Source organism: Eupeodes corollae, chromosome 3, assembly GCF_945859685.1.
Source record: "Eupeodes corollae chromosome 3, idEupCoro1.1, whole genome shotgun sequence".
Lineage (NCBI taxonomy): Eukaryota > Metazoa > Arthropoda > Insecta > Diptera > Syrphidae > Eupeodes > Eupeodes corollae.
This window is the reverse complement of record NC_079149.1, coordinates 117,896,596-118,021,838: the sequence shown is the minus strand read 5'-3', so window position 1 is coordinate 118,021,838 and position 125,243 is coordinate 117,896,596. Positions and strand designations below refer to the sequence as shown.

General features: G+C 31.8%; 19 protein-coding genes and 1 long non-coding RNA gene across 26 annotated transcripts; 12 read left to right on the top strand and 8 right to left on the bottom strand.

Annotated features, from left to right (window-relative positions):
- The first annotated feature begins 20,852 nt into the window (after positions 1–20,852).
- On the top strand, positions 20,853–26,651 carry LOC129951199 (dynamin-1-like protein). Of its 2 annotated transcripts, XM_056063238.1 has the most exons (9): positions 20,853–21,082; positions 23,181–23,325; positions 23,401–24,065; positions 24,130–24,581; positions 24,729–25,047; positions 25,105–25,318; positions 25,393–25,604; positions 25,677–25,729; positions 26,178–26,651. In XM_056063238.1, coding segments are annotated over exons 1-9 (2,163 nt in total). In that variant the 5' UTR covers positions 20,853–20,980; the 3' UTR covers positions 26,179–26,651. The 2 variants fall into 2 exon arrangements, with proteins under 2 accessions (XP_055919213.1, XP_055919212.1); XM_056063237.1 differs by having other exon boundaries at positions 25,677–26,651.
- Positions 26,652–28,532: 1,881 nt separating this feature from the next.
- LOC129949542 (uncharacterized) lies at positions 28,533–29,547 on the top strand. Its single transcript, XM_056061062.1, has 2 exons — positions 28,533–29,189; positions 29,250–29,547. The coding sequence occupies exons 1-2, from the start codon at positions 28,679–28,681 to the stop codon at positions 29,471–29,473; spliced, it is 735 nt and encodes a 244-aa protein (XP_055917037.1). The 5' UTR covers positions 28,533–28,678; the 3' UTR covers positions 29,474–29,547.
- On the bottom strand, positions 29,530–29,948 carry LOC129949543 (splicing factor 3B subunit 5). The gene has a single exon (XM_056061063.1). It carries the CDS (start codon positions 29,836–29,838, stop codon positions 29,581–29,583), a length of 258 nt encoding a protein of 85 aa, XP_055917038.1. The 5' UTR covers positions 29,839–29,948; the 3' UTR covers positions 29,530–29,580.
- A 3,307-nt stretch (positions 29,949–33,255) lies between these two features.
- LOC129950021 (probable NADH dehydrogenase [ubiquinone] 1 alpha subcomplex subunit 12) lies at positions 33,256–34,152 on the bottom strand. Of its 2 annotated transcripts, none has more exons than XM_056061782.1 (5): positions 34,057–34,152; positions 33,882–33,988; positions 33,601–33,778; positions 33,445–33,529; positions 33,256–33,387 (listed from the first exon to the last, which is right to left on the bottom strand). In XM_056061782.1, exons 2-5 carry the CDS (start codon positions 33,974–33,976, stop codon positions 33,320–33,322), a joined length of 426 nt encoding a protein of 141 aa, XP_055917757.1. In that variant the 5' UTR covers positions 33,977–33,988; positions 34,057–34,152; the 3' UTR covers positions 33,256–33,319. The 2 variants fall into 2 exon arrangements, with proteins under 2 accessions (XP_055917757.1, XP_055917758.1); XM_056061783.1 differs by having other exon boundaries at positions 33,882–33,985; positions 34,057–34,144.
- A 1,090-nt stretch (positions 34,153–35,242) lies between these two features.
- On the top strand, positions 35,243–36,183 carry LOC129950050 (actin-related protein 2/3 complex subunit 5-C). Its single transcript, XM_056061828.1, has 2 exons — positions 35,243–35,592; positions 35,662–36,183. The coding sequence occupies exons 1-2, from the start codon at positions 35,380–35,382 to the stop codon at positions 35,902–35,904; spliced, it is 456 nt and encodes a 151-aa protein (XP_055917803.1). The 5' UTR covers positions 35,243–35,379; the 3' UTR covers positions 35,905–36,183.
- Positions 36,184–48,153: 11,970 nt separating this feature from the next.
- Positions 48,154–49,844, bottom strand: LOC129952666 (protein insensitive-like). Its single transcript, XM_056065414.1, has 2 exons — positions 49,633–49,844; positions 48,154–49,383 (listed from the first exon to the last, which is right to left on the bottom strand). Exon 2 carries the CDS (start codon positions 49,336–49,338, stop codon positions 48,301–48,303), a length of 1,038 nt encoding a protein of 345 aa, XP_055921389.1. The 5' UTR covers positions 49,339–49,383; positions 49,633–49,844; the 3' UTR covers positions 48,154–48,300.
- Positions 49,845–51,723: 1,879 nt separating this feature from the next.
- Positions 51,724–52,619, top strand: LOC129952792 (early boundary activity protein 2). The gene has a single exon (XM_056065615.1). The coding sequence runs from the start codon at positions 51,746–51,748 to the stop codon at positions 52,616–52,618; it is 873 nt and encodes a 290-aa protein (XP_055921590.1). The 5' UTR covers positions 51,724–51,745; the 3' UTR covers position 52,619.
- Positions 52,620–55,210: 2,591 nt separating this feature from the next.
- On the top strand, positions 55,211–57,783 carry LOC129951716 (protein insensitive-like). Of its 3 annotated transcripts, none has more exons than XM_056064013.1 (2): positions 55,211–55,355; positions 56,368–57,783. In XM_056064013.1, the coding sequence occupies exons 1-2, from the start codon at positions 55,341–55,343 to the stop codon at positions 57,436–57,438; spliced, it is 1,086 nt and encodes a 361-aa protein (XP_055919988.1). In that variant the 5' UTR covers positions 55,211–55,340; the 3' UTR covers positions 57,439–57,783. The 3 variants fall into 3 exon arrangements, with proteins under 3 accessions (XP_055919988.1, XP_055919989.1, XP_055919990.1); XM_056064014.1 differs by lacking the exon at positions 55,211–55,355 and adding an exon at positions 56,113–56,266; XM_056064015.1 differs by lacking the exon at positions 55,211–55,355 and adding an exon at positions 56,113–56,300.
- A 53-nt stretch (positions 57,784–57,836) lies between these two features.
- Positions 57,837–58,906, bottom strand: LOC129951718 (uncharacterized). The gene is made up of 3 exons (XR_008782218.1): positions 58,772–58,906; positions 58,569–58,653; positions 57,837–58,013 (listed from the first exon to the last, which is right to left on the bottom strand). It is a non-coding gene; the product is annotated as an uncharacterized LOC129951718 (long non-coding RNA).
- A 1,052-nt stretch (positions 58,907–59,958) lies between these two features.
- On the top strand, positions 59,959–62,834 carry LOC129951385 (adenylate kinase 7-like). Its single transcript, XM_056063506.1, has 6 exons — positions 59,959–60,747; positions 60,809–60,995; positions 61,057–61,320; positions 61,377–61,591; positions 61,781–62,390; positions 62,450–62,834. Exons 1-6 carry the CDS (start codon positions 60,005–60,007, stop codon positions 62,768–62,770), a joined length of 2,340 nt encoding a protein of 779 aa, XP_055919481.1. The 5' UTR covers positions 59,959–60,004; the 3' UTR covers positions 62,771–62,834.
- A 975-nt stretch (positions 62,835–63,809) lies between these two features.
- On the top strand, positions 63,810–68,473 carry LOC129951378 (serine/threonine-protein kinase TBK1). Its single transcript, XM_056063500.1, has 9 exons — positions 63,810–64,187; positions 64,332–65,355; positions 65,427–65,578; positions 65,780–65,907; positions 65,975–66,050; positions 66,110–66,222; positions 67,379–67,556; positions 67,712–67,996; positions 68,062–68,473. Exons 1-9 carry the CDS (start codon positions 64,104–64,106, stop codon positions 68,188–68,190), a joined length of 2,169 nt encoding a protein of 722 aa, XP_055919475.1. The 5' UTR covers positions 63,810–64,103; the 3' UTR covers positions 68,191–68,473.
- A 920-nt stretch (positions 68,474–69,393) lies between these two features.
- LOC129950002 (mitochondrial inner membrane protease ATP23 homolog) lies at positions 69,394–70,439 on the bottom strand. Its single transcript, XM_056061760.1, has 2 exons — positions 69,718–70,439; positions 69,394–69,655 (listed from the first exon to the last, which is right to left on the bottom strand). The coding sequence occupies exons 1-2, from the start codon at positions 70,297–70,299 to the stop codon at positions 69,458–69,460; spliced, it is 780 nt and encodes a 259-aa protein (XP_055917735.1). The 5' UTR covers positions 70,300–70,439; the 3' UTR covers positions 69,394–69,457.
- Positions 70,440–71,345: 906 nt separating this feature from the next.
- Positions 71,346–72,833, top strand: LOC129950229 (40S ribosomal protein S11). 2 transcript variants are annotated; one of them, XM_056062094.1, is made up of 4 exons: positions 71,346–71,372; positions 71,958–72,083; positions 72,253–72,458; positions 72,661–72,833. In XM_056062094.1, the coding sequence occupies exons 1-4, from the start codon at positions 71,361–71,363 to the stop codon at positions 72,782–72,784; spliced, it is 468 nt and encodes a 155-aa protein (XP_055918069.1). In that variant the 5' UTR covers positions 71,346–71,360; the 3' UTR covers positions 72,785–72,833. The 2 variants fall into 2 exon arrangements, with proteins under 2 accessions (XP_055918069.1, XP_055918070.1); XM_056062095.1 differs by lacking the exon at positions 71,958–72,083 and adding an exon at positions 71,670–71,792.
- A 3,544-nt stretch (positions 72,834–76,377) lies between these two features.
- On the bottom strand, positions 76,378–77,564 carry LOC129950228 (thioredoxin-related transmembrane protein 2 homolog). Its single transcript, XM_056062093.1, has one exon. The coding sequence runs from the start codon at positions 77,440–77,442 to the stop codon at positions 76,630–76,632; it is 813 nt and encodes a 270-aa protein (XP_055918068.1). The 5' UTR covers positions 77,443–77,564; the 3' UTR covers positions 76,378–76,629.
- Positions 77,565–79,121: 1,557 nt separating this feature from the next.
- Positions 79,122–81,221, top strand: LOC129951303 (minor histocompatibility antigen H13). The gene is made up of 3 exons (XM_056063394.1): positions 79,122–79,501; positions 79,793–80,643; positions 80,714–81,221. The coding sequence occupies exons 1-3, from the start codon at positions 79,295–79,297 to the stop codon at positions 80,799–80,801; spliced, it is 1,146 nt and encodes a 381-aa protein (XP_055919369.1). The 5' UTR covers positions 79,122–79,294; the 3' UTR covers positions 80,802–81,221.
- Positions 81,222–82,198: 977 nt separating this feature from the next.
- Positions 82,199–83,592, bottom strand: LOC129949776 (tRNA selenocysteine 1-associated protein 1). Its single transcript, XM_056061422.1, has 2 exons — positions 83,407–83,592; positions 82,199–83,334 (listed from the first exon to the last, which is right to left on the bottom strand). Exons 1-2 carry the CDS (start codon positions 83,443–83,445, stop codon positions 82,345–82,347), a joined length of 1,029 nt encoding a protein of 342 aa, XP_055917397.1. The 5' UTR covers positions 83,446–83,592; the 3' UTR covers positions 82,199–82,344.
- Positions 83,593–85,538: 1,946 nt separating this feature from the next.
- LOC129951156 (probable proteasome subunit beta type-2) lies at positions 85,539–86,536 on the top strand. Its single transcript, XM_056063177.1, has 3 exons — positions 85,539–85,734; positions 85,840–86,065; positions 86,129–86,536. The coding sequence occupies exons 1-3, from the start codon at positions 85,644–85,646 to the stop codon at positions 86,424–86,426; spliced, it is 615 nt and encodes a 204-aa protein (XP_055919152.1). The 5' UTR covers positions 85,539–85,643; the 3' UTR covers positions 86,427–86,536.
- Positions 86,537–86,593: 57 nt separating this feature from the next.
- LOC129951155 (putative tRNA pseudouridine synthase Pus10) lies at positions 86,594–88,407 on the bottom strand. Its single transcript, XM_056063175.1, has 2 exons — positions 88,128–88,407; positions 86,594–88,065 (listed from the first exon to the last, which is right to left on the bottom strand). The coding sequence occupies exons 1-2, from the start codon at positions 88,245–88,247 to the stop codon at positions 86,668–86,670; spliced, it is 1,518 nt and encodes a 505-aa protein (XP_055919150.1). The 5' UTR covers positions 88,248–88,407; the 3' UTR covers positions 86,594–86,667.
- Positions 88,408–89,258: 851 nt separating this feature from the next.
- On the top strand, positions 89,259–90,043 carry LOC129950501 (uncharacterized). The gene is made up of 3 exons (XM_056062436.1): positions 89,259–89,373; positions 89,602–89,815; positions 89,883–90,043. The coding sequence occupies exons 2-3, from the start codon at positions 89,603–89,605 to the stop codon at positions 89,973–89,975; spliced, it is 306 nt and encodes a 101-aa protein (XP_055918411.1). The 5' UTR covers positions 89,259–89,373; position 89,602; the 3' UTR covers positions 89,976–90,043.
- Positions 90,044–91,555: 1,512 nt separating this feature from the next.
- Positions 91,556–121,285, top strand: LOC129951820 (uncharacterized). 2 transcript variants are annotated; one of them, XM_056064169.1, is made up of 6 exons: positions 91,556–92,496; positions 112,273–112,674; positions 112,821–113,015; positions 113,087–113,218; positions 113,286–113,538; positions 117,697–121,285. In XM_056064169.1, the coding sequence occupies exons 2-6, from the start codon at positions 112,354–112,356 to the stop codon at positions 117,894–117,896; spliced, it is 1,101 nt and encodes a 366-aa protein (XP_055920144.1). In that variant the 5' UTR covers positions 91,556–92,496; positions 112,273–112,353; the 3' UTR covers positions 117,897–121,285. The 2 variants fall into 2 exon arrangements, with proteins under 2 accessions (XP_055920144.1, XP_055920145.1); XM_056064170.1 differs by lacking the exon at positions 91,556–92,496 and adding an exon at positions 97,118–97,410.
- Positions 121,286–125,243: the final 3,958 nt, after the last annotated feature.

Below are 125,243 nucleotides of genomic sequence, written 5' to 3'. Positions count from 1 at the left end.
GATACATTTTCATTTTGCTCTATTAAATTATTAAACTTAGTATTGAAACAAAATTGGAGTTGCTATATTAAACATTTAATAATTATACTTTAATAGTGTCTTAATTGATATATTATTAATAACTACATATATAACATTCCCTTAGTTTGTTTCTGTTTTTTTTTTTCATACCGGTACCATAGGATTAAAGTCTTAAGTTCAAAATCGGGGGAATATTCTGGGTTAGGTTCGTAATTTTTTAAGAGAATTCAATGGATTTCTACTGTGCATATTAATTAATGTTGTAAGAATGACAAACGATATCAGCCAAACTAAGGCACAGATGCTTTGCAGAGGCAAATCCTTTTCAAAAAATGTTTCCATATTCAAAACATAGCTACACAAATTCTTTATCTTTCTCGTGTCCCCAAATAACAAAGTTTAAAGGAGTTTAATCTAAGATATTGGTGGGCAACTGTCATCCCCTCCTTGAACTGTCATCATCTCAGGAAAATGTTCTAGCAAGAAAAATTGTATATTTTTCCATTTTTAGAGTGTTGTTATTACTTTTCATATTTCAAAACATGACAGCTAAAATAGCGAGCTCTTTAAAATGAAACTTCTTATTGGCAAATTCTATGTACCTAAACATATACATATTTAGGTATGCTAGCGAAAAATATTCATCATCTTATTATTTATAAAATATACGTTATACATTATTCACTGACGTAGACTACTTAATTCACTATGATAACGCTTTGGTATGACACATTTTGTTTTAAATGAAAATTCTATACTTATGTGATTGATTAACTTTGTGAGCATGTGTACAATTTTTTGTTCAATTAATTTTGTATGTTTTATTAAGTAATTTTTTGGGAATGTTTGTAGACTCGTTTCAATCGAATCTCGATATGCAACTAAGTTAAATTGCTTATTTTTAATCAGAAGCGATGTATTCTGTTAGATAGTTGACAACTTTGTAAAAATCAACCCACAGCCCAAAAACGTATTTAAAGACTATACTGTTTATGTAGTAAGGTTATTAAAAAGATAGTAAATTTATTCTTTTGGTTTCTAAAGTTATAAAATAGTTGTTTCATTGATTTATCTAATGAGACTTATAAAAGTGTTTTGTTTTTAGAGGTATAAAAAGGTAGGGTTCGATATCCCGGTTTTTATATTTCCGTTTCATGAAATCTCGATTCTAAAATCCCGTGTTTTATAATCCTGCTTTTTATAATTCCGATTTTTTATAATCCCGCTTTTTGTAAACCCGTTTTTTACTATCCCGATTCTTTAAAATTAAACAACTAGTTTTGTTCGAAATTAGAAAAAAAATTAAACAAATTAAAAAATGAGATATTTTTCTAGATTAATTTTATTGTAACCTTTAACAAATACAACATATCAAGAAATAAAAAAATATAAAGTAAAGTAGTTTTATTTTAAAACAAATTCAAATCAACTAACAAAGTCAACGATAGCAGTAAAACCATTATTGAGAAGTAAATTTGCTGTAAGATGCATATTTTTTGTGCAAGAGTTAATATTGTTACCAAAAATGAATGTTTATTTGTTGTAAAAAATAAAACGGTATTTTAAAAAGCGGGATTGTAATTGATCGGGATTTTGAATAAGCGGAATTTAAAAAAATCGGTATTTGTATAAAACCTTGAAATTGAACAAAGCAGATATGATATTCTTTTCAATTGACATGAAATTTACTTTACTTTCTTCCTCAAGTAGTTCATTTTTGTCAGCGTAAACAAGTGACTTTATGTATCCCTTAAGTTTCCTTCAATAAATCCATTGTGTCACGACCTATGTGATATGTTTCTCTGTCTTGAAGAAAACACAGGTTGTTCCATAATTGAACAAACAATTAAGTAAATATGGCTCTATACCGTTCACCATTAACAAACATTATGGCCAGCAACGATTTTAAGGAAGGACCAATCAAACATCACTCTAAGTATGGCAGTTTTATTTATTGACGTTTTCACAGCATTTGCATATTACGAACAGAACCAATTTGCACAATTTGGTTCCGTCATTATATTTATATTTAAATGTCAAACCCAACTCAAAATAAATCACTTGGCAGCTGACAAAATGGCTGGCAGGTCAAATAGTCTTGCCAACTTAAAGTTCTATACCTCTAAAAAAAAAAAGGTTTTGGTTTTCATTTCACAGTCACTCGATCACTTGATTTTTGATATAGGAAATATTAAAAATAGGAATCTTAAGTAAAAAATCAGATCGAATAAAAATTACTGGATTTTTTTGGCATAGCTACAAAATACAACAATGATACGAGAAAAACACATTAACTCCTATTGTTTCATTTTTATTCTCTTAATACTAGTTATACCTGAATTTCTTGACCTCAAAAAGAAACCAAACACAAACTTACTCAACTAAAATTATTTAATGTGAAAATTTTATTGTTTTATGAACATATTACTTGTGAGACTGCTATTAAAACTGAAGTAATGAAATTACCGCATGTCAAAATTTAGTATAACATACTTAAATATGATTCCCAATTTTACATATGACAATAATGACAAAAGATATCAAAAATTATCTATTGTTATACTTTCGTCGTACATTTCACATAGTACATGTTTCTCAATCATTATAACCGAAGTTTTTTATCATCCCATTATAAAGGTTGAAATTTTTGAACCAAGAAGCCATCTCTTAACTCAACTTTTTTTAACTAGTAAACTGTTTCATAAGTCATAAAAGCTAACTCTGATCTACGATTGTTTCTAAGAACTGGACGATAATTGAAGTTAAGTCTAGAAGTGGTTTAACCAATTTTTGTATATGATCGTATATTCCATTTATTTTAGGATAAAGCAGTTTTTTAGGACCTAAACATTTAAGAAGCAATAATCAATAGTTCAATTAAACCAAAAATGGATCATCTTAATCTAACTCATTAAAAATTAAATATATTTTATTAATTTTTAAACTGTTATAAAAACTAATTGTACAGAAAAAAAATAAATTGGATTTAAAAATAAATACGGTAAGGAAGTGCAAAAAGAAAGTAAGTAATAGCAGTACCATAGTTTTGGACTTTTTCTTATTTTACTTAGCAATATTTATTTATTCTATATTTTAACAGTTGATGATATAAATGTACAGAATTTGATCATAAGTTTTAAATAATAGCAAATTAATAACTTTGTGCAAGTTTTGAAGTAATAAATCGGTGTTTCGATCTATGTATACTAATGATTCTTTTTCTACACTCGGTTTTGGATAATTATTTATAATGAACTTAAAAAAAAAAATATGCCAAATTAACATTACAATAAATGTATGATAATGAAATGTGTTAAGCTTCTTAAAACTAAACACAAACTTATTTCAATTTGGAAAATTGGAAAAGGATTAAAGCTTAGATTTTAAAGCCTGCCTGTTATCAGTCGAACATCCCTAGTAAATTTAATCTTAATAAAAACAACACAATCATTCTTATCAAATCACACTATGCACATAAGTGGAATATTTGAAATATTATATTTTATCGATTTGTTTACATTTTTGTCAAGGTTTTGTAAATCATATAAGTATCCGTTCAGTGCACTATATTTGTTTGTAAAAGGTATTGCTAACATTTCCTATTTAAATAATCTTTATTAAATATAGAGTAATTAAAACTTCAGTTCACTTGATTTTCACCATGATCTTGTAAATATGTGATCAAAATGCAACACGTGACTTTATCAGAGGTCAGGTACATTGATAGATTGTTTTTAATTGAGTGATAATAATGTTTATAAATCTATGTACGAGTTTTGCAGAAAAATAGATTCAATAAGCTTTTGAATATGCAAGATGCGAAGATATCAATATAATGGTCTGGATTATAAATGCATCATAGTTTCATGTTTGAAAAATTATCTACATTAATATGAACAAATTGGAAAGTGGAAACTTGACATTTTTCCAATGGTTAAATTTTGATTGAATTAAGAAAAAAGAAAGTCAAAGATTATATTTTAGAAGTATTAGGCGACTCGTTTTGCAAGTAATGCAGAAGTTTATATTTTTTGAAACGTCAAAATCCTCTTGATGTGACCACCACCTTATGTTTAAAGACTTTTTTACATCCTGCACAATATTGCTATTGATAAAAGACACTTTAGTTACAGTTCTATTACTTAAAAAGTTGTTCTCTCACTTCTGATATTCGCTATGTCCTATAGAAATGTCAGAATGGTGTTTTTGAGTGATAAATAGTTACTATAAACGGAATTTTGTTTCCATTTTTAGAAAACTTGAGGTAGACAAAAAAATCGTTTTTCTGTGTTTCTGTGATGAATAAAACCAATAAACTGTCAATAAAAAAGTAAATTTAACATCAATTCCAATCCACGCGCGTACATATATGTAAATATGTGGCAAATCGAACATGACTTGAATGCTTTTGTGTCAAATTTTACGTCACCTTAGTTCTACACCATCATACCACGGTCAATAACTCTTTTGCGCTGAAGTAAAACTTATAACGTGAATGAACATTCTGTACATATAACCATAGTCTTATGGTGATGTGGTACGGTTATTGAATTATTTCTTTACATTTTAATATTAAGTAAAAAGCATTTTTGTTGACCTTACTCTTATTATAATTTATGTACAGCTTTAAAACAAGTCACGTGTGATGGCTATTTTAACAAAACTCGACTTATAAACCTTATTATAATTCCATTTGTATACCTTTTTCTAAATGTACACATATATTTGGAAGTTGAGTACATTTATGCCGATGCTTAAGGTAAGCACATTTATTCTTATGGTTGTCATAAACATTAACTTTAAAGTTTAAACATGCATATTTATAAACCTATGAGAAACACGAGCAACAAAAATTTAATTACTTTTTTTAATTGCATGAGTTTTAAATTAGGAATTTTGAAAAGAAAACTGGTTCAAAATTTATTTGTTTTAATTTTAATTAAAGTTTTTTTATGGTCCATTATTATGTGCATACGTATGTAAGCATACTTTTATTTAATTATCATCTCATCATGGTCAAAATTATTTTCTACACGATTTCCATTTATGTACGAGTATGTACAAAATAGCGTCAAGTAATTAGGTTTCCATATTCCTACCTAGACAAAATGTTTCAGATTTAATTGACATATTATTAAGCCTTTTGTGATGTACATTACACAGTTTAACAATAAAATTATGTGGAATTTAGTGATTTACAAATTGTCATTCTCTATCTGACATGTTGCAAAACACTAGCTTGAAAACACTTAACTAGGCATACGAAAGCGTTTTATTATTAAATTTACAACATCTATAGAAGAGATAAGTATTATTGTAAAAAAGATTCTATATCAGTGAAATGCATTGACCTCGGACGTCATAGTCTTCTGTATATTTTTATTTATTTCATATATTTATTTATTTACTAGTGTAAACATTTTGTTTGCACTTAAAATGAGCTCATTATATTTTCTATTCCATACTTGATATCATATCAAAAGATAAACGTGAAACCTTTTCCTTTGTTTCATTTCGCAGCGATAAAAGAAATATAGAAATCGAAATAATTTTAAAATTGAACACAAATGTTTTATTTGAAGATTCTCTTTTGTGTTTATATTGATGGATAATTGAAGTACTCAATGGTTTAAATAGTTAAGTTAAGCCTTCCACCCTTGACGCCTGACGTTTTGTCATCAATATCTACCAATTCACGCTCACAGTTAATAGAACAATGTTAATAGAAAATTCTTTGTTTGATGAATAAAAAAAGAATAAAATTAAAATATAATTTACTTTAATGAAAAAAAGTGACAGAAAAAGAACAAAAGCAAGTAGGATAGAGAAAGGCAGAGAGAAAGAAAGAGAAAAGAAAATAAGATAGAGAGCGAGAGAGAGTCTAATAAACTAGTCTTAGAGAAAGAGAAAGAAAAAGAGAGAGTAAATGAGAAAAAAGATTAATTGGAGGCTTTTTGCTTTCGTCCTCATTTGATCCTAAACATCGTATTTTGCCCGATAACTGCCACTATTAGGTTAAAATGAGGAGCAACATTTTAACAGTAAAGGCTCAACTTAATAGACTTAACCGAGCTGAAACCGGCTTAAGGTAACGAACCAATACGAAGCCTTATATGTCACTAACCATAATAGACGTTCAGTTTCGTTAAATTTCGCTAACTTTCGCGCAATTACGAAAGAGCAATTTAAATGACTTGAGCTTAAGCAAATGTCAAATTTGAAACGCATTTACTCGAATCTATTATGGTTACTTTTTGTTTTGACGATAATTTCTGATAACTTTTCGTTCGGTTTTCACATTAGCTTACTTTCGGTTAGGTCTTTTATAGTTGGGCTTTAAGTGATCCTCTTTTAAATCTCTTTGAACCTCAGAGAACCTGAATTTTGGGGACGAAAATGGGGCCAAAGTTTCGATTCGGGTCCCCTCCATTTCAGACGTACATTACTCTTACACAGAAATAGTTAAAAGTAATAACTCACTAGAGCCGTGTTCGATATAAGTTGCAAAGCTGCTTGTGGGGAGCCTAATTCCACAGAATGAAATATCAATAGCAGTGGAACTATGACTGGCTTTACCATATTTTTTGTAGGTTTTTAAAAATTTTTTTATGGAGTAGTTTCATCTTGTCAAACGTCAAAATATGACAGATTTAAAAGTCACAACGGACCAAATAGTGCGGTATTCAAAATAAACCATGTTATTATATCACTTCAAGTATTTGATTTTGAAGTTATTACTAGTTATAAGCTATAAAGTACACTTCTTCAATTATTTTATAGCAAAGAGTTGTATGTATTACGATATTAAAAACCTCTTTTCAATTTTTAAGCTTAACTTGTGATAATAATTCAAAAATATACTTATGAACATGAATATTATAATCTACCTTAGAAGATTATGAATCCAATTCCAATCGTTTAAAATTTTATGTTATCATTCAAGGTTATCTTTTCATTCATAATATATGCATTTATTTTAATATTATATTTTGCTCATAGTGCATATTTTCAAGCCCTCATATCATATCACTCAATTTCTGTCGAAAGCAAAATAATTGAACTTTGATTACTTGTCAATACATTTTTATAAATATTGTTTATGCAACGTATGTATGTACATAATACTTTCGTAATAAAATGGAAAAGAAATAAATTTATTATGCAATTTTCATTGACTTCAATTGACCTGAAGTAAATATACATATTTTTTTTTGGAGTCTTAAAATAACATTTATATTGCTTTTAGCTTTAAGATTTTTTTTAAATGGTTTCGTCTTTTTAAGTAGGCCATATAATTAACTAGGCACTTAAGCTTTATTGCTGACAATAAATATAGTGTTATTGCATATTCAAATTAATTGAATGAGCATAATTTTTTTTCGAAAAGAGCGAAAAAACTTCCAAGTTTCTTTTTAAAAACAAATATTTTATACCCCTGCACCAAGGTCAACTCTTACAGCTTTCACTAAAGTTACTTACTTACTTACTTAAGGTGGCGCTACAGTCCGGGGCGGACCTGGGCCTCAACCAACAAGCGTCTCCAGCCAGCTCGGTCCCTAGCTAGCTGTCTCCAGTTTCGCACGCCAAGTTGGTTGAGGTCCTCTCCCACCTGGGTGCGCCACCTGAGTCGCGGTCTTCCTCTACTGCGCCGTCCCTCGGGATTGGATTCGAAGACCTTCCGGGCTGGAGCGTTGATGTCCATCCGCTCTACATGACCTAGCCATCTAAGCCGTTGGACTTTGATTCTGCTAACTAGGTCAGTGTCGCTGTACAGCCCGTACAGCTCGTCGTTATATCTTCTCCTCCATTCTCCATCTATGCGTACGGGACCAAAAATCGCCCGAAGAATTTTTCTCTCGAAGCATCCTAAGACGCTCTCATCTTTCTTTGACAGGGTCCAGGCCTCAGCGCCATAAATGAGAACCGGGATGATGAGTGTCTTATAGATGGTGATTTTACATGCTCGAGAGAGGACTTTACTTCTCAATTGCCTTCTAAGTCCAAAGAAGCAGCGATTTGCAAGAGTTATTCTTCGTTTGATTTCAGCGCTGGTGTCGTTGTCTGCATTAATAGCGGTGCCTAGGTAGACAAAGTCCTTAACTACCTCAAAGTTATAGCTGTCCATGGTGACGTTTTGTCCAAGACGTCGTCGTTCAGTGTCCTTTTTTGATGACAACATATACTTGGTCTTGCCCTCATTGACCACTAAACCCATCTTCTTCGCTTCCGTCGCAATGCTCAAAAACGCTCCACTGACATCACGCTTTGATCTTCCAATTATGTCAATATCATCTGCGTATCCGAGTAATTGGATGGATCTTTGGAAGATTGTGCCTCTAGTGTTGACGATTGAGTTTTGCACAATTCTTTCCAGAACGATGTTGAAGAAGTCGCATGACAGTGCATCGCCTTGTCTAAAACCTTTTTTGACATCAAATGCATCGGTAAGATCTTTTCCGACCTTGATAGAGCAGCGTGCATTCTCCATCGTCATTCTGCACAAACGGATAAGTTTGACAGGGATGCCAAAACTAGACATTGCTCGGTAGAGCTCTTCCCTATAGATGCTGTCATACGCGGCTTTAAAATCGATAAAGAGATGGTGGGTATCGATTTGAAGCTCCTGGGTTTTTTCCAAGATCTGCCGTAGTGTGAATATTTGGTCGATAGTGGACTTTCCTGGTCTGAAGCCACACTGATAAGGACCAATCAGGTTGTTGACGAATGGCTTCAGACGTTCACATAATACGGCAGAGAGGATCTTATACGCAATGTTAAGGAGACTGATGCCTCTGTAGTTGGCGCAGTTTAGAGGGTCTCCTTTCTTATGTATTGGGCACACTATGCTGAGATTCCACTCATCGGGCATGCTTTCTTCCGACCAAATTTTGCAGATGAGTTGGTGCATGCTCCCTACCAAGTCATCGCCTGCTGCTTTGAATAGTTCGGCGGTGATGCCGTCAGCTCCAGCAGCTTTGTTTGACTTAAGTTTAGATATAGCTATCTTCACTTCGTCAAGGTCGGGTAGGCGGAATTGTTGATCTGCGTCGCCGAGGTTGAGTGGTTCTATCTCCCTTACAGCGGAGTTCGGTTCGTCATCGCCGTTATATAATTTGGAGAAGTGATCTTTCCATATTCTCAGCATCGACTGTGGTTCTACTACGATGTTCCCTTGATCGTCTTTACAGGTTTCGGTTCGTGGCTGGTACCCTTGGGAGGTTTTTTTTACCTTTTGGTAAAATTTACGAACCTCATTCCTGTTGTGACATCCCTCTATCTCCTCGATCGCGCGCTTCTCATGCTCTCTTTTTTTCCGTCTAAGAAGCCGGTGTTCCTCTCTCCTCTTCTGCTCGTAGAGCTCGCGAGCAGCTCTAGTCCTTTTGTGCAGCGCCGTTTTGTATGCCTCTTGTTTCGCTGCGTGCGCTTGCCGGCATTCGTCGTCAAACCAGGGGTTTCGCTGTGGTGGCCGTGTGAAACCTAGCACTTCAGAGGCGGCATCTCTGATGGCTGCAAGGCAATGTTGCCACTGGTTTTCAATGCTTAATGCAGGAAGCATAGGACTCCTTAGGAGGTTACTAGAGACTCGATCGGAAAAGGACATGGCAGTCTCTTGCGATTGTAGCCGTCTAACGTCGAATCTTCTCACAGTACTTCCTTGTTTTGGCTTGGATCGGGATATCCGTAAGCGTACCTTGGCTACAACGAGGTAGTGGTCCGAGTCAATGTTGGCCTCTCGGAATGTTCGGATATCCTGGATACTGGAGAAGTGTCGTGCGTCGATCGCAATGTGGTCAATCTGGTTGACGGTTGATTGATCAGGAGATTTCCATGTCCCCTTGTGGATATTAAGATGCGTGAACTGCGTACTAGCTACCAGAACGTCTCGCCCCGCAGCGAAATCGACCAGCCTGAATCCGTTGTCGGAGGTGGTGTCGTGCAGGCTGTATCTCCCGATTATGCCACCAAAGATGTCTTCTCTTCCTAGCTTGGCATTAAAATCTCCTAAGACAATTTTAATGTCATAGCCAGGGCACTGCTCATATGTCTTGTCCAAGAGCTCGAAGAACATATCTTTGGTGTCTTCATCTTTCTCCTCTGTTGGGGCATGCGCGCATATTAGGCTTATGTTGGCGAATTTAGCCTTGATGCGGATTGTCGTGATGCGCTCGCTCACACTGTTGAAACTCAAGACTTTTTGCCTGAGCCTAGTTCCAACAACAAATCCACACCCAAATAGACGCTGTCTTTGTTCACGGTAGCAGTCGCCGTAGTAGATATCGCAGTCTTTTAGTTTGCGTTTACCCGGTCCATCCCATCGCACTTCTTGGATGGCTGTAATATCTGCCTTGCAGCAGTTTAGGGCTTCCGCTAATTGTTCGGCTGCACGTGGTCTGTTAAGGGACCTAACATTCCACGTACATATCCGAAGTTCGTTGTCCTTATTGCGTTTGCGTGGGTTGTCAACAGTGAATCCGTCCGTATCCGAGGCTTGTTGTTGCTTCGAAACTATGATGCTTTTACGTGGCCAGGAAGTCACCCCGACGGCACAACCCCCAACCTGGAGGGCCAGATCCTTAGTATAACTCCAAGGAAGGGGAGCCGGATGAACCGCTCCTTATAGGCCTGGGCTCCGAATATGTCGAAGAAGCCCTATAAGTAGTTCGACCTTACTGGAACTGTAGACGCCACCGTTGATTCACTAAAGTGTTATTTATAATTTACCATTATTAAAATAATAATAACTGGGAGATAAGGTTCTGTTCATGTCTTTTTGAATCTGAACTTAACTGTTTTTTAGATATTATTATTATATATTTATTAAACAAGTAATAAATTACATGTTAATATAAAAATTATTGAGCTTCTAGCTGCAAAGGCCTACCGCTCTATAATTAATTTTACACACATATATTTATATAATGGTTTCGATTTCTAAAAGAATATCATTGATCTTATTTATATTTGACAAACTTGGGTATCTCAGCGTTTGGATGATGTTGCTTCCATTTAGAATTTTATCTATGATTGGTCTAGTTCTGTTGCAGTTTTGGAGCAGGTGTTGTAGGTCAGATGTAGTATTGCAGGTAGGACAGATGGGAGGAGGTTCTTTTTTGAGGAGGTGGAGGTGGGTGGCAGAGGTATGGCCAAGTCGGAGTCGGATGAAGTTTTTTATTTTTGATTTTTTGCAGTTTGTAGGGTATACAGGTTTTGATTTTGTTGGATTCACTCCTACATAGTGATGGTTGTATATTCTCCATTCATTTACTTGGGTGCTTACCAGTTTTCGTGTGAGGTTCTTCACAAGGTCATTCTTGGTGTAAATATTATAGAGATAGGTTGGTGACTTGCTTGCAAGGTTGGCGGCTTTATCAGCGAGCTCATTGCCACGGATGCCAACGTGTCCAGGGGTCCACATTAGTTTTATATGCTCATTTGAATTTACTAATAAGGAGCGAATGTTGTTGATGAGATTGGTGGAGTTGTTGTTGGTATTTTTGACAGCTTTGATCGTAGAGAGACTGTCTGTACAAATAACCTGCTTGTTTTTTTCTTTTATAGCCTCTTGAATGGCAGTAAAAATGGCAAAGGCTTCAGCAGTTAAAATGGACGCGGTTTGTGGAAGTAATCCAAAAAGTGTCTTGCTACCGTCTTCATTTGTGATTGCAAACGTTGTAGTTTCTGAAGATTTGGACCCATCGGTAAAAGTAAATTTCCAGTTTTTGGACTTGAGCTCAGATGAAATCCTTAGGAAAATCTTGCGATATACCTCAACGTTTGTATGGGTTTTTCTTTGGGATGCGAGGTTCATTATAAAGGAGTTGGAGTTGATGAGCCAAGAAGGTTCCAGTAGAGCAGAATTTTTTGTTTTTAACAACTCTTGTTTAGGATATTCAGAGTTAGCAGATTGAAATATGGTGAAAATGGCTGATGGTGTTTTGTAATTTCTTTTCCGGTTTAGTGTTAAGTTGACTTCTTTGTCGATTATCGAGTTCGACGAAAATACCAGTTTAGCATATAGTTTATATATGATTTTTTTTCTTCGCTCTTCAAAGGTAGGGAGGCCAGCCTCTGCCAGGATGTTTTTGATGGGAGTAGTGCGAAAGGCGCCAATACTACATCTTGCTGCTTGGTGGTAGATTGGTTTAATGATCCCCAGTGTTGATTTCGGAGCGTTGCCATAAATAAAAATACCATAATCTATTTTACTTAATATTAGTTGTTTGGTTATATTACAAAGGGTATTTACATGTACGCTACTTTTCCTACTTGATAAATACTTAATAATATTAGACCTTGCAGCTAGAGATTTCTTAAGATCTAAACAATGATTGTGCCAATTGTATTTACTATTAAATATGAGTCCTAAAATTTTTAAATTTGTTACATTTTCAATTTCTATATTATTTATATTAATTGACGGAGGTGTACAATAATGTTTCCGACATACATGTAGGACTTTGCATTTTGGTAATGAAAGTTTAGCTCCAGAAGAAACTGTCCATTCTAAAATGTCATTAAGGGCATTTGTGAGGGAATTTTTGATTTCCATAGCATTTTGATTTTTGGAGAGAATATATACATCATCAGCATAGAGGCAGTATTTTAGAGACTTGTGTTTGGTTAAAATGTCACATATATATTGAAATGCAATGGAAAACAGAACGACAGATAATGGAGATCCCTGAGGTATTCCGTTTTGTAATCTGTATGTAGCAGAATAGGTGTTATTAGTTTTTATAAAAAAATTTCTATTTGTAAGAAAAGCTTTAACGTAATTAAAGATATTAGGGCCAAGGCCCCAATCTTTGATTTTCTTTAACACTACGTGTATTCCTATTCTGTCAAATGCTTTTTCAAAGTCTAGGGTCAGTATAGATGCATGGTTTTTGGAGCTCAGTGCTCTAGAGATATAGTCATCTATAAAAAGCAGGGCGTCTGTACACCCACTATTAGTTTTAAATGCGACTTGGTTTAGGCTTAAAAGTTGTTTAGATTCTGCATACCACATTATTCGTTTTGCGACAATTTTTTCGAGGATTTTAGTGGTACATGAGAGGAGAGAGATGGGTCGGAAGCTGTCTGGAGTTAGTTTATCTTTGTTAGGTTTAGGGATTGGAAGAATTGCGGCTGTTTTCCAGCTTTGGGGAATGACTGCGGTTTTAAGAATCGTATTGTATAGATTCAGAAGTCTTTGCTTTGCCTCAGCTGGGAGGTTTTTAATCATAGGGTACGATATTCAGTCCCTGCTTGGGGTTTTACCTTTTAGTTTATGAAGGCAGGCTTCAAGTTCAACCATAGAGATTTCACACTCAATAAGTTGGGCTTGGGAATTAGCTGCAGATAAGACTATTGATTGCGTTATGACCTCATGTTTCATAGTTTTGAATTCCTCTGTAAAATTGGAGTCTTCTGAGTATTTAGACCAGCAATGACCAATATAATTACCAATTTCAGTGGGATCTGAGAGTGGGCCTTTTGGTGAACTAAGGTGGTTGATGGCTAGTGAAGTGGGATTGCCAGTTAAAGAACGGATGCTATTCCATATTTTCCCTGTTGAGGTTTCTGGACTTATTTTTGACGTAAAGTCCTCGAAGCTTTTTGCTTTCGCGATTTTAAGCTGTCTTCTGAACTTTGAATTAGCTTTTTTGAAGGCAATCAAATTTTCTTGATTTGTTTGTTTTTTGAATCTCTTCCAGGCTGTCATTTTGGCTTTGCGAAGTTCAGCTAATTCAGAATTCCACCACGGTGTTGTTCTTTTATGCTGTTTTGGGTATGTCTGAGGAATGGCTATGTTTGCAGCAGATCTGATTGCTTTTAGGATTAGTGCGGCTTCCTTATTAGTATTTGAAGAGGAATGTTTGTCAGTTAACAATTTAGTAATTTCCATTTTGAATATGGGCCAGTTGGCTGAATCTATTTTGTATTTGGGAATACGGGGAATGGATTTCGTGTGGTGATCAAGATTAATGGTTGTAATTATTGGGAAATGATCGCTGTTATGAAGGTCATCAATGGTTTGCCATTGTAATTTTGGCAGGAGTTCGGGAGAGCTGCATGTGATGTCGATATGGGTGAGGGTGTTATGGGTGGAGAGATGGGTTGGTGAACCATCGTTCAAGATATAAAGATCGGAATCCAAAATAAAATCCTCAATAGTTTTACCTCTATTGTTTGTACAATTAGAGCCCCAAAGGATATTCCAAGAGTTAACATCTCCTGCTAATATGACTGGATGAGAGAGTTGATTATATATAGTTTCTAGATCATTTTTTGAAAAATGTTGGTGTGGCGGAATGTAAAATGACAGAATACAAATTTTGGTCGGTAACATAATTTCTATTGCAGAGCATGAAATAATAGAATTGATAGAGATTTCTCTGTGAGGGATATTTTGTTTAACAAGGAGAGCGACGCCTTGTTTGGAGTTAGTATTTGAGGGTAAGTTGTTAAAATAAGACTTAAATGACTTAGGAGAAAAAGGAGTCAGGTCGTATTGACAGTGGGTTTCTTGTAGGCATATTACCGTTGGGTCTTTTTCTTTTATTAGAATATTTAGCTCATCGTAGTTATTTACGTAGCCTTTGAGGTTCCACTGAAGAACCTTAAGTTGAGCTTTATATTGGGGTGGAGACTGAGAGGGCTTCTCCGTAGTATGTAAATGAACATACTGCGTGAAGCCCGTTGTATGATTAGCTTGACTCCTTTAAAATTTATTAACATTATTCAAACCCTTTTTGAAGCTATGTTAATTCATGAAGTTAATTTTTGTCAGTAAAATTCATTACGAATTTCCAAATCTATAATGCCTAACTTCAATATTTATTCAAAAAGCTTTTTGAGCAACTGCCGCTTTTGAAATTGTCATATTTTATTTTTAAAAACGTAACTTTAAAAGCTTCAACATATTGAAATTGTCAATTCCATATCAACATGGTGAACATTCTGAAGCCATAGTTCACATTCCGAAGTTTTGTAAGAAAAAATTTCTGACTATGTTATTTCTAAAGATCCTACGATTGAACACCGTTAAAAACGTTTCTTTGGGAAAAAGTGTACAAAAATAGGATCAAAGCCAAAGCTTCATAATCGGTTCAAGGCCCTAAAGATGCGTAATTCTTGAAGTTATTTAGGAAAGCCAATATTCCCATTGTTAATTTCTTACATTAATAGATATCTTAAAAATAATCCTTTGTGGTATATAATTTCTTTATTAAAATATAACTCTTATTTAAAGACTACAAATCTAATTCGACTGGCTTGGGCGCGTCCGTTGAATAGAATAGACGTTAGAATACAAATTTTTATGAGAGCGAGCCAAACAACCTTTTGTCTCGCTTCTATGTCTCAGGTTTCAGAGTTTCGCGCTCAGCGTGCGACATCTAGCTACGAAACTCTGAAACCTAAACATAAGGGGAATTACACATTATTAATGATAGTTGCCTTAATTTTATACTACAACTCGGCCAATCTGACAATTTGATCGCCCACGATTAAATTAAACAAACAAGTCTTAAGTTATAATCATGAGATGGTAGGTGTCGCCCTTAATCAACCGAACCTTCAGAGTCTCGATTCTTCCAAAGTCGAATATTTCGAGACTCGACAATGCCATCATATGGCAGCTGTGTGATTTGACAACCTTCGATATCGCGTATTACGTATCTATCATTAGGTAGAATTTTGTAAACAACGTATGGGCCTCTGAACTTTGGAACCAATTTCTTATTTACACCGGTTGTTGTATCTACATTTTTTATTACTACATAATCACCCTCATCGTATATACGTGCCGGGTTATTATGCTCATTAAAATATTTAATATTATATTCCTGAATCTTAGTGATTGCTTCTGAAGCCTTTTCTCTTGACAATTCAAGATTTCTTTCCAGTTGACTTAATTGTTTATCATCAAGAAATTCTGTTAATTTGTCGATTACTACTCCCCTTTGGTTAATACCAAATAACAATTGACTTGGTGTATTTTGAATAGCGCGATGTATAGTGTTATTTAGTCCGAATTCTATTTGTGTTAAAGTAACAACCCAATCTGAGTGCTCGATTGGTTCCGAAAGCTTAGCAAGCATGCCAGTTAATACCCTATTGACTCGCTCTACTTGACCATTGGCCTGTGGCGAATGAACTGCCACCTTAACATGATCTATATTCTGGTCTATAACAAATGAACTAAACTCTAGTGATGTAAAGCAGGTTCCCCTATCAGTAATTACTCTTGATGGCCTACTGTAATACTCAAAATATTTTCTTAGTGCTGCACATACTTCTTTTGAGCTTGTAGATACAACTGGGTATAATTTAGTGAACTTTGTAAATGCATCTATTACCACTAATATATGTTTTCTCTTTGACTTTATTGAAGGGAGAGGACCAAGATGATCCAAGTGTATTGTATGGAATGGAATGGGCTCCTTAGGAATATTGAACAAATTGCGTATATTAGATCGAACTGGTGCTGAGTGCATTATGCAACGGATACAATTTTTAATGTATTTTTCAACTTTTTCCTGAACATTCGGAAACCAATAGTGACGGCCAATTTGATCAGAGCTTTTTGTTACACCTAAATGCCCAATTTTCTCATGGATCATTCTTATAACATTAGTTTCCATTTCAGATGGGACATAGAATCGAAGTTTACCATTTTTATTTTTTTTGAAGACAATACCATCCTGAACTAAAAACGAATTATTATCTTTTAAATATAGTTTGTTTTTCATTTCCAAAATCTTTACATCTCGATTTTGGGCTGCTCTGAGTTGGAAATCAACATCCTCAGAGTCAATAACGGATATAACATTACATCTGCTTAAGGCATCAACATGATTCATATTGGCACCACTACGATGTTTGACCTTATAATCATAATCCTCCAGCTCTAAGGCCCATCGAGCAATTCTATGATTAACATTCTTTTTGTTCAGTGTCATTGTTAAAGAACTGCAATCAGTTACGATTGTAAAAGGAATACCTTGCAAATAAACACGGAACCGACGTAAAGCTGAAATTATGGCTAAAGTTTCCAATTCAAAACTATGGTATTTGGCCTCTTGATCAGTGGTGCTTTTAGAGAAGAATGCTACCGGATGTAATTTATCATCTTCTTGTCGTTGGAGTAGAACTGCACCATACCCTAATGAACTTGCATCGCAATGCAGTTCTGTTTCTTTCCTTGGACTATAGATTGCCAATACAGGTGGAGATGTTAACCGTTCCTTTAAAGTCTGAAAAACATCTTCGCATTCGGAAGTAAATCTAAAAGGAGTTTCAGCTTTTAATAAATTATAAAGAGGTCTTGCTATTCTTGAAAAGGATTCGACAAACCTGCGAAAGTATGAACAAAGTCCTAAAAATGAATGCAATTTCTTTCTGTCTTTAGGCACAGGATATTGAGCAATCGCTCGAATATGGGAATCACTAGGTTGGATGCCATGTTCCGTTACTTTAAACCCTAAGTAATCAAGTTTCGAATATGCAAAGCGACATTTTGACAAGTTGAGCTCCAACCCATTCTTCGCTACACAACATAAAATTTTAGTAAGTATCTCAAAATGTTCAGTAATAGTTTTACTAGCAATTAATATATCATCTAGGTAGACAACTATATCTCCTCTGTCTATAAATTCACGAAAAATTTGAATTATGAATCTCTGAAAAACACTGGGCGCATTCTTAAGGCCGAAAGGCATTTTAAGAAATTCCCATTGACCGTTCGGGGTTACGAAAGATGTTAATTGTGTTGAATCTGCTGCTACCTTTACCTGGTAAAACCCACTCTTAAGGTCTAATAAGGTCATAACCTTCTTCCCCTCCAGGTATTCAATGCAATCGTCTATCAATGGTATTGGATGAGGATCTCTTACTGTACGTTTGTTCAATGCTCGATAGTCTATACACATTCTGGTTTCACCAGATTTTTTCTTAACTAAAACTATTGGTGCAGCATACGGAGAACTACTTGGCTGAATAATTCGTTTTTCCAATAGGTCTTTTATTATTTCACTCACAGTACCTTTTTCTGAGACTGATAGCCTTCGCGGAGCAAAACAAACAGGAATATCAGATGTAAGTCTAATGTGCATCTCAAAATCCTTTGGTGAAACCATAGTTTTATCAAAATTCAAATAATTTTGAGATACTATATTTTTAATAGTTTTTGAAATGTCTAAACTAAGATTTGAATCAATATCTATATAATCTTTTCTATCCCATATAATCTCAAAAGCATGGCAGCCAAATAAATCACTATCTACCTCAACATTATTGTATTCTCTCTTCACATCAAGATCGTCTTTAAGCTTAATCCGATCGTGATCAAATGTATTCAACTTGTCTTTGAAGCAATCACTAAGTTCTTTAGGTTGTATCTTTAATTCACCGGCTAATACGCTGCTCCCAAAAACATCATTTATGTTGTTCTTATAATGACTACACTCTGAAGGTTCGGTTTTTTCATCAGAATAAGTGCACATATACAATTGGTTAGAAAGAAAAACTTTATTCGAACAAATTTCATTTTGACACTGCTCAGAAGTTATATTAACTTTATTACAGTTCATGTTAAGTTTTATATTAAAGATTTCAAGGAGATCACGACCAATAAGTAAAGGTATAGGAGTTACTTCATCTGGAATAACCATAAGGGAAACAAGATTTAAATTATCTTTTATATTAATATAACAATTAATCGTACCGTACGTAAAGAGTTTAATGTTTCCTAATCCTTTAAATCTTGAATACGTTAATGATTCTTGAACGTTAATTTCTTCAGGCAGAACAGACTTTCGTATGAAACTAATCGGACTACCGGTATCCAAAAGAGAACAACAATCGATAAATTTTGTGCACTTATTCTTATTTGTCATAAAGGCGACACTCACCATCTGAACAGCATCCAAACTCTGAGTCAGCTCCTTGGTGTCATCATGTAGGGCATCCCGGTTCACGGCTCCAACTCTGGTCTTCACAATATAAGGGCAGTTTTTGTAAGTGTGCCCCTCGTCAGCACATTTGAAACAGGATCCAGCTGGTCGTTGCTCCTTTGGACATTTTGCTGCGATGTGCCCATACTTTGAGCAATTAAAACATCTCTTGGACTGCTCGTTGTTTGATGCTGAAGTTGAGGGAACCATATTTCCTCCAGAAGTTGTTGCCCTAGCAACCATAGTCCTCGGAACTCTTCTTTTTTCGTATCGTGGCAAGAGGTTTTTGAGCTCTACTATAGTTTTGGCGGCAAAAAGAATAGAGACATTTGCTGGTGAATCCCTCAAACCATCGATAATGAATTCGATCAACTCTGCCTCATCGATTTCAGCATGTGACCCAAGTTCTTGCATACATATGACATATCGAAGAAGTGGCTCGCCCTGACGACGTACTCTCTCACTCAGTTGACGATAGACCTGCTGTCTGCTCATCTTATGGTCGAATTCTTTGATAAGTATTTGCTTCAAAGAATCCCAGTTGTCAACGTAGACCGTGCGTAACAGCATTTTCGCAGTTCCCTGCATGAGACGGCGTGCAGACAAGTACTTGCATCGGTCATCGCATCCCAGCGAGTCGGTCACATCTTCGTAGTCAACTATCCATTTAGTGATGCTGTATGGATCGTCACCGTTGAATGCAGGAACAGCATTTTCGATGTCTGAGAAGTCCACTGCACGCCATGGTGCAACCGAAGATGTTGTGGGCGCTTCCATCTGGTCCAATTCTTTCCTTAGCTCAAGGATTTTTTTCCGACGCTCAAGTCTGGCCAGCTCTTGTTCTTCTTCCAAGTCTTGGACATCAGAAGCTGTATTACTGTGCCTGTTATCAGAAGCGGCCAGTGTTTCGGAAGTATTCTCTCCATTCGGAGATGCAGAAGGTGGAGTTTCCTCGGTTAGCTCAGCAGAAGGTGGAGTTTTCTCAGTTAACTCACCAGAAGGTTGTTGGGGTGCCACTGTAACTGTACTTTCATACAATGCCCGAAGTTGAGCTAGAGAAGCCGTGTCTGGCACATCTACTCCAGCGCTCTGAAGTGCTTCAACCAATTGTGCTTTGTTGAGTTTTGTCATAGCTGGCTTTAAATCCGCAAAAAGAGGTAATATACACAATAATTTAGTTTTCTTTTGGTGTATTACCCCACACCTGACGTTGTGGTATATAATTTCTTTATTAAAATATAACTCTTATTTAAAGACTACAAATCTAATTCGACTGGCTTGGGCGCGTCCGTTGAATAGAATAGACGTTAGAATACAAATTTTTATGAGAGCGAGCCAAACAACCTTTTGTCTCGCTTCTATGTCTCAGGTTTCAGAGTTTCGCGCTCAGCGTGCGACATCTAGCTACGAAACTCTGAAACCTAAACATAAGGGGAATTACACATTATTAATGATAGTTGCCTTAATTTTATACTACACCTTTATTCTTCTCTTCTCGGAATATCCTATATTTTCGATATTCGTGAAATTTTAAATTAAACTTGATTCTTACAGGAAAAGACAAAACGTTCTTATAAAATATCCTTTTCAATTCTAACAACATATCCTTTTCGAGTCAAATGAAGACTCATAAGTTATGGGAAGTGAGTTAGGTACTAAAATAATTTAAACTTGATAACAAATCAATAAAAAGAAGAAAAACAACTGACTTGACTATGATTAATGATCAAAAATTACGTTACAAAATTTAAATAATTCAGCGCCATCTACCACTTCATCTCAGTTACAATCTAATTTTACGTTTTAACTGTACACTTGCCAATAAATTTCCTCCATGTTGCCGAACCTGTTAGTTTGACATTTAAAAAAGTCAATAATTTGTGTGTTGTCAGCACTGGTGCTTGAGAAAAAACGGAGCTGGAAGAAAATTTTGTGCTGGTGCAAAATTTCGGATTGTATTTTTAATTGAAAAAAAAAATAAAATAAGACTTTTCTTTTCATCCGACACTTTTTTCAAAACAATGGAAGCACTAATTCCGGTCATTAATAAATTACAAGATGTCTTCAATACAGTCGGGTCGGATTCAATTCAACTTCCTCAAATTGTTGTTCTTGGCAGTCAGGTAAGATTCCTTCTTACTTGTTCTCGTTCTCGTTTACCCACAAAAAAAAAATAAGTACATTTTTGATTTGAAAAGGAAAGAAATCAAATTGATTTATCATTCACGATTTCCATTGGCACTCCAAAAGTATTTTGTTTAATTTTAAAATTATGTAATCTCACTTGCCGGCAATGTAAGGCGTGCATCTTCTTTATGAAGAAGAAGAAAAATAGGTAGAATCTTATTGGGAATGGCGGAGTTCACTTTATGTTGCAAAAAAAAAATAAGATAAAGAATCAGGAACACAATTCATTGTTAGATTCTTGATTTGCTAATCTCTCCTCCTTTGTTATTTTATTTCCGAAGGTAATTATTTGTTGTTCTGTAATTAAAAAAGAAACACGGTTGTCACACATCATAAACTCCTTTTTTGTCCACTTCTGTATTTTTCATGATTAATGTTTTATTGTGTGAATTCTAATTCACTCCATTGGATGTCGAAAGGCTCCCCTGTGGTTGTTGTTCTAAAAATAGGAGACGGGTAGAAGTTACACAACAGCTAAGCTACCACAATGCAAAATAAATAAACTAAAAGTAAGCCTACAACGACGACGACGGCGAATATCTGTTTTTTCAGGGCAATTTATTGTTTACTCATTTTTTAGCAAAGACATTTGTTTTAATATGTAGTTGGCTTTTGTGCTACTTTCATTATTATTTTAAGATTTATGGAAAATTGAATACAAAAATCATAATGTGCAAATACCGTGAATTAATTTAAACGAAATAGGTACGTACAAAAATACTTATGAACGGTACTCATAAGGTCGTTCACTTATGTATAAGAAAGTAAGCATAAACTTCAATTGATTATTTATAAATGCACATGAAACTATATTCAATTAAAATATGAGTATAGCGCGATTTTAAGTGAATCATTGTTTAGAAAAAAAAAAAACTTGACGAAAATGGTCATACTATTGTTAAATCATCGTTTGAGGTTTATAAGTAGGTTTGGGAGGTTTCAGTTATAATTCTGATTGATTTACCAAAAGTTTTAAAATTTCAATCTTTGTTAGACATTTTTGTAGGAAAGCTATCTACTTAGGTCCATATTTCGTCCCAATTAAGTTTGACATGCTTATGCCTTTTATTTGGAGACCTTGGGTTGGGCTTAACTGAAAGACTTGCATTATAATAGGAGCATTCTTTACTCTAAAATCCTGTCTTTTTATACCAACTGATTTTTTAAATGTACTTGACAGGACTTTGGACTAAACAAGACAGAAAACTAAAGTAAACGAACAGACCTTATTTTTAGTTGTCTTTTAATTTTGTTCATTAATTGAAGTTAAGACTTATTATATAAAGTTCTAGAAACAAAGTTTTTGACGCAAAATGTTTGTGTTTTTAGTTTAAACAAAATATTGTAATAGGAAGGTCCGAATAATGTCATTGTCCTTAAAAAATTGTTCCAAGGACTTACAATAACACTGTATTTTAAATGTCTTCCCAATGTCAACCGGTCTTAAGAGCAAAGCGACAAAAATATGCTCAACGGTTATTGAGGCAAAACAAAGCACATGCTGGCATCAAGAAAGGGCTCGTGATACCATCGACAGATGTAACTTTAGTTGAGGATTTTGTTTAGCTGGGATCTGCTATGAATGCATAAAACAACACCAACGCGGAGATTAAAAGCGAAAATTTACTGCTCTTTCTTTGAGCTAAAAAAGCGATTGAGTAGGAAATCAATCTTCGAGCCACCAAAGTGTATTTTTATTAAACGTTTAAAACTGTTTAGTTTTGTCAACGCTACGTCCCGAAAATTCGTCGAATCCTCTTCTTCAATTCCAACAATAGATTTTATAAAATGCCTATACTTATCTGCTAATAATTTGAATTTAAAGAAATTAAAATACCGGTTCCCTTCTATGCAATGTTTGTGAAAAGTTAGGAGACCTACCAACAAGAGTCTACTTATAGCTCTATTTTTGTCTCAAAAAGATAGCGTCCACTTCATGTTTGTACCAAGGCCTAAACTAAAATTTGTGTTTTTATTTTTCATTAAATTGGTACACCTATTCATCAAAAAAAAATATTTATCTTTATTTTCTAGAGTTCCGGCAAAAGTTCGGTAATCGAAAGTTTGGTTGGAAGATCATTTCTACCAAGAGGAACTGGCATTGTTACAAGACGTCCTCTTATCCTACAACTCATATATTCCCCCATCGATGACAAAGAACATCGGTCAGCGGAAAATGGTATGTCTAAAAGTACTTCTACTTCTTCTACTGTAAGTGGAATTTTCCGTAATCCTTTTGTTGCTCGCCCCACAGGCACAGTTAATACCGAAGAATGGGGAAAATTCCTGCATACGAAGAAAACATTCACTAACTTCGATGAGATCCGTGAAGAAATCGAAAATGAAACTGATCGTGCTGCGGGCAGCAACAAAGGAATATGCCCGGAGCCAATCAATTTGAAGATCTACTCAACCAGAGTCGTTAATTTGACACTTGTCGATTTACCTGGCATAACAAAAGTACCAGTTGGTGATCAACCAGAAGATATTGAAACACAAATAAGAGATTTAATTGTGAAGTATATTGAAAATCCCAATTCTATTATTTTGGCTGTGACATCGGCCAATACAGATATGGCAACGAGTGAAGCATTGAAATTGGCTAAGGATGTCGATCCAGACGGTCGACGTACGTTGGCTGTTGTAACGAAACTTGATCTCATGGATGCTGGCACCGATGCAATTGATATATTGTGTGGACGGGTGATTCCAGTGAAACTAGGCATTATTGGTGTAATGAATCGATCTCAACAAGACATTATGGATAAGAAAACAATTGAAGACCAGTTAAAGGATGAGTCTGCCTTCTTGCAGAGGAAGTATCCGACGCTTGCCACTAGAAATGGTACGCCGTACTTAGCGAAAACTCTGAATCGTCTTCTGATGCATCACATCAGAGATTGCCTGCCTGATTTAAAGGTAGACAAAAAACTTAATTGCTTTTAAATTTTTTTTTCTAGTGATATTTTTTTCTTAATTACAGACTCGAGTTAACGTGATGTCATCACAGTTTCAATCATTATTGCATTCATATGGAGAAGATGTCACCGACAAGAGTCAAACTCTACTGCAAATAATAACCAAGTTCGCCAGTGCATATTGTGCCACGATTGAAGGCACATCTAGGAACATAGAAACCACAGAACTATGTGGTGGTGCTAGAATTTGTTATATTTTTCATGAGACATTCGGTCGAACTTTGGATTCTATTCACCCACTTTCGGGATTGACTAAAATGGATATTCTTACGGCTATTCGAAATGCAACTGGCCCAAGACCAGCCTTGTTTGTGCCTGAAGTTTCATTTGAGCTCTTAGTCAAGCGACAAATTCGTCGTTTGGAAGAACCTTCATTGCGATGTGTGGAATTGATTCATGAAGAAATGCAAAGGATCATTCAACATTGTGGCAATGAAGTTCAACAGGAAATGTTGCGGTGAGTTGGAATGTTTATATTGACAAAAAAAGGAAACGCTTACTTACTTAGGCTTATTGCAATGCGAAATTGAATTACCAAATTTTTAAAGACGAATAAGTGCCTATTTTATTCTTTCTGTGCTAAAATGTACATTTGTTTGTTTAGATTCCCAAAACTTCACGAAAAAATCGTCGATGTTGTGACCCAGCTGCTCCGACGTCGCTTACCAACCACCAATATCATGGTTGAAAATTTAGTCGCAATCGAATTGGCTTACATCAACACAAAACATCCAGATTTTCATAAGGATGCTGCGCTGGTTCCCAGTCTATTGAAGACAGATACCATAAATGAACCATTCTCTCAAATGCAAATGCAAGCGAATCTTCAACGTCGCCAACAAATGCCAAGGACGACTAATTCATCGCCACAAGTTACGGCACAAAATAATCACGATGCAAATGAAAGACAAGAAAATCATCAGGTTAGTTAAAAATCTTTGTTGTTATTTTGAATGCTTTTCAAATTTTCATTCCAAAAGAACCACAACGGTGAGCACTCAACTCCCAGTAATTGGTTATCAAACATGCTACCCCCGCCATCAGTACAAAGCATGGAAAATTCAGCAAGCAATACGCCCATTCATAATATGATAGCAAGTCCAGTAAAAGCTGTCAATCTGCTCCCCGATGTTCCAAGTCATAATTCATCAAGGCGGCTAACCGATAAGGAACAAAAAGATTGTGATGTTATCGGTAATTTTCTTATTCAATTATTTTATAAAATTCAACTACTAAGAATGTTTTTTATTTTCTTTAAATCCAAATAGAACGTCTTATCAAATCATATTTCTACATAATTCGTAAATCAATTCAAGATTCAGTACCAAAGGCTATAATGCATTTCTTAGTAAACTATGTTAAGGATAATCTTCAAAGTGAACTTGTTACCCATTTGTATAAATCGGATAGGGCTGAGACTCTTCTCAATGAATCAGATCATATTGCAGTAAGAAGGAAAGAAGCTGCAGATATGTTACAGGTAAATAGAAATTTATTCAAAGCTAATTCAATCTTAAATCAATTCTTACTGTTTCCCTGTTACTTTTTTTAGGCATTAACTCGTGCTAATCACATCATCAGTGAGATTCGAGAAACTCATATGTGGTAAATGTTTCGATAGAAAAAACCAGAACGTATTTATTTGCAAGTCTTAAACAGGCTCGGTTTTTGTTGATGATATTTATAAATCGGCAAATGTTTCTCGATTTATATATCCAAAACTCACCTGTTTAAACTGTGTGTGTTTTTTTATATTAAAATTTAAGCATTACATTTATAGAGAAATAGAAAAGAAGGAAAACTTTGATATTATAGTGCGATTCATCGTCTTAAGTCTTAAATATTTGTTGAGTAAAGAGTAAACATAAAAAGCTTACAAAAATTGCATACAAATGTTTACGAATGCACTTGTTAAATTTATCTATTGAATTTCTAGTTTAAACAAAATAAATATTATCTATAATTTCCATCATAAATGTTTGTCCTTTGTATAAATCAATGTTCATTGCATGTTTTTCTTTATATATATTTTTTTCTTTTCATGAAACTAAAGAATTATATAATCAAACGTATGTCCAAAGAAAAGATGTCCTGTTTGTCGAAAATAAAAATAGAAAAATTGTTCTCAAAAGTGCGACATAATTCCTCATAAAATCATTTTCAAGCACTCTAAATAAAATAAAGATGTGTTCTTCTCGCTATTTCGCTACTACTAGTAACATTTATTATTATTATTGTATCACATCTCATATTTAATATAAATGAAAGAAAATTATATTACATTGTGTGCATCGGCAAAGAAATTTATATAAAAAACAAAATGATAAAATACCATTCCTGGAAACGAAAATAAAAGTAATATGTACTAAATATAATGAAACATTTTTGCGATATTAAAATTTATGTGAAATTTGTTTCGAAACCAAACAAACAAACAATATATGAAACAAGCTAGTCTGACAAAATTTGGTTTTTACTACTTGTTGATAAATAAGAGATTAAAAATAAACTAAACAAACAAAAAGAGGTTCAGTGTTTTTATCTTTAAAATTTCAGTGAAAAATATATTTGTATATATGTAAGGAATAAAATATTTGGGTAGTTTTGTTTTGAGTGGGTCAAAGTTAGAACGATTTAAGTCAGCTAAAAACGGTTGGTAAATATAAACAAAGTAGGTAAGATTTTCAGAAATAAAACTTGAAGTGTGAGAGCAAGGTTGATTACAGAGAATAGATTTTGAACTAAAATGTTTTATATCTTCACGGAGGATGTTCTTAAATACCGCCAAGAAAAAGTTTGTATCTTTAAGATTTCGATTTAACATTTGTTTTTTTTTTTTTTTAATAAGAGTACCAGTAGTTGTAGGGCAATACAACTGAATTTATAGTACTATCATCCCTATTATGAGTATCAATTTGATAGTTGATAATATCTATCAACTATTTGATAAATCGGTATTATGAACATCAACTTTTAATTTTTGAACCGATTGTGAATAGTTTATTGTGAATGAGATTTTTTTTCTCGTTTGACGTTTTCAATTATTGTTTTAAAATTTTGTTATGTGTCTGGACTTCTGGAGTTAAAATTGTTTTGCGAAAATGTAAGTAAGAGGATGTTCTTAAAAACCGCCAAGAAAAAGTTTGTTTCTTTAAGATTTCGATTTAACATTTGTTTTTTTTTTTAATAAGAGTACCAGAAGTTGTAGGGCAATACAACTGAATTTATAGTACTATATTCAATACAAAACTTATTTCATCAATATACTGTATATTCTAGTTGGTCAAAATTGTACATTTCAAAATGCTGTAAATAGGTTTAAAGTGCGGAATTCCTTACATTATCGAAACGATAAAGAAAATTTTGAATAAACGTTTTGCGCATGCAGTTTTTGTTATCCTAAAAAGTTGTTAAGTTTTCCTTCTCTTGTCTAAGTTAAATTAGGTGGCACAACAGCTCGTAGAGATCCAGGGCCTAGTGATTTGTAACAACTATCAACCATTCCTGTGTGTCGAATCATGTCATGAATGGATGAGATCTGAAGTTTTATGCCGAATCAAAGCTGCTATTTTAAAGAGTACTTTGTTTGACAAGAATTATTCTTGAAGGATTTTATTCAATTTCTCTTCTCGCAAGAGGCAGTACCCACAAGCAGGGCTTAAACCTTAGACATCTAGCGTGACATCATACACACTAACAATTACGTCACGGGTACTACCTTCTTTAAATAAAGATTTTAATCTTAAGGGGCCAACTGTATCTGTTATTGGTTTGTTTCATCGAAACCAATCATTGGAATTTTTTTGACAGGTTGGTGATAGCGGTCATTGTCATCTGTCATTGAATAGAAATTATTGAAATCTGTCATTGGAATTGTGAGAAATCGAAACACAAATCAATGAAACGATTGTTTTCACTTTTGAACATAAAAGTATCAGCTGTTCAGGAAAATGATTTTTCGTCCAGAAAATATTAAAATACATTTTTAGCGAACAATAACTGCGCAATTCAACATTTTTAAAAAATTTGAATAAATTTTTAAAAATTTTGAATTTAAATCAAAGGGAAACACAGTCAAATTTCCATTCAAAACATAATCCATACATGTATCAAATACATGTAAATTTAAAATTTTAACACAATATAGAAATGTCAAAAATAATATTGTTTGTGTTTAATATCTTGTGGATTTCTTTTGCCAAATTAAATTTACTTATTTTCTCAGAAAATGTTAACTAGAACTCTTTTCTTAATTGTCCAGTTTGTCAAATAAAAAAATTGCTAAGATATCAAAATTCTCTGTAATCTTTTCTTTTCTTGCAGCAGAAGCTGTACTTTTGAAATGAAACTTGGCATTACTTTTATAGAGTGACGTACACGTACACAACATTTTTGTTGTTTTATGTTTTTCTTGTTGTTGTTTAATGTTATTTTCTTATTTACAGCAAGTGGTTTTTTGTATTTGCTGTAATTTATTTTATAGTTTTGTTATCAATTTACCATAAATAAATATTATCGTAACTTTACTCTTTTGGTGTTAATTTCTTCAGAATTATGAGAAGAAAAAAGGAAAAACGAAATTTTTGGTGTAACAATGAAATTGGTTGTATGTTGAATCTTGTTAGACAAATGCACTCTAGGCAGGGCACCACAACAACTACCCAGTACACATTTGTTGAGATAGCCAACCAAATGAGATCGTTTGGTTTTCCAAACAAAAGTCCCACACAAATTCGTAGAAAATGGTTTCAAATGAAATCGGCCTACTTGTGCTACAAACGTGGAAACAAAGACCGTATCCTGCTGATACCTGAGAAGTTTCGTCAGGTGATTGCCAGTTTTGTGGATGCTGAGTATCAGGCGATGCCCGGCCAGGTGATGTCAGAAATGATGGATGTAAAACCTATAATAAGAAGTCCAGTAAAACCGATACACATTCCTTTGGAGGCTCCTAAACGCTTACAAATTCCTCATAGACAAATCGATCAGAAGCCCAAGATACAAGAACAGATTATAATAGAGAAAAAGAAGCTCAAAAAGAAGTTGGAAGAAAGTGCAAATGAAGGTATGTACATTCTTTTATTTTCTATCTACAGTCTCGAAACTATGAGTATCATGATTTCAGAGCAAGGTTGTAGTGATCTTAAGTTCACTAAACTGACGAACCGCCTTAGAAGTGTACAGAAATCTCTGCAAAAAGAATTCTCGAGTCGACAAAAGGCCCTCATGGAATACGAGCACACTTTGCAGCGAGAACGAGACAAGACTTTAATGGAATACTTTACAAAATCCACAGAACAGATTTTATCGACGTCGTTCAGCATACTTGGACAGATAGCGATGAAGTGAGAATAAACGTAGAATAGAATAATTTTAATTTATAAGTTAAAAAATAAAACAAGGGATTGATGGTTTGGTAAAAATTTGTTTTTATTGTTTCTTTCGAATACATTCTATTAATCTTCAGCTTTCTCTGGAGGTGGACCACATGGTTGTAGCATCCTTTCCATTATATTAAAACGTATCCGGGCCTTAGATTCATTTTCAGCTATGGCGAAATAGTTCAGCATGTCGTAGTGGCCAAGGTAACTGGCCAGAGAATCGCGATGTTGATTGGTCAGCCATTCGAATTTGGTGGTATCGGCATGACCGGTTCCAATGTATTTGCTCTGTAAATGCTCAAGCTGGCTGTGAATGTTATAACGATCACCCATGATTATGTTTTTATTTTAATATTTGTTTATTTATTACAAAAATTAACGTTGCTTTGCTTTGGTCTATCGTCGTAGTTATGTTAATGTTTTAATGCTTCTTTTTGTTTGACCTGTCACCTGTTCTGTCACTTTATCGCTTGAGGTGTAATTATCCAGGGATGTTTAAACTTAAGGTACCGTGCACACGACGTTAATTGAAACGTTCTATTCCGCTGGTATATTTTCAGTCTTAGAACCATGCACTCCATACACGATTCAATTTTATTTTCAATTTAGTTGTCAACTAAATTGATGCTTCGCTACACACTACATAAACGTTGTTGAAAGACTTCTGTTTCAACTGTCAAAACATCATTTTTTTCTCGTTAAAAACAAATACAAAACCACACCGAAACCAGAGAGACGAGACATCAGACATGACCACAGAGATAATTCTATTGAGATTATTGACGTCTCTGTTTTTTTATCTCATTTAATTTCTTGCTAAGAAAGAGATGGAATGCGTTTGGTTTGACAATAAATCAAATGACCTGCCTACACACACCTCAACTAAGTTGAAAACATTCACATCAACTTGAACAAATTCAAAATCTTTTGATTTTCTTCCAACTCAATCGTCAACCTTCAAAAAAATCAAATTCAAGCCCACACACGAGTTGATTTGATGAAATTGACATTAAATTGAAAGACAAGTTGAACTGTGTATGGAGTGCTTAACTCCATCAAATTGTTTTGATTGTTTGAATATAATTGTTTTGAACATAATTTCAAAATAAAATATTTGTTTTGACAGCAGTCTGTTTCGTTTACATTTATTTGATAGCTGAATGTTCCGAAAGGTTTGTTTGTTTTTTTCAACTTTGAATTCCAACTAGTTTTCGAGAGGTTTTATATAAAACATGTTGTTTACATGTCGTTTACAAAAATGTATGGGAAAACTTGAGTTTTCGATGTAGGTTTTCGGCCAAAACCGATAATTTCTCGAAAACCGGGTTTTGGGTTTGGTGTGAAAAGCCTTTAAGAACATAACTCTTAAAATACATCTAAATGATTATGAATAAGTAAGTACAAAATTAGGGCTTCAAATTTAAAAGCTCTTTTGTTATTCAAACTTTTCTGTATAACCTATTAAAGTCCATTTCTCGATACATAGCATAGCTTATAATATATCAACGTTAGAAAAGGAATATTTTTAAATTTATCATGCACTTTAAAAATATAGTCCCAATATCAAAATTTTAATTTTGCCAATAAAATATGATATATCCAGGTGGCGGTATATTTGTATGATGCGTGTAATGTACTATTATGTGTACTCTTTGTGGGGAGAGTACGATAACTTTGGCGCCGAGATATAATAACGGTTTTTGGTAGAGGGGCTTAATACAAGCATTTTTTACTATGGGAGGGGGGAGTCTATCTCCCCCCGTTTAGGCGGTAGGGGCAATTTAAAAAAACATGTACTTTAAATGGAAAAAAAATAATTAAAAAATAACGGTAATACTTACAATTAAGTATTATACCTTTTTTTAAAGCCAACACTTGTGTCTAGTAGCTTGTTTTTAAATCAAGTCAAAACTATGCATAGTTTGCGAAAAACACTGTTTTAAACTCAAAATTTGGTCAAAAAAAAAGTTAAAAATATGGTTTAGAGTGTAATATTTCGAAACTTTTAGATTATCTACAATTTTTTTTTTTAGAATACATTGCCCTTATTTATTTTTTAACGAAAACTGAAAACTAGATGTTTCTGTCTTCTAGTTTTTGAGAAAATTGAAAATTAATTTTCTATTCCAAATACAGCAGCATTTTCTCTATTCAATCTTTTTGTGTTATTTAGGATGTAGGATAATTAGATTTAGATTAGATTATTTTAGATTTATTTCATTTTCAAAATATCTGACGTCTACCCGAATGACATACTTTACTCACAAGAAGTTATAACCGGCCCCTTAATGGTATTTTTAAAAGTTAACAGAGATAAATACAATTTTCAATATAATACAAATCTAAAACAGTGAACAAAATTCTTTATGTATGTACATAGGCTGGTATTAAAAGGCTTCATTAATAATTTGGATAAATAATAATAAAATATAATTCATTTTTACATATGATATCATTTCTCTTTTAAAAACAATAAAATTATTTTCTGACTTTAAGTCAAAAGGCAAGTCATTAAATAATTTAAAACCTTTATGATACAATATATTCTGGGATCTACTTGTTGTAAAATATGGTAGCTTGAAATCACCACCATTTCTAAAATTATGAGTGTGCACATCAGATACATAAATTATTTCATTGTAAAGGTAATTAGGTAACATATTATTTTTTTTTATTTTGAGGATACAAATTTATACATTCATTAATGTTCTTTGGTTAATGTTTCGCCATTTTAGAGCATCTAACATAAGTTGTATCAGTGTTAACCTATTACACATGAGAATACAATTTTTGTAACCTTTCTGCCTATTGTCTAGAACCCAGAAACAGTATTGTTGAACAATATTCAAAATTCTGTTTGATCATTACATTATAAATTTTAATTGCACAATTCATAGATACTTTACCTCTCATTCTTTGGAAAAATCCTATTTTCTTAGCAATTTTATTACATATATTGTGAATGTGATTTTCGAAACTTAGTTTTCTATGAATAGTAATTCCTAAATGCTCAATTTCTCCAACTTTTTCAACTGCCACTTCATTAATAATAATATTTGGTAATAGCTTTTGTTTTTGAAGTGTTAAGCTTTAATTTATTCATTTTGAAATAAGATTCAATGTTTTTTAAACCATCATTTAGTTGATTCATACACTCCTCCTCCGCAGATCTTCCAGACACATATAAAAAGGTATCATCCGCAAACAGCCTAGCCTTCTCATGTTGTAGTCCATTTTCCACGTCGTTTATGTAAATTATGAAAAGCGATGCTATTACCTCTGCATCGCTTGATACGTCAGGATTGGGCAAGTTCAGATGAAATGTTGCAAATCAATCCTAAAATAATTTCTATCACAGAGATCCAAAATCAAAAAAAATGTTCGTGATATCTGTTTTTTTTGGGACGCTTACAAAAATCAACATGAACAAAATCATCAACAAAAAATTCAACTTGCATTTATAAAAACACCATTAAGCAATTTCCAAGAAAATAGATTTTTCTACCAAAATCTCCAAATGTCTGGGTACTTCTATTAACTCATTTTTTTTTACCTTTACAACAAATTCAGTGGTCTTGTAGAAAGCAAATTCTCCAAAAGGAAAAGAAACCACGGGCAAATGTATCGATAGATCTTTCCGTCATTTTTTTTTGTATATTAAAATGTACTCGTTTTAGTTTTATATGTAGATCAGATTAAAATGAAATATTACTTGGATAGCAGAATACATAGTTTAAAATTAAGAACAAATTTAGTTTTCGACTTTGAATCGCTATATTTTACTCCAAACTATTAACACAGCATAACGAATTGTCTATTGTGACTTTTTAGGATCCCAAGCTTCAACCTTTGGACGAGTAGTACTGTAAGGCATATATTGCGCTAAAACCAGGAAATTAAGTTTTATTTGAGAGATTATTGTCATAAATACATTCATACCTTTGGTTCCAGAGAGATTTTCTGAATGGTCAGCCATCCACTTGTGTTTTGGCCTACTTCCATCGCGAATTGGAGGAAGATCCGTCTGAATCATTTTTTAAATTTGATAATAATTATATTAATATTGTAAAGACGGAACATACAAAATAAACCCACCTTGTAATGCATCCATCCAAACCATTCTGCAGGAATTTGAGAACCATCATATTCCATGTTAACATGGGGTGCGAATTCTACCCAACGATTTCTTCCATAGAAATAGTAAGGATTTTCAAAATATTTATTGCCATATTTATCAGTACCAACTAAAGTTCCAAGTTTCAGCTCATCATTTCTGAAAATAAGAATAAACAGCGTAGAATAATATAAATGAACATTTACAATTCGTCGTCCAACAACGTCGTCCAGGTTAAACGCGATTAAAATTATATAAGAACCTGTAAAGTTTTAGATAAGTGGCACGAATTCCACCGTTTTGCTGGATTATTTGGAAAAGTTTTGCCAGACGATTGATACCCAGAAACTTCGCCATTTTAAGAGACTACTAAAATTTAAAAAGATTAACTAATATTAAAGAAAATTTGAAAATTAAAAGATTTGTTGTACTCTTACCAAAAAATTTACAGAAATCGGAAAATTGACAGTTTCAGTTGGTTTTGACAGACGTCAGATAATATATTTTTGATGTGTTCAATAACTAGAGGCGTTATAGGCGTAAGGTAGAAACCTGATTTTTCGTATAGGGTGTCCCAAAATTAAAACCAATATTTTTCAGACAACATTAAAAAAAAAAACGGTAACGAAAGTGTAAAATAAGATTTTTTAGCTAAATTCACTCCAAAACATGTCACTATTTACCTATGTAATATATTGACACAGCATGTATACTAAAATAAGAGGTTTCTATTAGTAAATAAATACTATTACAATACAATAAACAAATACAATAAGGTGGCACAACAATTGGTTGAGAACTACGGCCGATCCAGAACGGATAATTTGAAAAAGCACTTTTCGTGACAGGAATTACTCTTGGATGATTTGTCAAATCTTCGCAAGAGGCAGTAATGATGAAAAAAAAACTTTAGATAGCACAGGCAGACATTACCCACAATAAATCGGACAAGACAGTACAACGCAATAACTATCTTTCCATGGATACTAAAGTAAAAACTACGCGCTCATTAAAAGTTCAATGATGAACAACAACATAAATGGACAAAAAACATTTTTCATTCACTGTTCGAAATTTTGCAAGAAAAGTTTCCTGACCGTTTTATTTCTTGAGGAGGTGGTCACAATTGGCCACCGATATGATAAGATTTGATGCTGCAGACATTCTTCTTTGGGGCTACAAATTAAATATATAATAGGGTCTATATCGATGATCCATACTCGATTTAAGATCTTAAAGCAAATTTGTAAATTGGTCATACAAAATTTGATATCTGGCGTTTCTTCACCGTGATTAAAAATGTTGCATTCCGATTTATGTGAAAAGCAAAAAAAAAATTGTTTGACAGTTTCTTGATCTGTTCAAGGCCAAAAAAGAATACAAAAATCATTTAGTACAAAAGCAACAAAATAGTGCATTTGTAAAAAAGGAGATTCTTTTGAAGCCATTTATTACATTAATATGACAAAGTTTAGAACTATCAGTATTTTTAAAAAATCTTAATTTCTTCAACATAGTGCCGTATGTAGTTACGCCTTAAAGCAGAAAATATATAAAAAAAAACTTTTTACTAGCACCCTGTGTGGAAAATTTTTTAAACGTCAAAAACTTTCTTATCAAATTTGACAGTTTACTATTTTTGAGTCACTTCACTTTGATTTTCATTAGATTTTTCGTATTTTTTATACCGATTTTGCTCAGTGAAATAATAATTATTTATAAATAATAAAGCTACTGCTGCTAAGAAATCCCTTAAGAAAATGGCCAAAAATACTTCAAGCTATGCATTCCGTAAAATCGATGTCGATCAATACAACGAGGATAATTTCAAAGAAGATGAACTCGATGCTGCAGTGTCTATGGGGCCGGATGAGAACGAAATAACTAGCCTGCTGACTCAAGGAAAACACATAGAAGCTTTAGTGAGCGTACTTCAAAGTGCTCCACTTCGTTGCAAGCAACAACACATCAAAGTATATATTAGGCCATAATAAAATCTGGAGCCGCATAATAAGAGATTAACATTATTTTTGTTGTTTTAGGACCACGCCTTAAACGTTACACTCAGGGTTCTACTGTCCATCAAGGCCTCCCAAATGGACTCAGCAATTGAGACTCTAGATCAAAATGATTTACTAGATATACTTATGAAGTATATTTATCGTGGATTTGAGATACCATCCGAAGGTTCTAGTGGCCATCTGTTGCAGTGGCACGAAAAAGCATTTTCCAAAGGCGGTGTTGGTTGTATAGTTCGAGTGCTATCAGATACCAATAGAGCCTAAAAAACAACAACAAAACAACCGAAACGTAGTTAAAAAGTGAGACTAGTCTTTAGCTCACAATTAAAGACAAAATATATAACTAAATTTATGATTTTTACATTGCAATTTCAGTTTCAATAGGGAATATATTATTTAAAGAAAAGTTAAAAAGAAAAGTATTACAGTCCTAAGAACAAAAAGTATGTATATGTTTTTGCGTATTATTTGATCGAATGATGTAAACAATAGTCTGAAATTAAATTTCAATGATGTTCCCGAATCGGGTTCATTGATTCGCAATTTAAGTTTTTTCATTTAAATTAAAAATGTGAAACTGTCGATATTAAATTAAGTAAGTAAGTTGTTTAATAGATGGATTGCTGGATAGATGGTTTCTAAAAATAATGCCAATTTTTCTCGGTTAAATTACCTTCGTCTAAAAAGTCTTGGAATGAAAAATATATGGTCGTAAATTTCCAATATAGTAGATAAACAAATTTGGAAGATAAACTTATTTAATCTCCTTGAATTGAAATCTATATTATTGGATTTCATGAAGTCTTTTAAAAAAGGTCAACTTTGGTGTGCTTTCGTGCACGTTTTAGAATAGTGAACTATTCTATTCTGGTTTACAGGGAGCCCAGAGCGCCACTAAATTCTGATATTGTATCTTTTTTGTAGTCCCCGTGGTGTGGTGGGTAGTGGACGACTGCCTGTACCATCTAAAGTTTTTTTTTAACGGGTAATGACTCCTGCGAGGAATTGAGAAATCCTGCAAGAGTAATAATTCAAGAGAATTGCTTTCTCAAATAAGTTGTTCGGATTCGACTTAAAACTGTAAGTCCCCTCCAACCCTGACAACATTATTGGAACACAGGAATGGTTGGGAGTTGAGAGACACTATGCCCTAGTCCTCAACGGACTGTTGCGCCACCTAATTTATATTATTTATTATATTTTTTTTACACAAAAGCTTCTTTAAAATTCATGAAATTTGGTTTATTTTGGAATTTCAAATTCTGTTTTTAAAGAATATCAATAATCGGAAAGGAAGACCAAAAAATGGTGCAAATCAAAGTAATACGAATAATAGTTTGAACCAAATAATGTAATTCAGAAATCTTAACGCCTTGAAATCGTAAAACAGATATATTTTAAACACGCGTAACAAACATTATTTGAAAAAGTAGAGATAAATAATATGATTTTGTGGCCGTAAACTGTATTCAAAATTGAATTTACAACTTTTTCACTTTAAAATAAATAATTTTCTTTTTGGATATGAAAAAAGGCGGACATTTATGTAATGCAGCTTTTAAACGTTCGTTCTTAAATTTTGATTATAATCTTTTGAAAAAACTGCAACTTATGTTTCATTAAAATTAATTATTTAAATTAAATTAAGATCTAAAAAAGAAAATGAAAAAAAGAAGAACGATTATCGTTGAAACTTTGTTCGTTATGCAAATGTTGAAGTTCTTAATGAAATTTAGAATCACCGGTACAACTTTGATTTTTTCGAAAAAAATGTCGCGTTCCACTCTCGCTCTTCTTTATGTAAGGGAAGCCACCAGGAAGTACACATGGAAGACATTAACGTACACATCTTGAATTGAAAAAATGCCTTCAGTATAAATCAAAATATTTGAAATAGTTATCAAATCAGCTATTATAATATAATTTATTTAAAGAAATAATAGTATAGTGAAATTCCTCGATGAAAGAAGTGAAAATACCTAGGATCTAAATGTTTTAAACATTATCTATAGACTTTCCCATTATTTTATGATTATAGCAGCTAATTTATTCATAATATTTGAAGTCCTTTTTAATGACAAATGCATATCCAGGTCCTTGCTAATTAGCAAACATTTTGTACATTTATGCCAAATGATCAGTCAGGTATACCAACTTAACCTTAATATTACCTTTTTTCAGTATACCTGGTATTCAAATATTTCAATGTTACTTAAATAGGACTGCAAAATAAAATATGGAAGCAATCCACTAAGTACCACCGAGCAGCATACACTATATTAAATTCAAAAAATTAACTAACAAAGAAATTTTAACCGTTTTTAAATTGCTTACAATTAAGCTTTCGAATAAAATTATATTACAAAAGGAAAGCCGTTAATCTCACCACAATAAGCTGCAATGACAGAAACCAATAGCTATCAACAAGCACCTCTCAGGGACAGTGAAGACGTAAAGGAAGAGCAAACCAGAGATATCCCTTCTGACGCAAATATTCAAGAGAATCCAGATAAAACATATAACGATGATATTGAATCTCTGTCATCATCAACTATAACAATTCCCCAAATGGAATACACCGGATCATTTGAAAGAATGCAAGATACTATGAGTATTTCTGAGGAAGACGACGACGATTTGGATCTAATTGATGCCTGCACATGTACCGATTGTTGGTCTGTCTATCCAAAATATGAAAGAAGTCCAAGCAGTCCAAATTGTTTTCGCAATATAGACGAAATAACCGATAATGCATATAACAATGTTTTTGAATGGTTATCAAAAAATGTTGAACAACAAAATGAAGAAACGAGAAGAAATTTTGCAGTAATTTCTAGTGGTAAAAGAAAAAGCGAATACAGTAGCAATACGACAAATAGCGATAACGATGAAGAACAATCTGCTAAATATCAATGTAGAAACGATAGAAGCCGATGTGATTATTCGTTTCAATATCAAGTTATATGACTCGTGTACCTATTTAAAAACAAAATAAACATTTTCAAAATTCAATTTTTGTGTAGTTAATTATTCATAAGGCTTTAAGTGGTATCAGTTCTATTCTCATAAGAGTTAACATAAATATCTATGTCCTGAGGTAAATAATTGTTTTAAAATAAGTATATAACCTAAACTGGAGAATGTGGATTATTGATTGTCAAAAGAATAAAAGGTTTAAAAAGTAACCTTAAGCGAATTTACATACAATTCTCTTGAATCAAAAATTTCGATCGAATTGGATACATAACAAAAATGACTACTAAAACATGTTTATTTTTACCCAATGAGGGGTAGTAAACTGGAAACTCTTTACACCTTCCTTTTGATGTTCTTAACACTGTTTAAAAAGTCTCATAAAACCTCGTGCCCGCATGTAAAGCTATGCACCGCCAAAGTTCGCTAAAATCGTTTTTTCATTGGGTTTGGGTGTTGGATCATAAGTTCTTGATTTAATATATAATGTTTGTTTGATTGGGCTTTAATGATCAATATTCTTGATGCAATTAATAAAAAACTAATTCATCTTCAATTACCCGACGTTTCGCTGGCTATTTTCCAGCTTCTTCAACGGATTTTTTCAAATTTTATTAGTTTTGTTACATTTTTTGTTGTTATAAAAAGTTGAATAAATAAATAAATAACACAAATAAAAAGATAAATATGCGAACAATTTAAAATAATTTAACAAAAACACAACAAAGTTAAAACTAATATCACAATTTATCACTTCTTATGGCAACACTATACAGCGAGCTTATGTTGTCGATGTCTTCTTTATGCTTCATCGTCATATTCATTTTTTGCTCTATTCTCAAGCTTTCTAGAGTGTAGCGGGTGGTAGTGCCTTTATTTATTCAACTTTTTATAACAACAAAAAATGTAACAAAGCTAATAAAATTTTAAAAAATCCCTTGAAGAAGCTGGAAAATAGCCAGCGAAACGTCAGGTAACAGAAGATGAATTAGTTTTTTCATTATTAAGTCCGTTTCTATAACTCTATTGAGCCAAAATTATCAAGCATAACATTTTTCACTCATATTTTCTTATACGTTCAACTAACAAATTTTCAAAACTTAAGTCTCAGTTGCAGGCTCTGTAGATGGTGGAAGGATTACAATTTATCGTTTAACATTTTTGACAGGCCTTCAACAGGCCTTTTCACACTAAATTGCACGAATTCGCCCTTAAAATAAATAAAATAGGTGGTGCAACAGTTCGTTGAGAACCAGGGCCTAGTGACTTACAACTCTCAACCATTCCTGTGTGCGAGTAATTGCAGGGATGGAGGGGACCTACATATGCCGAATCCGAACGGCTAATTTGAGAAAGAACTTTTTCATGACAAGAATTACTCTTGAAGAATTTGTCAATTCCTCGCAAGATGCAGTACTCATGAATAAAACTTTAGGTCGAATTCGACCTTATAAAAGCTAATTTTTTAATTGGGAAAAGTTAAATTTAAATTTTTGGAGAGAGTATTTTGTTCATTAAAACATTGAAACATTTATCTACTCTAAACCGTATCTATGGTAACGAAAATGGTAAGGAAATGATTAAGAACACCGACAATGCGACTAAGCGGTCCCAATTGATAGGTACTTGTTACAAAAATGTTGGCCTCTTAGTTTTTGAGTCTTAGCGATAGTTAGAAACCAGATCAAAAAATATGTTTAAATTGTTTGATGCAAAAACACACATTTTATTTCTCAATATTAAAAATGTTAAAATGTTAAACTGAGGAAAATCTGTTAAATCCAATAACAGAAATGTTTTAATTTTTCTTTTTAACAATTTATGTCCTGCGTCCCATATTTCGTTGGTTTTTAAGATTTAAACTGCCATTTGTTGTTGTTGAATTATATAGGACAGGCACCAATATCAACAACATTTTTTAAAGTAATCAATATAGAATTACAAAATCGGAGAAAAAAAATAAAAATAAATAAACCATTGACATAAATAATATTTATCTAATAAAAACAATATTTGTATAAAACTCGTTCATCTTTAATTTTGAATTGTATATTCTATATATAAATCAGAATTTATAATATTAATTCATTACAAAAATTAAATTAAATATTTGAAGAAAAAACAATAAAAGAAAAAAACAACGTGCAAACTATTATGAAACGTAAAATAAGATTTAGAAAACTATAAAACATTATTTTTATTGCTCTTACTTTTATGAGAGACATATAATCATTAGCTACTCAAATATATATTATTTAACGGTAGGTACCAACATTGAGTGTATCAAAATAAGAACTGTTCATTTTCTTGATATTTCATAGATCTTTGAAATTTTTATAACTTTCAGGAAATTTTTTAAGCCTTTCATTCAAAAATTTCCTTTCCTTTCATAATTTTCAAAAACTACACATTACTTACTAAATTATTTAAATTTTTGAAGATAAAATTATATATTCTTCACAGTTCAGAACAAATATTTTAAGTATTTTCTATGCAATGTTTGATGAACCATAAAAATAATAAAACCAGACCATTTGGATACCTACATGAGTATGTACAGTCGTGCATTTTATTTCATAATGTTACCCTGAAATTAAAAAATTAGAAATCTATATGAACTGGCATATAAACAAAACAAACAACCTCAAATCTTTAATATTAACTAAGTAATTCGAAATGTCTGAAATGCAGAAGTCTGTAGAGTAGGTGTCTTGTGAACTTGACTTAAAAAAATGTCAAGTAAAATCATCTTTTCAGCGTAATAACTTATTGAAAAAGCTTTACCAATTTATTGAGTCATTCAATATTTACATTATAATGTTTGTTTATTTTGAATTTTGAAAATTTCCATGGTTTTACTGTTGTATGTACATAACTCGGTTACGTTTTAACCATATTTTGTATTTTGCTCAAATTGATATAAAATAATACAATCACCATTTGAAAACTTCATTAATATTTTAAGTTCTATAAGAATTTCTACATTATTCTTTAATGAGAATTGAATGAAAAATTATTTTATTTTTGAATTAGACTAAAAAATATCAGAACTTCGATACCTGTAAATTTATGACTTCCAAGAAATGACAAAAGATTTAGCTTAAAAAGAAAAAGTTTATTGAATGTAAATTGGAATTTAATCTATTTTTGTTTTATATTTAAAAACTATATTTTAACCATGGGATAAAATGGAAATATATTAGTATTCAATAGATATTAACTTCCGACTGCTGCTCTGTGAGGTGAGCTCGAAGCTCGAAAGCGTTTAGGAATCTGCAATATTCTCCCAAAATATGGGTAGTCTTAGAAACTATCCCTCAACCATTCAATATACAAATATCATACAAATTCTAAATTCCATCGAAAGAATGTATGATGGAATAACATTTGAGGTACTTGTTGAGCCGCGAACTGCTGGAACAGGTAGCTCGTATCGATATATTATTGACGATGATATTGATATCATGCGCAATCGCTGTCGTTTAGATCTTCACATAAACGGTTCTTTAAAAAGAAAAATTAGAAGATCTAAAAACATTCAAAAAAGGTATTCCATTTTGTTGAGGAGGTCAACTGCCGCACTGAACAAAATTGAACGTTCCTATAGAGGTCTAGATTACAAGTTGAGTCTTGTGAGAAGAAGTAAACTCAAGAACGATAGTGCTGAATCGGAATACCGTGAATACATTCCAGCAATATATTTAAAGTTGGATACACACTCGGAAATACTTTCAGAATTTGAGGAAACTGATGATAGTCCGATATCTTCAGATAATAACTTTACAGATCATGAAAGATCAAGACCTATGCAATGGAAAGAAGATTCTCTGGTAGAATTAATAGCCACTTCAAACACAGATGAAACCAGAGAAGAAGATCACAATCCGGAAGATAACGACGATGCAGGAACCCATTTTCATACAACTTTCGAATTACTTCAGGAGGTATCAAGCATTAATTTACCTGAAATAAATGCAAGGCAGCGTTATCGAGGTGAATCTCTAGTCAATGAATTGATTCAAAGCCGAATGTCTGAGATTTAATCAAATATCAAAATTGTTTATATTAATTTATTGTAGTCGTGAAAAATTATATGTTAAGTTTGAGTATTTGAATTTGTTGTTTTAATTTGATTAATTGTTCAGTCTAAAGCAGTAAATACAATCCTTACTGCTTTTAATTTAAAGGTTGGTACCAATCACTTGACATCCAAAAGATTGCAATCATTTCTCCTCCGATCAATTGATTGCGATTATTTGATGTTTTTTGCATTCGTTTTAAATCAATTAAGGGAAGAGATAGTAAACATGTGCTTAAAATGATAAAAATAAATCATTACAATCTTGAATGATTGTAATCTTTTTGATGTCAAGTTTTTAAAGTGAATTCAAATAATACGATACATGCGTTCAATTTAACTAAATTATGAGGACTACATTCTTTTACATTCATTTTTTTATATTCATGCATGGGCCGATTAAGATCAGAACGATACAAAACTTTAAGGATAAAGCTAAAATGAAAATATAAGTAAGGGACATTTGTTTGTAATGTCGAATCCTAAATCTTTCAAATTCGATTATTAGAACTCACAATGACTATCCTTCTCTGAAATTGGACCTTAAAAAGTGCAGTTTACAGTATCTGTGAGATTTTTTTATATATAAAAAACCCTATTTTCATATTGAATCAACAAAATTAAGAATAAGAAATGTCTTCAACCTGCCTTTAAAATGTTCACGTTCAGAATAAACAAACCATCTCTTCGTTATTACAAAGCAATACACCTTGATTTTGGAAATTTGGAAAACTAAGCAGATATGTAAGTAAAAAAAATACTTTGGTTATTCAAAAATAAAAGTTAAATAATAAACGGTGTTAAATTTTAAATTATGAACAATACAAATTATCAATCTAATTAAGCATGCAAAGATCATCAGCAAATATATACAATGAACTTATATGTTACCAATAAAAAGTAATCGCTACCTGTGTAATCACTTTCTAAAACAGGTGATTATGATATTTAAAAAATCCTAATGAGTTTTTGTTTGTATACCTGTGAAGATGCTATTAATCCTGAGGAAGATATTGAAATCATATAAAATCTTACGCTTCGTCTACAGCGAATTAGTTTAAGTTTAACGTCCAAAGACTGGAGATCAAATTATTTCACCAATATTGAAGTATACGAATTAAAAGTTAAAATGATGCAAGAAGAAGAAGCAGCGTTATACAATAAAGTGAAGGATCTCTACGAGCAAGCCAAAAGTATCTGGAAGGGTGTTCTCTTCGAAATCCTACTCGATCCAATAAATCCCGAATCAGGTGAGAGAGCTGAGCGTCACATAATTGACTATCGAGATTGTGTGGAGGACTTCGAATTAAATGATGGTGATCCAGACAAAGAACTTACTCTAGACGAACTTTTTAATGAAATCGGAAAACTTCGTGATTATAAAAATATTTTAAAGGCAGCCAATGAGTCAATTGAAAATATCAAAGAACAATATGGAGATAGATATACTGTTACACTTACACGAGTTCTGGATTATTCAAACCAAGAGAATTTAGAAATTGATATTTTCGATTCAGAATCTGAAATTGAATCGGAAGAAGATGTCGAACCAGAAGAAGAGGAAGACGATTGGGACGGTGGAGAGTGGGAATCAGATTCAGGAGTTGAATCGCCTGTAGAATACGAACAACAACGACATTTGTATTCAACTGAAGGATCCGAAATTGACAATGAATCTGATTCGGGCCTTCAAACAGAATCAGATGCAGAAGCTGAATGGCTCTTGAACTGGGAATCAGGTTCAGAATCAACACGTCCTGCAACACCGGAGCCAAATGACGACCAAAATGGAGAATTGATACTAAATTGGGAATCAGATACAGAGTCAAATATTGCCGAACTAAGTGTAAGCCTTGAATATGAATCAGATGAAGAAAACAAATCCCAATTAAATGATCATGAAGTATCAAATAAAAGCTTAGACAACAAATTCGAGTGCGATACAAGTGATAATAATTTATCATTGACATCAAGCTCAACATTAGATTTCGAAGAGGAATCAACGCATACATCATCGAGGGTACATCAATTTAAAGACGAATTCATCATTCTTGGACCGAATTGTACAACTTTAAAAAAGTCTGAGTATGAAAAGATTTCTTGGAAAACAGCTAGGAGTGCAGCAAGTGCTTTGTTATCATTAGTATTGGAAGACAACGGAACCGCTTATTCTCATTTGAATCATCGGGTTTTAGCAGATATTTATGCTGCAATATGCTCCAGATTTAACATTTCAAAATACGAGGCAAAGACTATTATTGAATCAGAATGTATGAATATTTTACAAAGAATTGTGTAAATAAAAATGTTTAAAGAACAAATTATTTTATTTTATTTTAATTTATTTTTAACGTCAGAAGAAAACAGTTTGCGATTGGCAAAGAATTGTATTATGTCTGATGTACATATGCGCGTTTCAAACATTTTTAAAAAGGGTGGAAGAGGAACAATCACAGATATTGAGTTTTAGTTCTTTATTCTAAATTCCACCACGAAATAATAGGTTTCATATTCTGGATCATTCAGCACGAATGTTAAACCAGACCTTTTAATTTTTAACTTGGAACCAATGAGATCAAAATAATTTTGATCCAAGCCTCCTGAGAAAAGATATAGCCCTTTCTAATATTGAAAACTTACTTGTATAGAAGAATTAGATATATAAATAGTTGTATAGTAAATTAAATGGTCTACAAAGCATATTTGAAATTTTTAACATTTTAACTGAAAAGCCTTATTTTCGACTCAAGATTTTGTTTAAACATTTCTTTTTTTGTACTCAAATGATTTCCGTTACGTTTATAATTGTTAATTATTCACAATTTTTAGCCATTTTTTTTACTAGACTATATAACAACTTAGAAAAATTATACAGAGATTTACAATAAAATGCTTCATTTTGAATGAACCGATTCTTTTGCTATTTAATAAGTTAAATCTACGCTATTATCAAAATTGGAACGATTCGATTTGTAGATACGTATTAAACTTTACTCCTAATTTATATGAAAAAAAATAATAAATTCGGTGGCGCAACAGTCTATGAGAATTAGGGCTTAGTGACTTACAACTCTCAACCATTCCTGTGTGCGAGTATTGGTGTCAGGGATGGAGGGGACTTACAGTTTTAATCCCAATCCGAACGGCTTATTGTAGAAAGCCTCGCAGGAGGTATAGACAAAGATCGAACCCAAGACCTCTGGCACGACAGTCCAACGCACTAACCATTAAAATTGTTATTAAAATATACTAAAAATCCACTAAACAAATTGAGCATTTTTGATCATCATACATCATTTATTTATATGAGAGCTTGTTTAGAAAAAAATATTTTATTTTCTTAAAAACATATTAACAGTTCTATACGACGTAACTTTCTGGAGGAAAACAATGATATATTTTGTCTTAAAAGAAAAGTGAGGAAATACAAAATTACACACATCCATCGGCCCGTTTTTTTTTAATTTTTAAAAATGTTTACAGCAACTTTACTTAAAAATACTCAAACGACACGTTGTAGAGCACAAACAATGTTTTCCAAATTAAACCTTGTTCAAAAAGTTAAAACTATTTATCAGCAGTCTTAACTTAAGCCGATGAAATTCAGATTCAGAAATTACTTAGTACGAGTATGTCATGTGAACCCTGCTTTAGTTTTGCATTGTAATTTGAAAATTTGTATCTACCTGCTTAGTTTTATTTTCAGTACCTACTTTATTGATTGAAATTATAACTTTAAAAATGCCTTCATTATCAACGTTTAATCTTGTGTGAAACTGTAATCTCATTCATCATTTGGCTTTTAAGGTGTCAAGAATCACGCTAAAAAAAATAATGGCAAAAACAAATAAATCGCTTTTAAATACTTGGACAACATCATTGGAAAATCGAAGAAGATCTTTAAGAAATAAATCAGTATATTCGAATGCTATGAAATTATTAGATTCTGTGGAAAAATTGTTAGAAGGCGACTTCTTTGAAATAATTGTGAAACTTAATGATTCCGGAACAGAACCAATTCGCTACACTATTGACCATTTGAATGGAGAAGTTCCAACGAAAAAACTAAAAACCAAAAGTTCAAATGAGATGGAAACATTGAAGCAACGTTTGGACAATATTAAGACTTTACAAGCAAATTATGATTTACTTGCAAAAGAAGCATCAAAAGGACTTAAAACAGTGAAAAAATGGTATGAGAAAAAGAAATGTAAAATAACTTTAGTTGAAAGGAGAAGAATTTAATTTTAATAAAACAATATTTGCATATTTATATTGTGAAGTGTGTTTCTTTATAACTAATAATCTTAGATTTTACTATGGTTTTAAGGATAATTGAAATGAAACAGGATCTTATTCAGATTGAAATCGGATGTTTCAATTCGATCGAAAAAAAGCAAAGGAGTCGAAACTTGAAAAATTTATTATTTTTTCAAATTTGATTCGATTCCTCCATTCACTCTTTTTGTGAAAAAAAATCAGATCAAATGTTAAAAATAGCGACTGAAACATTACTCGGAAGTAAGCAATGAAATAAATTCAACCTTATATTTTTTATATTTTTATTTATATTTTCATTGCACAACAAAACAAACCCGTAGTAACTGTGGCGTGTTGGTTAGTGTGTAGAAGTAGGACTCTCATGCCAGAGGTCTTAAGCTTAAACCCTGCCTGTGCCACCTAAAGTTCTCTCATGGGTTCTGCTTTTTGCTAGGAATTGACAAATCCTTCAAGAATACATCTTGTCATAAAAAATGTGCTTTCTGAAGTCAGCCGTTGGGATTGGGATTATTACTGTAGGTCCCCTCCATCCCTGACAACATTACTCGCACACAGGAACGGTTGAGAGTTGTAAATCGCTAGGCGCTAATCCTCAACGTATTTTTGTTTTATAAGTTTATATAGTCACTTATCCTTATATTAAAGCAAGAAGAAAGAATTAATTTAGCTTGAGTTTTCGACTCAAGTATGAGAAAAAAGCATTCAAAGTTGACTTCAAATCAATATCTTACACAAAATGTTGTTATTAATATTTTGTTAAAGTTTTGAAAAATCGACAGACAGACACAGTTCGACAGATCAAGAGTTTATAAAAAATAGTTGTTACTTAATAATTCTAAGAAATCCCAATAACTCGAAAAAATTATTCAAAGTTTTGAAATTCTATAACAAGTTTCATAGCCTTAAAAAAATATGTTTCCATTTTAAAACAATATGAAGAATTAAATGTTTTATCACTCGGTACAGACACTGGTTTCCAAAACGAAGCTAATAAAAAAGCGTCTAATGGCCAGTTTCTTCTTCTTTATGGAATTTAATTAAGGACAATTGCTGTTACAATCCCCTTATCATTACGTACTATTATTCAATAAATATTAAACTTTGTCATGAAATAAAAAAATAAATTTGGAAAACATAATTTAAAATATATTTTTGAATATTTACAGCACCTATACAAAAGTTATAACCTTTTTCTTAAATTACTCGTTAAATCTTATAAATTTATATGTTTTATGCTTAGTTAAAATTAAATTAAAAATTTAGATAAATTTTAGAATTTAAAATCTCAGTCATATTACAATTGGTAATATTCAAATTTTGTATTAAATTTATTTCATCCAACCGTTGTCATTAATTCGATTTGATTTATTTTTCAAAATCTCCTTAAGCGCTGATCTAGTTGAGTTTGATGATACTTCCAACTTTTTCAAAGCTTTCAGCTTGCACATTTTATTTTCATCTGCACACTTTGTTGTGATAGCAGATCGAATTTCCTTACTTGAAACTCCACATTTCTTCGATACAATAAAAATTATATCGTTAACAGCACTTGGATCTAGTTTGCCTTTAATTGGTTTATCGAGATCTTTGAAAGCTGGTGATGCTTTTCCAGTCATTGAGTGTGTTGCCAGAGTTTCCCGATCAAAAACAAGACTGAGAAGTTTTCGTGTTGCTAATGATGGTGATGTCCAAGTCATTTTTTCATAAGCATGCACCGGGATTTGTGTGCCATTTGGTCCAATGGAAACTGTAGCATTTTCTAAATCAGGCCTCTCTGGATTCGAGTCATTTTCATCGCTCATACAAATTTCCAAACGATCAGAATCGTTAGAGTTATTCAAACTAGGTGATGGAGCAACTTGCTCTATTAGTATTTGTGAATCATTTGAAACTTCAATGGATTGACTTAATATCCGATACCTTGTGCCTTCTTGTGAGTTTGATGATAATGGAGTCGAAGTTGTGGAATTTGGAACATCTTGACGAGGAGATGGTGTTCTGGTTGTTTGGTTTTGAAGATGTGATATTATATCATTCTGCGATCTCAGTGTTGATTCTAGATCTCTTATTCTAGCTAGAAGCTCCATTTCGACTTCTTTATTTGATCCACAGGATAATTTAGGGAAATCATCTGATGTTGTTTGAGACCATGCGTTAAGCATCATGGGTTTTTCGTCGACATAATGTGGTTGGTATATTTCTTTTTCTTGTTTCGATTGATTTTGAAAGTAGCCATGATCATTTTTAATAAGCTTTTGTATATTAATTTGTTGATCTGATTGGTTTTCAGACGACATCGGAATATTGTATTGATAATATTGAATTGGACGTGAGCTAGAATAATTTACTGGTAGAGGGGTTTCCATTGTAAGTTGATATACCGGTTCTTCAGAATTTTGCTGTTGCACAATCTGAAACAGATAAAACAGAAAACATTTAATACACTTAATGTCAATGTTAAAAAACAACATATGAAGAGAAATTTAACTGAAACAAACGCGATTAATCTTATGTCAAATTTCAAAACACACACTAAATTTAATAAAAGCTCACTTGAATGTGATCCATTTTTTAGAGTTTCTTTATGTTTTAAGATTATTAACTAAAATAGAAAACACGTTCTTTTTTATGAAAATATACACTTTTTCTTCATTAAATACCTTGCACTGATTTCAAAATAGTTTTTCCAAAATGTTTGCTAATTTATTCTCCAGGTGAAACTTTTCAAGACAACGTGTATTTTCAAACTGAGATGGTAAATTCATCTATCCTTTCTTAAAGGGACGTAGTGTTGATTAAATTTTATGAAATATGAAGTATTATTTCAGTATTGTTTAGAAAATGTTACCCATATATGGTACCATGAACAGTACATACCTGGACCTTCATCTAAACACAAAAGGTGTTACGAATGATTTTATACTTTTTTTTGCAACTACCAATGTTCCATAGGTATACTTTTTCTTTTATTACCTCTACCTATGTAGAAATGATTTTTTGAGCTTGTCTAAATAGTTTTTGAAAAAGACAAAAGGTTGGCGGACGGGATATATGTAATATGCAATGTCCCAGGTAAGGGATGATGAAAGAAAACTGGATTTATGGAAATTCCACTCATAAGAATTATATGTGCAGTTTAGTTTTAGTGAGAATGAAAACAGCATATTTTATGACCCTTTTCAGTTTAATTTGTAAGGTTGTGCATATAAATAGATAGTTTTTTTTATAAATGAAATGACCATAACTTCCATTGATTGTTTACTTCACAGAAAGAAGTCTTAAAGATACCTTTTTGTCCCTACAAAAGATTATTATTTCCTAGAAATGGGAGATCTTCATATACTTTAGTTGGTCTTATTTATAACAACAACAAGAATTCACCAGTTCAGTTAGACCAACTAATAACGCACCTGGCTATTATTGAGTTCGTTTTTTTTCTAAGTTATGATTGTTCATTTAAATTTTTCATTTTTATTATAATTACTTTTTGATGATGTATAAAAGGGATTCACGAAATTGCACATTTTGATTTTACAGAAGCAAATAAAATGGTACTCAATTTGGGAGCGGTTCGAAACGCACTGTTTTAAAATACTGTATGGTCAAAATTCTGTATGATAATGTACCATACAGTATGGTCTAAATACTGTATGATTGATTTACTGTATTTCAAGTAATTTGTCTCAAAATACTGTTCTCATAATACTGTATAATACTCTAAGTTTTGACAGATCAATAAGTATTTTGGAATAGTTTATGCAATTGTTGATTATGATAGAAACAATTCTTAATACTCTGTATTTCAAAATTCTGTATATCAAAATTTTGTATTCCAAAATGCTTTAAATAAGGCTACAAAATATAAATTATTTTGAAAATGTAAAAAAGTGAGCACTTTATTATGACCCATACAGTATTTCAACACCAAAACAATCAATTTTTCTAACAATAAAATTAATATACATACATAATTTATTTTTTAAAGGAACATAGAAAAAAAGATCAAACAAACTAAGATTTTTGGATGAACTACAAATCTATTTATTTATGAATATTAAACTCGGTAAAAACTTTAAAAAATTAAAAATTTTACACTAACTAAATATTTAATGTTGATATTATTAGGGGGAATTACAAATTTCAACCGAGAGAAGAACTGTTCTCAAATGTCAGGTAGATTTTAACAGTATTTACAATTGAAAAGATTTCGTGAACTTTTTTTTTTGTAACTAATAAATCGTTGAAGACTTTTTCCATCGGCCAAATAATTTTCGGGAGAGTTGCAAGTACCTACTTAATAGAATTTATAATGCTTTTATATATCTTTTATATATTATATATCTTAAGATCGGTCTGCCATTTTTGATTTCTAAAGAAACCAGAAATCCACACCTATAAATTGGATTCTGAAGCTGAAAAAAATCACTTCTTTGTCCTTACAAAAACTTAAAAATATATTTTGGTGTTAAAATCTTCCATTTTAAGGATATAACTTGTAATTGTATTAAATGTACTTTTTGTAAAAAGATTTTAATATTTTCGAATTCAAGTGCTTAGGATCAATTTTTTCCATTTTTATTAATTTAGTAGCTACCTAGGACTTCTCATTATTATTTAAAGTTAATCAGGGAAATAAGCTACCTATAATTTTCTACCTGTAGCCAACACATAAATCCAAAATATAATTTTCTTTTGTCTATAAATACAGTTTAGATGTTCAACAAAATATTAGTTATATAAGACGTCACAACTCTTAAACAGTTAAAAACAAAAATGTTCGACCTCGATGACTCGGAAACATCATCACAGATGGATATCGATTACCCATCATACCCGGAAATTAATAAAATTCTCACCAGGTGTGAACAAATGGTAAAAGGTGTTTGTTTTGAAATAATTATCCGCCGATCAAAAACCGAAGAGAAGCTACGATATCTTATTGATATCGATCCAGAAGATATACAATTTGTTTGTGATGTTGATGAAAACATGGAAACATTTGAAGAACGCCTGAATCGCATTGAAAATCTTCAAGGCATTTACATTGAGCTTTGGAGTAAAACAAAGGAAAAAATTAAACAATGTAAAAAGGAGTTTAAAAATACCGATTACAAAATTGTGCTCTTGAAGCGAAAAAGTGACCAGATTGTAAAAAATTCCAAATCTTCTAATCCAAATGACAGATATTCTGCTGCATCTACTATTGTGATTGGTGAAAGTAAATCTAGCTCTGAAAGTGAGGAGGAAATTTCGGTGGGAGCTAAACGTCAATGCAAAGATGAATATCCAAAAATATCAAATGACTCTGAATTGGTGATGATTATTGGTCCCAATGGAACAGATATTTATCAAAGTGATTTTGATACATTAAATTGGAAAGATCCAGCAGCTTGCACAAGAAAGTTATTGACTTTTCTATTTGGTGAAAAAGTTTTAGCAACGCATAGCTTGACAGGAAATCAATCACCAGCATTTCGTGGACGAGAAAGAGCACCTAAAAGTAAACTTGATCCAATCAAAATTTCGGATATTATTTATATTGTTACACTTAAATGTAAGGTTAGTCCTCAGATTGTTCGAGCTGCCATAACTACAAAATGCGCTGATGCTTCTAAGAAGTTTCGACGAATTGGCATGAAAATTTAACATAGAAAAATACAAATTTATCATAATTTAAAAAATATAAATGAATTTATTTAAGCACCAAACCATGTAGACGTGTTATTTACTTCTCTAGCATTACTTTTTTGGCAACTAGTTAACTCAGATTACAAAGCTTTAAGATAACGATTGGAGTCAAATATGTTCTAGTCATAGAAAATTTTCAGAAATTTCTTAAATATAGTGACTTAATAAGACATTGTCTTGTGTAAATCCGAATTCCAACAGTTTGTATATAATAGTTGAGAGGAGTTGTGTGTACTTTAAGCGCAAGTTTGAATCTAACTCCATTTCTATGTTAAACAAACGATAGAAATATTGCTTCTTTAGTTGGATAATTGTCTTATGTAGGTCACGTTCTGGAATTGGTCTTCACATTAGATAATTGAACAAAAATAATACTAGTTTAAGTATTAATAACAATACTTTTTTTTTAATTTAACTGATTAATTTTTTTTTTTAATTTAACTGATTTAATTGTAGTACACGTGGCATAATGGTCAGTGCTTTGGACTGTCTTGCCAGAGGTCTTGCGTTCGATCCCTGCCTTTGCCATCTAAAGCTTTTTTCTCCAAGAGTAAATCTTGTCATGAAAAGTGCTATCTCAAATTAGCCGTTCGGATTCGGCTGGAAAATTGTAAATCTAACACTACAAAGTTTGGGAGATGCTTCTGGAAGGGTTTGGATTCCTTACGAATCCAAAGCTTAAAAGATCGAATAATAAATGTTAATCAGCAGAAAGAGAAAATATATGGTCATTATGCACAGTTCAATATTTTTAACGTATCATGAACCAACATAACCAACTTTCAGGACTTAAAAGCATTTAAAATATTTTCTATCACATCAACTTTTCATGTCTCTCAAAACAGCAATTTCTTTTCTTTTATTTTTTGTAAAATATATCAATCCTGAAAAACCAATCGAAAAAATTGCTGCAATTGTACACAAAAAGTTATTTTTGTGCGATATTTTATTACTATTAAGTTCAAGAAATTTTTAGTTAGAATTTTCGACCAATCGTTTCTTCTTTATTTTAAATGTTGTTTGAATATATCAGGGCTGGTAAAAGTTTAGAAGTCGGTTTTGCAATGTAAGTACACAAAACTTCAAAGGCTCTTAGCGCAATATTGTATTGCCTTAGTTAACAGAAAATTTTCAAGTGATTGACTTGAAATTTGGACTATACATTGCTTCGAAAATACATTCTAGCAGGATTTTTTTTTGTATATTGCATACTTCTTTTTACACTAAAATTTTGTTTTAATTATTTTAATATACCTTTCTTAATAAATCAACAACTGAAACTTGAAACAACTGAGCTTGAAATTTGATTCTATGATCCTTCTGCTCTGAATATGGCACCTACCTAAATTTAATTAAAAGAACTTCTGACAAAATTGAAAATAATCTTTGCATTTTTCTTGGATTTGCGGTTTATCAATTGTAATTCCCACTTTCTAGAAAATGTTTGTAAAAACCTCTTTATATTTGTTTGACCTATTTAATAAAGGTTTGTAATGTACCTATCTGTTTCAATTATATGGTGACCATTCTCTCTATATTGTGGGTTCATCATTCAATATTTTCAATCCTAGAAAGTATTTATACCCATTAGTTTATGGTTTTTAATTTTTGTTAAGTTTAAAGGCATAAATACTTTATCTTTATTAAATATAGATATAACATTTTTATTATAAATTAATGCTAATCAAAATTTTGAAGTTCAAGATATTGGTTCATTTATACCTGTTTCTTTTTAAAGCAAAACACTGTTTACTTAGACTTTAGAAATATGGTCACCGAAATTATTATCCCCTTTTTTATTGGACTACCAATACTTAAATATTATGTACATCCGCATGTATAGCAATCTTATTAGTGTAATAAGAACAAGGGATTCCAATGCAGTTGGTCTTACTATATTCAATATCACCATCAGTTAGTTTTCAATCTAAAAAAAGGATAAAACCAATTTATGCTAGACAACAACAGAATATGTTTCTAACCTACCTATTCTGTTTATATCCGTATGTTGAAAAAGGACCTTAAATAAACTTACAGTGCATAACGTCGCTTAACTAGGTATAATCGTTTTTGTAATTCCCTTACCATGATAAGAAGAAAATGGGAATTTTTATGCATTCCGGTTTCGATGCATTATGTTTTGCCTTACTGTGTTTGTATACCTGGGGTCAGGGCTCAGGGGTATAAATAATAGCTACCTTGCACTATATATGTACATATCTTTTGCCATATTCGTCCCTTTTTGACAATTCAAAAAATAAATAGGGATAAATTTACACACACACATCTGAGTAGAAAACTCTTAAACAACAACAATACTACATGTGTTTTGCGAGCATAGTACAGAAAGGACGCGCGCGCAAAATACTGAGCTGGTACTTTAATAGAGTTTACCAGAACGCGTACCTACCTAGTTAGGTAGATAGATTGTATTTTTGTATGGAAAAAAACGACTAAGTAAGGAAAATGGAATTCGAGAAAAAATATCCCAGTCAGAAGAATTTAAAGATTAGTTTGAAAACGAATTTTGTTTGTGCCGGTTCTATTCTAACTACGGATTCCGTTCGATAGGTCGTAGCTCTACAACTTGAATATTAGTTGGATTTTTAGTTTGAGAGTTAAAATATCACAAATTAATTGATAAAGGACATTTTGGAAAACGAAATATCAAATAATCAAAATGGAACAAATTCAAGTAAGTTTTTTTTCATAATTACATTAAAGAGAGTACCTAATATATGTACATAATTATTTTATTTTAAATTCCGATTAGAACTTCTGTACCTATAACAAATTAGTAAGATATCGAGTTGGTTATGCTTGTCTTCGATCATTAATTATTCATTTTTAATTAAATTTCATTTGGATTTTTCGAATTGGGTTTAGAGATAGATTTTGGTAAACCTGCCTCAATAAGATATTCAGAGGTATTTGTTAATTTTCATAGCTACTGTCAATTCCATCACTTAATTTAAAAGTCATTGATAGTTCTCTAATAAGGTACTCACACATTTAGATTAACTCATAAATCAATTGAAGAGATTTTATAATTAATTTCGAAACTATTCTTTTTGTTTTTCTATTTTTATTTTAATATTAAACAAACAACAAACAATTTTATATTTTTTCCATCTCAATGTAAACTGGACCATCTTTTATTCAAAACTTTATTTGCATATAATAATTTCTTTGAAGCTACTTATTTCAAAACTGTAGACATGCAGCGATTTTGTGATGTCGTCTCCTTTTTTTGAAGGTCCACTGAGAGACTTGCAGCTCCTCCTCATATTTTATTTTTGTTTGATTTATATACATAATTATGTAGGATTTTTGTGATGCATTCTTTTTAGAAAAATAACTTTTTGATAAAAATTGAACAATGTGAAATGGCGTGTTTAAAGCTTAGAAGGAATTTTCTTAATACTTCACTTGAAAAAACTTAGTACTCAAAGGCCAAATCGTTTTAATTTGTTTTTTAATTAGAAAAAAAAGATTTTTCAACAAAACGAAGAAGACTTTATCCTTTAAGAAATGAGAAAATAAAGTTTCTTTTGAAAATAGTTTTTATACCGAGTTTTTAAACTGCACATATGTACATACATAGGAGTATGTAAATATTTGAAAACAAGTGCTCTATTTGGTCATGTCATTAAATTTATTTTGTTCTTGTGTAAAATGTATTCTAATTTATTTTTTTTCCATTTTAGCCCTTCAAAAAACGCATGGTGGATCAACAAACCTATTACTCACAGCCCCCATATGATCGAACACAAACCCATCAAAGACACGTTCAACAAGTACAATACATTCAATATGTATCACAAAATGATTGTAATATAGAAGCCATCCAACAATCCTTTAACAAACAACAAAACCAAATTGTTCGTTCTCATCCTCATCAAGAAGGTCAACTTCAAAATGGAGAAGTTATAAGAATTGAAAGTTATGAACCCCCAATGATGTTAAACGCTTGGACACAAACAAATTCTGACGATTTCCCACCATTAACGAACAAAAATAATGAAGCTGCACTTTTGGAGAATATCAAAGAACTTGAACAAAAACTCAAATATCAATCTGAGATCATTAACAAAATGAATCAATCAAAAGCACTAACTTCAACTCCTGTTCGGATTATCTCCCAGAAGACCTTAACTCCTCCAGAAACTATTCCCGTAGAATATAGAATTATAAATAAAATGAATGGGCCCAATAATGAAACCCAAATCGAGATCGAAATAAGTGATGATAATACACAAGACGTCAAAGAAGAATCTTCTGACACGGTAAATGTTGATCAAAAAGAGAATTCCATGGTTGAGCATATGTATGCTCAAATTGCAAAAACTCCAATTTCAAAAGCACAACAAAAGTCAAGAAAATCCGAAGGTCCATTAGTTTCGATTGGGCCAAATGACACCAAGGTTCCTGCTGCAGAATTTGAAAAACTAACATGGTCATCGGCTTCGATTGCAACAAGAAAATTACTAGGATTCATTTTTGATCGGGAGACACTTGCAACGCATTCAATGACTGGAAAGGCATCGCCAGCATTTAAAGATCTTGACAAGCCTGTAAAACGTAAACTAGATTCAAAGGCTATTGAAGATGTTATATTTGTTGTGACCAAAAAATGTGGAGTATCTGCAAAGGAGGTGCGCTCGGCCATAACTACCAAATGTGCCGATGAAAATAAAATGTTAAAATTAAAAGCACTCAAAAATGTCGATGGAAAACGTCAAGTTTTGACTGATATAAATCAAAAGCAAAACATATAATATTCTAAACTTTAAAATATTCTTTATGAAATGTAAATATTTGTACAAAAAAAAATATGATCTATGTTTATATTAAATTGAATTACATTTTTAAGATGCAAGAAAATCTCAGAAAAGGTTTTCAACCATTTTTTTTTAATTTGTCCTCATTTCTTATTTTGATATAAGAGTTTATAATAGTAATTTTTTCACAATTTTGTTTTTCTATTTAATATTGGATTACTTAATTTCTTATGTTCCCGACCAAGTTTCTGCTAAAAGAAATAGTATCGTTCAAAATTGCATTTTATTTTTTAAAGGAATAATTGGTCAGTAACAAAAAATGAAATTGAAAAATAAAAGAAAGCGCTAAAAATAATCCAAAACAAATTAACTTAAAAGAAAAAAAACACAAAAAGTTACTTATTATACAACAGTAAAAATATTTTATTTATGTGTTTTTAACAATAAACAAAATGTAATAAAAAATATATGTATATCAAATTAAATAATGCTGTTTATTTTATTTTATTTTATTTCACAACATTATGTTGTTACTGTTTCCACCTCCGACGAATCAGGTTCATCATCTCCACCTGTAATCAAGACGAAGATATAAAAACAATAAATTTCACAAATTTGAAAAATATTTTTTTTTTTTTTAAAAGTGAATATATCTATGTATGTATATAACATTTGATGCTGACGTCTTCTGACATTTGACAAGTAATAACTAAATTATTTCTAAATTAAACCCATATACTCTTGAATAATGCATTGAAATGAATAGCAAGTAATTGTACGATTACTAAACTGTTTCTTTCTTTCTTATGAGAAAAATGAATGTATTTCCAACTTAATTTTAAAATACTTAATATGTCACTTATTAATATCCTATCATAAGACCGAAAAAATGATTTTTATAACGCAAGCGACATATGAATCAAAGCCACCATAATTCAAATATACCGGATTTAGTGTTTAATATCGTAATTTTAAGTGAAAATGCATTATTTTATCGATTCACTTTAATCGTTTTTGTTTTAATTATAATGCGTTTATTTATCAATGACATATCAAGACACTCTTAAAACTAAACGTTTTATTTGGAAAATTTTAAAAATTACAATAAATAATAATAAATCACTCACTTGGAAAAATAATATCCATAATAAAATTAAATATTCCGAATATTAAGTCCCAAATCATGTTTGCATTAAGCTTTGACTTATTTTACTAAAATGAAAACCTAACTTACTTTGAGAGACAAAAATTAAACAAAAATCATAAAAAGAATTGAAGCATGAAAATGAACAATTTTATAATTCTTTTATTATTCAATAGACATACATACGTAAATAACATACAGCTATGGATGTTTTTCTTTTTTTTTAAATACTCAAATTAATATTGTTGACCAGCAATTAAATAGAAAATAAATAATCACGATGGAAATGAATGAATTTATGATTACCTACTCTAAAATCATACAAATATTATTAAGAAAGATTATTAAGATAGATTATAAGCTATGTTCATCCATTAAAATTGTCTAATTTTATTTTATTGACGTATTAATTCGTTTGTTATCGTTATTTATGAAGAGCTTGTATGAATTGTGTTAAATGCACTGAATAAAAGTTCTGTTAATTTATTGCTGAATAACTTTATGGAAAAAGTGAAAAATGCTAGGTTTTTTTTCTACTCGTAGCTTTTCTTTTTATTTCTTGTTCTCTTTTATTTTATCACTTATGTCAATTTTGCAATTAGTTTTGAATTTAGTTAGGTCTTCACTTCATGTGATAAAATGGACACAAATTATTTGCTCCGTTATTTATTTCTATAATAACCACACATGTCCAGAAACAACACTCCATTCGGGTTCTATGATCAGCTCTTTTGTTTTAAATACTTATTTTAATGGATTTTAATTTCATTATTAAGATCAATGATATCACCCAATTAAAGCTGTTAAACAATCATGGTCATGGTCAATTGTGATCACTTCTTCGAAAAATAACATAGTGAAGAAATTTGTCTTAAAACAAGTCCGATTGTTTCCTTGTTTGTGTTGCACGTAGCGCAGCACACTGTTTTTGAAAACAAAATTCGACTACATAAATGAACATTTTTGGATTTTCAGAGCAACAAAAGCTTCAATTCTATACTTTTAACAGTATAGTTTACGGAACTAAAAAGGGCTTCATCTTTGAAGATGATATTTCGATAAAAACCATTTTTATGCATTTCAAGGACCCAATATGAACTTTTAAGACCTTAAAGCTTAGTCTTTTACGAAAAAACCGTGAAAGATGGATAAGGATTAGACAAATCTAGGTTTTTGCCAATACTATGGGCAAAACTGTCAGTTGTTCTAAGTGATGCACACGCTTTCGATTCTTCACATCACTAATCTAGCTTATGTGTTATTATATTCTGTACCAAAATTATAAATAACTAGACTCATATACCTTTCCATGAGTAAAATACAAACTTATGTAGATAGCTTACACTTTTTAATACTTTTTTTTGTATAAAATTTCACATAAACATTTTAGAAACACAGTTTTAATCAATAAAAATAAAAATGTCTCTCGACCAAACAGTTAAAACCCCTGAAGATAACAAAAGCAAACTTATATTTTTGCATCATATCGATTATTTCGAAACCAATGAAATAAAAAAACATCTGATAGATATAAATATCGAAGCACAATGTTTGAAATATGAAATATCAGGATGTTTATATCAACAAGAAAATTTTGCCAAAGTCATGCATGAAAACCATCCAGTGGAAATATTGAATTGTTCATATCACAACTATATTCAGAAAATTTTAAGTTGTGATATAATAGTTTTCAATGCAAATTCAAGTAATTTTGAAAAAGTTTGTTCTGATATGCGTCGTGTTATGCAAGGTATTGAACAATTGTATAAAGAAGAAGATAAAATGTCAGGTCAAATGTCACGCAAGTATTTAGTACTTCTTTCCTCTCCAATGACATGGGCTTTAACAACACCTGTTTATGTGACTAATAATGAAGAAGAAGAAGAAGATTCGAATGATATTCTCTTGGAAGAAGACTATAGACGTCGTAGGGCACATAAGAATTATTGCAAGCACAAACTTTTAGAACGTGATGTTATCTGGCTGCAGAAAAAATGCAAACCTTTTCTGAAAACATTAATTGTCTGTCCTGGGGTTACTTATGGAGCAGAAAACAGTACTTTACAGTATATTTTCAAATTTGCATTCTACAACAAAGAAGTTCCAATAGTCAATACTGGGTACCAATTTATACCATTGATATACATTAAGGACTTTGTTCGGTAAGTGGAAGATTTTTGATGGAAGTATTGAGAAATTATCAATCACGATATGTTTTTACAGCATAATGGGAAATATTTTTGACAATTTCCCCGAATCGAAAATACGTTACATATTTGCTGTTCAACCAACTTTGATGACTTTAAAAAACTTCACATACAACATTTGCCGAGCATTCAATGATGATTGCAGTAAAATAAGGTTTCTACACGTTGTAGAGCTCCTAATGTTCGAAAAGGAACTATTTCCGGTAAATTTTTACAAAAATCAATCCCGCAATACTCTTCATCAAGTTAAATAAATCTTTACAGCAAACTGTTGTGGACTTATTGTCTTTGAATTTAAAATTTGGCGTAACATATTTGAAAGACTTTCAATATCATGAAATAACTGAAGAATTTTGGTGTAAAGTAGCAGAAGAGTTTCGTGTTGACAGGAATTTGCACCCATTAAAAATTGTTATAGATGGTCCACCGTTAGTGGGAAAAACTGAGCATGCGAAAATTCTTTCGGAATACTATCAAATTCCCTGTATTGATACATGTGACATTATAAATATTTACATTAAATTTTTGGTGAGTTTTACATCCTCACTTTGAAAATTTGATGATATAAACTATATTTAAAATAGGAACAAAAAATTAGTGACAACACTATTGTTCTAGAAAGTCTTGAGAATACATCAAATTCTGACAATATTTCCTCCAAAAAGGACAATGAAGATCTAGACTTAATAGAAGCTCTTAAATTAAAAAACAAAGACTTCTCAAAAGAACTGTTTGATCTTAAAGTCTACATTGCATCACATATAGAATTTGAAGATCAAGATTTTGAAACTTTGTCACGGTTGTTAATCTGCAAATTGTATTCCGTCTATTTCAATTACTCTGAATTTTGTATGATTTTATGTAGCAGTTTCTAGACATGACCTTATACTAAGAAGTGCAAAAAATCATAGAAGCTCAAAGTAAAGGAACAGACCAATGAAAGTTTTGTAATTCATATTTTTTTAATTTTTGGTTCAATTTCTTCCAGCTGTTTAATTGGACTTATCTCAACAAAACAATACAACATTAACCAGGGTTATGTTATCGACAACTTTCCTTTTACCTATGATCAGGCAAATACAATTTTCTTCAACACTGTTTGGAGAAGAGTTGAAAACATTCAATCTACTGATAACACTTACCAAGACAAAGCAATAGCCCTTGGCCCATCATCATTACGACCAACTCATGTTATTCTATTTGATGCTCCAGATGAAATTCTTTGCAAACACGCTATGGATTTAACAGAAACCGATGCTATAATTCGTCGATGTCTTAGACATCAAATGCTTCCTCGATTGGATGCGTATCGTAATAGAAATGAAGGATCTCAATGCTTAGAAAATATTTTCTATGACAATGATTTGATCCCTATAAGTATAAATTTGGATCCGGATACTCAAGTTGTTGATACTATTCAAATTATTAAAAATGAAATTGGTCTTCCTTTCACGTATCCATTGTCAAGTGCTGAAATTGAGGTTTTAAACAGAAAAAAATTAGAAACACGAATAAAGGAAAAAGAAGAACATTCTCGTAAAAAGGAAGAATTGCTGAAAAGTCTCACCACAGAACGGGAACAAAAACTTTTAGAATGGGTTGGTATTTTCTTTGATAGCTTAAGTTCTTTCAAGACTTTTTTGTTGTTGTTTTTAAGACCAAAAACTACGAAGATATCCGATTGCATGAAGATGAATTACATAGCATCAAAACACTACCTCTACGGCAATATTTAGACAAATACGTTTTGCCCACATTAACTGAGGGCATTTTAAAAGTAGCTGAGCTGCAACCAGATGACCCTGTGGATTTTTTAGCTGAATATTTATTCAAATGCAACCCTGAGGGTCAGCAAGTTCCCCCATTTTGTACTGAAGAACAGAGAAAGCGATTTGAAAGCACTTTTTATGAAGATATATGTAGTAGTTCGAGCAGTCTTTCACATACGTCTTCTAAATTCGGATCGTCAGATAAATAAATATTTTCTTGAAATATAACAGTTATTTAACGTTAACAATTTTCATGGATTAAATATATTATAACTAAAAACAGCTGTTTTATTTTATGTGATTACAGAAATACAAACCTATAATCGGGTCAGATTTGGATAATAACACATTTTGAGCATGTTCTATGCTTTTTCTATAACTATTTTAAAAATACCAAATGTTGAGAACATCACACGATATTATCTCAAATGACATTTAAATTTTCGAATTTTTCCAATTGAAAATTTTGACATACGACGTATTTGATATCTAGTATTTTTTCAGAAAAATCCAACAACAGTTTTTCTTACCATAAAAACTACAAGAAACACTGCTTAAAATGTTGAATTTAAATATATTTCATCTTATGCAAAACGAAGTTTTTTTCAATTTCAAGAAAATTCCAACTTACAGCTTAAACAAAAATAAAAACACAAAAATACTACTAGATTAGTTTAACGCTCTAAAGATCTAAATTGACAGAAACGTCAATTTTTGATTGCATACTATTCTAAATCTTTTATGAACTGTCAAGAAAAATACACCAACAAATCTTTTACAAATTGTACAATTAGTGTTTTTATTATTATTAGTTATTTTTGTAGATCAAAGCAATTTTAATCGGAAATGAAAAGATTAGATTATAAAAATTAAATGTAAGAATTTTAATGAAAAAAATATAACTATTTTTGTGATGGTTTATAAAGGAAATTTCAAATAAAATTTCGAGTAAATTATTAACATATTATAGTTATACTATGATAACAGATTTTAGGTGTGTTTGGCGAAAGATTTTGCTATTGAAGTTTTGCAATAAAATATAATAAAATTCGAGCTACTAATACCAATTTATAAAAAAAAGTGAGGGTAGTCATTTTTTTCGTCCGTACTCTGCCTTAGTATCTTTTCTATCGGTAAGGCAGTGCATAATATTTTACAGCCAAACTGTACAATTGCAAAACTGCATGTGACAGCTGATTATTTCTCGACTTCACTTGATGTCAAATGTCAAATAAAATGTTGAAATTTAGATAAAACAACGCTGCAGTTTAGAAAATTTGCATGGGGGTTCCCTTTATTTTTATCAATAGAAAAAATCTAAAAATGTAAACTTCAATATGCAACTTGAGAAACTTCTATAACTTATCGTTATTATAGTTTATTATACTGTTAAAATAATTTGAATATTAACATTAAGCATTAAATGAAATACTGAATTAATTTATTGTAATAAAAGTGAAAGCAGTTTTTATACATTGACAAAGAAAAACTAATAAATTGTGAACTGTTTAGCATTTTAATATTTTGAAATCTTTGAGAAGTATGTCATTTCTAAGGGGATCACTCAATTATGTTTGGTGTACAACAAGTGTGCTTGGAAAGGGAGCAACTGGATCTGTTTTCCAGGCAAGTAAAAAAAAGCACAGTGCTTAAAATGCTCCTCAGGGTCTTTGTGTTTTTGTCCGATTTCCTATTAGTCATAATCATAAACAATATGAGTTTGTTTTTTTTGTGTGGTTTTCTCTTATCAATGGTCTTTTTTATGTGTAGGGTGTTAACAAGAACACTGGAGAATCGGTAGCCGTTAAAACATTCAATCCCTACAGCCACATGCGACCACAGGAAGTTCAAATGCGTGAATTTGAAGTTCTGAAAAAGGTCAATCATGAAAATATTGTGAAATTGTTGGCAATTGAAGATGACCAAGAGGGACGAGGCAAAGTCATCGTCATGGAACTCTGCACGGGTGGAAGCTTATTTAATATCTTAGATGATCCTGAGAATGCTTATGGTCTGCCAGAGAAGGAGTTCCTTCTTGTTTTGGAGCATCTGTGTGCTGGAATGAAGCACTTGCGTGATAATAATTTGGTTCATCGTGACTTGAAGCCAGGAAATATCATGAAATTCATGTCTGAAGATGGCCAGACCATATACAAGCTGACGGATTTTGGTGCTGCCAGAGAATTGGAGGAGAATCAACCCTTTGCCTCGTTGTATGGCACAGAAGAGTACCTGCATCCCGATTTGTATGAGCGAGCAGTTCTTCGTAGGTCTGTGAACCGATCGTTCACCGCAAATGTTGACCTTTGGTCGATTGGAGTTACACTCTATCACGTAGCAACTGGAAATTTACCATTCCGTCCTTTCGGTGGTAGAAAAAACCGTGAAACCATGCACCAAATTACCACCAGAAAGGCATCAGGGGTTATTTCGGGAACTCAATTATCTGAAAACGGTCAAATTGAGTGGTCTACAACTTTACCTCAACACTGCCACTTAACTGCCGGCTTAAAAACCCTTGTCACTCCTCTGCTTGCTGGTCTGCTCGAGGAAGATCGCACGAAAACTTGGTCATTCGATACATTCTTCCAACAGGTCACATTGGTTTTGAGGAAGAAAGTTTTCCATGTCTTCTTCATCAATCGCACAGACAGCATTGAAGTTTTCCTCGAACCCGAGGATCAAATTGAAGAATTCAAAGATCACATATTCATTCAGACTGAAGTACCATGTGAAAAGCAAATTCTTTTATATTGCAATGAGCATTTGGAATCAAGACTTGGAAATTTATGTGGTACGTTTCAAATTGTATAATTTTCTTGATAACTTGGTTTTTAAAATCTTCCGTGTGTGTGTGTTTTTTAGCCAGTGCATTTCCACCGACTGAACGAGAAAATCCAATTTTCTTATATAGCAATGAAGATAATAATGTTCAACTACCAACACAATTGGAACTTCCAAAATTTCCAGTATTTCCAAGTAATGTTTCGGTAGAAAACGATGCCAGTTTGGCAAAGGTGAGCAATTTATAGAGCTTATCCCATTAACGTATTTTATAAGCCATGATATTTTGTTCACTATTTCTTGTATGCTCAAGTTTGGTATATTGAGAACAGAATATGCAATGCTATTTTCAAAGATGGGAAAAAGCCCCAAAAGTCTATTAAAGACCTACACTATAGATCCTACATTATATTTGTTATTATTTTATCTTTCAGGCTGCATGTAGTGTTGGTCATGAATGCAAACGCCGAATAGAGACTCTCACATCAATAGACATACTTATTAAAAAGGCTGTGCAACAGTTTATTGAAACACTTACAACAACGTTGAAACTTTTACAAAAGTAAGGCAGCTAAGAGCCATCGACAACATTAATATCACTTATTTAACTTTTTTTCTTACTTTTCCAGAAAAACCAAAAGTTCTGAAGAATTATTAACAACTGTGATCGAGTACGCGGAAGTTGTCTCTTATGCAAATAAAGCTGTAAATTAATTTATTAGTTTTATTTCTTACCAAAAAAAATAATAAATTTAAATTTGTAGGCAAAACCTGAAGATGATCCAAAAATTTTGGAAGAAATCAAAGGCAACTTTGATCGAGCAGCCGATGTTATTGCACAGCTACATAAACACTTTGTCGAAGATGATACCCTAAGGTAAGGCTTTAAATATGGGAACGCAGTTCTTAAAGAATTAAATCCCACTTTTGTTAATATTCGAGCACAAAACACTTTTGACTTGTTCCTTACTACAGACTTTGATAAGAACACTAAGTGTTTTATCTCCTTAAGGCACACCTCACCATCAGGTAATTTGTCATATCAAAATTCACCAGTCAAAAATACAACTCAATATGAAAAAAACCTACTGCCAATAATTATTTTAGGATCTTTAACTAGTCACTATGGTTCCTCTATAGAGGTGTTGAGTCCAGTGCTGAAATGATTACAAAATTAATTCTTTTTATAAGAAATTTTATCACGAAAAGTTTAATTCGAGTTGCAAATACATAGTTTATTGGGATTAAAAAATAAGTTTCCGTTGTTATAAGCCAAACACAACTCAGGAACCGGAAAAAGTTCAAGCAAGCTAGAAAGGCTTGCAATCCCCATACTCGTTGAATCAAATGTATGCATTGGCAAAAATTACAGCATTTGTTCAGCTAAGAAGGGCGAATCCTTTTCCCCTTCCTTTAATCGATCGATTTTACAAACGTTCTTTTTTCCAAAGTTATAAAAACGCTGATTAATTATTAAGTTATAAAATATCTTACAAAAGCTTCTTAATGATCTGCAGTACCGCTTTTATAGCAATAGGTCTCTGACTCTCTTCCCTATACACATAAACCATCTCTTCTCTATAATTTATAATTCGATTAGTTGTTTTGGTGAAGATATAAAACATATACGTCCTAAGTATTACTCCCATCTCTGGACTAGTCCCCCAGTAATTAATGTAAGCATTTTGAAAAATATTTAAAAAGAAGCTTTTTTAAAACCTCACTTGTTTTACGGTTATTAAAACGAACTCTGCTCTAGAGAAATAGTCTCTGAATTTAGGAATAATAATTAGCTTAAGCTTGACTCCGACTACGGTCTAAATGAGAACCACACGAATGTGGAATACTTTACCAATCTCAGCCTTTTTCTGTCGTTGCAATGTTGAATTGTGTTTTAACTTATTACCGACCGGAAAATAACAGAAGTAGGTTCATAAATGAAATAAGCCCCAGCACAACTGAAGGGAGTTCGTTCTATTTGAGTAAAAAAAGACAAACAAGGCTGCAATATTAATTTTTTTTTCTTTTCTTAGTGAGGAATGGCGTTCAGCTATGCATGGAAAAATATGTGCATGTAAAGCGCGTTCTAGTGCAAAAGCCAAATATCTAATTGATCGTTTGAGGGATTCATGGCAACATTTACTTCGAGATAGAGCAACTAGAACTCTCACTTATAACGATGAACAGTTTCATGCTCTCGAAAAAATAAAAGTATGTATATCTTTTCTTTTTTTATTTAAATAATAAAGTCGGTTTGAGGTAAAACTAACTAACGGACTTAAAAGACTCATCAAGAGAATATCTTCCTATATGCAACTTTTTGGAATACATAAATGAATTACTTTTCACAAATACTTCATTCAAAGGTTGACAGAAATGGCAAACGAATTAAGTCGCTCCTATTGGATGATGTCAAACCATCTGTAGCTCATATGGCCGAATGTCTTGCCGATTGGTATAAACTAGCCCAGACCGTCTATCTAAAGTCACAAATTCTCGAAAAAGACGTTCGAGATTGTGACCGGCAACTACAATCGGTACGCGGTAATCTCAATGATATTCGATGTAATTTGAAAATCCAACAAAAAGAAGACAAGGATAATGATGAAATAAACAAGCTCTCCAAAAACGAACAGAAAAATTTCATGAAAGTAAGTTTAATATGGAATACACTTGCATATCCTGATATCAATAAAAAAAAGTTTTGGTTTTTTAGTTTATTCAAGAGCAACAGAAAGAGGTGGTAGTTATATTGCGACAAAATCGAAAACTTATAACCATGCTTCAGGATATCGGTTTGAGCCCGAATGAAATAAGTTCCTCAATTCAAGTCAAGCAACAATGAATCTGATGGGAGTTTTTTCTTTACTCCTTATGATAGAGAAGAAACAACAAAAAAACAATCGAGGGGAGAATGGTGGTGAATGTGTGTTGTTTTGTTTTTCTTTTTTGTTCAAAGTGAAAAAAAAGACTTGTGTGGCAAGTATTAATTATAGTTTTATTATTTTTATGTTATTTTATTGATTGTGTCGAGCTTTATTTGGTATGTAGCATATGTAGCACAAGGCTCCACAGATTTTATGATCTTCTATTTTTTTATGTAATAAATAAAATTATTATGTATTTGACATTTTAAATGCGTATTAAATTCTAGATATGTAGTTTTTTATCTTATAATACATATCGATTGTATGTAAAGGAAATAAAAATGAGAAAAAATTCCGTTTGTAAATAAAATAATCTTCCTTCTTTATGTTCACAATGAGATTGTGTAGTTTAAACCGAGTTAAAAAGAAAAGGATATCCCAAGCGCCGAACATCGAATGGTTAGGATCATGAAGATAAAGATTTAATGTAACTCAATCGATTGATCTATACAAAAGGTAAAGCATTATATGAGAAGTGTTTTTTTTAGTCTCAAATCTGATCTAAGAATAGTTTTGATATTAATATGAAATATTTTCGTATGCAGAAAATAACTTATGTATATATCTAATTCAAATGAGGCTCAGATTTGAATATAGTTTTCTCAGAAATTACGATTGCAGAATATTTTACCAGTTTATAGAAATTTGATTCTGATTCGTTGGTGATTCTATTTTCAAAGTAAAATTGCTGCAGATTTCGAAATCAAAGTTTTGTTTTCATAATGAAAAAAGACACTGACAAAACTATTCGGTGAAAAAGGACACATTCCCATTTTGCATTGGCACAGTTGACAGCTTGTTGTATGACCACACTAGTTTTTTTTCAGTTTTTAATGTTAATGGTAAAATGTGTTTTATTTGTGATCTACATTTCACGTAAAAACTCACTTCATGATAATTAACTCTGCTTAATTCTGTTTTATTTTATGGAGACAAAATACTTAACTTCCTGTAAGGAAAATAAATGCCGCTACTAAACTAACTAACTGAGATAGTCAAGCTCGACAATGGTAAACTTTTCAACGGCAATTCAAAGATGCAATCTCTGTAAAACACTACCAAAAAGTTCTTTCAAAAAGCCTGAAATCTATTTTTCTAATCTAAACAAAATTAAACACATATTTAAATAAAACTTAAATTTATTCTGCTCAAATATCATCACAAATCGATGCACCCTTCAAATTACTAAACATCATATCCATACATTGGACCTTCCATGTATGCTTTGTGCTGATCTGTCGAGTTCCTTCGTATTCTTCGGCCAATTGGTTCTAAATCAGCATAGCATTTAGGGAAGACACGGTCAACAGCTGCGGTAGCCTCTTCGGTAGTTGTATTTCGCACAGCCAATACCGAATATAACGCTTTGGTTCTAACACATTTCTACCAAGTAAAATATATTCTCAATAAAAAAAAACTGTGTCAAAGAGAGAAAAACAACCAACCTTGTGTGCTTCCTTTATGTTAAACGGCGAAGCATCACCTTGGAACATTGCACTCAAGAACGAACAATGAGCCAAATTGGCCGCTCGCACCTCTGTGCAGGCTAGATGATCGATATTTTTGAAATCCAAATCGTTATTGCAGTAATCGAACATATGAATCATTTCGTGTGTAAGTACTCCCTGAACCATACCCTCTTTTCTGGCCATATTCTGACACACAACAATTTGATTCATAACCGGATCGTAGCCGCCTGTAACTGAAGGATCACACACTTCACATGAAATATGCCGGCGAATGTCAATTGGGCAACCGGACGATTTCAAAGCGCCCATCATCAATTTGACCAAAGGACTATTTTTGATACACCAATAGACATTACGTTCACATTTGATTTTGTCCATATTCTCGGTGCCTTCCATGCCCATAAGAATTTTGGACCACTTAGGTTTGTAGGTTTCACCTCGCCGCTCGGGATACAAGTCGTAACCCCATTGTTTTGGCCCCTTGCCGGGAGCTGATTCTGGGTCCACGCTGTTCTGGTCATCAGTTTCAATTGGTTTTGCTTCCGCATGAACAACCATAGTGAATTATTTTATCTATTGACTTTTTGAGTATTTAATATGAAATTGCAATGATTAGCTAACCGAGTAAGTGCAGTAATTTTAAAAATTATTTTGTAATAAAAAAATACTTGACTGATGATATGAAATGTCAAAAACATCTGTTTAGCTACAGTAATGGTTAAAACTGCAAACGTACATCATTACCGACATTGATAAGGTTATAAATGCTAAGTGGGAAATTTTAAATTGCTTAACCGGAAGTTAGGTATATGAAACACTTCACATTCTTATTTTATGTTTAAAGAAAATATTTATATAAACATATAAAAAACGCAGCAACTTGACAATTAGGAATTCCACTAGAACTAAGGGCAGAAAAAAAGCCACGATTTTTTCGAAAAACATTAATTTTTGAAACTTATGCATCAATAAAAAGGTATGTTTACATTGAAAACCGCATCCTTTTTCACGGTTTGACTGCGAAATTATAGCAATCGAAACATAATTTGTGGTAGGCGGTTTAAAAAATTTGTAACTTAAGTTTTTCATTAATATATCTGAAGCAAGTTTGCAGTTGTAGTTGGAACAGTAAAATACCTCTCTTTTGATGTGTATTTCGTTGGTGTCGTAAATAGTTTTGAAAATAAATATAATAAAATTAAATAATTCTTTAAAAAAAATGTGTATAACGTACACAATGTCATATAGTGCAAAATTTAACAATAAACTAGAAATGTTTAGCTTTTGTTAAGTTTGCAACATTGTAGCAGACGAAGATTTTATAATAAAGATGCACGTGTTTTGCCGTCACTATAATCTTGACTTCTGCATTATAGGTTGGTAGTCAAAAAAACCAATTTCAATTTAAATTTCCACATTTTGTTAAATAAAAATTATATACGTTCTCTTAAGCAAATACTTGCTGAGCAGTGAGCATGCACAAAATAAATGTCTGAACACAGCCAAAAAACTGCTACTAACTTCAGCTCAAATTATAATAAATATCCCACTGTAAAAAATTTCCCTCCATCGCTGTTTCAACTTCCTTCGCATGTTTCGCTCTTTTCCTTTCCATCAATATGGCCGATCAGGTAAGCCGCGATTTTGTGAACTTTATTTTACAAATAAATTGAAATAATTTTAGTTTTTGAGTTAAAATGTGGTTAAATGCAATAGTAAAATAAATTTCCTTCAGATTAGTTCAAAATTTGTGTAAAAATTACTTTGATTTATTGTCGAAATCTATTAAATTTAAACATGTATTTCCTTGCACGCGTGTTGAATCAGAATCGAAGTGAATATGAAAAGAAAATCAAATAAATAATTTAAGGTTATATTCAAAGAATGCTACCACATTAATTTTTCAATATATTTTTTTAAATGTTCAGCAAACTGAACGTTCGTTTAGGAAGCAATTCACAATTCCTGTTGTACGCAGGAAGTCTGTGATGAGCAGACGTAAACTACGTTTTCATAGGAATATTGGCCTTGGATTTAAGACTCCAGCCGAGGTAAAAACTACACGGACACCATTATAATGGTTTTTCTTTGTTTCTTTGCATGGTTTTGTCCTCCATTCCCTTACCCCACGTTCTCTTGTGTGTGTGCCACCATAAAAAACACGAAACAACACATCCTACACACGAAAAACTCAAACCCAAAAAAACACTAAACAGAACGAGAAAGCCTTCCAAAAACAATTTGGTATCAACCTAAACCGTAAGAACAAGCCTGGCTTGGCCAAGAAGAAGTCTCTTCGCCGCTGCCGAGAAGTTGGCTTGGGTTTCAAGACACCACGTGAGGTAAGTAAGCATTAAACTTATCGCTCAACAAAAAAGAAAAACTACTTTCTCGTTTTTTCGCCCCAAATTCATTGCATGATGAAGAACTTGAGAATTGATTCATGAAGTTTGTCTTCTCGTACATTTTAAAAATGATATATTTTGTGTTGTTGTGCAATTATTTACTTAGGCTATCGATGGAACCTACATTGACAAGAAATGCCCATTCACCGGCAACGTAAGGATCCGTGGACGTATCCTGACCGGAGTTGTCCGTAAGTGCAAAATGCAAAGGACCATCGTTATTCGTAGGGATTACCTCCACTTTGTACGAAAATACAGTCGTTTTGAGAAGCGTCATAGGAACATGAGTGTTCACTGTTCACCAGCTTTCAGGTAAAACTTCTTATTTGTATAACTCTTTTAGTTAGCAAACTCTCATTATGATGAAAAAATCATGACGGTCTTCAGAAACACAATTGCTGATAACTATCAATTTACTAAACCTAAATATCTGAATTTTTAAGTTATTTTATAATACATTAGTTTTTTGTGTGTATCGATAAATAAATAACGGTTTGAATTTTCTCGTTTTCAGGGATGTTGAAGCCGGAGATATTGTTACCATTGGTGAATGCCGACCATTGTCAAAGACTGTCCGCTTCAACGTGCTTAAATGCTCAAAGGGACAAGGCGCCAAGAAGAGCTTTAAGAAATTTTAAAAAACCTAACAACTTTTTGAATTAATAAAAAGAAAAACTTTTTTTTAAATTGTTCGTATTTTGTTGTTCTTATTGTTTTCTAGAATTGCAGCCAGAGAAAGGAAGTTTTTTATATCTCAAAAGGTAAGAACTAACATTGTTTATATATAATTTGCGAAAGTAAACATTGATCTTCTCTTTGTCTTTCAGCCTATTCTTGCTCAGAATGTTTCTACAATTGTCTTATTTTTAGGTGAGTTTAAGAATACATTATTATTGTACATATTTGATTGATTTATGTTTCTGAAAACTCGCATTTTCCCGAGAATCAAGCGAAGTCTCAGAAGTATAAATTGTATTTATTATGATGAAAAAATCATGACGGTCTTCATAAACAAAATTGCTGATAGCTTCATATTCTAAACAAAACTTATCTGATAATAATTTACTCTATTTCTTTATTTATTCCTTTGCAATGAAGATTTCTCTAAAACATATTTTATTTATTTTCAGGTTATCCATAGGGGGCGGTAAATGTGTCTTTCGACTTCTTGCTAAACTTGCAAATGAATAATGAAATGGGCAAATGAAAAGGATTTATGTAAAAGTTTTAAATATAATACACAAATGACAAAATACGCGCTAAAGATAATAAAATTAAAATCTTCAAGAAATCTTGTTGCTCTTTTTCTTACAAATTTTTTTGCTTTTAATGGCCATCAAAAAAAGAACAAGTAGTTTATTGATGTATTCACTTGGTTATTATTTATCTTTTGCACTTCAAATAAAAGGATTTAAGTGGATCAATTTGATTTTACAGGATGGCAAACTGAAAATACGACTAATTTTAAAGAGGGAAGACGCTAATAAAGAGTTTTCTTCTAAATAGATTTTTGGGAAGTCGTTAACGTTTGCGACGTGATAAGGGATAAGTACTAATTAAATTTAATCCACTCGACACGTTAGATGACGATATATTTTAGTATCGTGGTAAAATTACATGGATGAATTCCGAAATAGTTACAATTTTGGCCTCAAAGTACGGGCTTTACGGGAAAATAAATATCGAGAGGCTTTTCCGACTTCAGTACGTCACTTGACCGTGATTCAGTGTTCATTTTCTCGTTAAATGCATGAGTGTAATGTAGGAAATATATGCATTCCACACAATGGAACCCAAAAATTGAATCGGCGGAAAATTTTACGAATCCCGAAAAATTCGTAATGCAAAATTGTATGAGATTTTCCACTACGAACGGATTTCATGATACAGTTTTTCGGGATTCGTAGAAATATCCGATTACGATGGAATTCATGATAGGGCTGAATATTAGTTTAGGGCTCTCATCATCTAAAAAAAGTGATATTTTGTTTGTAAGAGTACAAAATAAAATACATGAAATATCTCGTTCAAGGCGATCACTCCAAGAGATTGAAAAACCTTAAACAACCTCCTATAATTATTCGATAGTAGTCGGAAAGTTTAACGAATTTCGAAAAAAATATCACATATTTGGGTTGTAACCATCCAGTTTATGAAATAAAAATTACTTGAGCTGAAACAATATCGTTTAATCGGGACTCAAAGTTCTATAATACCAAACTATTAAAAATAACTCATACAAATATAAAAGAGTCATACCATCTCATATGATGGGTTCAAAAAATCGATTTTTTCATAAATTGCTAGTTTAATATGTCTAGAATACGGTAGTAAAGGGATTTTTGAAAATTCGAAGTCGTTTTAAAGATACAGCAGGCCGATAGAAAAATATCGCGTAAAGTATCTTACATACATATATCGGCATACAGATAGTTTAAACTGCTAGCTTCTTATCAGGTATTATCTTTAATGAAGGTTTTGAAAGTAATGTCTGTTATGGGATGCCCTATACGTAATGAAAAGCGAATCTCACGTTCTGAGCGGCGCGTAAGTGATGCCGTTAAACAATCCAGAATTGATTCAAGAGCTTTGAAAGAGTTTGATGAAGAAGAGGAAGGAATACTCTATGGATCATGCATCCCCGATTGGTTGCTATGAAAATAGCTAACAGGACTTGGAACTTAAAACGAGTTTTTTCTCAAAACTGTTTTTCATACTTTCCTCCATCGTATCTCAAAAACGACTTGGCCAAATGACTTGAAATGTGATGGGTTAAATTCAGTTGAACTATCGACAAGCAAAAATTCCAAAAATTTCGATTGTTTTTATAGCATATGTAAAATAGCAAACTTTTTTCAAATGTCTCCCAAAAGTCCAATTTTTGGTATATTCAATTGATGATAGTTCATTCCATGCATTTAGGCTCACAGATTAAAACGCCGTTTACGGAATCGTGGAGAAAGTGCGAGCCAATTTTTTCTTGGTGGAGTTGCTTGTAACTCGTGTACTTTACAATATTTTTAATTCAAATTTTATATTTATGCTTTCGATCTATGCTAATAAATGATAATAAACTTAATAAAGATGTATCTATTTACTGGTCGTAAAAAAATTCCTTAAAATACAGGCCGTCACATGGGATGACCCCCTTAACTATTCTTGGGCGAGAGACTTGACGTTAAGATTGGTATTCTAAGTCCTGGCGGAGACAGTATGCAGAATCTCTATATTAATTGTTAGCTTTCAAAACAGCTTTAGCAAGTTAGCCGTATAGGGTATTTTTTTAACGATATTGAAGAGAAGATCTTTGTTAATTTGTTTGTCTTTGTTATCTTATGAATTAAGTGATTGACTTTTGGCTCTTAGACTAAAACCTTTAAGCTGAATACATGATGTAGATAACTTGTCTCTAAGTTGTAGTTTAGATTAGATAGTATTCCGCCCAATGATACAGAAGCATCTCTGAAACGCGTCGTAGATTTAGAATATAATATTAAAATTTAAAACTTTAAGGTGAAGTTAAATTACATTTTTTTAATTTAATTCACAAAAATTTAACTTAATGTATTTATTTCACTTTCTATCTAATTTAAAATAAATCAATGAGGGAAAAATTTGGATTTAACTGTGATCCATTCAAGAACTGTACAAAAACTCGCCAGAAAAAGCAACTAAATACGTATGAATTTATTAAACTTAAATACAAATACATTTTTATTAATTTAACCTATGTAAGGAAATTTGTAAACCGGAAATTTGATTAACCAACAACAGCTTCCATGTTAAAAAAAAAACACCCACCTAATTAATTTTTTAATTAAAACCATAAACGCTCTTCAGCTTCTTATTGTATAATTTTGTCTTTGATTTCTTAATTGAAAAAAAAAAAAACTGTCTGCAATGTTTGAAAAGTCTGGAGGGGTCTGAGAAATTCAATACGAGTTGTAAATCAAACTAAATTCCTCATCTCGGCTGATTTCTTATTGTCAACACTATATTATATACCTACGTTTTACAGCCTTCAATGAGAGTGTATAGCTGACAAGTCGTACAAGCTATTTATAAATACAGCCCCTGATTAGAGCTTCTATTTAAATGTCAAAGCAATTTTTCCATCCACAACATACTCCAACAAAATTAAGAAAACACATTTTTTTGTAAGGTTTTATTAATTAACATTAATTAATTCTATTTTAAAAAATAAATAAACAATACAATTTTGGTTGTTCGCTCTCGACCAAGCAATAAAATTATATTACTAAATGCACACTGTTAAAATAACACAAACTCTGTGCTGTAACTTGTGAGAATAGCATTGAAAATATACACACATTGGCAAATCATAGAAATTATGATTTGTACCTAAAATACAAGGCGTCAAGAAAAAACTAAATTAAACTAGATGATGAAAGGAACTTAAAGCTACGCACAAACTACTGTTTTGACTCTATTCGACGAGGATAAGGATACTAGTTTTTTTAAATTAATTCGTTTTCTTTTCTACAACCTTCGACTGTTTAATGGGATTCTCAACACAGTTCTTGTACAAATCATTCATGCCCAGAGCAGCACGAATGTTATCTTTGGAAAAGAAGAATTTCTGGAGTTTTCCTTTTGAATCGACAGTCGGACGACGATCGACTTCCTTTCCGTTTTTAAATAGAATCACCGATGGCAGTTGTCGTGAAAAGCTACTGTCAGAGATGTGGAACTTGGCGGCAGCATCTGGAAACCGGCCGACATCGATCTTACCAAAGCGTAAATTGTCCAAATGATATTCGGCTGATAGTTCAGAAAAAACTGGGGCAAAATTAACACACGATGGATTCCAAACTGTGTAGAAGCAAACAATCCATACGATGCGTTTGTCCTTATTGAGTTCCTCTTCGAAAGTCTGTGCACTGCGGAAGTAGGTTACGTGTTCGGGTCCTTTGTAAGTCGGCTCCGGACACACCAAGCCAACAATAACAAATATGAGAAGAAAAACGATGCCGTAGCGAAAATCACCGTACGCCCACAAGATCAAATTAGCCACTTTAGTGTAGATAAACGACGAAGTCAAGTAATTGATCATTGTCACACTTCCTGTCTTTCGTGAGCGAATCATTACGACAATTACCAGAAAGAATAGAATTTCAACCTCACGACCATCGAGCTCACAAGTTTCCTCCTTGTGCTTGAAGAGATAATTACAAACGAATGGCATTCGTTTTCCGATCAAATAGGAGAAACTTAATAGGATATTGACCCAATAATAGGGTTTCACAAGAATTCTTAGGTCTTTCTTGAATCCCATTGTGGATTTGGTTGTTAATTTTAATTCACTGGCTTTAATTTAAAGTTTTAGCATAACAAATTTTTCTTTTCTTTTAATCTTGAGCAAAATTTTTTTTCTAGGAAGACAGTAGAAGAAGAAGAAGACAGGGCGGACAAATGACAGTTGACAGAAATTTTCGTTTTGGCAGCACTGATTGCTGTTGGGTATGTTTGTAAGGTAGAACCTTGGAACCGATATAGTTTAAACTATAGTTCAAACCTATAGTCATATTTTAAACAATATGAATAAACTGATTTTTTTAGGAACAAAGATAAATCGACAACTTTAAGATTTTAAATAATGTTGGTTTCAGTCTTTCTCGCTCAAGACTTTATCGAGAAATTGAAAAAATTACGATTTTATTTATGTCAAAAAGAATTGATATTTGTTTCTTTTGGTGTATTATCTTATGAATTTATTTCGCTCTTATTGAATATTCATAAATATGAAAGAAAGTACTTAGGCAATTATAACTTTATCATTGACACCAGAAGTTGGACATTTTTACAGTTTAGTTTTAGCGATATGTTCAAAAATATTTATTCTACCATTGAAAAAATATCCCTGATTGAAATTTTTGACAGATATCTGTGATTTAATTTGTATAAAATTGAAATGCAAATCTTCAGAACAATTTGATTAATTTTTGACATAGGTAAATCAACTATTTCAAAAATGAATACCCAGCGAAAAATAATTAGATAATTAAATTTTTTCACAAAAAATAGGGATTTTTATAATTAACAATCGATTAATTTAAAATTTACATTTTTAATCAAAATACACAGTTTCCTTTCATAAGAACATTTCTGAAAGTTCGTTTACAAAATTTATTGATAAAAAATCCAAATTCAGATCTACCGAAACATTTTATTGGACAGAAATCTGTCATTGGAATTGTATACAATTGAAACACAAATTAATGGAAATATTTATTTCCATTAGGAAAATAGAAAAATGTATATTTAACAAAAATAATCTTTTTTGGTCAAAAAATTTGAGTGATTAACAACCGCTATATATTACTCAATCCAAAAAATAAAATTTGGTGGTAAACAGTCCGTTGATAACTGGTGCCTAGTGACTTACAACTCTCAACCATTCTTGTCTGCGAGTACTGTTTTCAGGAATGGAGGGGACCTACAGTTTTAAGCTGAAGCAGAACGGATTATTTCAGGAAGCACTTTTCATGACAAAAATTACTCTTGGAGAATTTGTCAATTCCTCGCAAGAGGCAGTACCCGTGAAAAAAATACTTTAGATGGCATAGGCAGGGATCGAACACAACATCTCTGGCATGACAGTTCAACGCACTGACTATCATGCCACGGGTTCTACTATTATATATATTACTCAATCTAACAATTCTAAAATCCAAATAAGCCAAAATCACTACTAACGGAACTACACTTTTTAACAGAATACAAAAATGAAACAATATGGAATTCAACTGTCTGGTCGGCAAACCACAAATCTAGGAAAATTCTGTTTTTATTTTAAATTCCTTACAACCGAAATGTTATCGATTTTAGATTGTAAACAAAATTCATCTGAATACGTTCATTTCCATCAAATTTTGACACGTCTGAAATAACAGGTACACCAACCTGACAACTCTAAACAAAAATTTTTATATAGGCACTTTTTGACTTAACAAAATACGACTTTTCGTTTTCGCTCCTTCTTATCGTACCCGTAGCGATTTTGAGTGCGTGTCAATTTCTGTTGATGTCCACTCAGAAACTGCACTAAATACTAATTAATATTTTTTTACATTAAAAATAAGTTCAAAAGTTTGTCGAAACAAATCAGCATAAAAAATCTTGTCATTATGTCAGAACAAGTGGAGGAAATAATCGAGAGTGTAACTGAGGCGGTTGTCGAAACGGTAGAAAATGTTACCGAAACTATCACAAATGCCAAAACTCCATCGACTCCTGAAGGTATGGCCGTTGCATACGGAAGCCTCGTTATCATGGCCATATTACCAATTGTCTTCGGTTCCATAAGATCTGTAAAACACCAGAAAATGAAGAAGGTATGTTATCAAATCTTGTAATTCCCCCTTTGGTGACGTTTTCCATTATTCTATATTCCAACATCATCTCTGAAATTTTATTCTCTACATTCTATGGAGTCTCTTTACACCTACCTAAATATCTTTCGAAAATAAATCATGTCATTTGATGTATATAATTTTTATTCGCGGTATTATTAAAACACCACGTATACAATATTTGTTTAGCCATAAAAACGATTCGTCTCGGTTGAAATTTGTAAATCGATGTGTACAATAGTTAAGAGCGATTTCAATTTTGTGTGCTTTCAGGAATCAGGAGAAAAAGCTGATACTATGACAAATCGCGATGCCATGTTCTTCCCCATCATTGCCTCGTGCACACTGTTCGGGCTTTATTTGTTCTTCAAGATTTTCTCAAAGGGCCGTATCAACCTGCTCATAACCGGGTACTTCTTCTTCCTTGGAGTCGTTGCTCTGGCCCATCTTCTGAGTCCCATTGTTGGCTCGCTGATACCAACGTCAATTCCAAAAATTCCATTCCACATCCTCTTCACCAAAGGTGAGGGCAAAAAGAAGGAAGACATCGTCAATTATAAGTTTTCCACCCACGATATTGTCTGCCTGCTGATATCCTCCGTTATTGGAGTTTGGTACCTTCTGCAGAAACATTGGATTGCCAATAATCTCTTTGGTCTTGCCTTCGCCGTCAACGGTGTGGAACTGCTGCATTTGAACAACATCGTCACCGGATGCATTCTCCTGAGTGGACTGTTCTTGTACGATATATTCTGGGTATTCGGAACCAACGTCATGGTTACTGTGGCCAAGAGCTTCGAAGCTCCCATCAAACTAGTATTCCCCCAAGATCTCATCACAAACGGCCTGAGTGCCTCAAACTTCGCTATGCTCGGTCTTGGAGACATCGTCATTCCTGGAATTTTCATTGCTTTGTTGTTGCGTTTCGATCACAGTCTAAAGAGGAAGAGTCGCATTTATTTCTATTCGACTTTGGCTGCGTATTTCATGGGACTTATGGCAACTATTTTCGTCATGCACGTATTCAAACACGCACAACCAGCTTTGTTATACCTCGTTCCAGCTTGCATGGGTACTCCATTATTGGTGGCTCTAATTCGAGGAGAAATCAAGCCTTTGTTTGCGTAAGTATTTTTTAAACATTCAAAACATTTAAAACATCATTTACAATTTATGTTTATGTTTGTTTTATAGATATGAAGATCATCCAGAAGAAAAGAAGGAGAACGAAAAGAAAGAACTTAAAGATAGCAAGAAAAAAGAATCAAAGAAATCCAAATAATTTTTTTTTTTGCCAAGATAAACAAATCATTGCTATTTAATTGTATATAATATACATACGCTAACGTCTTTTTTAAAATATAGTATACGTATTTGTTTATATTAAAATTTATTGGTTTAGCAACAAATGCACACACAAAACTTATAAATAATTTAAAATTAAGAAAAAAAAAGAAGCTTTTGCTGATGTTTCATTTACAACAAAAACAATTCAAAATACAAGAAGAACTTATTACTTGCATTTTTTTCCCCGAAAGTCTAAAATTCAATAAATGTACGGGTTGAGTGCATAATAAAACAGAAACAATTTATTATAAATTAGTCAGAAAATAGAATGGCGAAAATCAACTTTATTTATTTATTCTCTAATGCATTTTATTTTTTTAAATGGAGAATCAAAATAAACCAACCTTTTCTTAATGATATGTTTTTTTTTTATTGTGTCGTTTGCTGTATGTCTATAAAGTAAACAGGGGCTGCTGGTTCCTGTTTACTACATTCGCTTAAGCGGAGTGGCTTGTTTAGTAGTGCGTCTCCGAGTTCTAGAAAAGGCTCGTATCTAAGAAAACCGTGACTACTGTAAATTCTTTTTACTCTTTTTATTTTTATATTTCCCAGGCACTGATTTAAATATATTTAAAGTTTGAATGCAGTGAGGATTAATTGATGATCAATCTCTAAAATGCCATCTATACGGCAGAATTACTTACAGGAAAATGCAAATGCTAGTTTCAATATAACTTTGTTTTTAAAAATATCAATAAAATAATAAACGACATCAAATACTAGTCCGGTGTTGTTAGCTAATTTTTAGCTTATATTCAATTGCATATCATTTTGTTTATTCTGGCACAAGCCTTAATATGTGAATTACCTAACCCATTTTTAAATATTTCTCTTGCCTAAAAAGAAACTGATGGAATTGGAAAAGGTCTGGTTGCAGCTGAGAGAACATACAGCCAAAACATTTTCAGTTTTTATAGTCTTTTTGGAAGCTAAACGTGGCCAGCACAAGTTAATAACATCAACGCTACTTTATTATTGTTTTAGTTTAATATATTAAAAAGGTGGTTACTATCAACTTACACAGATAGGTAAACCTGGATGGTTAGGTTCCTAGTTATCTGTCTCCAGCTTCGTACACCTAACTGATTGATTTTTAATTCCCCTTCTGCCAAAAAATTTCCTTTTAAAAACTCTTGAAGAAGTTAATGCCTTTGCACTATCTTAGAATAGCAGCAACGAGATAGTTAAGGTTTTTAGTTCTAGAAGCGAGTGCTTTGCCGTCAGAGCCAGCGTGCGGTTGGTATTAGTTATCCTGTGCCAAGAAAAAAACATGTTTTTTGTATTCCAGACTTTTTTCACACGTTTATTAAAATTAAATGAAAAGCCAGTAGATAAGTTAATGAGACACGATCATTTGCATTTTATATGAAAGCTCCAAATAAAATTTGTATTTGTAAAAAAAATAAAACCAAAAAAAGATTTATTATGTAAACTAACATACATATTACTTAATTAAAATAAAAATTATAATTCTATTTTCAGAAAACTTCCAATTGTTCAATCGGCAGCCACTTGGAGCTCTCCAAAGCATCGTACAAATTCCTGTCGTTATCCATGGATTCACGATTCATCTTATCAATATCAAGATTGAATTTATGGTCTACCAGAGCCAAATCATCATCGTGTTCCTGTTGTTGCTGCTGTTGTTGTTGGGCATGCTGTTGCTGTTCATAGTTCATGTTTCGTTGTGCACTCCACGCCTCGGCATGCTGAGCGAGAGTTTGTGGATCGGCATGTGAAGGCTGTTGCTGTTGCATTGCCTGTTGATAGTATGCAGTGGCATCTGTAGTGGCAGTCTGTTGGTCGTAGTAGCCTTGCCAAGCACTGTACCCTTGCCAGTAGGTCGAAGGGTCGTAATATTGTGAGTAGTTTGTTGTAGGAGCAGCAGCGGCTGCAGTTGTTGTCGATGTTGTTGTACTGTAACCACTAGGCGTGTACTCAGTGGTTGGTGTGTCTGATTTGGGTTTTGGTACAGCATTGCAAATTTTAAGTGGTTTACAACCGAGCCCAATGTAACCATTCATTTCATAGAGAGCGGATTTCTGTTCATCTTCAATGCCAAAGCGAACAAATCCATAGCCCTTTGAGAAACCAGAACTATCTAGAATAACTTTTGCCGTTTTGATAGAGGTGTACTTGGATGAAAATACTTTGTACAATGAATAATCATCTACATCCGAACTGAGATCACCAACCCAAACGCTGAACTCACGATCATTTCCCGGCATTTTATAGGAATTGCTAGCGCTGTTTAGACGGAACCTAACAATAGGATTTGTTCCTGGTATTGGCTTGCCATTTAGTTTGTGCATTGCATCCATGGCCAAATCATCGGTGGCAAAGTTCACAAAACAGTAACCAGCCGGTTCCCCGGTGTATTTGTTTCTCATGAGTCGAACTGTCGTAGGGTCTTCGCCCATCTTCCGAAAGGCTGCAATGACGAAATTTTCCGTCATATAGGTTTCAAGCTGGAGGAAAGAAAAGACATTTTAAATTTATGAATTATTAAGAACAGGCGGAATTGTTTCATATAGACTTACACTTCCCATCCATAATTGACAATGTACTGCTGATGCCATTTTTTATTAATTTAAAACTCTTTCTTAAAAATGTGTAATAATTAAATTTGTTCTTGAATTTTCGACTATTTTCTTTAACTTATAGAAGTAGAAATGTTTTGTTTTTTGAAGTCGTGTTTTTTGACACAAAAATGTTATGACCGGGATAAAATTGATGTTTTGGATGTCGGTAATGAAGTGTAATTATAATTTAACTATCATAAGAGTCAACACACACTACGTAATAACTTAAGACTTAACAACATTCAAAACTTTTTCCATAAATACAAAAGTGAGAAATTAATGTTAAGGGCAAATTATAGCTATTATAAGTTTTCATTATTGAAACCAATCATTGGAATTTTTTGAACGGTCGGTTATTAATTCATATAATTGAAAAAAAAAATAATGTTCCTGATTGAAAATCAGTCGTAGATTTGTTTCTAACAGAAATCTATTATTTTGTATAAATTGAAATAAAAATCAGTAAAACGGAATATATAATATAATATAATATGGAAATACGCAAAAACAAACAATATAATTCAAATTTTTTTTTGTTTGATTTGAAGTCTATCAGTTTATAATTTCTCATTTCTAATAATAGACAAAAATAGTTACATAAATAAATTAAATGTTTACTGATTGATTTCAGACCCAAAAAGCCTGGAATCCATATTGCACAATATCATTGTCTTATAATAGGAGATCAGAAACCAGTCAACTTAATTGTTAGAAACAAACAATTTATAAACTTTTGGTTGTCCGCTCTCACTGACTGCAATTTTATTTGTCAAAAAATAGGTACGAATACTGTTTACTTGATGTGCAAAACTGTCACGACCATTTTATTTTTCAATAATGTTACCATTTTTTCGTCAAATTATGAAAATTTTATTGTATTAAATGCTTAATGTGTCCATTGAAAATTTCTGGCATTTAAATATGATATATTTGTTGGCAAAAATTAACTTTAAACATACGGACAGAAAATATAATTTTCCATAAGCAGCGATTCTGAAAAACTTACTATTGACAGGAACTTAGCTGCGCATTGTGTAATGAGCGCAACGAGTTTGCTTAGGCCATGTACGCACATCCAACTTTTTCGAAACCAAGTAGTTCAATCGTTAGTTGCCCAAACATCGCGAGTATAAGCAATTTAAAGTAATCAACGAAATAAACCAATACACAGGAAAAATTTATTCGCATTGACTAAATTTTTCTCTCTCTTGCACTTACAGAAAATTATTCAACGATTTAGTTGAATGTCCGCGCAGTTACCTATAATTCCTTCTGGCACAAACTAAGGAATTGGTTTGAAGTGAACGTCTAGCTTGTGCCAAAACACAAACTAAAAAGTTGTTCGAATGGGCTACAGAATGTATTCTGCATGTGCGCGGACACTCATATAAGTCTATAGTGCTCAGTTTAGAAACCAAACAGTTTCGAAACTATAAGTTGCATGTGCGCGCCTAGCCTTAATAGCGATATATGAAACAGAAACTAGACGTAGGCGTGTACAGTAAGTCAAAATAAGTTTTAGAAATAAAGTACGGTTAAAACTGAAAATGAAAACATTTTTTTTTTAAATGTGCTATTCAAAATATGTAGTACCCGTGGCATGATGGTTAGTGCGTTGGACTGTCATGCAAGAGGTCTTGGGTTCAATCCCTGCCTGTGCCACCTTAATTTAAAAAAAATAATTTTCGCGGGTACTGCCTCTTGCGAGGAATTGACAAATCCTTCAAGAGTAATTCTTGTCATGAAAAAGTGCTTTCTCAAACTAGCCGTTCGGATTCGGCCCAAAATTGTAGGTCCCTTCCATTCCTGACAACAGTACTCGCACACACACACAATGGTTGAGAGTTGTAAGTCACTAGGCCCTGGTTCACAACGGACTGTTGCGCCACCCCATTTTATTTGATTTTGATTCAAAATATGAAGTATTTTATAATTCTTACAAAAAGATCTGTATGTAGTTGAAACTTAAATGGTTTTCTTAAAAAAAACAACAACTTTCTGCGAGTCACCATGTATTACCACCTTATCGACATCCTCAAAACACAACCAACTTCACATCAAAAACGAGAGACAACATTTTTGCACTACTCGATTCTTTTCTTGATTTGTCATTGTCCAGCAACTTAGTTGTATATCATTCCGATTTTGATAATTGTCTAATTAAACTTTAAAATCCTTAATAAATAAACGTAAAAATGGAAACTATTCTAGGAATTAGAGGACCCGACTTTGTCATGGTTGCTGCTGATACAACACACGCTCGTTCAGTGGTTGTCATGAAAAGTGGTAAGTTCAAAAACCATAACCCATTGTGGGAAATTTGCCGATGCCGACAAAGAAAGAAAACTTAATTTTAAGTGTAATTTAATTTGTATTTGTTCATTTCAATAGATCAAAATAAAATTCACAAAATCAATGATAAACTCATGATCGCAACCATCGGAGAATCTGGTGATACAGTTCAATTCACTGAATTCATCTCGAAGAACATTGCTTTGTATAAGATGAGGAATGGCTATGACTTGTCACCCAAATCGGCAGCCCATTTCACGCGCAAAAATCTCGCCGACTACCTTAGGAGCCGTACTCCATACCAAGTGAACATGTTTGTTGCTGGGTAATCAAAAATAATGGAAAACATTGTGAGTTCTCGACTCAAAGATTCATGCTTTTCTTACAGATTCGACGAAAAGGATGGCCCAGAACTTCATTACATTGACTATTTGGCCAATGCCAAGGACGTCAAGTACGGTGGACAAGGGTATGGTGGTTTGTTTTGTGCCAGTATCTTCGATCGTTACCATCATGCTAATATAACCCAGGAAGAAGCCTACGATGTTTTGAAGAAATGCGTTCTTGAAATTCAGAAACGTTTGATTGTAAATCTGCCCGCATTTAATATTGCTGTAGTCGATAAGAATGGTATTCGAAATCTCGATCAAATTACTGCCACCAGTCTAATTGGTTATGCAGCTTAATTTTGATTGTTATTTAGAAATGTTTTTTTTTTAAAAGAAAATTTGAAGAGATCCAATTCAGTTGGTATTTGGGAATAATGAAAAAATAAATCATTTTTTTTAAACCCGGAGTTTTTGTTTTATCACAAAATGAACCAAGCTCAGGAACCATGAGTAAAACAAATAGGTTCACTGTATACACACATTTATTATGTAAATTTATTTCCGAAACAAAGCCCGCTAAAAACATCCATCTGTGGCTCTAAGCCTCAACTGCAACCGAATCCACTACCTCTATTTTTATATTATTGTTAATATTTCTATTGTCAATATCCGCTGGCCAATCCAAATCGATTCCAACTACATCCAAGGCAATTATGTCAATTGGTTGTCCAATAATCGAAGCAAAACTCGGAGTTGTTCTTCCAAAATCCCCATGCACCAGTTCTTTAATGTATGTTCCAGCTTGACTGATAATGTCTATTATTAAAATCTTTGGATTTTTATTATCCACCCATGCTTTGGTGCTGTATATCATTCTAGGTCGCGGATGTAATGGTCTGCGATGCAGCACTCTTATGGGGGTTATCTGCTCAATTTCAAATCCGTTGGGCATGTCGAGTTTTTTTAGCACTTCGACAGTGATTGGGCGTTCGAGAACGCACAAGGCTCGATAGAATTTCTTCTTTTTCTCCTCGCCAGTCTTTATGTGAACCAAATCATCACGGGTGACCATTTGTAGATTATTTACAGAGATTTGAGCTGATTTTTCTATTTCAAGTTCCATTTGTAGGGCTAAGGCATTTGGCAAGGTTATTCTCTTCGAATTTGGTATCTCTAAGACGAAGGGACGCCCTCGTCCCAGGCACCGGACATCAACATCCTCTCTGCCACTTGATGAGAAGATAATTTTGTCTTCGTCTACTCCAAAGTGTGGAGCAATAGTTCGAATGATTATTTCCTGAATACTGTCTTCCATGACCCGCTTCCCTTGCAGCACCCACGGAGAGTGAGATAGTTTTCGTGAAAGCTTTCGGTATCTTCCCGCCACAAACACACATGGACCTGACAGAGTAACTTCTTTTAAAGTTAATCCCGAACTGGGAATAGGGCATGGGATGGTAAATTGCTTTTCAAATGTCTCAGCAGACAACTTTGTTGGAATGAACATTTTTTCCATATAAGCTCTGGTGATGAGTTGTTTCTTGCCTCTGGCATTTTTCATTGAAAATACTGCTTCGTTGACTTTAAGTAATCTCGCTACATCGTCCAGCTCGTCAGGATGGTCTAAGAATACATTTATAAGAATACCCTCGCTGTTGTATGTTTTATTAAGCTGTTGGCATATAATTGGGTTTAGAATGAGCTTAGCGGCTTCCTTCAGGGGAACATCTGGTGATCTATCTTCATCGATTTTGCTTCCAAACTTTCTTATTAATGCAAACCACATGGAAAGTTGTCGAATTTGCAAAAGCATCGGCATCGAAAGAGCTATTCCAATTGTTTGGCATTCGAATTGGTCAATATTGCAAGATGTGATCTTTTGAATGATTTCTTGTTGAAATTCTTCGGAGAAAAGTCCAAGACATGTTGTACACGGATTCAGACGGGGTTTCTTTGTCAGCGATTCGTCTTCGTTATTAGAAATCTCAACATTTAGCTAAGAAACAATAATTAAGTTTATGAGGTATTTATTTTTGTTGTTATTTGTGTACAAAATACCTTTTGGAAGGATTCTTTCATATCTTTGTATTCAGATCCCCTGGCTTTTAAGTAGCGTAGCTGACAAACTTGACAAACCCCACACTCTTTGAGGTAGTCAATTAAATCTTGATTGCTCATCTTGTATTAAGGTGCCGAAGTTAAGCTCAATATTATTCTTTTATAAAAGCAAAACTATTGAAAACGCGTGTTGGAGAGCTTCAGTTCACCTTGTCAGATGCCGTGGAATCGGATGGGTAGCACAGCAATTCAAAACAAAAACATAACAATTCTCAAGTTGGCAGGTGAAGACGCAAGATTTTTGACAGTTCATAATTTTGTAAGTGCTGCCAGTAATATTTTTTATTTTTGTCCTTAGTTTAGATGAAGGAAAATTTATGGCTATCGTTTTGGAAAAACGTAAGAGTGGACATTTTATTAATGGAAATGTTCGATTAAAATTCATTCAAAAAATTGTTTTTAGGAACACAATTTTAAGTGAAGAATTATTTATTTGACTAGAAATGTATTTTATTTTTTCATGATTAAAATTTTTCTGTACAGCTGATTCCATAAGTTCAAAAAAAGAATCGACCACACATATCAATAAATTAGTAAGGATTTGTAGTGATTTTATGACAATGGTAAAAATGTCAAAACTTACATTTGTTTATTTTTATGTATACGAGTCATAAAAATGGCTGTGTGAAAGATAGTGCCTTTACAAAGATGGATATGATGGTGTTTATATATCCATAATGGCATTTTAATTATGAATATCTTCTAAATTTGTGAGTAAAAGTTAAGAGTCCCTTGTAATTACAATCGTAGTATTCCGATTTATAAATTTTCATTTTGAGACATTGTGAGAAATGTAAATATTTAAAGCAGTCTGAACTATTCAGCAACATAAGGGGCCAATTACAGCCACACATTGTAATTTTTTGACAGGCCGGTTGTAAAGATTTTTGAAAATTTCTATCATTGAACGAAATTCGGGATTAAAATACGCCAGTAATTTTTTCTGACAGTAGTTTTTCATTAGAATTGTACAAAATTGAAACACAAATACTTGGAGCACTTCGATTGAAAAAATGTGAGTAATAATTTTTGGTGGGAACTGACCCTTAATACAGAATTCCATACGTTTAAATTTATTTGACATTATGCGGTTGTCGGACTGAAAAGTGACATTTCCCATAAGAAAATCGAATTGGTTAAAAAGTATTTTTTATTTGTAGAAATTCGGCCGAAATACTCTTTAAAGGTAGAATTATAAATAAAATAAAAACTGTAATTGTATCTTAAAACAATAAAATATTAAAATAAGCAAGTCTCTATTGTTATAAACAAAGTGTAATTATGTTTAAATCCACTAAAATCCAAACCATTTGTTACGTCATGGGATGATGGATGCTCTTGCTTACAATTTGCAATGAGATCTGCGATTCATAGTTTCTGAAAAATCTATTTTTTTTTTTCGAAATATTTACAGGATGTCTCTTGGGCCAGGTTTTCGTTCTCCCTTTACTGATTTAACTGGTTGTCTGATCAATCATCAGCACTATGATAAATGTGGTGAATTAGAAATGAACATGATGGATTGCTTAGAAGCCTACGGCATGGACAAAGGTGTTAGAGTGTGCTCGGACTTGATTGGCGACTTTCAAGAGTGCGTTGGCATGAACAAACAATTGCTCCGATTCCATGTAATATTTAATTAATTTTATAACTATTCTTCGTATGAAAAATTAAACAAACAATATTTGATTTCAGGCTATGAGAACTGAACGCTGGAAGCAATACCTCCGAGGTGAACGTACAAAAGAGGAATTGTATGCCAAAGGTCCAAGAGTTGATGCGTATTAGAATTTAAATAACTTTTATGAATAACATTTCTTAAAAATTGTGGAATAAATGAAGTTAAATAGAAATTACGTTACTCTCTTTTAGTAACAAATTACAGTTATACAGCCAAGGTTTGTAAACATTTTTGTTTTTTGCTTCCAATACCACCACTACCATTGATTATAAGATGATAAAAGGATTGTCGTAGAACATGGATCAATATAATGTGCATGCAATTCCAAATCGTATTTACACTGGGACCCCAAAATTATTCTTTAGGGTGTATTTAAAAAAAAATCTGCCAACCCAACATACCCCTTTGGCAATTTAATTATACCTTCAAATCAAACATTTACATTCAGCTGTGTGGACTTGAAACTTGGCAAATATTTTGAATTCCAAAAGATTCAAATCTTAAGAAAATCTATAGCTTTTTTAAAACCAGCTCATAAAAAATGAATTAATATTTTGCTTCTGTTCTGGCAACTTTTGCGTATTATAAAATATTTGAACTTTAATATCTAACTTGAAATAAAAGACGTATATTTTTCGCATTTAATAGAAGCTCCTAGAAAAGCGTTTACATATTCCATGCTAACACAATTAACCTTTTATTGTGTCTTCAAAGGCTTTCTATGTTATATACAAAATTACAATAATGAATGCATAGGTCTAAACAAATAAGTTAGTTAGGCAAAATCTTGTACTTAATTTTGAACAGAAATGCGGTACCATAGTAATATTTTAAGCTTTTTAATTTGGGTCGAAGTTGAGCCTCTTGAAACAATCCCTATTTTACATGAATTTTTTCTTAAACATTGATATATACTTTGTATAAACTGATGAGACAAAAATGTATGTTATAAACCTCAATATATAAACAAATTTACATATTAATAACAAATCAAAATAAGTAAAAGTATTTTTATGGACAACTATCTTTTTAAGGTAATCACCGCTTAAGTTTCTTAGATTATTATTAATTATTATTATCCATGTACATAGGTATGTTGCTATTTACATAGATTTATTTCAAGATTGAGTCAAAAACTTCCGCTTTGAAAATAATAATAGGCCTGTTTGTGATTTAATATCCATATTGAAAATAAGCTTTTATAATAACATGTACTTAATTAACATTTGAAGTACAACGATGATATTTTGTTTCAAGAAGTTGAAATGCGATTTAATATTATGTCGTAAGCTTATTTTCAGGATATCGTAAAACTCTCAACTCTCATTCGAGAGAGAAAAGTGAATGCTCATTTTCATTTTAATACTTTATGCTTCCTAGAGAGTTAAAAAAAAGAAAACTACTACATCAAAAGGATGTTTTGACCTACTTTCCAATCTTCCACACATAAAGAAGAAATAAATATTACTCAAAGCTCTCGCATGAGAAATAACATCGCACGCATCTTAAGCTTTTTAATGCCAAAACTCAATTTGGCACATGGCCCGCTCGCTCACCAGCTTGCCTCGCAATGTTAAAGAATTCTTTAATATCCTTTCTCGTTTAAAAACGCGAACGACGACAACGAGAACGACGGCAAAAACTACGACACATAAATTAATTACGTATACGTATTCAAAGCCGCTGTGCAAGAAAATTAATAATTAACGTAAACGAACTTTTGCATATTTTGTTTGTATTTTTGAATTTAAAATTCTTTAACTTCAAATCGTGTTGAGCAATAAGTTTCGCGAGTCCTTAGCCTCGTCCTTTCGGGTAAGGTGGTGTACACAGATAGAGTAGTGTGCGAAGCTACGAGCTAGCGACGGCGACGGGGGAAGTTCATCCCTTTTTGGTTTTTGTGCTTCGTTTTTTGATGATATTGAATGTTGTTGGAAGTTGGACTGCCGTGTTAGTCGTTGGTCGGTTGTTGGTTGGTAGAGAGTCACTTGTTCGCTGGGAATAACTCTTTGCTAGCCCTCTGTGTTTCTACCCCTGCAGTGGTAGTGCTCTCGCGAAGACAGAGTTATTGCACCAAAAGGGGGAAGTTATTTTTTTTCGAATTGGGAAATAAATTCCTTCCAAATTTAAAGGATTTACATGTGTAACGTGTGTTTTCACTGCCTAAATAAATTAGTGTAGATTTAAAAAAATTAAGCAAAACAAAAAAATAGAATAGTGAATAAAATAAATGAAAATACAATAAATTTTAGAAAACATGGCGTCCACGTCGTCTTCGTCGGAATGCTCGTTCTCGTCCTTGTCGTCCAATTCAAAACCCAATGAAAATTAGTTTTTTTTTTTTTAAGTTGGTTGGTGTTTAAAAATTTAAATAAATGCTATGCCATGCACCAAATAAGTGAAAGTTGTGTGTGAATCTCAATTAAAAAAGAAATATATATTAAATGAAAAAAGTAGCAGACTCACTAATGGCTACTGACTACTGTTAAAAGCTAAATCCATTCCTTCCACCATCACCCCTCACACGGCATTGTGAGTTTTTGAGTGGGTGCTGCTTCTGCACACATTCTACATATATACATAATTTGTATATAAATTTTCGTTTATATTTGAAAATCGTCCAAAAAGGTTAGTTTTAATTTGTTGTTGTTGTGTTTTTGTATGTGCTAATGATATGCGTTTTTGTGTAAATCTTTGTGTTTGAAAAATATCCTTGTGTCCCTGATGAATATTTTAAAATATTTAAGTATCCAAAAAATCCACGATGGACTATCTATGTAGGTATCTATCTATCTATTTTTCGTCCCTATCTATGAGAATGAGAGAAACATTTTAGTGTTTTTTCGTTGTTGTTGTTTTTGTTGTATGTAGCTTCGCATGTACTTTGGAAAATGGCAATGAGTAGGAAGTAAATGTCCTTTTGAATTTGATGGGAAAAAGCCCATTTAAGCAAAAAAGCTCGTACAGGTATAGGTTCTTTTTTTTTTTTATTATTTTGGGAGTTTGAATATTCCAAAAATAATATTATACAATCTTTGTTTTTGTATTGCAACGCAGATAGAGATAAAAGAGAGTATAGATTTATTTCCAGAGAGACAAAATATTATCAAAAAGAGTGGCAAAGTTGTATTCATGTGATGTGTTCCTGGAGGACAATCAGGATTGTAATTGCCCACCCCACATAACAAACATAAAAGCCCATCATGTCTATGTCATGTTGTTAATTTTTATCATAATCTTCATCACTATCACATCATCCACCTCCACTTCACCCACATTTATATTTTATTTAAGAGGAAGAAGAAAACAAAAAAAAAAACAACCATCAGTCAACCCTCTTAGTAGGTATGTTGTTGTGTCTTGTGTTGTGTGTACCTTTTTCCACTTTTCTTAATTTCTTTTTCTCTATTTACGGGCAACGACAACAACAAAAGAAAAAGAATTGTGTCAATGTGTAAAATCAGTAAAAAAGCGAGTGAAGAAGATGTGAAGGAAAGCTAAGGGTGAGTGAGTGACAGAGAGTAGGGCAAAAAGCCCTCTTTTCTCAAAAGTATTAAACATTAAAAATATATACACAAACACACATGGCACTGGTACTGGTACTCCTGTGCCTTAGCTAAGAAATAAAGTGTTGCCAGAGTTAATTGTTTGTTAGATAAGAAGTAAACCCTTTTGTTGTTTTTTTTTTCATTTTAGTTTCAATAGCAGTTTAACAACATAGGTGTATACATATTTACAACGTTGACTATTCGTAGATAAAAGTAAAACAATTCAGCCTCAACCGGGCGCCATTTGGTATAATATGGAAGTGGGGACGCATTAAGCAATGAACAACGGTTTCAATAATACGTGTTAACTTCATAACACTTTCAAATTTGAAAAATGACAATAACGCTAATATAATAATTTCTACTGACTTATTGCCAAATATTTAGTTTTTCTCCTCTGTTTATTTTTTACAGTATATATTTTTGTTATACTTTTTTCCAAAATGTATTTAATCTTTAAAAACAAAATTTTTTTTTTTCCAGAATCAAAATCTTAACAGGTTTTGAAGTCATGAGTATACTGGCTTCTTATAACGATACATGTAGGTATCGTTATTTTTTTAAATTTAGAAGATGTTTAAAAGTCCGTTTCTACGTTAAAGTAATCATAAATTAAAAGCTTACAAAGATTACTAACAATCGAAGGAAAATTTGTATTTCAAAATTTAACAAGAACTTGAAAATCATGAAGGTTTTAAGATCCGTACAATAAACAAATTTTTCCAAACACTTGATTGCATAAGAATTACTTATTTGAAATTAATGATCTTAAAACACTTCGAAAATCTAAGTGAGAACAATAAGATATGAAGAACTTTAAGAATTCAAAACACGGATTACACGTTGAAGTACAAGTCATGCCTGGTAATTAAAGTTCTCAAGTAGAAGAATAAAGAAATTACACTTGTACTTAAAAAATGACCACGAAATCAGTACAGAGAAGATGTACTGATATACTTATTATTTATTTACCTAATCATCTGAATGAAATAATTAATAACAAATATCCATGATAAAAATAAAACGAGAATTACAAAAAATCTTTCTGGAATTGGAAAAGCGCTTCCTAAAACAAGATTTGCTTTTTATAGATTAAGTTCCTAGAATCTTTAGTTCTTCATAGGTTTGCTAGAGTAGTTCTAAGTTCGGGTATAAATTACAATATCTGCTATAAAAGATTGGATTTCTCGGGTAGATAGATTATATTTGGATCAGAAAGATGAATTTTTAAGAATGGTGGTAAGGGATAGGTAGATTAAGAACTATTCCAATTTAAAAAGTATAATACAAAAATTAACAAAAGAGGAAGAACAAAACTTCACAATCATTCATAATCTTTAATCGATTTAGAAATATGCTTAGAGTGAAGAAAAATCACAAATCACGTAACTATTGGTGGTCCTGATTTATTTAAGAAACTGAATCAATAATAAAAAAAGTTAAAATTAACCTCAGCAAAAAAACTAACTAAAACTAATAAAATGGAAAATTTTCAAGAAGAAATGGTAAGAAAACATCTGTTCAGTTCTTGTTTAACACGAATCAAACTATCTTACCTGCATTTTATAAGAAACACAGAAAGTTTTGTCAAACTAAATCGTTTTTAAATATTCTTGTGCGGTGGAAACACCAAAAAGATTTAATTAATCTAAATTGAGATAAACCCTTGGTGGAAATATAGCAAAACTTAACTATCTTTTCTATGGTTTTCTCTTGAAAAATAAGCCCAGTTAGTCCATTTTCATAAGCAAAACTAAAACAACACATGAATTTAAATGCACAACTACTCAACAAACACAGCCATCGAGATACAAATGCAATATCAATCGTACCATTTGATTACGAAATCACATAAGATCCATTCGAGACTCGTATAAATGTCAAAACCCATCCGTAGTAAGATTCTACATTAACTTGTATCGGTAGTATTCATACTGCGTTTTTTTTTTCTTATTCGTTTAAAATTCTACTATACTATTGATAGATTTTCCAACAAAACACGGTAAGTGTTTTTGTGGCTCAGCTGTTTTGATATTCACAGCTTTAACATTAAGTAATTTGAGAAATAAATTCAAAATCACACTTGTGATTGGACAACCAAAACTTTGTCTGCCCTGAGACAAGTTTGTATCAGAAAGTAAGGTTGTAATTTTCCAATACAATTTAATGTTAAAACACTGTTTACGAAATGTTAACTTCCCGAATTCCAAACTTATTCTTTTGACGTAATCAAAAGATGTTATGTCAAAAATTTTGGCCACTTAACTTATTTCCATGTTTTTTTTTTTTAGTAAATACGAACATATAAAAAATATAAGTATACTTTTTCCTAGACTGACATGCAAGAGGTCTTGGTTTTTTTTTTATGGGTACTACCTCCAAGAGCAATTTTTGTCATGAAAAGTGCTTTCTCAAATTAGCCGTTCGGATTCGATATAAAACTGTAGGTCCCCTCCAACCTTACTTATCTATAATTTTAAAATACTAAAATCTAATACTTATCTTATCGACTCTTTAAGTTTTAAAAAGACACATTTTACATTAATTTAACAATTAAAGACATGTTAAAGAGTAAGATCGTAAACATTTTAAGTGACTACAAAAATGTACAATACTTTTTGAAAACAGGTAAAAATAAAATGTGTACTCTGACTTTTTACCTCAGATAAATTTAATAAAGTTTTATTGCAATACTTTTTATTATCTCGTTATCAGTTTTAGTAAATTATTAATTAAGCTATTTCAAAAACTGAACGGAAGATTTACATTAAGTGCTGCCTACCATAATTAGGTATAAACTAATTTTTTTTACTTTCTGTCCACAAAATAAAATGAATTGCTCAAACATTAACGTGTATCCGTAAAAGCAGTTATTTGTTATAAAGTTAAGTTGAATGAACCTCTTCGTTGCAACAGGAAACGGAACTCAATTACCATCATTTAGTTTAAATAAAACTGGCAACACTTATACTTTATGTTTTCTTCTTTTTTTTCAGTTAAACAGTCCTGAACTCATTTCGCTTCTCGCGTTTCGTTTGTTCATTGGCGAAGGTGGTGTATTTTTGAGTTTCAACAGTTCCTCGCACCCCCTTGTTGATGTTTTATTTTTTTTTAATTCTCATACTCATATGAGTATGAGCTGCGATGTTATTTTTTTTTCTTCCATCAAAATATAATCGTTTTCCTCTTCCTTCTATGTTTCACTTTAAAGCTACTATAAAAAGAGAGCATGTCCAAAATATATGCTGATGATGGTTAAAGGGAATCAAGGATGCTTTAGCTCTTATTATACATCTCTAGTGCCAACAAATAGAATGAGCAGAGATTTTATATTTTTATATAAAAATTCAAGGAGGCAAACTATTCTTTAGCTATGAAAGTTGAGGTTGTAGCTTATAGGACGAAGACGGTGAGCGACAACGACAACGGCAAACGAATTACGATACAAATAGGGGTGATTTTGGTTGTTGGTGGTTGATGAGAGTTAAATCGTAAATCCTCTCGGACTCTCTTGTTATGTATGTTATGTCCATGCAGACTCAAAACTCAGATCTCAGAGTAGCGCTGCCATTTAATAAGGGGTTGGGAAAATGGAAATGGAAAACCGCTGCATCATATTCCTGTCGAGAGAGAACTTTTCTAAAATATAGATTCCCTATTGCCATTACTGTTCGTACTGTTCCACAATTTAAACGGGCAGACAGGAGTTGATTTCCTATATAACTTTTTGTTAATATAAATTAAAACAAAATCCACCTACTTTTTGTTTTAATAAAGTGTTGAAAATTTTCTAATAAACTTAAACTCAATTCTTTTCTTCGTAGAATTCTGATACAGATAACTTAATTCAATAAGGATATAATTATTATTCACGGGTGTTTAATTGTGAGTTAGTGAGAGTGAGTGTGCAATATTTTTCATTCGTTCGAAATTCCAGTGATTCTACCGTGCACATGTCTTTTCTACATGGCATTTTCTGTAATGTGTTTTCGAGGTAAATTTTCAAAGCTTTTCCGACGCTGCTACTTCTAAAAATATACCTACATCTACGTATTACATGTGTTTGTGTTGTTGCATACAGGATAATACCTAGTGTACTCAATCAATTTTGTATTGAAAGTTAATCAAGCTTACGGAAGCGGAAATGTAAAATAATCATTCAACCAACCGAATATATGCTTAAAATAACCAAATGACATTCCTATCCCTATAGGCACTAGGCAGGTACGTAAGGTTTACACTGTTTATGGCTCGCGCGTAAAACGTGCATATTACTTCATCAAGCCTCCTTCCAGTGACATGGCGCGGGGCTTAGCTTACTTTTGTGAAGGAAAACATTGCGTGTGATGTATGTTTTGTTTAGCATGAAAAACATTAAAGGATATAAAAGAGAAAAGAAAATGAAAAATGACACAAAAAAGAAAAGAAAATTGTGAAAACGAGTTGAAACATATTTAATGAGTACAAGGTCATTGAGAATCAAAAGTCCTAGATTCGTTTTTTTTTTTTTTAATAATGGGACAAAATGCACGTTCTGTCATAGTGGAGATTGGTGCAAGAGCTCAGAAGTTGTCTGCTTTTGTTTTTTTTTTGGTTTTTCCTAACCATGGCTTTAGTATATTTTATATATATATAGACACCTTGCACCTAACTATATGAACATTGTTGTTGTTGCTGTACCTATATAGCGCTTCTAAGGTGCATTTTTGATGTGAAGTATGTCAAGTTGGTGTTTTGTTTGCTTGAAATGAAACGGAATTAAAGGCTTATCGTAAGGGTATATCCTCTACACAAACTCGTATATGGAAAAGATAAAAAAGCGGTCACAAGAACCTTTGTGTCATAATGTACAAACACCGTATAGAACTACGTGTACCTATTTTTTTCTTTTTGTTAAATTTGACATTCGTTTTGTTTTTTTGCACCTTTTTTGTTTTACTTCTAATTGACCCTGTTTCATGATTGCTTTTCGAATTGCAACTTTGACATTCAATGGATTTTTGTTGCAGTTCTATTTACCTCGCTTTTCATTGCAAAATTCAATAAGTTTAACGATAACCGTGTTTCATGATATAAAACATAATCGCTTGACACCTTTGAGAAATTTTTGTAGAATAGAGGGATGAAATTGTGCATTCAAAATCGTCCTTTTTAGACTAAGAGCTTTAACCCTTCTATGTGAAAATACAAATTTATTAAGGTATACAGTGTTGCACTTGACAATAAACCGTTTTTATAAAGGTTCTTAAGTGTTTTCATTTTTTGACCTGGTTATTCTCCTATGATTAAATGTTAGACAATAAATGAAAGGGATTATATGATATACGTAAAGATCCTCCTCAGACATGAACGAAGTCTGAATACTTATCTAACCTACCTATAATTGGAATACTCAACATTTTAAAGAGGTTTAAGTGATATTTAAGCAAATTTGAGCATTTATTATATCAATGATGAACATTTTTTTGAATCACAACATAAGCTTGTGAAAATTAATGTAACAAAAAATGAAAGGTTTACATTATCTAGATAATGGGTGTGGATTGTAATAGTAGAATTTTTCAGTGAATTCCAAACAAAAGTAAAAGGAGTAATGTGGTATTATGTACCTGTCTACTTTTTTTAAATTCTTTGAGCAACATCAATTTCTTAAGCTGAGTACAAATGATCGTCAGGAACGTCAGTGTAAAAACTATCTCAAATATGATAATATTGCCAGAAACTTTATATTCAGATGAGGTTTGAAATTATCAAATGCAGTTGGTAAAGACATCTGACAATATCCTCGTTGTCATAAGTTTTCTTTAAGCAGATGAAAAATCGTTCATCTAACTATGGAAAAATGAAGTCCAAGTCTTAGGTGCAAAAACTGATAACTGCCATTTCTTTTGAAAGGTATTTGGCTATTGTTAGTTACGTACTTTCAGATCACTGAAAGATTTGATAATAATACTGTAGGATCTAACAATCGTCCATATATACATAGCCTTGGTATTAAATTTCTTTTATGGTTAACTATTTCAAACTCTTGAACTCTGCATGTTTTTTTAAAGCTTCTGTCGAAATGTCATTTGGATATATAAACAACTCCTTATAATGCTGAGACATTTTAATATAATGTTTACTTGACTAAAATGTGGCCAGTTTTTAAAAACAAATAGAAAACTTGCCTTTTTCTGTCTCAGAAAAAAATCTTTTTTATTTGTTTCTTGTAAACGATGCACTCATAAATTATCTAACATACATAAAATATAAATACTCAAACACTATACAAACAAATTAAGTGGAGCAATTGTCCGTTGGGAACTAAGGCCTAGTGACTTACAACTCTCAATCCATTTTCTGTGTGTGATTACTGTTGTCAGGGATGGAGGGGACCTTAAGTTTTAAGCCGATTCCCAAAAGCTAATTTTATAAAAGCACATTTCATGACAAGAATTACTTTTGGTAGAGTTGTTAATTCTTTGTAAGAGGCAGTACCAGTGAAAAAAAATTTAGATGGAACAAGCAGGATTTGAAACTAAGACCTCTGGCATGGCAATACTTAAACACTATTTACAAAAAGGTGCCTGTTGGGTAGAGATAAATTTATTTCTGAAAATGAAACCGTCGTCAAAATGTTTCGAATCCCTTTTTTTTGTACTGTAAAACATGGCTTTTACCTACGTCTTCTTATACTTTTTACAGCCATTGTTTTATGTGTGAAACAAGCAATATAAACAAATATGTTAATTTATATATTTACACATTATTATTTAAATAGATTTTAATATTGACGTATGTACAATAAAACATCTGCTTTCATCGTCACATGTAATCCTAAAAATGCTCCAACAGCAAGTTATTTAATTGACATAGAACACTGCCCTTCATATGCATAGATTGCCCAAATGTAAACCATATAATAAAACCTCAGCCCTTGGCCATTACCTTTAAAATTAAACAACCAAAATTCACTTTCATGCCACATTTGTAACGTTATGTAGATAAGAATATATTCGTTGTGTACATAGGTATGTATAAAGTTTAATTATAATAACATTTTTACATGCACCGTATATGTACACAAAGCCATCCTGTAGAATACACAAGTTTCTACAGCTAGAAAAAGTAAGGAAATTCCACCTGAACCACCAATTTACGACATGGAGGACGATTCTACGAGCAAGAGCATTGAAAAGTTCTTATTCCTGTTTTTTTTTGTTTGTTGAAGAATGACTGCGGGTAACTGCAGGAAATTGTCTTCTCTATTCTATCTCTTTTCAATTCATTCAAAAAGCGCTTAAAAATGTTTGTCTACCAGGACGAAAACTACGACCGATGACGCGACGACAACGACGAAGAAGACACGGTCTCATTATATTCACTTTTAGCATTTTAATGAGAATCCTGCAGAAGCTTCTCCATTAAAGATGATTCTTTTATTTTCAATCGGACGCGCGGTTTCAAGTGGAACAAATTACAGATGGATATTCTATGGACAGGACATTAAAAAAAGCGATTATTTTGATCGTTCCTTAACAATAACTATTGTTCAAAACAAGAACAAAAACAACAACAACACAATCTAGAAACCTATCCAAAGTTAAGTAAAGGTATGTTTTTTGTTATCAGAACTTGGAAACAAAAAAATAATCAGGACCCTTAACAGGACAGGACACTCCTTGTTTGTGTGTCGTGTGTTTTATTTGTTCGTTAAATAGAACAATAATTATTGTTCCATGGGGGTGGTTAAGGTGTATAAACCATGCACCGTTAAAGGGACACAACTTTTTGAAAAGGGTCACGTGTAAAGAGCCTAATTCCCTAAGCATAATTATAGCCGGAGCGCGTCATTCGACAAGGACGACGATATAACGACGACGACGGACTAAATAACCAGGATCAATATATGGACAGAAAATAAATATAATTCCTAAAGATTGGTGAGAAACACGCAAGGATTACAATTTGAAAGACTCCCACCGGGTAATAAGGAACACTAACAGCAGAATCACAACAAGGGGATCATTTCATATACCTCAGCGCGAGTATAGGTACTTTTGAAGCTCTGATTTTCAGAATCACAAACAAGAATCTATATATGCTATACAATAGTTATAATACCCGCAGGAAAGGAATTTAAGTAGCGAATCTTCCTTTTAATGGGAATAATTCCAGGGAATGGAATTGTTTTTTTTTCCTATGCCGGATGAAGAAGGAAAAAAATTCTTTTGTACTGCCTTCAAAATACTCTGTACTCTGAACGTTTCTTCTTACCGCCCATATGCCATGTCCTGTCAAATTCTTCACAAATATTCCTTTCGTAAGTACGGGTGCGCGCAAAAGGGCGACGACAGCAACCAACGGCGGCGTGGAGTGCAAACATGACAACTTTTCATATATTCATGCAAAGTTTTGAATATGGTATGGATGTATGTGTGAAGATTTTCTTTGTATGCGAAGGAATATGGGACAATCATAGACTGCAGATGATTTAGTTTCTCATTTAATGTGGCGCAATGTGGCCATTACTCCAATACAGATCCTTCTTCGACTACGACGACGACAACGTATATGATAATGTTGACGATGATTTTTTCTTTAAATTTTATTATATGAACTTTTTTATTAGGGTGGGTCAAATGCATTATTTAAAATCATTATTTACTTTTCCTTTTTATCTATAATTTTTACGCACTAAGGGGGCTATTAATACGCTTCACGTTTTAAGGTTTACATACAGTGTGAAAACAGAGGTTATTTTATTTTTAATTATTCCATATTCTTGATGTCCGGTTAAAAAAAAAGAATCTCTGTATTTGACAAAACGTTTAAAGTTAAGATAAATCAGAAACTGATGGACAATCCTGGAAGTACTAGTAATAAAGCTGAATTAATTGAGTGGGGAAAGACATAACACATTTCCTAGTGTTCTAACAATTCAAACGGTCTTTTTTGGGATTTTGTCTAAAAGACCTGAGCTTGTTTAAAGAGTACCTTCCCAAATATGTATAGCTGTATTAATTTATAAATTCACCGTTTTAGAAAAAAAAAAGTTTGTTCTCTAAACCTATGTGACCCACCCTATTATATATGCTGTGTGGTGTGTAGTGCGGACTCAAGACTAGGAAAAGCGGAAGTTTTAGGACTGCTTTTCATTGATATAAAACATCTCTTTTTAATAATAATAATACTAAAAAGAAGAACAAGATACAAAATACATAATAAAGCATGCAGATTTTATATATACTTTATATTTATATAAATACATATTTATATGTGTACTATTTGTGTGTATATATAGATGTGTTAAGAGAAAAAAAGGACTTCGGTTCGGTTCAGTTCTGTTTGCTTTTGAAGGATATGTGAAAGTAATTGCCAAGAAGAAGGATTTTTTTTTCAATTTTTCTTTTTATTTGAAATGAGAGTGTGTCCTATTTAATATTGAAAGGCAGAAATATAACACATAAACATAATATTTGTTGTCTCATATTATATGTATGTTTTATATGCATTGAATTGAATGTAATATTTTTGATATAACATGACAACCTTGACAGTATTTTTTGACAGGAAACAACAAACACATACATACACACATACAAATTTCAACATTTTTTGAAAGATTTTTTTTTAATTAAGACCAATTTTAACACTTAAAATTTAGAACAACATAGTGAAATATTTGTTTTATTTTAAATGAAAAATAAATACAAAATATTAACTATTTTTCACACTATTTGAAAATTTTAATTTTGTATCTCAATAATTATTTACCACGCCCCTTTATATCTAGGTGGTAAATATTTGTAATTGTGAGCTTTTTGATTTCAAAAAAGAGTTGGTTAACTGATACACTTCTTTTTGATTTTAGTACATCGTAAGGAATTTAATGTTAGAAGAATTCATATAATTTTATTTTTTTAAATGGAAACGATTTACATACATCTAAAGTTAACGAAAATATTCCTTTGAAAAAAAATTAATGCTTTTTTAACTAATTAAAATTATTATTGGGTATGTAAATTATCTTAATGATTTTTAATTTATCTACATATTTGAGGTTAAGTTAGCTTTAAGTAATATAATTAAAAATAATCATTAAAAAAATTATCTACATTTATTTAAAAAAATGCGTATACGCCATGGTATATATGTGTAAGTTAATTATATTTATTGGACTGCTGTATTAAAAAAACAGCTTAATTTTGCTACCCCAACAAAATTTGCAAAAAATCGTAAAAAGAAAAAAATCAAATAATTTCATCGAACCTTAAAAACTTCCACACTGATTTAAAAGTTTTTCAAAGTTTTCAGTCAATAATTATATTATAAGCCGCTTTGCGTTGAAATTTTTGACCACTTATAATTTTCATTATAACGTATTCATACATTTTAATTAGCTCGAAAGTGAAAACAATTGTTTTAAGGTTTATTTATAGTCGTTTTATAAGTTTTTGTAAATGAAAAAACTGATAAGTGATTCTCTCTTGTGCTTTCACCATATATCAAAAAAGTCAATCTTCGCAATATAAAGTTATTCTGAAGGTAATTATATAATTTCCTTTTCCTCAAATTTAGAACTGCAAGATATTTTCAACATACTTACATTACAATAGTTGAGAATTTCGAAGTGTGTTGTCATTTCAATTCATTTTTTAATTCATCATGAACAATGCCCAAATTGTGAAAAATTACTTTGGATAAAATAAATCCGATTAATTAGTACATAGAGCACTGTGCCCGACGAACTGTTTTTAGTGATGAAGAACATTCCTGAATAAATAGCTTAGATTCTAAAACTGGCTGTTCAATGCGGCTTAAACGCTAGCAGCATCTTCAGTCCTTATTAACTTCCCATAGGAAGTTATTGTAATGGGTCCGATTTGTCAAATTGAAAATTCTGACATTTCTCGACGTTTCAAGGTCCCTAGAGTAAAAGATTTTTTGAAAGATGTCTGTGCGTCCGTGTGTAAGTATGTTCGCGACGTTTTTTTCGTCGTCCATAGCTCAAAAACCAGAAGAGATATCGATTTCAAATAAATTTTGTTATACAGATAATAAGGCAGAAAGATGTAGAAAGGGCTCTCAAGAAAACTGCGTGGGTGGTTTTTTTACCATAGCAGTTTGAAAAAAAGGTGAAAATGTTGGTTAACTTTAAATATCTTACGAACCAAAAACGCTAGAGATTTGAATTAAATTTTATATAATATATTGTAACGTGATATCAAAGAAGTATATTTTTTGAAAAAAAAATCCATATAACGGTTTTTTTTATAAATCAAAAAAACTGAAAAAAACAAAATTTGTCACATCCAAAATTTTACGGCTCAAATATGATTTCATCTCCAAACCAATTTTGTGCAACGAAGAATATTGTTTGTTGAAAAATTGAATTGACAATTTTTTTATAAAAAATATAAATATAAAAAAAACATTACTCAAAGTTGCTAAAAATTAAATATCGATTCAAATATCTTTTCAAAAACTTAAAATTTAGGCTTCAAACTTATTTTATCTTATAAGAAATATTGTTTTTAACATTCTGAAAAATGTTGAGAAAAATCGAATTGACAGTTTTTTTTTACAAAAAATTAGAAACAAATCGACAGACGGGATGGGAAGTTATCAGTGTGAGTCGCATCCCAGCCTCTTTTTTCTTTTTAAATATCTAGCTCAGGCTCTTAAAAAAACTCCTGAAACTTGTTTCACGTATGCCAACCCCATCATCAAATATTTGTATTTGACTTTGTTTGTCCGTTTATCTTAAGCTGTTAGACCCATTGAACCCAATCCAAAAATATGAAAAACCGAAACAATATTTGGGGATTTGATTTAATTCGTTCTTCTATTATTCAGTTATTTCATTTTCAATGCGGGAAAAATAATTTTCTCCAATTCATAAAAATAGTCCTAAGCAGGAAGTAAATAACTACCGTTCTTTTTGTGAATTATAAAGTATACCGAAAATCTTGGAAAAAATTATATGTGAAAAGTTGACATTGTTCCTTAAGAATCATTTTCCACCTTTTCAACATGGCTTTATTGCAGCAAGATCCACAGCCACTAATCTTTCTATCTTTTCCAATTTTGTTTGAAATAAACTCGAAGAAGGCTACCAAATTGATTTTATTTACTCTGATTTTGCGAAGGCTTTTGATAGAGTTAGTCATACTATTTTGATTCAAAAACTGAAACAATTTGCTTCGCTCAAATATTTTGAAATGGTTGGAGTCCTATCTAAAGGGTCGTGTACCTTTCGTTTGTATTGATTAAGTACTCTCTGGTCCAATTATTGTTACTTCGGGTGTACCGCATGAAAGCCATCTTGGTCCCCTTCTTTTTAAATATTTATTAACGACTTGGCTGATATCTTCTTAAATTCTAGCACACTTTTATCTGCAGATGGTTTAAAGTTTTTCAAATGCATAAATTCTTTAAATGATTGTATACTTTTGCAAAATGTTCTCCAAGTTAACAGAATGGTGTACAATTATTATTCTTGAACGTTAATAAATATAATTTTTTTTTTCTTTTTGTCGCAATTTTTCGAAAATTCCTTTTGATTACAAAGTTTATAACTTTGTTCTTGAAATGGTTTTTGAGAAAAAGGACCTTGGTGCATTGTTTGATTCAAAACTAAACTTTAGTGAGCATGTAGAATATATTGTAGCTAAATCTATTTCAATGCTAAGTTTTATTAACCGTAATTCAAAAGACTTCAAGGACCATATTGTCCATAAGAAAATTAAATTTAACTCGTATGTTAGATTAAACTGAGAACACTGTTGTGTGATTTGGAATCCTTACAACAATATTTATTCAAATAAAATTGAAATTATCCAAAAAAAAATGTACAAGATTTATAATTCAGAAATTTTTTTGGAACATCGAAATCCCGTCGTACTGGACTAGAACTCAATCACTTGAAAATAGAAGGGAAATGTTTTTAGTAATGTTTACAAGTAACATTTTGTCGCATCATATCAAATGCCAATTTGTATGCCCCCTCGCGTTAAATAAGAGAACTTTGCTTATTGCGGGAAAAGGAACATACATAGGGTAAACTATGCTCGTAATGAACTTTTAACTCGTTGTTTTAAATCATATTGATTTTAATTTTCTTATAAACGCATAAACTTTAAAAAATAATATACTTTTGTTCTTTTCGAATTAATTAATCAAACCGTGTTTATATAATTATTATTTTAAACACTTAATGTTATATATTATTACGCCTAATTTTATTTTGTTATAAATGATTATTTATCTCTCGACCTTTTGTAATATAACTGTAGATTTTAAGATCTTTAATTAATGTGAATAAATAAATATATTAATAATAGAGCTAATTTTTAAAGACCTAAATGTTAGGATAGGTCAATGTTATTTAGTTCTGATTATAGAAATTCTATTAACAACATAATCTATATACATATCTAAGGTGATTTACGATCTACTTTGTTAAACTTTAACAAAACATTTAGTTCTATAAAAATAAAGATGATTAAAAATGATCCCATAAAAACACAGAAAAAAGTACGTATACGTCGAAGTGCACTTTTTTGTATTACATTTTACTCCATGTTATAAATTAAATTTTTTAATACAATAAACTTGGCTCTAAGTCTAGTTTGTATTAATTTCAAATTATAACACAAATATTCAACAAATATTCATGACTTATGGTACTCTATTTAAACTTTACACTTTATTGAGTATGAATAGTCAGATGTGATACAATAAACTGAATTGTATTCGGTACAAATTGATTTTCAAATATATTTTTTTAATCCAAAACTGTTTTGCATGATAATGGAGCTATTCGAAGTTTGTCTTAATAATCAAAAACATCCTTTCCTAGTGCATTTAATTAAGTTAACTAGTGTAACTTTTGAATATAATGATAATATACTCTTAAAGGTATCACAAAACCAAATTTTGACCTGTTCTCTTTTATTGTTAGTAATTTATCAACGGCCTACATTTAATATGCTTAATGTACAAAAATTATATTGTGTACCTTTTGCAAAAGTGTGAATACTTATAATTCCAATACCATTAATGTGTTCTTTTGTTTTTCCTTTTTTCTTAATATATTCCCATCAACTACTTTATGTTGTTGCTCAATACCAGTACATATTTACGTAACTATGTCACAAATGAAGAATCTCTTTCGAAAATAAAGAATAAAAACCTCTTGCATCATTCATAGAGTATGACTATTATAATACAGCATCGGTATACCCGGAAGATTTTTCGATTGTTCAAACAAAAAGAGCAGAAAATGCACATGTCGGCTGGTTTCCAAAAAGAAAATATTCTCTTCAAAAGAACTATAGAAATCCCAGTTGAATACTCGTGTTGTCGATGCTTTCAGTATTGTATAAGGACGATAAAGACGAATACGTCGACATCGAGGACTACGACGATATATGAAATGAACTAAACACCAACAAAAGAATATACCTATATACTTATGGCAAAAAACTTCTTCTTCTTATTTTTCTTGTTCTTGATGTATCGAGGACTATACTGCAATCATTTACTTTTCCCTTTGTAGGTACATCCTTTTTCGCCATAAAACACACATAAAAACTTACAACTTCCAGTTCAAATAAAATTATATTCACGTTAGAAATCGGCGGCGCGGTGGTTCTTTTTGTAACTCCAAAGACGTGAGTTTGGGCTTAAGTCTGAGCTTGAGCATAGTCTGCATTTTATTATCGCCAACAATCCAAGGTGCACTCACTTTGTGCACATTCTACGGCTCTTATGTGCACTCTCCCGATTTCTACACTGCTGTTAAATTTCATTTTGCTAGCGCGACTGTATTTATATAAGTGGAATGTGTCAGAAGAATTAAACGATTCATACTTCTCCTGGCTATCGACGACTTATAATTGCCACACTGTCTACTCTAGTGAAACACTAAACTTCCGGCCGTGTCGTCCTGGGTTTGTAGCACTATGACGATGGTGGTGGTGGCATTTTTAGCATTTCTTCTGCCCGAGTACTACACATTGTGCTCAGTCGTTCATATTGTCTACATGAATTATCCTTTTTATGGAGGGCGGTGTGGCGCGGTTGGGACTCGTTCAGGTTCAGCGTTCAGCATGGTAAAACTATCAGTACATCATATCTGTGCTCTGTGTGTGGGAGGGAGTAATGGGGGGAGGTAGGTGAGTTGGGGAACTAGGTCAATGAATTGAATTGCACTATTTTTAATTTATAATCAAACTGTAGTAGGCAATATCTGGGTGGGTGGTGCTTTGGTGCTCTATGATGTGATGTGAGCTTGGAACTGAGTGCCAAAGGATCTTTCATATTCATGGACTATGAATTGTTTGTGTCTATTCACAGTACAATAGCTGTTGTTACTTCTGCTATCGTTGCTTCAGCTTGGGCTTGGGCTTCTGCTTTTGCTGGTTGTGCGGTTATAACGTTATGCTCCCTGTTGACAATAAATTTGCATATATTGGATGGCAATGGTAGTTTGCGACTCGACTACGATGACGATAGGTAGTAGCTTAAGAGTAGAGAGCGTAAGAGGAGTTGGCGGAGGCAGTAGAGGTAGGGATACAAGGAGGATAGACGTAAAGGAGGGCCTTTACTTTGTATGTAAATTCGAATAATTGATCCTGAGTTGAACTAGGAGCATCAGAGAATCAATATAATGTAGAGAGTGCTATACATGTACATAAGAGTAGCGGCATATGGGGGTATCTAAAGCATATTCCTCTTTAAAGAGTAATAAAATACACACACTTACTTACTCACCAGGTTTTGTTAATTGTAAACATCTTGACCCCATACAGAGATGGGAATTGTTGCATTCTCTACTCTTTCATCCCCTTTACTGATCTGAGAAACTGCGAGTTTATATGGACAGAATTCGAGCTACATGCAAGATGAAAGCTATTCAACAACCAGGAAAAGGGTATTATGTTCTGATGATGGCTGGTTGGTTTAGTATGTATGTAGGCTATAGTACTCGTATACAAATTGCTTTAGATTAATAGGATTACTAAAAATTAATCACATTATGTTATTTATTTGCGGCAAGGACTTTTGGCCTCAGGATAGCTTATGGTTTGAATTGTAAAAAGAAAGGTTATTTTCTGTCTTGTTTATGAGGGAGGATTTGATTACCAGAATTAGGAAGCAAATATATACTGGTATGCATATTCATTAATATTTTGTTTCTCATGGAAAGGGATACTGGGTTTTGACCTAACGCATGAATAGAACAGCCATCATGTTTTTTATTAGAAAAAAAGCACCAAACAGCATAATGCAAAATACTTTGATTAAATATTTCTTAAAAATTATTTTAAAGCTTTTTGTAGAAATGTTCAGTTGAGAGATCATACTTTTGTTTGTCAAAACTTACGTTGGAATATAAGAAATTTTAAGAACAAAAAATATTTAATAAGTTTTGTTTCTAAGAGCTTTTAGTCTAATACCTTTAAGGTAGGTTTCTTGGCAGTACTTTAATATTTTATTAGATTGTTATAATATACCTTTGATTTATCAATGAATGACATTGAATGAATAGAGTTTTTTCTTGAACTGAGTTATGAGGTTGTCAAAGATGTTTTCAAAAAATTTAAAAAAGTATTTTTAGTACATTTGTCATTTGCTACTTTCAGGTAGCTAAAACCAAAACATTCCACTAGTGGTTTTCCCACAAATCACCTTATACCAAATACCCACCACATTCAACCTTCCAAAAAACTATCCTAGATAATTTAACTGGGTTGATACGTCCCTTCATAATTTTATAATCTTAACATGCCTAAATAATTCTAAGCAAAGACTTTATTTGTTCTTATCATCTAAAACTTTGTTTTTCAATAATTTGACTGATGTTGCCTCAAAATCATGGCCATAACCATCTGTCAAAGTTTGGAAGTGCTTATTGGAAGATCTTTTGTTATATGTAGATATTTGTGAAACAAGACCCATAATAAGCCGAAAGCTACTTAAATATTGTGCCTCTGCCTTTAATCGTTCAAAGCCAACCAACAACAAAACTGTGAAATTATATCAAGTCACTAGAAGGGAAATTCTAATGATACAGGAATTTAAGTCTAAAGCGATTTAATCTCGGATGAATAAAAAAACGCATCCCCTCAAACATTTTTCAAAATTAGAAAATCGTAATGATTGGGGATATGGTGTTTTGTTTTTGCTCGTTAGTTTCCGAGATATCTCAACCACAAAACTGTTATGTTACCAATACCAAAAGATTAAGGAAAAAGAGATTATCCGTGTTTTTTTGGCATTCTATCAATAGTATAGTAGAAAATTCTCAAGAAAACCCATCGGCAGTAGCCAGATTTTTGCTTTTAAAAATTGGTACAATTGAAAGTAGACCTGTCAGAATAATAATTAAAAAAAAAACACAAATAGAAGAAACTTTTGTGAAAATCAAAAGTTATAAGTAACTTCAGCAAAAAAACTAACTAAAACTAATAAAATGCATAATTTTTTAAGAATAAAGGGTTAAAAAACATCTGCAAATTGAGATTCTATAAAAAAAGTTTATTTAACAATTGCAGTTTTCACATAAAATATAAACATCAAAAATGGGGTTTGTTCGAGGACTACATTAACATGTGTTGTTGAAGCGAGGCTCAATTCTTTATATACCTGAATCGAGTTAAAATGAGCCGGTCGGGGATCGGAGTCGAGTCAAAATTTGTAAAGAAAAACCTGTAGGAGTTGGTTTTACAAATAATGCATTATGGCCTGTTTATTTGCATGTTTGTGTACAAAAAATATAATTTTGTTTTAATCAAATTAAACAAAAAAATTTCACATGGAGTAGGTAGCATATTCTTATATGATGCTGAACTATTCATTCATCATTTCATTTTTTATAACGAATCAAACTATCTCACTTGCACTTCATAAGAAACATCGAAACACCATTTCCATTTTAGAAAGTACTGTCAAACTTAATCGTTTTTAAATCTTCTTGCTCGGTGGAAACACCAAAAAGATTTATTTAATCTTAACTGAGATAAACCTTTTGATGGAAACATAGAAAAACCTAAATATCTTTTCTATTGCTTCTCTTGCAAAATAAGCCCAGTTAGTCCATTTTCATTAATATCAACAGTAACAAGTTGATTTTTCCCCAATGGAAAACACATGATCCCAAATGCACAACTACTCAACGAACACAGCCATCGAGATACAAATGCAATATCAATCGTGCCAACATTTGATAAATAAATCACATAAGATTCATTCGAGACTCGTATAAATGCCGAAAACCCATCCGTATTAAGATCTTTAACTTTGTCGGTAATATTCATGCTGCGGATATTGTTTTTGTTATTCGTGTAAAATTCTACTATGCTTATGATAGATTTTCCAACACAACACGGGTATTATGTGCTAGGGAGTCCAGTGAAGAACATTGTATTGAAACCTTTCTCATCTTTCTAGAAAAAAGAATTGTAGTTTAGTGGGGATCGTAAGAATTTTAGAGGGCAAACCAAAAACTTCTTTGTTGAATATATTGTTAAATATACCGAAAATTACCCATTAGAATACCAATGTAACGAAATCTATATTTTTGACGAACTGAAATCACTTATTACAAGAATCTTAAATTGCAAAATTAACCATTATACTCGTACCAACAAAAAATATGTATTTTTAACAGAAATAAATTTTTCTGGTTTACCAAAGAACAACTTCATTTTATAAATTTTTTAATTATTTTATACAATAATTAAAAGACCTTAAATATTTTAAATTTGTTAAGCATATAAAAACATTTAGTTACATGTGTATGTCCATTTGTATAATTTTCTTTAATTACAATAAATTCACTTTAAATTTTCAAATATAATTTCAGTATCAACGCAATCATTTATTTGGATTTTTCAAATAATTCTTCATAAAATCCGGTGATGTGGGACAGCCCCCGCAGCGGGAAATGCAACAACCCCAACTTCAAACACCATCTGAATCTGATTTATATGGTACGGATGAGATAGAATTCCTGCTGGACGAAATACGTGATTTAGAGCCGGTCTGCTGTCAGCTGGACGACGTGCAGGATTTTGAAATAGCTGGCAGCAGAGCCGGAGAATTGTCATTATCCTTGGAGTCGCCACTAGGTACTTGCACATCGTGGGACTCACACGCCAACTATAGACAAAGCAGTGATCATTCGCCATTGGCGTGGGGTGTTGTATTGCACTGTGATTCTCAACATTTAAAAACACCAACAGGGATTGTACGATTTCTTTTGGTGGTTAGTATTTTGAAAAACATATTTACTCTTGATTGTACATTATAATTGTATCTACATAATTAAAAAAAACAGTCTATCTCTATTTTTTGTGTTTTTATGTTGTTGTTTAATTTTGTAAAACTTATTTTTATTTTCGTTCTTTTTAGTTATCTTCTGCCGCTTGCCTTGCATGCGAATGCTCAGCTGGCACCGTTCAAGTTGGTCTTTTTCTACTGCCACTCATAGGACGCTTAAGATTAATGATTTTCTGTGCAGTGTTTTCCCTCCTAATAACCTGTGTAATGTTGTTTCTCGATATTTCGCACATAGCACTGATGTTTCCATTCAATTGGACTAAAGTGGTAAGTTTTTGAAAATCCTATTTTGGATAAAATTGAAACTAATTTTGTTTGTATCTTTAAAATAATTGCAGAACACTTGGATGTACCTGAGTATTGGTTTATTTTACATTTTGGGTTCCAGCCTTTTACTACATATGGTCATTTTTGCCGAGGAATTTTCATGGGTGCCGAAACACACAAAGGAAACTCTATTTGCATCTGCGGTAGATATTTTTGTTTTAATTTGTTAATTTTTTTAAAATAATATTTTGTGTTTTTTTATATATTTAGATCATAGGTTATGTTTGCGCTGTAGAGGCCTTCATTCTCTCAGGATTGGCTACATGGCCACAACTCTATCGTCATGTGCTAGACGATGGCAGCGAAATGTATATCGAGGATCGCGAAATGATCCTTCTTAGCACAGCTGAAAGTACTGAAGTGCCGAATCATAACAGCACGCCACATAGTGAAGCAAACCATCATAATCAATGCAATCGAATATCATCTTCGTCGTCGTGTAATCAAAAGCCTTATATACCTGGTGAGTTATAAGGGAATGTTTTAAAAATATACACTCACTTTCCATATATCCTTTTAATAATGACCAACGACGCATGAGAACAATATAATCTGTATAGGAGTAGGTACATTGAAAATAAACCTTCAGTTCAAACTTATCGAACCGTATATACCTCCTATTATAAAACCTTCTATACATATAACCGTCCTTAATTAAGTTAATTCTCATTGGCTATTTATTATATAAATATACATATATCTATGTTACGTATAGAAAAAGGAAAGAAATTCTGTTATTCATGCTATAGATTCTTCTTTAAAAGCCCATGTTAACCTGCATTCTATAGTCCTTTACTTATGATGGCTTTTACTTTTCAAAAACCCATCATGGCTCTCAAGTACTACGTAAACAAATTATTTTCTAAATGTACGTCTCTAATGACTTCCGTAAGCTTCCTTTCATATCGGTGCACTTGTGCTTATATTTGCTGACTTTGCCTATAGTATAGTGGTGTGTTGTGTTGTAGTCCTTCGCCTTACCCTATAACTTGCACTTCAGTTAATTTTTCCATTAAGTCTGCCCCCTCTTGTTTATAATTGAATCAATAACCCAGCAACATTTTCCATAAACGTTGTCACAAACAAGGCGACCTCTCGATGTCAACATATTGTATATATACTTAGTTACATACTCAGCTCAACGTCAAACAATGACAGGAATCACTTCAGTTCATTAAAATATTTTGAATTCTTCAACGTCTGAGAGCGTTTTTTATACATATAACTTACCCTTGATGATGTTTCCGACAACATCCTTCATTATAATACTTGCGGCTCTGTGTTCCCTTCTGTTGCCTATTATGACGCTTCTACTTGGATGATGATATTTTGAAGAAAAAAAAAACTTTTCATCCATAATCAATTATGGACACAAGGAGATATTGTGTTCCATCATCATGATACTGAGCCTCATCTCTCCATCACCCCATCACACCATCATCATCATCATCGACATCCTATTGAACCAAGCACATGAAGCACGTTCCACTTATACTGGTCAATACGATGAGACTTTGTAAGCTTTCAATCTATACCTATTCCTTGTAGGCATTTGAAATAGAGGCAACACAAATTAAACAAAAGAAAATGTATGAAAACATATCCTTATCGCATTGACATTCGCATTCGACACACCAACCCGCCCCCTCCAACTATGTATTTTATTTTGGTCTAACTGAGTCTAGGTCCTACTCTACGCCCCAGGGACATCATGCAAGCGGCGGCGGCGCGGAGCGGAGCGGAGTGGTTGTTGAGGTTGAGGTGGTTTCCTCTCAAAACCTTTTGAATTCCCGATGAAAGTGCATTTATTGATTAAATCACATCAGATATTAAAAAGAAACAGTAAAATATAAAATTCTTTCTGATGATGAGAACTGAAGAGTCCCTGTTTCTTCTAAAAAAAGAAGGTCGATAGCTATAGGCATCCCACGAAATCTGTTTAGGGAAAGATGCGGAAAAACATTTTTTTTCTTCTGTTCAATGTTTCGACTTAAATGAAAATTTTATTGTGGGTCTATAACAATGTTGTGAATCAGTTCTATAGCTAATGTATATTTTAGAGTTCAATATATTCCAGAGCACCCAATAAAAGGAGCATTTTTAATTAAATTATAGTGCCTTTTAAGGTTCATAGATTCCTGTTTGGTTTAAAAAGAAAAAACATAAATGAACGGGGACATTTCTCTCTGGCTATATGATTTTTGCACTCATATGTAATATAATTTGATGAATTAAAAATTTTAAAAGTTTGATCGAATATTTCACTAGAAATTTAAGAAAAAATCCTCTATTTACTCGTACAGGACTTTGCTTTTTGCTAATATGTTTTTAAAATTGAAATTAACATTAGATTGTATAGATAGAAGTGTCCACGATTAAAGTCAAACAAGTTTTAATTTTTCATCAAAAGTTTTCAATTTAGGTTTGAGTTAAATTAGATAATTTGTATCTTAAATCTTTCTTGTCCTCTACTATTAAAATATGTAAATCAATTTATTTTTAATTTCAATCTGTCAAATTGACGATTTTTCAATGGCTGGGTTCCAATAAACAGATCAAATTGATTTATTTTTGATTAAGATTAAAATTTGTTAGGAGATTTGATCCTGTTAGCTTGATTGCGAAAACTGAGTTGAAAATATTTTAAACATTCTCATTAAAGTAAAATTTTTGAAATGTGCAAAATAATTAATCAAGTTTATATTTTTCATTAAAATCCCATCAAGTGAAAATAAATTTGAATAAAAGATTGAGAAGTACGATGACAGTAGTTCAAGCAGCACAATGTTTAATTTTAGTTGTTTTCTATACATTACAAAAAGTCTATACTTTTATTCAAAACCAAATTTACTTAAGAAAAATATGCAGGTTTACCTAGTTTCAAAAGTAAACGTAAATAAAACACATAAAATATTTTTTTCTTGGTATTCATTTTTTTGTTATAAAGTTTGAACGTTGACATTATGTGTGAAACACTACATCATATAAATGTTGCAAGCATCGAATCTTTCGAAGAGAAGAAATTTCCGACCATTTCCGATTATAAACATCTCATCCATAAATTGACGAATGATAGTTCAGTTGTTTAAGAGTTAAAGGTGTATCTGCATAAACCACGGTCTCCTGCAATAAAGCCATATTCACTCGAGTTGTGTGGCAACTGGCACCGTTTTATTGAAACCACATATTCTCAAAGTCGTATTAACTCGGTTATAATATGACTATAATGGCTGAAACACAAACACGCTTCACCTTCGACTTCGCCTGATGTTTACGAGTTCAGCCATTGGATTTCAGTGCTTGCTATCACTATCACAATGAAGCTTTGACCTCACTTTTCATTTTAATTTACTATACATTTGCTTTGTCTGACAGCTCAACAGCTGTAAAAAAAGTCAACAATCAAAATACATTTATGTTTGGAGGGGTTCCCATTGGTTATTATAGGAAGTGTCACTTTAGAAATGTCATTCGAAGCAACCTCGAAGCAAGCCCATCGTAACGCAGACGAAGCTGAAGCGAGTTTGTGTTTCAGCCATAACGCTCCGAATTGACGGGGACAGTGGTTCCATGTCCAATCAAAACTCCGACCAAAGAGCGCATCAAACAGTGACTTTTTGTGGATCTAATAGCCTAATTTACTAAATTAAATTAAATTTGCATTCTCAGAATCCCAAAAACGATTATTTATTAACAACCAATCCAGTCTCTTAAAATGTTTTCACAATTTTGCCAATTGCTTCCGTAGCTGGACGATTAACCATAATCTCCTCTTAAAGCACGATATGTGGCTGTGGCAGAATCACAACTTTTGTAGAAGGTTTTAACAATTTGTATGCGTTTTGAGAAAGTTAAGTGATCCATTTTCGTAAATGTCAGTCTTTCAACTGAAAAAAATTGATTTAATAACTTAGTATGACGTATGTCGATTTGCATTAATCGTTGTCATTGTGTTATTCCTTCTGTCATGAACTGCCCTCGGTAGCTGTCGCATTTTCAATATTTTTTTAAATTAATACCTGCTTGTAGACTGCAAAAGAAGATGAGTTTAATTTATCATTTGCATTTTTAAATAGTATGTTTATTTACGTACATGTGTACATACATTTCTTTCTTTCTGATCCTGAAAAGAATGGAAATTCGGGTAAATGTCAAACCAAATAGGTGTCATTTAATTTTTCACAAAAGTTTATTCACATTTGAAAATAAAAAAAAAAATAAAAACATACTCAAAACAATGACACTCAATTAAGAACTTTCAAAATTGTTAGATTTAAAAAAGGTCGACATCTTAGAAACTGCCAACAAGAGTCGCATGTGAACACTTTTTTGATCCATATTAAAAGTAAATCAATTAATTTTTGCTAATCAATCGTAAAATAGATGTTTTTGTCAGAAAGTTATAATTAATCGATTTATTTTGCCAAAGGAACTTACTGAAATTAAAAGGGTAAAATAGTATTGATGGTTTTGATTTCCAATAGATATTCAAACTATGAATACATATCCGTTTTCCCTTTTTCAAATCACTTCGACAATGAGAAATATCATTATTTAAAAATAATCAAAATGTGTCACCATTTTTAGTACATATTTCATTTTTTTATTTTTTATGTTTCAGCCAAACGACCCGATCAAGCAAATAATAAACGACCAACATTGGGTCAATCACAAACAAGAAAATCAAATCATCGTTATCGTGAAGGCTATCATTATCAACCCATAGCGTCAACATCCCGCCAGAGTCCCACATTCGTCCTTGATGAACAAATTCAAGCTGGTCCATCCACATCCCGTTCCGTAGATAATTCAAGTTCGTGATAGTATTTATTTCTTTCCAAAAACGTTCACAGGACACATAAAATAATAATAATAAAATAAAAAAAATCAATAATAATAAAATAAACCATAAGCCATCATATATAAACATTACATATAAACAACATTCCAAAACAAAAACCAAAACAACAATAAATCGCAAATAGGTGTTTAATTTTCAGATTTTATTACAATTATTTTCATATAAAATATAAATGAGTAGATTTTTAATTTTTGTTCTTAAATTTTTATTTTTTTCAATTTAAATTTTACTAAAACAAAAAACAAATTTGAGAAGAATACAAATCAGCAAACACAAACAAAAACAAAATCGCAAAAATACACAATTAACAAATGGTATAGAATAAAACAAAAAATAAAAATCAATAAATAGTATAATAATAAATTTAAACAAAAAAAAAAACAACAACAAAGAACATATTTATACACTTTCGTAATAAGTTTGTATAGTAAATGAAACAAAAAATTAAAAAAAAACAACCACAAATTTGTTTATTGAATAAATAAAAACAAAAGAAATTACTATTAAGAATTATATACATTATATGTATAAATTATATATGTAAACAATTATTATTAATATGTTATTATAATTATTATATATTATTCCATCAGAGACCATCCATTATATATTCAATAAAATAATATGCAAATGCATATTGTAATTTTTTTCGTCCTCTCCTATGTTAAATAAAAAAAAAATTAATTAAACAAAAAACTGAATGATAACATCTTTTGCATTTTTTTATTAACCACTTTTACGAAAATATATTTATATTGTATATGTAAATGTATTTAACTTATTAATCCTACAAAACACTGAAAAATAATAATAATTATAAACAACAAAAGATCAACAATTTGTATTTGTACCATCTTTCTTAAGATTTAAAATAAATAAAATGAAATGAACTACAATAATAATATTATACATTATATAAACAAAATTCATACAAACATAATTAAAAATATCAATACAATTTTCTTTTCCCTCCATTTTGATTGAAAAACAAAACAAAAACTAAAAAACAAAAATAAAATACATACCTACATAACATAACGTAATTTTTCAAAAGAAAACGTTGAAACGGTCGGTATTTAAAAAATAAAATAAAAACAACTCTTTTCAAAGTGTATATAATGATGGTTTGGATTTATTATGTTATGTAAATTAACAAATATTTTGTAAGTAATAATTATTTATTGTATTGATTAAATTATTTATTTTTGTATTAAACAAGTTACGTTAAGTTTTGTAAATTGAAAATGTTTTTTTTTTAAACTTCTCACGATTAAAATATCAAACTGAAAAATGTACTTCATTAACACTTGACCTTAACTTTATCGTGCAGAATTTTTTACAGCTGGGCTACTTATTCAACATGTGGTTAAATTAAAAGAAACGTGAACATTGATTTTAAATTTGTATATTTTTGGTAAAATTATTATTTACGATAATTATCCATTATTGTCTTAAGGCCATTGTTTAAAAATATAAAACTAACAATTTAAAATCGAGAACAATACATAAAATTAGGATTCCGTTATGTTTTTAGGCAAAATATTTAACTTTGTATCCTCCAAGTTGGATTGGTAAAAGAAATTAATATACTTGAACAAAGGAATCATATTTCTTTTTTCTATATATATGTTCAGAAGATAATAGAAAATTTTCGGAGTGACAAATATAAACGACGATGTTAGTTAAAATGTAATTTTTGACAGGAAGAAAATCAGAGACTAGAGTCGCAACTTTAAGTCTAAGCCTGCCCATTCTCTAACAAAAGTTGTACTAAAAAACAACTTATGTTTTTTATTCTGGTAGAGATCATTCAAATATGCTCTCCTTACCTAAAATTGCACACATTTTCATTTTTGCCTATCCAAATCCTAATCTGAGATCTGAGCTTGCTGTTAGAATTTTTGAATTGGTCAGTTTTGTTTCTAAAAGGAAATCCGTAAGTAAAATGAATCGTCCCTGATTTGTTTTTCAATTTAACACAGTTCCAATGACAGACATACATATATCAAAAAAAATTCCAGTAGATTTCTATCAGGAAATTTTGTTCAATGACAGAAATTCTCAATGATCGCTATAAACGAGCTGTCGAAAAAATTTCCAATGTTTGGTTTAAACGATAAAACTTAATGATAGCTATAACTGTCCCCTAAGTTTCAAATAAGTTATATTTTATTTGAATATATTATATTTAATATACTAAAATTACTAAAATATTTAGGTACGCATAAAGTGAACAAAATGTCTTAAAATTGATTTCTTTTAGCGCACTATATTAACATATCATTTAAAAAAATACTCGTGAGAAGTTTATATAATATTATTAAACAATTCCTACTTTATTAAATTATAAGTTCAAATATTCTTTGTTTAATATAAAAACAAAAATATATTCGAAAATGTATAATCTAATTTATTATTTACTTTTAAAGTAAAAAAACAAACAAATTTTTGATGAATAGCGGTGTTATCGGAAAATGTTATAGCTTAAAATGGTAAATTAAAACAGAAAAACTTAAAACATATAATTATATACAATGTAAAATTTTATATAAACCTATAGATAAAACGGAAATTGTAAATGTATATTTAATTCAAAACAAAACAAATAAAAAATCAATAAACACTCAAAGAAAACAACAAAAATTAAGACAAAATTGAAAAAGAATATTTGTGGTATACAAAAATTGATTAAAAATTACACAATATTTTGACGAAATAAATTTTGTTCTTATTTTAAAAATTAAGTTCCCGTGCAGAACTGATTTCAATTTTAATTGTTTTGCATTTATATTTTTCAAAAAAAAACAACAAAACCTAATAATCGCGAAAACAAAACAAAAATAAAACGTTAGATGAAAGAAAACACGATAATAAGAAAAAATAGAAGAAAATAGCATTGTTATAAACAAAATATAGAGAAAGAGCCAGATTATATACATCCTAAAAAATAATGGAGCCGAACAGGTCAAAAAATCAATATTATAGATCACTAGACAGAAAAACCAGCATCTTTTAATATAATAAATGTATTTAAAAAACCCTCAAAAAAGCAAACAAATAAATTCAGAAATATATATGTATGTATATATTAAAATAATGTATGTATGTAGGTATATACTGAAAACGAGATGATAATATGTATATATATATATAAAGAAATATATTTGGAATAATCGCAAAAGGTAGATATGTAAACATGTAACAAACAAAAATGTAAACGAGTAAACATTTATGAAACAGAAAAAAAAACATCAACAATAAAATTAGAAAATCAGAATGGAGAGTAACAATGCAAAAAACAGGAAACTAAAAATAATTAAAAAATTACAACAATAAAATAAAATTACAAAATAAACGATGAAAAAATGGAAAAGTCTTGCTAAAAAATGTTTGTTTTTAATTTTAAACTTCAAAAGTTACCGTAAAACTAAAAGAAACTATTTCAATTCCAGATAATACAAAAGCAACATGTCAACCCCAGATGATACAAAAACAACATGTTATTTGTTGTAGCCTTCAGAAATGAATGTTGATGCAATGCTTCGAAAGAAGTAATCTGACTTAAAATTGGAATATTTGTTATTCCCAGGCTCCATACAATTTATTACGAAACGAGAGTCCAAAAAACAATAGCCACAAAAAGACCGGTTACACGATCAACAACTATTTTCTAAGATTTGTTTTCAGGAATTCGAATTTAACCTTGTAATTTCTCAATCAGGTCAAATTCACATAATAGTTTTTAAGTTAAACAAAACATAGTTCTTAAAAAGAAAAGGCATGCTTATTTTGTAATACATATGTAAAGGCTAATCTTCTAAAGGCTGTTTGTTTGGATTTCCAGAATTTTTTAAATGGAATAAAACAAACATGATTTTTTTTAATTGACCTAAAATGTACTTTATTCGAGTGATAGTTGATGAAAAACGGGTTTAAAAACAATAAACCGAGAAAATTCGGGAAGAAATAAAAAGCTATGTTTTGTTCTTTGAATTGTAATATTCCATACCGTTGTCCGTACGCAAAACTTTAATCTTCTTTCCACTTAGATTTCCAACGAGACACTTGAACGTTAAAAACGATATAGATTTCGACTATAATCGTCCACAAATGTTACGAAAAATCTACATCCTGAACATGATTTTACTGAAATTGGTCCACAGACATCAGAGTGGATCAACTACAAAAATTCTTTCGTACAGGTACCTTGATGCATATTACACATTTTCCATCCATCTTTCCGCCGATTGATACACCAGTGACTGCATTCATCAAATTTTATCAAATTGTCTTTACAAATGTGAGCCATTCGACGCTTTTGATGCTACAACCTTTTTATGTTCATTTAGAATCTTGCAACAATTTTTTTCAAAACGTACTATTTTGCCATTTTTGAATAATTGGCTCACAGAAATCAAATTTGGGCATAAATTTAGAACATTCGTTTTCTTCTTTAACCATCTACAAGAGTCAAATTAACATCCCCTATATACCTTTTACCGCCAGCTTTGTATTATTAGCAACAATAATTTCTTTGTGGGTTGGTGACCTAAGATTCTTCATTAATGACTTGCACATCGTCATATGTGCTGATGCTCCAGATCTCTTAGCTTCCTGTAATTTACATTTGATATGAGTATTCATTTGACTCATAACGAAGTTTTAAAAAACCCTGAATATTAACCTTTGATGTCTTTGAAACATAAGATTTAGAGTTATTGTTTGGTCCTGATTCCCAATACGTACCCCTGTTTTAGATTTAAGACGACGAATTCGTCGCAAAATATTATAAATAGTTAATACTTTAGAACAACTTATAGGTTTATATAGGACAAGATCGTGTTAAGCAGTGGTTATGAATTACCAGCATGGATAATGAAAATTTTAACAAATTAATAAATGTGAGACAACAACATAAATATGTTAAAAACACATGGCGAACGCAAAATTGTAATCGCAACATAACGATAACAAGAAATTGGTTAAGGTTCAGACGACATAAAGGAATTGATGAAGGCAAGTTTCTATTATCTGATTGCCCAGCTGGCAAGAATTTGCCTTCCAATTAAAGCAAAACCTCTAAACTAAGTTGCGTCTCCTGACTATGATTTGTTTATTAATTTAGGGCCTGATTATGGGATTTGCGAGTTTGCCATTTATTTTAATTTTCATATTTATCCACAATAAACAAACCCTATTCTACTATTCACGTCGATCGTATATTCGATTCCCTTTCACACTGCCTTTGCATTCTGCTATCCATCGAATTACATTATCCCAAACCAATTTGATATTTGAACAGCTGTTCATGTAAAAATCTTGGGAATGTTGGATAAATTGGTTTGATTCATACAAAAATTAAGTTTAACCAATCCACCTTAGTACCCGTGGCATGATGGTTAGTGCGTTGGACTGTCATGCAAGAGGTCTTGCGAGGAATTGACAATCCTTCAAGAGTAATTCTTGTCATGAAAAAGTGCTTTCTCAAATTAGCCGTTCGGATTCGGCCTAAAATTGTAGGTCCCTTCCATTTCTGACAACAGTACTCGCACACAGGAATGGTTGAGAGTTGTAAGTCACTAGGCCCTGGTTCACAACGGACTGATGCGCCACCCAATTTATTGATTATCCACCTTAACAGAATAATTTGTGTAATTTTTGGAAATGAGCAGTATGTGACTTTTTATTCCAATTGTAAGCAGAAGAATAAAAGAATCCTAAAAAAGAGAGCCTTGGAGAAATGTTAGAAAGTGTCTTCCTTCCCCTAAAAATTTTAATATTCTTTTATTTATAAAACAAATATTCTTAATTTAGCAATAAATTAGTTTTCACTTATATTTTGCTAAAAAAAATTAACAAACCAGACATCAAATGAAAAATCCGCTGCATTTTATATGCGGGTCTGAATTGTATAGAATGAATGCTTTCACGTGAATAGAAGAATACAGGATTACCGAAGTTACCGACATACACAGATTCACTTCCAATGAATAGCAGAATAATGGATAGTGAAAATTCAAGTAAAATTTCCCCCGATGAATAGCAGAATAGGCCTGAAAATATTAAATTTTCCTTTAGGATTCGAGAAAGTATCTTTAAAGGAAAAAGAATTCATATGCATATTTTAAGATTACATGGTAAGTTGATGATTTGATTTTAAATGAAAAAGCAACTTTATAAGTGTATGCTCCTGAAGTTTAACTAATAAGCATTGTTAATATACAATAATCTAATGATTTTAATCAAATCTAATTGACCTGTTTTCGGATTTCGTTTGTAAATTTTACATTTATGTACATTTCACATAAATGTACACAGTAGAGAACACAGCACCTTGAGCGACTTGACTATGTTAAGTGAAAACAACACAAGACAGAAGGACAGAAGAGAAAGAATAACAGACAGAAAACATAATAGCAGCACGCGGTAGGTTTCGAGACGGTCCCCCATCTGTCTACTAACCATGCTTGATTTCGGTGATAGATGTTGTAAATTTTATTTTCAGCGGCTTAAAAATCCGAAATTTTAAACATTTTGGGATAGAATTTTTAAGTGAGATTTTCAAAAAACATTTCAAACAATTTAAACCATTTCCGACTTATTATAAAATATTAAAAAAAATAATATTCTGAAATAAATTTTAACTATTTTCTTTGAGTTTTCTATGTCGTTTCAAGAGCTTCGTTTTACAAATTCCAGCAGCTTTTTTGCATGGAAGTTTGATACAAATTCTTTCGGACAAAGATTATAGTCAAATGTTCAAATTGTGCTTCAAAGAGAAAAAGATGCAAAACTGAACCTATTTTTTATTCCTTAGAAATTAAATATAGCTTTTTATACATAATGTTTTGGTAACTTATGCCAGAAAAAACGTTTTTCGCAAAAAGCTTATCTTAATAATAATAATTTTAAACATTCATTTAAAAATCTTGCGAAAAAGCATTGTAAATATTCCTGAAAACTCGCTTTTTTTTCTCATCTGGGACTGGCAGCCGCTGGAAATGGTTTCCGAAATAAAAATAAATTTATTTACAAATCGATTGATTAAGAAAACAAGTTTCAATCTTATTTAATATTTACAAAGAAGAGCTTTGAAAACGATAGAAATATAACTAAAACTTTTAGTTCTTTTCATGTCTTTCGTTGTTTTGCCTTAGGTCAAACAGTTTTGATTTTGTTTTCTTAGCCGCACATCACGAATATGCAATCCTTTGCCTAACTCTGTATTTTCCTCAGATTTTGATTTTATTAAGACCTATGTACATTCGCATCTCCTCTCAAATGTTGTCCTATTTTCATAACTCTGG

Coding starts and splice junctions, on each gene's coding strand:
- LOC129952666 (XM_056065414.1), bottom strand. CDS start 49,338: ATGGAAACCCCTCTACCAGTAAATTATTCTAGCTCACGTCCAATTCAA.
- LOC129949543 (XM_056061063.1), bottom strand. CDS start 29,838: ATGGGTGATCGTTATAACATTCACAGCCAGCTTGAGCATTTACAGAGC.
- LOC129949776 (XM_056061422.1), bottom strand. CDS start 83,445: ATGGCATCAGCAGTACATTGTCAATTATGGATGGGAAGT. Junction 83,335..83,406: donor GTCAATTATGGATGGGAAGT/GTAAGTCTATAT, acceptor TCTTTCCTCCAG/CTTGAAACCTATATGACGGA.
- LOC129950229 (XM_056062094.1), top strand. Junction 72,084..72,252: donor GTTTCAAGACACCACGTGAG/GTAAGTAAGCAT, acceptor TTATTTACTTAG/GCTATCGATGGAACCTACAT. Junction 72,459..72,660: donor CACTGTTCACCAGCTTTCAG/GTAAAACTTCTT, acceptor TCTCGTTTTCAG/GGATGTTGAAGCCGGAGATA.
- LOC129952792 (XM_056065615.1), top strand. CDS start 51,746: ATGTTCGACCTCGATGACTCGGAAACATCATCACAGATGGATATCGAT.
- LOC129950501 (XM_056062436.1), top strand. CDS start 89,603: ATGTCTCTTGGGCCAGGTTTTCGTTCTCCCTTTACTGATTTAACTGGT. Junction 89,816..89,882: donor AACAATTGCTCCGATTCCAT/GTAATATTTAAT, acceptor ATTTGATTTCAG/GCTATGAGAACTGAACGCTG.
- LOC129950050 (XM_056061828.1), top strand. CDS start 35,380: ATGGCCAAAAATACTTCAAGCTATGCATTCCGTAAAATCGATGTCGAT. Junction 35,593..35,661: donor GCAAGCAACAACACATCAAA/GTATATATTAGG, acceptor TTGTTGTTTTAG/GACCACGCCTTAAACGTTAC.
- LOC129950021 (XM_056061782.1), bottom strand. CDS start 33,976: ATGGCGAAGTTTCTGGGTATCAATCGTCTGGCAAAACTTTTCCAAATA. Junction 33,779..33,881: donor ACTTATCTAAAACTTTACAG/GTTCTTATATAA, acceptor TCTTATTTTCAG/AAATGATGAGCTGAAACTTG. Junction 33,388..33,444: donor AAATCTCTCTGGAACCAAAG/GTATGAATGTAT, acceptor TCCTGGTTTTAG/CGCAATATATGCCTTACAGT.
- LOC129951303 (XM_056063394.1), top strand. CDS start 79,295: ATGTCAGAACAAGTGGAGGAAATAATCGAGAGTGTAACTGAGGCGGTT. Junction 79,502..79,792: donor AACACCAGAAAATGAAGAAG/GTATGTTATCAA, acceptor GTGTGCTTTCAG/GAATCAGGAGAAAAAGCTGA. Junction 80,644..80,713: donor GAAATCAAGCCTTTGTTTGC/GTAAGTATTTTT, acceptor TTTGTTTTATAG/ATATGAAGATCATCCAGAAG.
- LOC129950002 (XM_056061760.1), bottom strand. CDS start 70,299: ATGGTTGTTCATGCGGAAGCAAAACCAATTGAAACTGATGACCAGAAC. Junction 69,656..69,717: donor ACATAAAGGAAGCACACAAG/GTTGGTTGTTTT, acceptor TTTACTTGGTAG/AAATGTGTTAGAACCAAAGC.
- LOC129951199 (XM_056063237.1), top strand. CDS start 20,981: ATGGAAGCACTAATTCCGGTCATTAATAAATTACAAGATGTCTTCAAT. Junction 21,083..23,180: donor TTGTTGTTCTTGGCAGTCAG/GTAAGATTCCTT, acceptor TTTATTTTCTAG/AGTTCCGGCAAAAGTTCGGT. Junction 25,605..25,676: donor AAGCTGCAGATATGTTACAG/GTAAATAGAAAT, acceptor TACTTTTTTTAG/GCATTAACTCGTGCTAATCA.
- LOC129951378 (XM_056063500.1), top strand. CDS start 64,104: ATGTCATTTCTAAGGGGATCACTCAATTATGTTTGGTGTACAACAAGT. Junction 64,188..64,331: donor CAACTGGATCTGTTTTCCAG/GCAAGTAAAAAA, acceptor TTTTATGTGTAG/GGTGTTAACAAGAACACTGG. Junction 67,557..67,711: donor ATGCTCTCGAAAAAATAAAA/GTATGTATATCT, acceptor CTTCATTCAAAG/GTTGACAGAAATGGCAAACG.
- LOC129951385 (XM_056063506.1), top strand. CDS start 60,005: ATGTCTCTCGACCAAACAGTTAAAACCCCTGAAGATAACAAAAGCAAA. Junction 60,748..60,808: donor TACATTAAGGACTTTGTTCG/GTAAGTGGAAGA, acceptor ATGTTTTTACAG/CATAATGGGAAATATTTTTG. Junction 61,592..61,780: donor GATTTTGAAACTTTGTCACG/GTTGTTAATCTG, acceptor AATTTCTTCCAG/CTGTTTAATTGGACTTATCT.
- LOC129951820 (XM_056064169.1), top strand. CDS start 112,354: ATGCAACAACCCCAACTTCAAACACCATCTGAATCTGATTTATATGGT. Junction 112,675..112,820: donor TTGTACGATTTCTTTTGGTG/GTTAGTATTTTG, acceptor CGTTCTTTTTAG/TTATCTTCTGCCGCTTGCCT. Junction 113,539..117,696: donor TCAAAAGCCTTATATACCTG/GTGAGTTATAAG, acceptor TTTATGTTTCAG/CCAAACGACCCGATCAAGCA.
- LOC129949542 (XM_056061062.1), top strand. CDS start 28,679: ATGAGAAGAAAAAAGGAAAAACGAAATTTTTGGTGTAACAATGAAATT. Junction 29,190..29,249: donor GGAAGAAAGTGCAAATGAAG/GTATGTACATTC, acceptor TCATGATTTCAG/AGCAAGGTTGTAGTGATCTT.
- LOC129951155 (XM_056063175.1), bottom strand. CDS start 88,247: ATGAGCAATCAAGATTTAATTGACTACCTCAAAGAGTGTGGGGTTTGT. Junction 88,066..88,127: donor TGAAAGAATCCTTCCAAAAG/GTATTTTGTACA, acceptor ATTGTTTCTTAG/CTAAATGTTGAGATTTCTAA.
- LOC129950228 (XM_056062093.1), bottom strand. CDS start 77,442: ATGGGATTCAAGAAAGACCTAAGAATTCTTGTGAAACCCTATTATTGG.
- LOC129951156 (XM_056063177.1), top strand. CDS start 85,644: ATGGAAACTATTCTAGGAATTAGAGGACCCGACTTTGTCATGGTTGCT. Junction 85,735..85,839: donor AGTGGTTGTCATGAAAAGTG/GTAAGTTCAAAA, acceptor TCATTTCAATAG/ATCAAAATAAAATTCACAAA. Junction 86,066..86,128: donor GTGAACATGTTTGTTGCTGG/GTAATCAAAAAT, acceptor CTTTTCTTACAG/ATTCGACGAAAAGGATGGCC.